Source organism: Staurois parvus, unplaced genomic scaffold (genome assembly GCF_062004578.1).
Source record: "Staurois parvus isolate SC_StPar_1 unplaced genomic scaffold, SC_StPar_1.0 ptg000758l, whole genome shotgun sequence".
Lineage (NCBI taxonomy): Eukaryota > Metazoa > Chordata > Amphibia > Anura > Ranidae > Staurois > Staurois parvus.
This window is the reverse complement of record NW_028318554.1, coordinates 728313-850208: the sequence shown is the minus strand read 5'-3', so window position 1 is coordinate 850208 and position 121896 is coordinate 728313. Positions and strand designations below refer to the sequence as shown.

The following is a 121896-nucleotide window of genomic DNA, read 5'->3' as shown; positions in this document are numbered from 1 at the left end:
CTTCTTTTGATTTCCGGCTGTCAGGGACACACCCCCTGGGATCAACATCATCCAGCCCCTTCCTGTGATCCAAGACTGTCAGTGACACTGTCCTTGGGCTTGACATCATCTAACCACTTTCTTAGAGCCCAGGCTGTCAACAATACACCTTTCGAGCTCAGTATTCCAGTCACTGTCTGTGGGCTAAGGCTGTCATTGACACACACCCTTTCCTGTGATCCCAGGTTGTCAGGGACACACCCCCTGGGCTCAACATTATCCAACCTCTTCCTGTGATTTCCAGCTGTCAGGGACACACCCCCTACGCTCAACATTATCCAAAACCATCCTGTGATCCCAGCATTTCAGGTACACGCGCCTGAGCTCAACATTATCAAACCCCTTCCTGTGATCCCAGGTTGTCAGGGACACACCCCCTGGGCTCAACATTATCCAACTTCTTCCTGTGATCCCAGGCTGTCAAGGACAAACCCCCTGTGCTCAACATTATCCAAATTCTTCCTGTGATCCCAGGCTGTCAGGGACAAACCCCCTGTGCTCAACATTATACAACCACTTCCTGTGATCCCAGGGTGTCAGTAACACAGCCCCTGGGCACTTTGCTCATATGTAACGACTTATGGACATAGAAATAAAATGGCTGGATAGACCCAAATAAATGAGAGAAAATCACATTTTAGGGATGCCAGGTCTTAGCAGACATTTGTTCAGGCACTGGTGTGCACATTCAAATATCAAACCTCCCTTGTTGGTAAATTCCGTGTATATACTATATGTTGTATGAATGCATGTTTAGGTACATATTGAATGCGTAGTACATTCTGATACATATGATTTGCTTGTCCGTTCAGGATCAATGATTGTTCACAAATCCTTTAGTGATTCAACCCCTATGTCTCAGCTGTGGTCTTTTGTCAGACTTGCTATAAATGATAAATGCAAAATCCTATATGGATCTAATCGAAATCTTGACTTTCATCCAGGGGGCCCCCGGGCAATAGGGGATCATGGGGCCCCTGTGTCCTTGCCCAAACTCAAAAAAGCCTATGAAAAAGGTACCAGGGGCATCTCATGGGGCCCCCTACTGACCCCAGGCCCTGGAGCAGTGCCCGAGTTTCCAAATGGTTAGTCCGCCACTGCTTTCATCTTTTCTTCTTTTGACAGGACAATACTTTGGGAAAAAAAAGCCGATGACATCATCCCAAGAGACCTGGGGACTCTCTGTACTCTCTGAATACAAGTCCTGATCCTCTTGAACAAATTGACAGTCACCACTGCTTCCTATTCCAAGACCGGGGATAGGCTTTGAGAGTTTGTCCCCAGAATCTCCTGTCCCTTAGGAATGTCACTTTGGTTTTAGTGAATCTACAGGAATATGAAATATCTATTTTTCTATGTGTACAGGTTCAGATTTCATTATCATTTAGTGCTCTGAAAGTTCACATGAAATATTTATTGATACAAATCTGTATTTAATGATAAAAGAGTATTTATTTTCCATTGTAGTAAACGATATCTGGCTGTATAGCAGAGAGCTATGAATTTCATTACCATGGTGTTGGATGCAGAACACTCTTTGAATAATGAAAGCCAAGTCAGGGATCAGTCCACCTAAAAAGATTATCTCAATGCTGGGTACAGTACAGTTTCTTCAATCTCTTGGGGACTCAATTGAAGAGATCTCCGAGGTCACCTGCTGTGCCCATTATAAGGAGCTTCCATCATCCATGATATGTTTAGTTATTTGATAAAATTGAGAACAGGAGGAACCAGGGGCGGACTGACAACTCATGGGGCCCCCGGGCAATAGGGGATCATGAGACCCTTGTGTCCTTGCCCACACTCAAAAAAGCCTATTAAAAAGGTACCAGGGGCATTTCTTGGGTCCCCCTACTGACCCCAGGCCCTTGGGCAGTGCCCGAGTTTCCAAATGGTCAGTCCGCCCCTGGGAGGAACTGGAATCAGGGACAGACTAACAATTTGGGAGCTCGGGCACTGCCCAAGGGCCTGGGGTCAGTAGTAGGGGGCCCCATGAGATTCCTGGTACTTTTCATAGTCTTTTTTGGGTGTGGTTTGAGTGTGGGCGAGAACACAGGGGCACCATGCTCCCCTATTGCCCACGGGCCCCATGAGTTGTCAGTCCGCCCCTGGCTGGAACATACAAAGGTGGACGGCAACACCCAAAACCTGGACAGATGAACAGAAACAGATCCTGGAATTACGACAGAGAGATCTCACTGTTGGAGTAACCAAGACAGTGGTTGACAGCCCATGAGGCTCCACAAAAATAAAGCGTGTCAATTGGTCCAGTTGGCTAAGAGTAATTTACAGTCAGGGGCGGACTGACCATTCGAACACTTGGGCACTGCCCGAGGGCCCGGGTTCAGTAGGGGGCCCCATGAAATGCCCCTGGCACCTTTTTTATAGGCTTTTTGGGTGTGCTTTGAGTGTGGGCAAGTATACGGGGCCCCATGATCCCCTATTGCCCGGGGGCCCCATGAGTTGTCAGTCCGCCCCTGTTTACAGTAAAGTATGCCGAAATAAAATGTACTGAACTTCAGCAAAACAAATACTAATTGGTAACACATTTGGGTGTCACACCCTTCATCAGAACCAGAAACGACCTCTCCTGCGCTCTATGACCCAGAATAAGGGTGGATGGATGGAACCAGAACTTGAAAAATTCAACCACCAATGCATATAGGGTTGTGCAGCTCTAAACAAGGCCAGGGAAGCCCGACCAGTACTGCAAAGTGAAACAAAAAAGAAAGCGCACCAAAGAGCTCTGATAAAGATGCCCTTCGAAACGCGTCGGACGTACTCTGAGTGTCTACCCCTATGATGGGACTCGCACAGGCTTCACATATCTAAAGTTCCTTTGAGGACTAACATGCTGGATTTCCTTCGTTGTTTGTGAGTATCATTCTGAATTTAATAAAATGATGGTTTACTGAGGTAATGCGCAAGGTTGGTTTCTTTTTGTTTCACTTTACACCCTTCATCAGGCCAGATATCAAATAAATAATATACATAATAAATGATATTACATATGTAGTGAGGTCATTGCTGTTTCCCTTTTAAAGAACTGTTTCCTTTTTAAGACTGCATGTTGTCAGAAAGGGTTTGATTGGCTCAGCTCTCTGCAGTATTGGAGTGTTTGTGGGAGTTGCAGTTTCATCACAGAGGCAGACAATGGAACTTTATACTGCACAGGACTACAGGACCAGGATGCTTTGCAAGGAGGAAGAGGGGGAGGAGCCCATGTGCCTTGGCAGAGGACATGCGGGAGCTAGTCTGCAGTCCCTGCTGTTGAAGTACACTGACACTGTTTCCAGAACAGCAGAGGTTGCTAAGGACAACAGTTATCTGCAGCAGCTGAAGTCAGGAGCAACTGTGATCATTGGTACCAGTCAACCGCGACGGCAGTTACCGACAGCAACGACATCTCCCACCGCAAAGAGAGGTCAGAGTGTTGGAAATCGCAGAGGAGGCGTGTGACCATCCCAGGAGAGGCACCTCACAGATTGTGCAGCACTGACAATTGACAGCAGGAAAAAACTAGCCAGAGAGACAGAGCCCCATTCATCATCCCTTCAAGGAGTTAACCCCTGGAGACTGTTCTTCTTGGATGTGGTGAGCAACTGCTAACCTGTGACATGTCAGTCCTTAAGAGCGCTCCACCGATTCACTAACACAGGCCTGTGCAACACATAGACTCACACAGTGTTACAATCCCACAGTATACAAGTGAATTTGGGACTGAGCCTAAAGAGACGTCAGTTTAGCTGGGGACATATTGCTGCTGTAGTTGCAGGGGGTTAATTCTGATCTATAGCTATACCGCTGTATACTGTACGTATATACATGAATATTGTGTTTATTGATGTTATTGTGCCAATTCTAGAAGGTTTGTGTATTCACTGCATTTAACTGCTTTTTTCCAAGGTCATTTGCAGTCTATTTGCAGAGTTTTACCTGTCTTATTAAACCTGTTATAAAACTTCCCACAAGGTGTACTGGTGTGCTGTGGATCCAATATATATATATGGTTTACCACTGAAGTAGGCCCATTAATTCTAGCGGCTCGTTTGGGGGTGAACGCTACACATCTATTGTCCACACCAGGGCGGGGGCGGACTGACCATTTGGAAACTCAGGCACTGCCCAAGGGCCCCAGGTCAGTAGGAGGCCCCATGAGATGCCCCTGGTACCTTTTTCATAGGCTTTTTTGAGTTTGGGCAAGGACACAGGGGCCCCATGATCCCCTAGTGCCCAGGGGCCCCATGAGTTGTCAGTCCACCCCTGAACCAGGGACTTGTGTTGCTATCTGTAGCTATGATGCCATGTACTGTTCTTCCATAGCTTGACCCAATCTAAAGCTATAAATGTCAATTGACAAACAATATTGATTTATTTTGCGGTAAGAGAGAACCTTGTGATCAGTGATGTTTTCAGGCTAGTTTCTGGGAATGAACCAAAAAAAGTCCATTTTGTTCCAGCTGTCTGACCTCTATCATGCAAGAAATGTGTAAACACAGGTGGTACGGTGAGTGACAGCATGAAGACATTATCCTACGGGACAGAGATCTTTTATTTATAAAGGGGTTTGATAAACTCCATTGAACACAGATGTAGAAGAAGTAGGGCCAAAGCTCTTTTGGCTATACTTCTCCTGTAGGTCATAGGAGTGCACTTTTTTCTGTACGTCTGTGATCCCTATTCAGCCAACAGTGAGCTAAAGTCAGTCAGTTCAAACCCTAGAGGGATCCCGACTTTAGTGTCAGGATCCACCCAAATGCCTGACTGCTGAGAGCCTGAGCCAGCCGCTCCCACCCCCTCCACTGTCCAGCGCTCTAGTGAGCTCTGGAGGGGCAGAGCAGAGACTGACAGTCACCTAACCCCTATCGTAAGTAGTGTTCTGTAGTTCTAAAATACTTCCTGTCCTTGGGTAACAACACTATCCCTCCATATATTCAATTCAGTAGTTCACCCTAGGACAAAAAATATCTTACCATCAGGATTCTATCTATCTAGCCATTCAGTCGTATCTGACCCTTGGCGATTGCATGGACTGTCACTTGTAAGCGACTTTTTCCTTGAATTCTTTTAGCAATTATTTTACAGGGTAGGTTGCCAGGTCTTTCTCCAACCCCCACCATGCAGGAGATCCCGCATGGCCAGGGATGAAACTAGAACAATTTAGACAGGAGCCATTTAACCTACCAGCATGTCTTTGGAGTGTGGGAGGAAACCAGAGGACCCGGAGGAAACCCACGCAAGCACAGGGAGAACATGCAAACTCCATGCAGGAGGCGCCATGGTTGGGAATTGAACCCATGACCCATTTACTGCACGCCAGACGTGTTAACCACTAAGCCACTGTGCCGCCCACCATCAAGATTACCAGGTGAAAATAAAGGAAAAAATGCCTGAAAAAAGAAAACTAATGCAACCAGCATGTCTAAGCACTGGTAAGCTGCAATATATTACATTTGTGTTTCTGTGTTTAGATACATGCACAATCCAAGTGCAGGTCATTTTGCTCTTCAAGTCAGATATAAATACAGGGGACGCCTTTGCTCATGTCCCTCTGAGAATACTACATATATGGCCATATTTATGTGCCCCCCCCCCCCTCCAAATGAGTGGGTTCATATGTTTCCAGTGATGAATACTTGTAATGATACAGAATATAAAGACAATTTATACAATTCCAACCTCATTGTTCCAGCATGACTGTACCCCTGTGTACAAAGCCAGCTCCATAAAGACATGGTTGGATGAGTTTGGTGTTGAGGCTCTCAATGGGCATGCATAGAGCCCTGAAATCAACCATGTGGAATACCTTTGGGATGAATTAAAATATTGATGGTTATCCAGGTCTTCTCATCTACACCTGCCCTTCTTATCACCATGTCCTCTTTCTAGAAACATCTCAAACTCCACCAAGAAAATGGCAGCCCGCCCCCAATCCCATGGATTTGGAGTAAGTCATTGCATGCAGGGACTACCATAGTGGAGCTGTGCAATGTATTTACTATTTTAGGATTTCTTATCTATTCCTCTGCACCTTCAAAAACCTTGTGTATTGAAAGTTCGGAAGACTTAGAACTTATCACCCATTCCTCTGCACCTTCAAAATCCTTGTGTATGGAAAAGTCGGAAGACTTAGAACTTATCACCCATTCCTCTGCACCTTCACAATCCTTGTGTATGGAAAAGTCGGAAGACTTAGAATTTATCACCCATTCCTCTGCACCTTCAAAATCCTTGTGTATGGAAAAGTCGGAAGACTTAGAACTTATCACCCATTCCTCTGCACCTTCACAATCCTTGTGTATGGAAAAGTCGGAAGACTTAGAATTTATCACCCATTCCTCTGCACCTTCAAAATCCTTGTGTACGAAAAAGTCGGAAGACTTAGAACTTATCACCCATTCCTCTGCACCTTCAAAATCCTTGTGTACGGAAAAGTCGGAAGACTTAGAACTTATCACCCATTCCTCTGCACCTTCAAAATCCTTTTGTACGGAAAAGTCGGAAGACTTAGAACTTATCACCCATTCCTCTGCACCTTCAAAATCCTTGTGTACGGAAAAGTCGGAAGACTTAGAACTTATCACCCATTCCTCTGCACCTTCACAATCCTCGTGTATGGAAAAGTCGGAAGACTTAGAACTTATCACCCATTCCTCTGCACCTTCAAAATCCTCGTGTATGGAAAAGTCGGAAGACTTAGAACTTATCACCCATTCCTCCACACCTTCACAATCCTCGTGTATGGAAAAGTCGGAAGACTGAGAACTTATCACCCATTCCTCCGCACCTTCACAAACCTCGTGTATGGAAAAGTCGGAAGACTTAGAACTTATCACCCATTCCTCCGCACCTTCAAAATCCTTGTGTATGGAAAAGTCGGAAGACTTAGAACTTATCACCCATTCCTCTGCACCTTCACAAACCTTGTGTATGGAAAAGTCGGAAGACTTAGAACTTATCACCCATTCCTCTGCACATTCAAAATCCTTGTGTATGGAAAAGTCGGAAGACTTAGAACTTATCACCCATTCCTCTGCACCTTCAAAATCCTTGTGTACGAAAAAGTCGGAAGACTTAGAACTTATCACCCATTCCTCTGCACCTTCAAAATCCTTGTGTACGAAAAAGTCGGAAGACTTAGAACTTATCACCCATTCCTCTGCACCTTCAAAATCCTTGTGTACGGAAAAGTCGGAAGACTTAGAACTTATCACCCATTCCTCTGCACCTTCAAAATCCTTTTGTACGGAAAAGTCGGAAGACTTAGAACTTATCACCCATTCCTCTGCACCTTCACAATCCTTGTGTACGGAAAAGTCGGAAGACTTAGAACTTATCACCCATTCCTCTGCACCTTCACAAACCTTGTGTATGGAAAAGTCGGAAGACTTAGAACTTATCACCCATTCCTCTGCACCTTCACAAACCTTGTGTATGGAAAAGTCGGAAGACTTAGCTTATCACCCATTCCTCCGCACCTTCAAAATCCTTGTGTATGGAAAAGTCGGAAGACTTTGTGCTTTCATAGTAAGGCTGTAGGTGTCCATGTTGGGTGCTACCTTATTTCTTTGGAAATCAGAGCCAAACCATGTGTGATGGGACCCCAAAAATCAATACCGCCCCCCCCCCCATTTCGCTAATATCAATCGGAATTCTTCTGGTGTGATACAGAATGTTTGCTTTCAGAGCAATTGTATAAATGCATTACTTAACATGAAAAATGTATCTAATGCTAGGTCCAAGTTAATATTTAGACATCTTGCAGCTCTCCAGAGAGCAGTATAGAGGTGAAGAGAAGACTGCTATGGGGTGGGATATTGTTCTCTTCTTAATGGATAAAATACAGAAGTGTTTCTTATAGCAAACTATTCACAGGAGAAGCATGGGGGCTGCCATTGCCGATCTCCTTCTGAAAATATTACACAATATGGCCAAAGATATTTCACACCCCTCACTATTACTGGGTACAGGAGCATAAAGCCAGGTCCATGGTTTGACAAGTCTGATAGGGAGGAACTCTAGTGGCCTGCACAGAGCTTTAACCTCAACTAATCACAGCCACAGCCAGGTCTACTTGTCCAACGTCAGGACCTGACCTCACAAAGCTTCAAAACTCCAGGCTGGAAAGCTGCTGACCTTGAGCCCTGAGGGGTCCCCAAACTTTTTTCTTTAAATGTATACATACCTTCCCCAAAGATCTTCTGGTCAGTCCAGTAATAGAATATTCCTTCTGGAGGTAGGTGGGCCTTGCTGCAGCACAGGTGGTCGCTCATGTACCGTAAGGGCTTGTAAGTAATGTTCTGTAGGCCAGCATGACACCCAATGATTGAATAACTCTGGCCATCATTCAACCCAGAATACTGACGGCATTCCCCTGGTGGATAATTAAAATGGCGGAGAGCTCTAGTAGGAAATTGATTGTAGCATCCGTTCTTTGTTGGGATATGGATTATTTTTTTTTTTGTTTAACTAGCTTTATTTTTATTCAAATGTATTCACCAAACAACTCAGGTCCCTATAGCAGGCACATGGTTTGCTCTGGTTGAAGTTATGCCATGAGATAGAGCGTAGCTGTAGCAGAAAAAACTGACTGTCCACAGCCACCAATAACAACACATCCTACAGCAGGACATGGGAATATGGCTAGTCCTAGCAGAAAGGGTATTTTTTCTTACAGTGTTACTAAACCCAGGACCCTGCATTCATTATATCTGCTCTCCCTGGAGCCTGCATTCACTATATCCGCACTCCCTGGACCCTGCATTCACTATATCCGCTCTCCCTAGACCCTGCATTCACTATATCCGGTCTCCCCGGACCTTGCATTCACTATATCTGGTCTCCCCGGACCCTGCATTCACTATATCCGGTCTCCCAGGACCCTGCATTCACTATATCTGGTCTCCCCGGACCCTGCATTCACTATATCCGCTCTCCCCAGACCCTGCATTCCCTATATCTGGTCTCCCTGGACCCTGCATCCACTATATCTGCTCACCTTGGACCCTGCATCCACTATATCTGGTCTCCCCGGACCCTGCATTCACTATATCTGGTCTCCCCGGACCCTGCATTCACTATATCTTGTCTCCCAGGACCCTGCATTCACTATATCTGGTCTCCCCAGACCCTGCATTCACTATATCCGGTCTTCCCTGACCCCGAATTCACTATATCCGGTCTCCCCGGACCCTGCATTCACTATATCCGGTCTCCCCGGGCCCTGCATTCAATATATCTGGTCTCCCCAGACCCTGCATTCAATATATCCGTCTCCCCGGACCCTGCATTCACTATATCCGCTCTCCCAGGACCCTGCATTCACTATATCCGCTCTCCCCGGACCCTGCATTCACTATATCCGGTCTCCCCGGACCCTGCATTCACTATATCCGGTCTCCCCGGACCCTGCATTCAATATATTTGGTCTCCCCGGAGCCTGCATTCACTATATCTAGTCTCCCCAGACCCTGCATTCACTATATCTAGTCTCCCCAGACCCTGCATTCACTATATCTGGTCTCCCCGGACCCTGCATTCACTATATCTGGTCTCCCCGGACCCTGCATTCACTATATCTGGTCTCCCCGGACCCTGCATTCACTATATCTGGTCTCCCCGGACCCTGCATTCACTATATCTGGTCTCCCCGGACCCTGCATTCACTATATCCGGTCTCCCCGGACCCTGTATCCACTATATCTGGTCTCCCCAGACCCTGCATTCACTATATCTGGTCTCCCCGGACCCTGCATTCACTATATCTAGTCTCCCTGGACCATGAATTCACTATATCTGGGACAGCAGATGAAGGGGAGGATCAGAGAGGACAGGATCAAACAGCTTTTTTTTACCCAATGCAGAGGATTAACCCCTTAGGTTCCACAGTGAGTATAACAAGCATGCTTTCCTGTATATACAGACTGATTTTACGGTTGAGGGTTTAGTAAGACATTAAGGCTTGCTATTTGATATATTATATACAGAGGCACATCTGTGTTCTGTGCGAGCGCGCTCTCAGATTACAGTACATGTTCTTCTGACATCATTCGGGTGGCTTGTAAAGCCCGTATCATGTTGCTGTGGCGTTACAGATTCTCCCCCCCCCCCCCCAATAAAAACCAGAAATGTCTTCTTGTGTCTGACATCTGCATGTTGTTTGCTGGAATGGCCACAGCCCAGAGATTTATTGCAATCAATGGTGCAGTCTGCATTCCCTGCGGACGTGGAGCTTTCCAGAGCGAAGAGGGGGAGGGAGATGGTGTCAGGTTTAGAAGGGAGACTTTTCTGAGGTTTTATAGCATTCATAGCATTAAAGGGTCTTATTCAGACGGATATTATAGTAGATGAAACCCTAACTGGTTGACTTTTAGTTCACTAAAGCAGTGTTTCTCAACCTTTTTTCAGTCAAGGCACCCTTTAAAAATTATGGACAGTCCTGAGGCGCCCTTTGAAAATTATGGACAGTCCTGAGGCGCCCTTTAAAAATTATGGACAGTCCCGAGGCGCCCTTTAAAAATTATGGACAGTCCCGAGGCGCCCTTTAAAAATTATGGACAGTCCCGAGGCGCCCTTTAAAAATTATGGACAGTCCCGAGGCGCCCTTTAAAATTATGGACAGTCCCGAGGCGCCCTTTAAAATTATGGACAGTCCCGAGGCGCCCTTTAAAATTATGGACAGTCCCGAGGCGCCCTTTAAAATTATGGACAGTCCCGAGGCGCCCTTTAAAATTATGGACAGTCCCGAGGCGCCCTTTAAAATTATGGACAGTCCCGAGGCGCCCTTAAAAATTATGGACAGTCCCGAGGCGCCCTTTAAAAATTATGGACAGTCTTGAGGCGCCCTTTAAAAATTATGGACAGTCTTGAGGCGCCCTTTAAAAATTATGGACAGTCTTGAGGCGCCCTTTAAAAATTATGGACAGTCTTGAGGCGCCCTTTAAAAATTATGGACAGTCTTGAGGCGCCCTTTAAAAATTATGGACAGTCTTGAGGCGCCCTTTAAAAATTATGGACAGTCCTGAGGCGCCCTTTAAAAATTATGGACAGTCTTGAGGCGCCCTTTAAAAATTATGGACAGTCTTGAGGCGCCCTTTAAAAATTATGGACAGTCCTGAGGCACCCTTTAAAAATTATGGACAGTCCTGAGGCACCCTTTAAAAATTATGGACAGTCCTGAGGCACCCTTTAAAAATTATGGACAGTCTTGAGGCATCCTTTAAAAATTATGGACAGTCTTGAGGCATCCTTTAAAAATTATGGACAGTCCTGAGGCACCCTTTATAATTATGGACAGTCCTAAGGCACCCTTTAAAAATTATGGACAGTCCTGAGGCACCCTTTAAAAATTATGGACAGTCTTGAGGCATCCTTTAAAAATTATGGACAGTCCCGAGGAACCCTTTATAATTATGGACAGTCCTAAGGCACCCTTTAAAAATTATGGACAGTCCCGAGGCACCCTTTAAAAATTATGGACAGTCCCGAGGCACCCCATTCTAAAATGTGAAAAACTATTCTAATAGTTTTTATAGGGCAGCAACATCCACACATGTAGGACACCCAACAGTAGAGGTAATTTATTACCTAAAAGGCAGGTTTATTCCACCCGCTGGCTTGTATACAAGTTTTGGGTAATTTTTAGACATTTTACCAAGGCACCCCTGAAGAAACCTCAAGGCACCCCAGGGTGCCTGGGCACCATGGTTGAGAAAAGCTGCACTAAAGCACCGTGTATGGAATAATTGCCGTTTGTTTCTTTCATCCTCTTATCGCAGTGCTACTGATCGCCTCCAGCTTCTTTTATTCACTTTCTAGATGTTCTCGCTCCAGCGTCACCCGCATATCATTGCTGTTTAGCGGCTTTCTGATCGTGATATACTTGGATCATACCTATGTTGGGCGCTTGTAGTCTTTACCAGGGGAGCACAATGGGAAGGTGGTGGTCATCCCATAACAAAAAGTGCCTGAACAAGGACCTTCATAGCAGGATCACTAGCAGGGCCAAGACAAGGGGGGGACAGGAGGGGCGGCTGCCCTGGGCACCATGGTATAAAGTGTGTTTGGGGAGGGGGTGATGATTTGTGTTGAAAAGGAGAATTAGGGGGCAGCAGGGGGTAAGAATTGTTCTAGGAGGGGAAATTTGTGAGTTATGATTTGGAGGGATTTGCGCTAGAAAATGGAGGGAGGGGGGATTTGTGCAAGGAGGGAAAAATGTTTTGGGGAAGGGGCATTTGTACTAGGATAGGGGATTTTAGTCAAAAAGTCATCCGATGTAACATAGGGTATGGTTGTCATCATCCCTGTTTTTCTAATAGAGAGATTTGTACCTTACATTTAGGCCCCATGTACACGGGACACTTCTGAACGATGGAAACTGACTGCTGGAAAACGGAGGCTAAAAAAAACGCGTTTAGCCGCGTTTGCATACCGCGTTTCTGTGCGTTTGCATTTAGAAGCGTTATTTTAAAGATAAGCACAGGAGAATCTCCCAAATGCCCAGAATGCACTGCACTGTGGTAAATTATTAACTATTTCAGAGAAATACAGAGAGTAGAAGCAGAGACAGCAGAATGTGTTGAGATTAGCTTAGGTGTGAGATGCTCATTAAAATTTCTTTTGTTTCCAAAGGTGGGAAAGGTGTCTGGTGGAGGGAGTCATCAAGGCCGCCTGGCAGGGGGTCTGCATGAGGAATTTGAGGTGTGAACGGTCATTAACATATCTTTTGTTTCCAAGGGTGGGAGAGGTCTGAGGTGTGAATTGGTCCTTACAATGTGGGACAAGCTTGGTAAGAACATCCTATGTTCAGTGTTTTGTCCATTTGAGTACCTTGAAAACACTTTGCATGCATTTTTCATGATAAAAAAAGGCTCCGGACAGCATCCGGAACTGGAAGCATTAAAAAAAATTTGCAAACGCTTATAAACGCGAGTTGCCGCATTTACAAGCATTTTGCGTTTGAAACGCTGATGAAATCGACTGCTGAACGCAAGTTTTCAGTGTTAAAAAAAAAAAATACTGTAAACGAAGATGTGTACATGGACACATAGGAAAACATTAGGGAGAGTTCAGGGGCTGCTGAAAAAAAAATGCTGAACAGCTCCTGAACGTCAGTTTTTCAGCTGCAGTGTACATGAGCCCTTAGTGCCGGGGCTGAGACCCACCATGAGACCCACCAGCCGGGGCCGAGCCAGAGACCCACCAGCCGGGGCCGAGCCAGAGACCCACCAGCCGGGGCCGAGCCAGAGACCCACCAGCCGGGGCCGGGCCAGAGACCCACCAGCCGGGGCCGGGCCAGAGACCCACCAGCCGGGGCCGGGCCAGAGACCCACCAGCCGGGGCCGGGCCAGAGACCCACCAGCCGGGGCCGGGCCAGAGACCCACCAGCCGGGGCCGGGCCAGAGACCCACCAGCCGGGGCCGGGCCAGAGACCCACCAGCCGGGGCCGGGCCAGAGACCCACCAGCCGGGGCCGGGCCAGAGCCCCACCAGCCGGGGCCGAGCCAGAGCCCCACCAGCCGGGGCCGAGCCAGAGCCCCACCAGCCGGGGCCGAGCCAGAGCCCCACCAGCCGGGGCCGAGCCAGAGCCCCACCAGCCGGGGCCGAGCCAGAGCCCCACCAGCCGGGGCCGAGCCAGAGCCCCACCAGCCGGGGCCGAGCCAGAGCCCCACCAGCCGGGGCCGAGCCAGAGCCCCACCAGCCGGGGCCGAGCCAGAGCCCCACCAGCCGGGGCCGAGCCAGAGCCCCACCAGCCGGGGCCGAGCCAGAGCCCCACCAGCCGGGGCTGAGCCAGAGCCCCACCAACCAGAGCCCCCAGAACTCCATCATCCACAGCTCCATCAGTGCAGTGTTGAACTTTATAATTTTTAAAGTGAGCCTACTGGTCTACTGAATGTTCACTCCAAGCACTCATCCATATTGCTCCTATCAATAAATGGTGCAGCATAATCAAACCCGCATAACAGAGCCTACAAAAGAAGAAATGCTAAAGCGAAGAAATGACCAAGCCACAGTTCCTTTTCATGTTTTTTTTTATTTTTATTTTTTAATATGATAGTTTATCGTAAAAAAAGGAAAAAAAGGTCACTATTAAAAAAATATGGTCCTATATACTTCTGAAGTTCTGACACATTTTAAAGTATTTCGGAGGGGGTTTTATTCCATATTACAGTCTCTGTACACTTCATCGGCTTGGGGCCATTATTCGTGAGAATCCGTTTTGGCAGAACAGATACTTCTTTTTGTCACATTAAACCTAATTTTGGTTATAAAAAAAAATCATGTGCAAATAATCAGTAACACATATGAACGGGTTAGTGAGAAAATAACGTGAAAACAAAAAGGTTTGGAGTCTAAAGAATTAAAGGAAGAGCACATGGCATTCTAATGGTCTCAAGAGGCCTTCTGAAAATTTAGGAATAAAATACAAAAACAAAATTAAGATAAACTAAAAGGTATTGCAGGTAAAAAAACAAAAACCTGACCATCGATAGTCTCACTCAGATCATGAGATGAAAAAAGTTCTGAAACACAGGAAAAAAAAAATTATATAGAGAATATGTTGGAACTAAGACTTAGACAACATTTTTTTTTTCTGGCAGGCTAAAAGCAAAGATTTACTAACTAGTGGTTAGCAGCTAAGTGATGGCTGACCAGCAGTTAACTATCAGTTTCGGCAGAAGCTGTAAACTGGTTAATATCCATAACACTGAACTACAGTAGAAGCAGCAGCATGGACGGGTGTGGTCAGGAGAAGGTCCAAGTGTCTTTGGTGGACAAGGCTGGTACTTGTAGTAGGAGGTGGCATCAGTGAACAGCCCGCGCACGCACTATGTGGCACTTCTTGCACAAAACATGGCCATCCAATGGGAAACAGCCAGAGTCATCAGCCTCAACAGAGAGAGAGCTACCACAGTCCTAGAAGAGAGAAAATGGGGAAAAAAAAAAGAGAGAAATAAAAAAAAGGTTCACAAGTACCTCTGACAAGGCATGAAAGGGAACAGTGGGGGTGATTTACTAAAAATGTAGAGTGCAAAATCTGGTGCAGCTCTGCATAGGAACCAATCAGCTTTCAGTTTTTTTTTGTCAAAGCTCCTAGATTGTAAGCTCCCAGGATCAGGGCCCTCCTATCCCACTTGTATTGAACTGTATTTTTGCTGTATTATCTCCCATTATATTGTAAAGTGCTGAGCAAACTGTTGGTGCGATATAAATCCTGTATAATAATAATAATATATAAATCCTGTATAATAATAATATAAATCCTGTATAATATTATATAAATCCTGTATAATAATAATAATAATAATATATAAATCCTGTATAATATTATATAAATCCTGTATAATAATAATAATAATATATAAATCCTGTATAATAATAATATAAATCCTGTATAATAATAATAGTATATAAATCCTGTATAATATTATATAAATCCTGTATAATAATAATATATAAATCCTGTATAATAATAATAGTATATAAATCCAGTATAATAATAATAGTATATAAATCCAGTATAATAATAATAGTATATAAATCCAGTATAATAATAATAATATATAAATCCTGTATAATAATAATAATATATAAATCCTGTATAATAATAATATATAAATCCTGTATAATAATAATATATAAATCCTGTATAATAATAATAATATTAATAATAATAATAATTGAACAAGCTGAAGTGAGAAGCCCATTGGCTACTATGCACCAGATTTTGCACTCTCCGGTTTTAGTAAATCAACCCCACAGTGCGTATATAAATAATCTTTTTATGATCAGGACTAAATGATTAACTTTTTTAATCCAATTAAAAATGTCCCAAAAACATTAAAATTTATATCAGAAAGAAGTCAAAAACATATTGTGTATGCATGCTGTCTATGAGATCAATTCTCAAACTTTACACAAAGATAAAGTCGGGTGTACACTGAGGCCGGGTGCCGAGGAACTGAGCAAAATTCACTCAGTGGGCAGCCCTTAGAATCAAAGGAACCGGGTGGAAAGTTGTGGGCCGAACAGTGACTACATCCAATGTCCATGTGCCTGCTGGTTGGGTATTTTGACAGCCGGTGGGGTTGACACATCAGGAGATTCAGCCATCCGCACTGTGTAGCATTGATAGAGGAATCGTTTTCCAATCAGCCTGCAGGCTGAATGGAAAAAAAAATAATTGACAGGGTATGGCCAATTTTAGGATCATTATTGTCTGTCATTCTTTAAGTGGAACTAAACCCTCCTATCTTTTTCAGCCTAGGAAGCTGCCATGTTAGACTCTGTTTGATCTGTAATGGCCATGATGCTGCACATGTGATCCAATTATGACTCCAGCCATTTGATGGTTTGGTTGAGAACACAGGCACAAGTGGCAGTTCGCATTCCTGGCATGCCAAGACTGTTTTTTGAAACCTTTAAATTGATAAGTTTAGTTCCACTTTAAGGCCTCCTTCACACCACTGAGATGTCAGTTTTTCTGCACGTGTTCTGCAAGGGCACAACCAAAACAATTGTCCTCTATGTGCCATGTTCACACCACAATACTAGTATCCTGCAGATTTTTTCTATGCTGGAATCTGGAACATACAGTATATAAAATGTATTGAAGCACACATGAAAATGGAAAAAATAAGCAGATTTCAATTGCAGAGAAACGAGTTTACATCCATCATTTTTTCTGCACGTATTTTGTGAATGAGGTCTAAATCTGACAAGAACTAAAACTATTTTTTGGAAAATACATTTCCTTTTCCTGGTGCTTTAGATTTTAAGAAGGCCATAGACAAATCGTAAAACGAACGTCCTGTGGATCATAAACAAAAATAGCTCATACAATTTTGGCACTGCATGTTGGATCAAGCACTTTGGATTACGGCACACTAATGATGCGAAAAACGAACAATTCAACGACTGACACAAGTTTTGTTTGTTTTTTTTGGCCTGCTTTAGGGTCTAAAAGCCTTATGTAAGTTGATTAAAATGTCAACAAAGAACAGAGATGGGAAATGTAAAAAAAATGACAAGACAGTAAGGGAAGGGAAATTAAAGGGCAAAAGGGAGGGTCACGCTAGCACAAAAAAAAAAAAAAAATGGGGGATGAAATGGAAGGGTAAAAAGGGAAAGTGCAAAGAAAATGAGCTTTAAAGGATAAAAGAGGACAGAACACAGCTGAAAGGAGGGTATAGAACACCAAGGAAATTTTTTCTCGAGTGATAAAAACATAAATGTTGATTTGACGCCACTAAACGTTAAAAAAAATGAAACCAAAATTTCCTAAAAACAAACATTTTGAACAATATTCTACTAGTATACAGCCAGCTTTAGGGTGAGGCTAAACCACAGTGGCTTAATGGTTAGCCAGGGGCGGACTGACAACTCATGGGGCCCCCGGGCAATAGGGGATCATGGGGCCCCTGTGTCCTCGCCCAAACTTAAAAAAGCCTATGAAAAAGGTACCAGGGGCATCTCATGGGGCCCCCTACTGACCCCAGGCCCTCAATAGGGGATCATGGGGCCCCTGTATCCTTGCCCAAACTCAGAAAAGCCTATGAAAAAGGTACCAGGGGCATCTCATGGGGCCCCCTACTGACCCTGGGCCCTCGGGCAGTGCCTGAGTTTCCAAATGGTCAGTCCGCCCCTGTGGTTAGCACTTATGCCTGGCAGTACTCGGGTCATTGGTTCGAATCCCAACCAAGGCACCACCTGCCTGGAGTTTGCATGTTCTCCCTGTGCCTGTGCGGGTTTCCTCCGAGTACTCCAAAGACATGCTGGTAGGTTGATTGGATCCTGTCTAAACTGGCCCTAGTATGTGTATGTATGAATGTGAGTTAGGGACCTTAGACTGTACACCCCTTGAGGGTCAGGGACTGATGTGAATGTACAATATATATGTAAAGTGCTGCGTAAATTGATGCCGCTATAGAAGTACCTGAAATAAATAAAAAATAAATAAATAAACCAACTGTCCAAAGCGTTAGAGAGGTCAGGCTGTGAGGCAAAGCACATAAAGACTGGGTGGCAAACCAAAGGAAGGGGCAATAGAAAGGACCAGCTAGCTATATAAAAATGTTGGGCATTTGGTTACCTCAAAAAAAAAAAAAAAAAAAAATGTGGGTTTTCAAAACATGTTGGGTTTCTTTGGCAGCCCTCCTCTTCTTCAAAAATAAATCTAAGTTAGCCAAAATGTGTATCACCAAAATGCAAAACATTCCACTAACATGGTATAGCACATTCAGCGCCAGGACAAGGTTGTCTAGTGCCCAGGGCGAAGTTGCCAAATGGTGCCCGAAACCCCCCCCCCCCCCCAAAAAAAAAATTATGAGCATCATGTGTTAGCAAAAATCCCCTCCCGCCAAAAACAATGGGAGCACTAATCGACACACTTACCCCCTAGGATAAATTCCCTATTAAGCCAATATTCTCCACAAAAAAAAAAAAATTCCCCCACTTCCAGTACAAATCCCCCCATCCCAGCTCAAATTCTCTCTGCTCCCCAAATTCCCCTCTCCTAGGACAAATTCTCTACCTCTCAAAATTGCCCCTCTGAGCATTAATCCTCTTCCCTTCCAAATCCCCCTCTCCCAAAAGAAATCCCCCACACCCCCTCTCCTTGCATTAATCTCTTCCTAAATTCCCCCTCCGACCAAAAAATTCCCATAATCGTCCCTATTAGTACAAATCCCCCCCCCCCAACCCAAATCCCCCTGCCTGACACAAATCCCCCCCCTCCAAAATCACCCCTTCTAGCACAACCTCCCAAATCCCCACTACGCCCAGGATAGCTGCCCCTCCTGCCCACCCCTTGTCCTGGCCCTGAGTACATAGTATAGTGGTTAACATAGTAGAACACGATACTACTGCCAAAATCAGAAAACTGAAAAAACTGTAGAAAAAATAAACGCAACTTCAAGGCAGGGTGAGATAGAAGATATGAGAATGAAATTGAGAAGTATATGCTGTAACAAGAGGTATCAATTATACTTTTTCCTCGTGAACAAAATTCATTAAAGAGAACATTTAAACATTTAATGAGGTAAAAAGACACAAAAATCTTGTAAGGTTTTAGGATCGGATGGAAAAGCTTCTTAATCTCACCTCACACTTGTAACACATCATATGGAAGTTCTTCTCCAAAGCCACCACCCGCACTGTCTCATCCCGGCCAGGCTCGGGGGCAATTGGATCCCCACAAACGGAACAGCGAGGGGCATACCGCCTACAAAATACAAAACACATTGCAAAGATTAGAAATGGAAAAACCCCCTAGGAGCAGTGGTTCTCAATCACCAGACCACGGCCTATGTGGAGCTGCAGACTCTTCTTCTGAGCCTCCAGACTGCTGAAAATCCCTAACCTCCCAGCTACATAAGTGCCCTCAACCTCCCATTGGAACCCATAGTGCCCCAGCCCCCCTGAGAGCCCTCAGCCTACAGTGCCCCCCAGCCTGCTGTAGAGCCTGCTGACCCCCAGAGTGCCCCAGCTTCCTCCAGAAACCTCATCCCCTACAGGGCCACCAAACCAATTACAGAGTCCCCTAACCCAGTCCACAACCTCCATCCTCCAAGAGTGACACCTTCCAGAATTTCAATACATATTTTGTATTCCAATTCTTACTGTTTAAGTATCAACTTTTTATCACTATTGGGTCATGGAAGAATTTGGAAGAATTCATTGGCCCCTGGTATGAAAAAGTTTGAGAACCAGTGATCTAGAGCATTGGTCTCCAAACTGCGGCCCTTTGCTCACCTTTATGTGGCCCTTTTGGCACTATTTCTTCCATTTGATATGTCACTATTCCTCCCTTCTTCCACTGACACCAACAGTAGGCATAATTCATACCAATGACACCAATGTCGGGGCACTATTCCTCCCACCGACACCCATAATTGGACACTATTCCTCCCACCACACCCATAATTGGACACTGTTCCTCCCACCGACACCCATAATTGGACACTGTTCCTCCTACCGACACCCATAATTGGACACTATTCCTCCCACCGACACCCATAATCGGACACTATTCCTCCCACCGACACCCATAATTGGACACTATTCCTCCCACCGACACCCATAATCGGACACTATTCCTCCCACCGACACCCATAATTGGGTACTATTCCTCCCACAGACACCCATGATGGGGTACTATTCCTCCCACTGACACCTACAATGGGGTACTATTCCTCCCACTGTCACCCATGATGGGGTACTATTCCTCCCACTGACACCTATAATGGGATACTATGCCTCAAACTGACACCCATGATGGGGCACTATTCTTACCACTGACACCCATGATGGGGCACTGTTCTTCCTACTGACACCAACAATGGAGCGCTATTCCTCTCTCCGATACCAATGATGGAGCGCTATTCCTCCCACTAATACCAACGATGGGCCACAATTCCTTCCACCGACACCAATGAAGAGGTTCTATTCCATCCACTGACACCAATGATGGGGCACTATTCCTCCTACTAATACCAAGGATGGAGCACTATTCCTCCCACTGACACCAATGAAGAGGCACAATCTGTCTCCCTAAAGTCTGAAGGACAGTAAACTGACCTTTTGTTTGAAAGGTTTGAAGAGCTCTGGTCTAAAGGAATGGAGGATAGAAAGCAGAAATGCGGGGATGGAAATCAGGGTTGAGGGACTCCATGTCCACCATGAAAAAAAACTCACCGGTGGTAATCTGCAACGCAATGCGGCAGATTGTTCTGGTCCACTATAAAAGGCTCGCCCTGCAGAGGACGGTGGCACACCGCACAGGTGAAGCATTCTGGGTGGTAGGCCTTGCCCATCGCCTTCAGCAAACGTTCGGTAATCTTCTTTTGGCACACGGCACAACATTCCAATGTGTCCTAAAAACATGTTCAGCATTATTACGGCCTTACAGCAACTAATTATACTTCATTATATTAATAATTCTTTATTAACAAGTGACAACATCCCAGCTAATGTTCATCCTATTAAAAAATCATCCTGTAAAAAACAAAAAAAAAAAAGGAAAGAAAAAAAAAAAAGAAAAGAAGGACGTATAACAAGATTGAGTCACGTTCTGAGAGCGGACTTTGAATTTGGGGGGAGGAAATATCGGTCAGCGGCTGCACTGGGAACATGTAACATGTTCCACGATTCCCAAAGGTGAACTTGTCCTCTAATATCTACCCAAAATCACATTGCTAATTGCACACTGTACTTGTTTGTAGCTTATATACTGAAATTTGCACTTAAAACTGTAATTTGTTTCACTTTTGGAAATGCCAGTAAAAAAAAAAAACTTGGCTATGCCAGTAAATTTTGGGTCTTGTGTCAGTGAATTTCATTCTGGTAGGTTGGCAACACCGCTGGTACTATATAAACTTTGTAAAATAATAACAACAAAAACACTCAAGTACAAAAAAATACTTCCAGAAATCCAATGAGATCCTAACTGTACTTCTCTAGGTCATGGATAGCTCTGTCTCTGCTACAATTAACCACTTCAAGTCCGGACACTTTCCCCCCTTCCAGTCTGGACACTTTCACCCCCCTTCCAGTCCAGACACTTTCACCCCCCTTCCAGTCCAGACACTTTCACCCCCCTTCCAGTCCGGACACTTTCACCCCCCTTCCAGTCCGGACACTTTCACCCCCCTTCCAGTCCGGACACTTTCACCCCCCTTCCAGTCCGGACACTTTCACCCCCCTTCCAGTCCGGACACTTTCACCCCCCTTCCAGTCCGGACACTTTCACCCCCCTTCCAGTCCGGACACTTTCACCCCCCTTCCAGTCCGGACACTTTCACCCCCCTTCCAGTCCGGACACTTTCACCCCCCTTCCAGTCCGGACACTTTCACCCCCCTTCCAGTCCGGACACTTTCACCCCCCTTCCAGTCCGGACACTTTCACCCCCCTTCCAGTCCGGACACTTTCACCCCCCTTCCAGTCCGGACACTTTCACCCCCCTTCCAGTCCGGACACTTTCACCCCCCTTCCAGTCCGGACACTTTCACCCCCCCTTCCAGTCCGGACACTTTCACCCCCCTTCCAGTCCGGACAAATTTTCAGCTTTCAGCGCTATCACACTTTGAATGACAATTGCGCGGTCATGCAACACTGTACCCATATGAATTTTTTAGCATTTTTTTGAGACAGATAAAGCTTTATTTTGGTGGTAGTTATTCACCGCTGGGATTTTTATTTTTTTTTGCTATGTGTTTTTCTTATAAAATTTTGCAAATAAATAATATTTCATCATAAATCTTGTCAAAAATGTATTTCGTTATCTTTTTAGTAAAAAAAATATATATATATAACCCAAATTACTTTATAACCAAAAATTATAATTTTAATTTTTTTTTTATATATATATTATTTATGGGTTTTTTTTTTTTTACATACTGTCACCCTAGCAGTACAGTGTCACCATGGTGCTACTTGTGGGGGTGATGAAGATTTTTTTTTTTTTTTACACTGATTGCTTTTATACTCAAAGGCTGTAAAAGCAATCATTTCTCCTTCTCTCTGGCTACATTCTTGCAGCCATTGAGAACTACTGTGTGAGCTGTGATTGGTCACAGCTTGTCACATGGTACAAGGCTGTTGTGAATAGCCCTGTACCATGTGACCTCTGTGATCATTTACACATTTCACAAGTAGTAAGCAATGATGTCAGAAGTGACATCATTGCTTACTACTCTGCATGTGATCACTGATTGGCCAATCAGTGATTACATGATTGGGACCTCGCAGAGAGGTCCCGTAAGATGATCGGTGTTCCACTGTGTCCGGAGGACACAGCGGGCACCGGATCGCAGTGCTGCACGCTCCCAGGGAGCGCACACAAGCAGGGGGTAGGGAGGCCATTTATAAACATCCACCCACCACTGCACTGCCACTGTCTGGCAGTTTGGACAATTTCATGCTCCCAGCTTTGTGCGAAGAAGAGTTTGGGGATGGCCCCTTCCTGTTCCAACATGACTGCACATCAGTGCACAAAGCAAGGTCCATAAATACATGGAGGAGCCAGTTTAGGGTGGAGGAACTTGACTGTCCTGCACAGAGTCCTGACCTCAACCCCATAGAACACCTTTGGGATGAATTGGAGCAGAGACTGTGAGCCAGGCCTCCTCCCCCGACATCAGCGCCTGACCTGACAAATGTGCTTCTGGAAGAATGGTCCAACCTTCCCATAGACACCCTCCTAAACCTTGTGGACGGCCTTCCCAGAAGAGTTGAAGCTGTTATAGCTGCAAAGGGTGGGGCCAACTCAATATTGAACCCTACGGACTAAGACTGGGGGGCCATTAAAGTTCATGTGTGTGGAAAGGCCGGCCAACCAATACTTTTGGCAATATACATATACACTGCTCAAAAAAAATTTAAAAGGAACACTTTTTAATCAGAGTATAGCATTAAGTCAATTAAACTCCTGAGATATTGACTGAGGTAAGTAGCACAGGGGGTTGCTAAATTTTTATTAATACCAAAGCATCTGAAACTGATTAATAACAGGTGCACTAGATGGGCAACAATGAGACATCCCCCAAAACAGGAACGGTTTTACATGTGGAGGCCACTGACATTTTTTTCCTTACTCATCTTTTCTGACTGTTTTTCACTAGTTTTGCATGTGGCTCAGTGTCACTACTGGTAGCATGAGATGATATCTGAACCCTACAGAGGTTGCGCAGGAAGTCCAACTCCTCCGGATGGCACATCAATACATGCCATTGCCAGAAGGTTTGCTGTGTCTCCCAGCACAGTCTCAAGAGCATGAAGGAGATTCCAGGAGACAGGCAGTTACTCTAGAGGAGCTGGACAGGGCCCTAGAAGGTCCTTAACCCATCAGCAGGACCAACATCTGCTCCTTTGTGCAAGGAGGAACAGAATGAGCATTACCAGAACCTTCATGAGGGTGGCCTGAGGGTCCGGCGTCCTCTAGTGGGCTCTGTGCACACTTCTTGGCACCATAGAGCTTGATTGCAATTTTCTATTGAACACCAGAATTGGCAGGTCCACCACTGGCACCCTGTGCTTTTCACAGATGAGAGCAGGTTCACCCTGAGCACATGTGACAGACATGAAAGGGTCTGGAGAAGCCGTGGAGAACATTCTGCTGCCTGTAACATCGTTCAGCATGACCGTTTTGGTGGTGATGGGTCAGTGATGGTCTGGGGAGGCATATCCATGGAGGGACGCACAGGCTAGACAATGACACCCTGACTGCCATTAGGTATCGGGATGAAATCCTTGGACCCGTTGTCAGACCCTACACTGGTGCAGTGGGTCCTGGGTTCCTCCTGGTGCAGTGGGTCCTGGGTTCCTCCTGGTGCACGACCATCCCCGGCCTCATGTGGTGAGAGTATGCAGGCAGTTCCTGGAGGATGAAAGAATTGATATCATTGACTGGCCCCCACGCTCGCCTGACCTAAATCCAATAGAACACCTCTAGGATATCATATTTCGGTCCATCCAACGCTGCCATGTGGCACCTCAGACTGTCCAGGAGCTCAGTGATGCCCTGGTCCAGATCTGGGAGGAAATCCCCCAGGACACCATCCGTGGTCTTATTAGGAGCCTCCCCCGACGTTGTCAGGCATGCATACAAGACGTGGGGGCCATCCAAACTACTGAAGACCATTCTGAGTTGCTGCAATGACATTTCATCAAAATGGACTCGCCTTCTGGTTAATTTTTTCACTTTGATTTTTGGGTGTCTTTGAATTCAGTCCTCTGTAGGTCGATCATTTTCCTTTCCATCAAACGATGGGGCGTCCTTACGTTCCTAACACATCACCCCGTCCATATCAGTATAGAGATCCAGCAGGATATATTTGTCCATTGAGATCTGACGTTTTCAAAGTGTTCCTTTAATTTTTTTTTAAGCAGTGTACATAAATGATATATATATATATATATATATATATATATATATATACACACATATATACATATATACACACACACATATATATACATATACACACACACACACACACACACACACATATATATATATACACACACACACACACACACACACACATATATATATACACATACACACACACATACATATACACACACACACACACACACACACACATATATACACACACACACACATACATACATACACACACACATATACATACATACATACACACACACACACACACACACACACACACACATATACACATATATATATACATACATACATACACACACACATATACATACACACATAAATACACACACACATATACATACACACATATATATACATACATACATACACACACACATATACATACACACACACACACACACACACATATATATATATACATACATACATACACACATACATATACACACACACACACATACACACATATACACACACACACACATATACACATACATACATACATACACACACACATATACATGCACACACACACACATATACATGCACACACACACACACACATATATATATATACATACATACACACATACATATACACACACACATACATACATACACACACACACACACGATGGAAACGAAGATTGTCTCTATTAGGGGGACACAATTGCTGGAGTTAAATGGGGACATGTGAATTTATTGCAGAGATGTACTTTTTTCCCCAAAATGACCTAAAAATAACCCCAAAAGAAAACTCTCTGCTAACACACAATAAACAATCGCCTTTGAAATAAATCTTTTCAGCAGGTAAACAGCGCTCAGCAGGGCGTCCAATCCTCACAATGGCCCAGATCTGAACGCCACAATGGTTCACAAAGAGCGTCTACGCTGCAACTGGGAGATGTAATATAATGGCTCCCTGTGATCTCGCCTCGCTAACACTCTCTAATATAATCCACTTAGAGGAGGAGATAAGCGTTTCATCATCACAGTCCGGCTCACAGCACCAATGATGGAATATTTCTGAAGAGGACGAGGAACGGGAAAAAAAAAAATTAAAAAATAATCTGCTCAGAATCAGGCAATTAGTGAGAGTGAACAGGCTAATAACTGTGATGAATATACTGGGGCTGAATTACAGAGGAATATTACTGAAAACGCTCCTCTGCACATAATAACGGGTAACTTGCACCTGACATTCACGGCGGGTCAAGTACAGCGTTGTGGCAAGTTAAATCACAGATTATATGTTGTCTATTCGATTATTATGCCTTGCTTATGTACTGTATACATTTATTAAAGCTGAACTCCAGGCATGCAACTAAATACACAGATGAAATACATATATGGGAGCTGTTTTACCTGCAAAGAACATTTATTTCTGTCCATTCAGTCCTGAGATTTGCACAGCTCTGCCACACAGCACAGCCAGGTGAATGACAAAAAATTCTCTTTTACAGTTAAGGAATACAGTGCTGTCTACGCTCCAAATCCCAGCATGCCAATTGGATACTGAATGAGTAGCAAGAGACTAATGAACTTATTCCTCTACTCATTCCTCCAATCAGCATGTTCCTTGTCAACACATTTGCATGCAGAAAACCTGAGTCGTCCCCTTCCCTTTCCTATTCTGAGCTGTACTGTACAGAGGATTGTGAGTGGCTGATACCAGATGTGAATCAGGGGAAGGGGGGGATTGGCCAATCACAGACCACTGTGATTGGCTGTCACAGTGGTCATATGATTGTGAGCCGGCCCTGCTGGCTACTAATCATTAGCAGAGACTAAGAGCTGCCTTTGCCAGCTCAGTCACTGTGCTGGGAGCGCACTCTGTGCAAAGAAAGCTCCGCCCCCAATAGAAAATTTTTTATTTATTTTTTATTTCAGGTACTTATATATCGCCATCAATTTACGCAGCACTTTACATATATATTTTACATTCACATCAGTCCCTAACCCTCAAGGGGCGTACAATCTAAGGTCCCTAACTCACATTCATACATACACATACTAGGGCCAATTTAGAAAGGAGCCAATTAACCTACCAGCATGTCTTTGGAGTGTGGGAGGAAACCAGAGTACCTGAAGGAAACCCACGCAGGCACAGGGAGAACATGCAAACTCCAGGCACATGGTGCTGTGGTTGGGATTTGAACCTGCGACCCGAGTACTGCCAGGCAGAAGTGCTAACCACTGTGCTGCCCATATTTGTGGCTTATGGGTATTAAAGCCCACCCTTCTTGCCACTGCACAGATGCATTACATGGGCAGCAAGAGGCTCAAGCAATCAGTGAGCCACCAATGCTTTCCAGCCACCAAATTTCTGGGGTTTGCATATACTGTACACCCTTTCATTAGGGTTATAGGTGCATAATGCCGGAAATGTGTTGGATGTCATCTCTTGATAGACCCATTTATTTATCATTTATTAGGAACCACCATGAAGCCTGGAGTCCAGCACTCCACCACCCTAATTACAGAACGATGGGAAATGTAGGCAGCAGAGAGGGGAAATTACACAGAAATTATCCTCTCAAGAGCCCAGTGAGGCACCCTGGGAATTCTGGCTGCAATGAATTAGAAAACGCATTCAGTTAAACACAGTGACCTCAGCACAGTTATATTTTTTATTGAATAGCATTAGTAGCTAACTGATTTGCTTTCACTAGCTGCCTTCTATAAAGTTGCATTCACACTTTGAATTTATTGAACCCCCTTCTTCTGGCATTCCATACCCCGGTGGAAACTGATGCACTCACCTGGTAGCAGTCCTCACAGAGTGGACGTCCCTTGTTCTCATAATACTGCTGACCCTGGAGCTGCTGGTCACACTTGGAGCACGTGAAGCAATGTACATGGTATAAGTGTTCTCCAGCTCGCACCACCGTCTCTGTCCGAGAAAGACCCTTACCACAGAATCCGCAGAGATCTGAGAGGAGGAGATAACCAACAATTGAGAGTCAACCAACAGAGTCAACAACCAACAATCAGCCCTGAATGGCCCTTTGCAAGATCACCCACTATTATAATATAGTACATTTATAGTACACGGTGTAAGTGTTCTCCAGCCATCACCACCGTCTCTGTCAGAGAAAGACCCTTACCACAGACTCCACAGAGATCTGAGAGGAGGAGATAAACCAACAATTGAAAGTCAACCAACAATTGAGAGTCAACAACCAACAATCAGTCTCTGAATGGCCCTTTTCAATACCATCCACTATTCTAATATAGTACATTTACATCAGACATCTACTGGATGTATTCTATAATGTGGAAGACATTTCGTAACATCTCCAATCCAATTCTTCAGTAATAATGAGTGTCAGGAACATACTCTAAAATTTATATCCACACAGGGGGCACAGACCTCTTAATCCAACCACCATGGGAAGGCAGATGTTATTTTCCAAGAACAGGATGGGAGGTTCCAGAGTTGTGAAATCTCCAAGTTTTAGTTATGTAATCCCAGCATAGTGCCAAAAAGTCCTTCGATTTACATGGTTGAACCCCTAAAAATAATTTTCAAGTCTTGAGGAGCCCTTACTAAAACCCATTCATTGGGGGTCAATGGAAAAAAGGAGGAAGAATGCAACCCTTACATTGGTGGTCAGAATGCCACAAATACAGATGACTTAAAAGATCATTGGTGTCCTGCCGCTGGCTTTGCCAAGTGGTGATGGCCTCAGAACTATACAGGCACCATCAAATGGAAGGACAATCAACCACAGTTCAAGGAACCCTTTGCAACCTCTGGAGGAACCCTGGTTGGAATAAGCTATGAAACGTCTAACATTGCAGAACAAGTACAACTGAATGTGACTAATGCTAATCAATATGCATTGACAAGTATGCGGAGACTTCACTTTCCTAGTTTAGGCACCGGGCAGGGTTTTAAATTGCTGAAACCCTCCATGATCTATCCTTAGTCACCTTGAACATTTGCCTGCACTGAATGCTTTCTCTAACCTGTGGGTTCTCATCCCTGACCTGACACTCACGCCATGTGCCTCGGAATGATGCAGAACACCGTATGTATCAGGTCCTCCATCAAGATGGTTACCAAGGTCTCATGGGATTTCAGCATCCACACGGACAACTGTCTTCCCCAAAATGGCCACTCAAGTAAGGTAAGACACTTTCCCTCATTGAACCCCAGCCCACCTGTAATTGAAGCTCAATGCCAACTACAGCCTAGAAAAGAGCCTGCACCAGCCTACAAGCAGTACAGATTTCTACCAAGCACCACAGCCAGTGGATACAGGTGAGGCTTGAGTTCTCCTTTAACATGACCACATGTAATATAATCTGATTCTAGAACAGGCAGACCCACAGATTGCATAGTTCAAAAGAAATCAAACAAAGGTTTGTACAACCGTACAATTCTGACATAAATCTCAACCCTCCTGGCTTCTAATCAAAACCAACAAAGTACGGACCGGAGTTGAGCTTTATGTTTTGCTGTGGGCTTCCTTTACCATCTCGGCCCACTAATACCTGACAAGTTCAGATGGAGAAGTTTTGATAGCAGGTTTACAGCGGCTAATCTGCGTGAGAACCAGCAAACAGAGTTCTATTCTGGAAGCAATTACGAGGAGATTTAATAAAGGAGTCCAGATCTAATTCACGTGTCTACAATATTTCCTTCAGTATAAACTTAATTTTGATATACCAACCATCACACAGCATGATGCAAAATGACCGCAGACAATACTGCCATCGCGAAATCACCGACTTTTGCAAAACAGACACAAGTCCTTAAAAGGGACAGTGCTCCCATAAAGTGATGCCCTATATGGCCAAATGTATTTTGACACCCCTGCAAATTATTATATTTAGGCGTTTCCAGTGAGGGGTACTGTTAAAGTTGACCCCAGCCTTCCCTTCAGTCTCGCACCATTGAACAGGCTCCTCTTCTGGACTGAAATTGCTTATTCTCATTTCACTGCACACTGTGAGCTTCTAACAATGTGCATTAGAAACTGCAGTAAGTCATAGAGAGCTTGCCTCATTTTCTGGTTGGAGAATGTCCAGCATCATCAAGGCCTTTCCTTCAGGGGTGTATTTACCACAAGGCAAACAAGGCATTTGCCTAGGGCGGCACTTTTTAGGGGGACAGCCCCCCATAAGAAGGGACATATGTGGCATGAGGATCAGGTGGGATCCAAGAGAGGCTGCGGGCTGCTTGATGGTGTATGCAGAGCTCGACTGTCGTTCCTGGGAATGGCCAGAGCTGTGAAGGTGAGTGTCTCTCTGTCACCGGGGGGGGGGGGGATAAGGCAGGGGCAGGGGCGGACTGTCCATTTGGAAACTCGGACACTGCCCGAGGGCCCGGGGTCTGTAGGGGGCCCCATGAGATGCCCCTGGTACCTTTTTCATAGGCTTTTTTGAGTTTGGGCAAGGACACAGGAGCCCCATGATCCCCTATTGCCCGGGGGCCCCATGAGTTGTCAGTCCGCCCCTGGGCAGGGGTGTTTTTGGTCACTGTCAGACTTTCTCCGCCAGGGAGGGGTGGGCATCCAATTTTTGTGTTTTGCCTAGGGCAGCACAATACCTAAATGCACTACTGCCTTCCTCCCCAACCTGACTGGTCCTGGCCTGCCCCTATCAATAACTGTATTTCAGTTTTTTTTCCATCATGGAGCCTCAGTATCACATCATTAGATACATTTTTTATATTTAAAATGAAAATGAAGTACAACAGCACTGAATCCTGGAGTTCTGGATTTTTTTTTCTAATGTTGCATACTCTACACCCTGACCCGAACGACAATACTCCACCAAGGAAGGTCCTAAAGCCTTCCATAGGTGCAACATCCATGCTAGCAGACACAGCAGTCCATGTTGAAGCTGCAAAGTTTTCTTGTATTCATAACAGGATATGAGCTCAGAAAGATGAAAATAGTGACTAAACCAAAAAAAGACCAAAAGCTACATAAATTACGCTGACAGTTGGCCCCGTTTTTACTATTCTTGCTTTCACTGGTGACCCCAGGGGTTAAACACTTGAGATTTCCACTTAACTCATGCTCTTAGGAGTTGACATCAGAGAAGGCGAACCTCACCCAGTGATAAGCTCTTAAAACAGTGCATACAATATTAAAAACGGGTCTCCGCAACGCATAAGGGCCATCTGTGATTCTGTGCCAAATTGGAGACCAGCTGGGCTTACCTTCCTTCAAACTTCAGAAGAACTTCTGATCACTTTGAGAGCCACTGAAATTTAAAATGGATGGAGAATAAAACTCTATAACAAATTTGGAGAATGCCACCATGATTGTTTTGGAACCAGCAGTGTTGGCCGTATCTAGTAAGTTTCACTTAGCCCAAAATGTTTTCTTCCACCATTTCAAGTCTTGTACCAACATCGGAAAGTTTATGCACCTACGTATACATTGTAGATGCAGCTGTTTTTTGTTAGGGCTATCTTATTCCTTGAGGTTCATTGTTTCCATAATTTATACTATTATTATACAGGATTTATACAGCGCCAACAGTTTGCGCCGCGCTTTACAATATAAAGGGAGACAGTACAATTACAATACATTCCAGTACAGAAGGAATGTGAGGGCCATCCCAAGCCCACCCAGAAAGTCTGCCAGGATCTGCAACTATTTCTCCCCTAGCTTGCTGTGGTGGTCTTACATGCTTTGCCCACGTAGGTGACACCTAAAAACAAATGTGACTTTGTTTAACAGAAATCCTCCTGTACTGAAATGGTTTACCCCAACTTTACTGCACATTGTGAGCTTCTCACAATGTCCATTAGAAGCTTTAGCAAATCAAATAGAGCCCACCTTATTTTGTGGATAGAGGATGTTGAGCTATGTATCCTAACACTGACGTACAAAGCTGTCCACCATACTGCCCCGTACTACATCACTGACCTAATATCCAAGTACCACCCAACACGCACACTCCGCTCCTCACAAGACCTCCTTCTCTCTAGTTCCCTGGTCTCCTCCTCCCATGCCTGCCTCCAGGACTGCTCCAGGGTGTCACCAATCCTCTGGAACTCCCTGCCCCAACCCATCAGATTATCACCTACTCTCCTCTCCTTTAGGCGCACCCTGAAAACCCATCTCTTCAGGGAAGCCTACCCCACCCCCTGCTAACCTGCCGACCTCCTCCACTTTTCCTACCACTCCATCCCCCACAGCTATCTCCTCCTGTACCACCATCCCCTCCCTCCTAGATTGTAAGCTCCAAGGAGCAGGGCCCTCGATCCCCTCATGTTTTGCATTGTATTGGTATTGTTCTGTCACATGTTCTGTCCCCCTTTGTAATGTACAACGACTGAGCGAACTATTGGCGCTTTATAAATACTGTATAATAATAATAATAATAATAATAATAATAATGTACTGAACCCTGCTGACCCCTCCCACCAGCCATGATCTGCCTGCATTGCTTAGAGAAGCAAGTTTATCGGCCACCAATGCTTTTTCCAGCATGACCGATAAAAAGAACCGAGAAGAACCACGAAAATCGGCCGACAACATTGACCCACTAACGGTGTGAATATCGGCCGATTATTCGTTCGGACGAAAAATCGGCCGATAAATAACCCATCTATGGCCTGCAATAATGTCACTAGGACTTAAAAAAAAAAGAAAAAAGGTATGTCATGAAAACAGAAAGGTTCTATATAAACTTTTCATTAGCATGTTGATGGGGAAGGGAAGGCAGAGAGGAGGAAATCAGGAAACAAAATATAAGAAGAAGCTTTAAAGCAATCAAAAGCTACAAGGGCACAGTAAAGGGGTCCACAATACACAACGTGAGGATATGTGCTTTAAAGAAAACCTGACGCAAGAGAAATGCATAGGAGGTACTTGATGACCACCTTCTGAAAACACTAGTTGCCAGCCTAATATTACAATTACCTGTGAGCCACTGTGAATTTAAATTGTGAAATAAGTTCGCTAGCTCCTCTTTACATCCTCATATACATGTATAATACTTCCAAATAAATTGCAACAATGGTGCCGCGCCCTTTCAATAAATGTGTATTTGTTTATGCTAAATGTGCATAATGAACTATTTATATACGTTCATTAAATTAACTTAATAAAAAATCCTAAAAGACTTTATATATCAATCCATATAAACCAACATTATTAGTGATTGAAATTTTACAAGTGTCCAATTCATAAGTGAGTTCAATTGAATGCGAGTCCCATCATACTTGCGGTTTGCTTAATATACTGTAAGTAGTTGTTCAAACAATGCAGATAATTTGTGCTATTAGACCCCAAAACATGGATGTAATCTGGTGTGTTCCTTTGTAGAAAGCAGATCGGATAGTTCCCCTCCTTACTCCTGGTAATGCTATAAGAGATGAATCCAGAGTGTGGGTCCTCCCTTCACTTGGCTCTATATGTTCTCTCCCTATTACTCCAAGTGTGTACCTAGTTGCCCGCCTGTCACGCTGGTCACTTACATGGCAATTTGAAAGCGCAAAGTCTGGATTACTTTTTTTGTCAAAATCACTGGTGTCAATTGACTACAAGGAACACGCTAGAAAACCAGAGTTTTTCCCCCCATTTTGATTTCATTTCCTTCTTATAATAAACTGAAGCTGACAATGTGTTGCCCAATTTTGAATTCACAATCAGCTGAATTTTGTTGGTCAGTCCAGTTTGTGGTTGATAGATTAGTTTCTAGGAGATTACTTTTGCTCTTATTCGCAATTCTCAGTGGCACAAAAGTGGTTGCCATTAACTAAGTGTATAGCCAGTTTTTGACTTATGCAGGCCATAGACGGGTCGTTTATTGGCCGAATTTTTCGTCTGAACGAAAAATCGGCAGATGTTCACACCGTTATTGGGGAATGTCGTCGGCCAATTTTCACAGTTCTTCTCGTTTCTTTTTATCGGTCATGCTGGAAAATCTATGAAAAACGTCTGTTTTTCGTAAGCATTGGTGGCAGCAACAACCGATTTTTCGTTTATCGGACGACAATTCGGCCGATAAGCGTTCCGTCTATGGCCTGCATTAATGTCTCAAATCAATGACCTAAAATAAGCAGGCCCAGCAGGTGATTTAGAATGTCCTGAAGCCTCAGGATCACTTCAACATTTGTCAATTGCAGGGGCGGACTGACAACTCATGGGGCTCCCGGGCAATAGGGGATCATGGGGCCCCTGTGTCCTTGCCCAAACTCAAAAAAGCCTATGAAAAAGGTACCAGGGACATCTCATGGGGCCCCCTACTGACCCTGGGCCCTCGGGCAGTGCCCAAGTTTCCAAATGGTCAGTCCGTCCCTGGTCAATAGCGTCATCATATCTTTCTTGGGTCGGGCTTCTATAAAGGATAATACTGGAATACACCCGTGCACTAAGATGCTTCAGTGATTACAAAAAAAAAAAAAAAAAAAAATGGAATGTACCCATGGAGTGTCCTTCTGCTGTGGGCTGTTTGTCCATCTCCTGCATTAACTGCTGAGTCAGCATCTCCAGTTCTTCCACTTCCTTCATGTTTAGGGTAGTGGAGCCAGCAGTCCGATTCTGCAAGAAAATAAAATGACATCAGAATAACTGCCTACCCTCAACCATCAATTCATCTGCCCAATGATATTTCTCCTGGCTGACAATTCCAAGAGCACATACGGCCATTCACAGTAGCACATCGTGTTCATGGGGCCTGCAGATGCACCTGGTGATTATCCAAACAAATTCTAACCTGGACTAAAATGGTGGATACCCATAATCTAAAAGGCAATTTTTTTGTTGATTTTTTTTTTTTCTCCAATAGGTACAATTTCTCTTAAATTTCCCATCTCAAACAGAGAAAAGAGAAAATCTCACATATGGGACATTCTCTTCACACAGTTGTCCTAGCGACAAGCAGGGACGGACTGACAACTCATGGAGCCCCCGGCCAATAGGGGATCAGGGGGCCCCTGTGTCCTTGCCCAAACTCAAAAAAGCCTATGAAAAAAGGTACCAGGGGTATCTCATGGGGCCCCCTACTGACCCTGGGCCCTTGGGCAGTGCCGAGTTTCCAAATGGTCAGTCCGCCCCTCATGACAAGATAAAATTTGGGATTTTCCCTCACTTTCAGTCCTGGGGACAATGGTCAATAGGACAACAAGGAGGCAGTAAAAACTAGAGAAGGCTTCTAATGTTTTGCTACACTATCAAACACTAAAATACATTTTTGTCTGTAAAATACACTAACCAAAAGAAGCCCAACCAATCCAGACAGTTTTGGCCAGATAGAGGGATGCATGTTTGGATCCCTTAGGCTGACTGACCACCTACTGCTGGACAAACATAAATTTGAACAAGTTAAAAAACTTTACAACCTCTGTTGCCTTCAATTCTCCCTTACATGACCCTTACAGGTTTGCCCAATGTTAAATTTAAAGCATTTACATTAAAGTTCCTTACAGGATCAGAAGGTCTTTGTGGGCTTGGCTGAGGTCCTCTGGTCTGCATGCCATCTGACTGCAGCCTTGGTGCCTGAAAATGTTCTGGTTGTGGTTTAGGGCCAGATGTCCCATTGGCTTTTATCACTCCGCTTTTAACACTCTCTGGTGGCACAAAATTTCTGCTAAACTCCATCTGCGGGGCTGGAACCCTGGCATTTTCATCCGGTCTGGCTTTTTCAAGCACTTGAGGCTTTTCTCGTTGATGTGCATAGTTGAATCCTGGTGATCGTACAGATGATGGTATGGAGGACGCTGGAGGTTCAGACACCACAGGCTGTGGTGGTGGAAATTTTTGCTCTGGTGGTCGCAAGGCCTCTGAACTTGGCTCTGTTGGCCGGGGAGAGAAAGTGTGTGGAGCAGAAGGCTTCGGAGTGAAGGTTTGAGATGGAGTTGGTTTTGGAGAAAATGATGGTGCACTTGGCTTTGGGGAGAAGGTCTGAGCCGGTGGAGGGTCTGCAGCAGGAGGTGAAGGAGAATATGTGTGAGGAGCAGATACTTTTGGAACAAATGGAGAAGCAGGCTTTGGAGCAACTGGTGCAGGAGCGGCAGGCTTAGGGCTGAAAGACGATGGACCAGCAGTCTTGGGAGAAAATGTAGGAGTATTTTTTGGAGTAAACATTGATGGGGCAGTGGGCTTGGAAGGTACCGGTGCAGCAGGTTTCGGTGCAGATAGAAGTGGGATAGGTGGAGCCAGAGGAGGTGGTGGTGGAACCTGTGAACCAAGATTAAAGTACTTTTGTAGATTAAAGTCAAGTTTAAAAGAACATCCATTCAGATTTCCACTGCACATACGGTATATATGTTAGAGGGCATGCCTATGAAGAAACATTCTTTAAAACAAAAATTAATAGTACTTTGGGGGGGGGGGGGTGAAAATTGGAGAGATTGGTAACTAAGATGACAGACTCCTCTTGCTGAAACAAGACTCAATGACTGGTGGAGAGATTAAAGGAAGCAAAGCCCGAACTTCAAACAGAAAGAAATTAATGGGGTGAATGAAAAGATGACAAGCGAGTGAAAAAATAATCTTTGTAACCAAAATACCATCACTTAAAAAGAAACAAACATTATAGGATAAGGAATGTATATAAAACAAACATTAGAAATATCTGCACTTCCCTCTTTTCTGAAAAGTAATTTACCAACACAGCTTTCTATTACGGTAATTATAAAGACTGACAAACTTTTGTTTTCCGTCCTGTACAAGGACTTAATTTTTCCACAGTTCCCAGAAAATCAAACTGAAAAAGCTGTGGTGTGTAAGTAAAAAAGTGATTGGTAGACTAATGAAAAATAGTTGAATCCAGCAAAGTGTATGTATAGCCATTTTTTAAAGTTAAAGCCCCTATCAGGTCAATTTTTGCTTTCTGTGTCCTTGCTGGGGAGATTTCCCTTCTGACACCACAGGAAAATAGAGGACACCCCCCCCCCCCCAAACTGAGGGGAATTTTCATCTTAGATGTCCCTGGAGAATTTGCCCCCATTAAAGATAACCCCTGACTTTGGTACAACATTTTGGATTTCCCCCCCACTTTCTGTCTCAGTAACAATATTCACCAGGACAAACAAGGTGGAGCTCCCCAGCAGGGACACAAGCAGTGTTTAAAACTTGACAGAGGGCCTAAACCTTCCATATCTTATCCACAAACTACAAAAAATTGCCTTTACATACATGTAAAAAAAAAAAAAACAACAAAAAACAATTGCATTTAAAGAATTGATTCAGGTGGATTATTGTCATCAGTTAAAAAAAAAAAAAAACAGATAAAGTGATCAATAAACATGAACAAAACACCAATTTCAGCCTTCATAAGTTGGGTCTTATATCAACAGAAGCAATCTGGACTGTGTAGATTATACATATTTTGAGCAATGTAATGTTTCAAATTAATAAGAACAGCAGAAAATTGGGTAGAATAAAGAAAGAACCAGATTTGTGAATGACAATCTAGTTTACCTTTTGCTCATCATGCGTAGGGGTCCCTAAAGTTTTTAAACAAAGGGCTAGATCACTGGCCTTCAGACTTTACGAGGGGCTAGACCAGGGGTGGGCAAACTTTTTGACTTGAGGGCCGCAATGGGTTCATATATTGGACCCGGGGGCCGGACCAAGAGTAGATGAATGATGTGTATGTGTCATCCATAGTAAGTATAGTAATATTCCCCCATAGTAAGCATAGTAATTAATCCCCCATATAGTAATTCATCCCCCATAGTAATTCATCCCCCATATAGTAATTCATCCCCCATATAGTAATTCATCCCCCCTATAGTAATTCATCCCCCCTATAGTAATTCATTCCCCATATTAATTCATCCCCCATATTAAGTCCCCCATAGTAATTCATCCCCCATATTAAAGTCCCCAAGTCCCCCCTGTGTCAATTCACTTACCTTTGCTCCGCGCGTTCCTCTCGCCGTGTTCCCGCGCCGTTCCGGTCTTCAGGGCGGACTGTGAGAGGAGCCTAGCTCCCCTCACGTTCCTCACGCTGCCCCGCCTACACACATTCTGACAGCCGATGTTTGCCACGCTCCGCGGGCCGGATTAGAAGGTCCGCCGGGCCGTAGTTTGCCCATTGCTGGGCTAGACTGTAACCAATGGGTATAAAAAATGCCCCAACATCAATGCCTCAGGTTTGGTGGAGAGAGGGAGCAACACATTCACTAAGGGTTAGTGGTCCTAAACTTTTTGAACAAAAGGGCTAGATCACTGGCCTTCAGACTTTACGAGGGGCTAGACTGTAACCAATGGGTATAAAAAATGCCCCAACATCAATGCCTCAGGTTTGGTGAAGAGAAGGAGCAACATATGCACCAAGGGTTAGTGGTCAGTGGGAGTGGAAAAAAATAAGTTAGTGCCTGTGGTCAGCAGGAGGAGTAATAATGTCCTATCACCAGTGCTGGATTAAATTCTGTGGAGGCCCCTAGGCAGCGAAAAGCTTGGGCCCCCCCTCGCAGGTTGCTCATGGGGTACCATTGAAGTAAGTAGAGTGCATGTCAGCTGGGAGATGGAGATGACCACCACTACTGTACATTACACGTACCTAGGTTGTACCAACATTTTTTATTACAAAACTGACAGCTCAAAGATGAGATTTGAGGAGAAAATACTGTAATGTGAACCTGATGTCCATGATTTATATATTTGGGTACACTATACATTATTTTCTCTATAGAGAATCTTTATTGTAAAAGTTTTTGTTTCTTTGGGTTGATTAATTTTTTCTGCCTTTTGTAAGGAAAGCTTCATTGTAATTTTCTTTCGGGATCAAATCAATATTATTTTGATCGACTGTCATGGGACCCTTAAAAAGCGTGTGGCCCATAGGCCAGTGTCTACTCTGACTATTTTGGTGTTCCAGCACTGCCTATCACTGGTGTCCATGGAGGCAAAAGTAACCCATAACTGGCATCTATGAGTGAAATAATTCCCCATTTTTGGTGCCAGTGGAAGGAATAGTGCCCCATCAATGGAGTTGGTGGAAGAACTGTGCCTCATCAATGGCGCCCGTGGAAGGAATTGTGCCCTATCAGTGGAAGGAATTGTGCCTGATCAATGGTGTCAATTAAAGGCATTCTGCCTCATCAGTGGTGTTAATGGGAAAAATTGTGCCCATCATTGGGTGTCAGTAGAAGAAATGATAGTCCATCATTGATGTAAATTGGAGGAAATATGCCTCTTTATTGGTGTGAATTTAAGGAATGGTGCCCCATCATATTAGTAGGAGGAACAGTGCCCCAAAGGCCTTTTAAAAGGTAAGCAAAGGACTGTATCTGGCTCACAGGCTGAAGTTTAAGGACCACTGGTCATGAGAGTAAAAATTAACGCCAACACTTTTGGGGGGCTTCAGAAGAAACCTCAAAATACATGGTCTATAGTTTGTACCCTTATGACAAATACAAACTGAGCTGGACTGTCAGCTGTATGTCTACCGCTCCCTTCATTGTACCATCTAACTATTGTCATTTTGGGGACCTCCTCTTCTGACCCATTGGACCTTGGAAAGCAACATCTTAACTAACAGTATCCAAATAACTACCAAAATCCTGATCCAATATATCTTAAAATTAAAATAGTTTATTAGTCAGTTAACAAAGCATGACCTTTGGTAGCAAGGCCGTGCTTAGAAAAAAAAAAAAAGGTATCGTTTAGTTTCTAGAAACAAAAGGAGGGGTGGAGGACATGGCTCTAAAATATTGTATGGGGCACCAGGCAATAAAAATATTCAACAAATCCTATTTTGTCTCTCTTACCTGGATATCATTGGCTTCCTCCAGCGGAGGTGGTGATGGGAAGGATTCCTCTGCAGGGGGCGGGAAGGGTTCGGCAAACTCAGGAGGTGGAGGAGGGGGGAAACAAGATGTGGGGGAGCCAAGAACATCATCACTGAAGTTGGGTGGAGGAGGCGGAAAAGACACAGGGCTCAAGATGGAGTCATCGCTGGGAGGGGGAGGCGGCAGGATAAATTCTAAAGGAAAAAGAGCAACGAATGAGTCAAAAAAGTTCAAAATAAAGGATTTTTTTGAGGAATGACGGCACTCTAAAGCATTCAAATGAATTAAAGTGACTATTACTTTAATAAAAATGCCATACATGCACAACCAACACAATAGCAGAATATATATTCTAAGCTACTAGGATCCAGTAAGAAAATTGGCAATGATCCACTTTAAAATATGTGCAGATAATTCAACCACTTTACGCTCACCTAGACACAAGCCATAAGTGCTCCTACCCACCTTAGGGAGTAGTAGATGCATATCCGAGACCTGGGGAACTTGACTGAATAACTGGGGCTATTGCTCAAAGTGCCGGGGTCTACAACTTGTGGGTATGGTGGGGTATAGGTGAACTCTAAAGTTGGCTATATACTTCATTCCTTAATCCACACTAAACAGTGTGGATGGTGGAATCTCCTTGTTGCTGGTAGGGCCACCCAAGGAACAAACTTTGGCCAATTCAGCAGGAATCAGATGAAATGTGTTCCGCATATGGCTAGCTTAAGGAGACCATTTATAACCGAAAGCAGATATCATTATATACTGTATATTGCTACTTATGTGTTTGCTATCACTTTCTACTACCATTAAAACCACATCATTAAAAACTGTAACTATGTGCTGTATTACATGCTGTTCATACTCACTCACTATGGGATTCGTTTTCTGTATTCAGCATAAAAACTGCTGTTCTCTACAGTGAGGAACAGAAGTATTTGAACATCCTGCGATTTTGCAAGTTCTCCCACTTAGAAATCATGGAGGGGTCTGAAATTCACATTGTAGGTGCATTCCCACTCAGAATTTAAAAAAACTAAATTTAGGAAATCACATTGTATGATTTTTAAAGAATGTATTTGTCTTGCACTGCTGAACATAAGTATTTGAACACCTGAGAAAATCAGTGTTAATATCACTGTTCAACAGGTAAAAAGTTTTGGGCTTAAAATTAGCTAATCTTACATAATTTTGGGGTGCTGAAACCGAAAATGACCCTAAAAAATGTTGATTGGCTCTAGTTTCCATGATATATTCACCCATCTAATGACATAAGCCATTCAAAATTATGATGCAACTTCAGCTGCATATTGCGCAATTGATACTGGTGACCAATAGAAAATTGCATGTATACTGAGATGATGCAATATTAGCCTTTAATTGCATCACTTCACTGCATAAAAGCTGCAGTATCTGTAGCTGATTGTAGTTCGACAGCGTCTTTACATTTAGTTTTATGCTTATATAGGCTACTCAGTAATGCCTCAAACTTGTGTGAATAAAGCAGATAATTTCTGCTATATCTGCGGTGAAATAACTTTTATCTCACAAAAAAGGAGGATAACAGGAATGATTAAGAAAGCCTACAACTTGTATTTTGGCTGCAAGATAGGAGACCAGGACAAGAGCTGGGCACCACATATATGCTGCAATTCTTGTGGGACGGCACTGGAGCAATGGTTGAATGGAAAAAAGGCATCTATGCCTTTCGCTGTGCCAATGATTTGGAGAGAGCCAACAGATCATGTTAGTAATTGTTACTTTTGTATGGTGCCTCCAATTGGAAAAGGGCTAAATAAGAAGAAAAAGTTATCTGTGCACTATCCAAATATTCCATCGGCAATACGTCCAGTTCCTCATGGAGAGGGGCTACCAATTCCTAAAGCACCAGAATCCTTCGTGGTTGAGTCAAGTGAGGAAGAACCTGAAGCGTGTAGTCACGTGCAGTTGTAAGAGATAGCCCTTTCCTCGAATACAAGAGAAAAGCCAAGAGAAGCAAAACTGACACAAACTGAAGACAAAACTAGTGAGAATCCTAAGTATTAAAATGATTCAACTTAGCTTATGGCTATAATTTTTCTTGGTAATCCTATGCAATATATTATGCCATTTAGGCTTTGTTATGTAGTCAATATCACTTGCTTTATATTTGTGGAAAGACATCTATCTATATAATTATTGTGCATTATGTAGTCATTACGCCTATAGTAGAAAACTTTCCGTTTACAGAAAAACTAGAGCCAATTGACAAATTTCATTGTTATATTTGAACTCAGAATGTGAAATTCATTAAGAAATGGATCCTTTTGTTTCCAAAACTGGCAAAAAATAAAAATTTGTTGAACAGTGTATTTGGTACAGAAGCCTTTGTCTGCAATTACAGAGGTCAAACGTTTCCTGTAGTCCTTGGCCAGGTTTGCACTGCAACAGGGATTTTGGCCGACTCCTCCACACCGATCTCCTCTAGATTTGTCAGGTTTCGGGGCTGTCGCTGAGCAACACGGAGTTTCAGCTCCCTCCAAAGATGTTCTATTGGATTTAGGTCTGGAGACTGGCTAGGCCACTCCAGAACCTTGATATGCTTCTTACGCAGCCACTCCTTGGTTATCCTGGCTGTGTGCTTCGGGTCGTTGTCATGTTGGAAGACCCAGCCACGACCCATCTTCAATGCTCTGACTGAGGGAAGGAGGTAGTTGCTCAAAATCTCACAATAAATGGCCCCATTCATCCTCTCCTTAATACAGTGCAGTCGTCCTGTCCCCTTCACAGAAAAGCACCCCAAAAGCTTGATGTTACCACCCCCATGCTTCACAGTAGGGATGGTGTTCTTGGGATGCAACTCATCCTTCTTTTTCCTCCAAACACGACGAGTGAAGCTTAGACCAAAAAGTTCTCCTTTGGTCTCATCTGACCACATGACTTTCTCCCATGCCTCCTCTGGATCATCCAGATGGTCATTGGCAAACTTCAGATGGGCCTGGACATGTGATGACTTGAGCAGGGGAACCTTCCGTACAATGCATGATTTGAAACCATGACGGCGTAGTGTTCTACTGACAGTGACCTTTGAAACTGTGGTCCCAGCTCTCTTCATGTCATTGACCAGCTCCTCCCTTGTAGTTCTGGGCTGATTCCTCACCTTTCTTATCATCAGTGATACCCCACAAGGTGAGATCTTGCATGGAGCCCCAGTCCGAGGGAGACTGACAGTCATCTTTAGCCTCTTCCATTTTCTAACAATTGCTCCAACATTTGATCTATTTTCACCAAGCTGCTTGGCAATTGCCCCGTAGCCCTTTCCAGCCTTGTGGAGGTCCACAATTTTGTCTCTGGGGTCTTTTACAGCTCTTTAGTCTTGCCCATGGTAGTAGTTGGCGTCTGACTGACTGTGGGGTGGACAGGTGCCTTTAAAGAGCTCAGACAGATGCTACTAAGTTAGATTAATGAGTGGAGTAGAGGTGGACTTTTTAAAAGGCCCAGTAACAGGTCTTTGAGAGACAGAATTCTTGCTTTTTCTTAGGTGTTCTAATACTTATGTTCAGCAACAAAAGACAAATAAATTCTTTAAAAATCATACAATGTGATTTTCTGAATTGATTTTAAAATTTCTGTCTCTCAGAGTGGGAATGCACCTACAATGTGAATTTCAGACCCCTCCATGATTTGTAAGTGGGAGAACTTGCAAAATCGCAGGGTGTTCAAATACTTCTGTTCCTCACTGTATCTCCCCCTCCTGTCCATGTCCCACTGCAGTTGGGGATTTTGCAGAGCACCGTTGGCACCTACTGCACCCCATCACATCTGAGCAGCCCATGTGACTATAGAGTAACAATGTCCATGTATACACCGTGGTAAATGACAGCCCACTCCCTTCCTTCTCCTTTATGCCCACTAACCAGATAAGCACAATGGGGGTGGGATATTACATCTTGATTGATGGAGGCTTCACCTCCCTAAGACACAGGCTGGAGAGGTGTGACACAGCCTGTGACTGGCAGAAATCCACCCACACCATGTTATTGCCAAAACAGTAATAAAGATTTAATTTCAAATATATATATTTAACGTTATTTATTCTTACTCTGTATCCCAAAGACTGTTTTTTTTCATTTTGAACATGTGACCAGTAGCAGAGGACTAGAAGCTCCTCCTGCTTATGTTTCCCTGCAGGCAGACTAGGAAAGAACTGGGTCATGTGACGGCTGTATATCGATTAGGAAAAAAGGTAGTTAGATTTTTTTTTTTTTTTAAATAAAAATAATTACAGTGCCATCATTCACATACAGAAAGAGAAGAGAGGATGCAAATGTAACAGTGTGTGTTTAGTATTACTTGAAGACCTGGAAATCATACATTTCTGATAATGAGGCAACATCCATTGAATGCACCAGCACATACTTGGCACATCCCCCCAATTTCTTCAGTGAACATTTTCAAATAAAACATTATTGTATAGTAACTAGAAGAAAACAGATTTGCTATTTTCTCAAGATAGCAAATTGCACCTTCACAACACCAGACTGAATTCTGCACATTTGCTTGCAACCAAAGACCCCCCCTCCCACCCCCGTCATCAGTAGACTTTCAAGAACACTTGAAAATATATTTGCTAACGGAACACTTGGGCAAAGAGTAATTGGAAACAAGATTTAAACTCTCAGTGGCTATAACTGCACAGATAACTGGCTGATTCAGGACCCCCTGTGGCAACCACTGTGGAAGGGTCCTTGACCAACATTAGACGAGATAACATTTTGCAGGGTTCTCCAGCAATTATGCCTGTTGTATTTGGCGGGGGGTCCATTACAAAATAATGAGATCCATCAGCTGCTGGTGGTTGGCAAATACATCTCTATAGTTAGGGACCACACATACAAGAACATCACAGTGTTGGTGTCATGTTTGGAGGAGCCCAATAATGTTGACTGTGGAGGATATTATAGATTAGACAATGTAGAACACTTAGTGAATTAAATAGGCCAGCGCTTGCCATCAAGGTCGCTCTTCTCCATACCAAACAAACGTCTAGCCAACCAATGGCTTCTGGGCCAAAAGCCATTGACTACATGCCCACCTCTGCTCAGATATCAACTGCCAGCTCAGGATTCAGAACTCCATGCAACTAGACAAATATTTATTTATTTCAGGTACTTATATAGTGCTGTCAATTTACGTAGCGCTTTACACATATATATATTGTACATTCACATCAGTCCCTCACCCTCAAGGGGCGTACAATCTAAGGTCCCTAACTCACATTCATACATACACATATTAGGGACAATTTAGACAGAATCCAATTAACCTACCAGCATGTCTTTGGAGTGTGGGAGGAAACCGGAGGACCCGGAGGAAACCCACGCAAACTCCATGCAGGAGGCGCCATGGTCGGGAATCGAACCCATGACCCATTTACTGCAAGGCAGACGTGCTGTCCCTGTGCCATCTATTTACAGATCCATTCCAGGATCTGTGAATGAAAAAACTACAAGTCCCATCTTCCACTGCAGTAGAGGAACGCATGGTTTGTAATGGAACACAAAGCACCGTGATGTCACCCTACCCATTGTCCACTGATTACTTCATCCAACTATATAACCAAAGGTCTGTATGACTGTACAGACCTGGGGCTGGAAGGAAAATCTGCAGGAGCCCATGTATTACACTAACCGTAGATGCAATGGTTTCCAGACTCCAACACAAAAATTAGTAAAAAAATAAAAAATTATATATATATCATTTTTTTTCATAAAATAGTAGGTTATACCTTTAAACCACATTTACAAACATTAATAAAATAGAATATATATATATATATATATATATATATATATATTCAATCATATTGCATTTTATTAATGTTTGTAAATGTGGCTTAAAAGGTATAACCTACTATTTTATAAAAAAAAAATATATATATATATATATATATATATATATATATAAAATACATTTTTTGTTTATAAAAAAGTAGGTTATACCTTTAAGCCACATTTACAAACATTAATAAATGCAATATGAGAGATATAGATATATATATAGATATATATATATATATCTATATATCTCATATTGCATTTTATTGTTTATAAAAAAGTAGGTTATACCTTTAAGCCACATTTACAAACAAAAAATGTATTATATATATATATTTCTTTCTTAATAAAAAAGTAGGTTATACCTTTAAGCCACATTTACAGGTCTTCTACCCACCCCAGTTTGTGATTAGACAGTAAAGGAGAAGCAGCACAATGATGAGCTTCTCTCTCCAGCACTCTGCTATCTCCTCCTATCAGCAGGCTCCTTGCACTGCTGCACAACTTACTGGCTCCTTAAACTGCTTCTCTCCACCAGTCTGAGCTCTGCTCTACAGGGTTTTCTAAAAGGCTGATGCTAGGCCAAATATAGGTACTTTCGATGCCTGTCTTTAAAAATTCCTGCATTTATTGATTAATTAATTTAGAGCATCCTACTGCTAAGAGTTTAGCTTTAATACTGGAACTTTCCAACAAGTCTTGCCACTGCAGTTTGCAAGTCTTTATTGAATTTTTAGAAGGTGCGAGTTGTCATATTCACGGGCAAAACCTTTGTGATTTCCTCACACAACAAAGTTCACAGAAGGCGTAAATAATGTGAAAATGTGTCTACAGCTCCCGTCGTCTGCGAAGATTTCAAAGCTGCGTAGGAACGCAGCAAAGTTTGCCAATCGTAATAGATCATTATTGTGTCAAACTTTGACAATATTTTTCATAGAATGAGGACAACACCATCCACCAAACAAAGGCGCGCTGAATTTTAGTTGACATTACTGAAGCTCGCGATTTCTAAATGTTACGGCAGTTACTGGAAGGTCTCTCTTATTGGAGTCATTGGCGTTTCCGGTTTAATGGCCCTTTTAATTTTCGCTTTAGCTTTCTCCGGGAGACAATGAATCTTAATTATCCGGCTGCACAGCTCCCCGATCCCCTGATTACAATATTACCGTCATAATATGGCGAGCACGGCTGAGCCGCAGTTTACATGAACAGCCGGATGTCATGCAAACAAAATAACTTCATTCAGCATGGGGCCGGCAAGCAATTCCCGACGACATTTTATGGGGTAAAAACCGATCTTCATTGAATGGTAACCAGTGATTACACGTCTTCTGCTGCCCACGTAACACATATGTGCAGTGGTAGAGAGGGTGGGTTTTAACACCCACATGCCACATATATGCATCAAGGGACAGGCAATGTTTCTGGGTTGGCAGCGCGGTCACTGCACGCCCCCAGCACAGTGCCTGAGCTGTCAAGGATAGCATTTGGTCTTTACTAACGATTGGGAGCTGACAGGACCACTTCTTATCCTGTGACCACTAAGACAGCCAATCCCAGTGGTCATGTGATCAGGGGCGGACTGACCATTTGGAAACTCAGGCACTGCCCGAGGGCCCGGGGTCAGTAGGGGGCCCCATGAGGTGCCCCTGGTACCTTTTTCATAGGCTTTTTTGAGTTTGGGCAAGGACACGGGCCCCATGATCCCCTATTGCCCGGGGGCTCCATGAGTTGTCAGTCCGCCCCTGCATGTGATCAGGCAGACCTTCCTGCCCTCGGTCATAAGGGTGGATAGGAAGGGGTTAAAATTATTATTGTGCATGTTCTGTAAGTGTGCATTCTGAGTAAAGTTATAGTACGGTGGGAAAACACAATGGCTAGTACTTCTGCCTTGCAGCAATCACGTCCTCATTTCAGATCCTGGCCAGAGATGATCTGCCTGGAGTTTGCATATTCCCCCATTCTTTCATGGGTTTTCTCTGGGTACTTCAGTTTCTTTTTACACCGCAAAGTCATGTCAGTGGGTCAATTGGCTCCTGTATAAATTGGCCTCAAGTTTGAGAGATAGGGACCTTAAGGTGACCATACACTGTACAAACGGATTGCACAATCTCCTATAGATCTACCATCAATTGTGTAGTACAAGGGCCTGCCTGATTTCATACAGTTTGAAGGGATTTATGTCCTCCTATTACATAGTTTTAATATATCTGAAGGAGATTGTAAAACCATATTGTATAGTGAGTGTCCAGTTTCAAAATCATAAGATCCTTGGGGGGGGTCAGGACGAATGTGTACATAGTATGTAAAGTATGTGTTAATGTGCATTTTGAAAGATTTTGCTTCATTTCTTGTCCCAGAAACAGGTTAACCCACTCCCTATTACAGAGAGATAACCCAACCCCTACACCAATTGAGACAACCCAACCCTTTGACCAATGGGGTAACCCAACCCCCATTCCAATGGGGATAACAAAACCGCTACACCAATGGGGTAACCCAACCGCTACACCAATGGGGTAACCCAACCGCTACACCAATGGGGTAACCCAACCGCTACACCATTGGGGTAACCCAACCGCTACACCAATGGGGTAACCCAACCGCTACACCAATGGGGTAACCCAACCGCTACACCAATGGGGTAACCCAACCGCTACACCAATGGGGTAACCCAACCGCTACACCAATGGGGTAACCCAACCGCTACACCAATGGGGTAACCCAACCGCTACACCAATGGGGTAACCCAACCGCTACACCAATGGGGTAACCCAACCGCTACACCAATGGGGTAACCCAACCGCTACACCAATGGGGTAAGCCAACCACTACACCAATGGGGTAAGCCAACCACTACACCAATGAGGTAACTAAACTGCTATACCAATGCGGTAACCCAACCACTACACCAATAGGGTAACCAAACCACTACACCAATAGGGTGTCAGGCACCGCCCAGCGGAATCTCTAGTGATCCACAGAACGGGATTGTTCAGGACGCGGAGTCTAAGTCCCAGTCTGCCTTTTCACCAGAGCCCCTGATAGTGGGGATGGACTTGGTGCGAGACTGAAACCAGGTCACGACCCCTGAGTGCACCCAACTGTGGTAGAGGGGTCCGCCGAGGGTACGTGCCAGGGGGTGAGCCTGCTGTGAAGAGGCTGACAAGTCCAGGTCCCGAGCGGGATGGATGACAGTCAGGAATGAGCGTAGTCAGACTAGCCGGGTCGGTAACGGTGGAGGCAGGTAGGTACTAAACAGTAGACAGAGAGCAGCCGGGTCACGAGCCAAGGTTCAGCAACGGGAGGTCCAATAGTAATATACAACAGGCAGGAGAGTAGTCAGGGACAAGCCGGGGGTCAGAGCAGGAGAAGGTCAACACAAATCAGGACAAGCAGGATCGTCATTGGTGCAATTGCCGACGCCCAGGTCCTAGTGCCTGCACATTAGTGCACCTAGGCAATCTGCGTATGTGCAGACCTGTGCGCCGCTGCTAGACCCGCAGTCCCTGACATGGGGTAACCCAACCGCTACACCAATGGGGTAATCCAACCGCTACACCAATGCGGTAATCCAACCGCTACACCAATGGGGTAACCCAACCGCTACACCAATGGGGTAACCCAACCGCTACACCAATGGGGTAACCCAACCGCTACACCAATGGGGTAACCCAACCGCTACACCAATGGGGTAACTCAGCCCTTAGACCAATGGGGTAACCCAATATCTATACCAATGGCATAGCCCAAGGATTCCAGCTCTATACCTCATTTCCCCATTGAGCTAAATTTGTCCACTGTGGTTAGACATTAACTGAATAGCCTGAACGGCCACAGGTGCCTGTCCCCTAACTGCTATGACAAGAATTTCTTCAACAAACTGCGAGACATTCCTGGAAATAGGGCCCCTCCCAAACCAAACAGGTGTCAGGCACAACAAACCGATTTAGAATCAGAATAAAACCACAAAGAAAACAGGTGGCATTTAAAAAGGGAGAACACCACCTGTGTGAGAACCCTGGAATAGGATCTGTTGACCTGGACAAAGAAATATTTTGGTTGTGGACACCAGACCTAGCATGGGGGTCTGAGAATTGTAGCTTCTAACAGAAGCTTCTAGAAAAAAAATCTTCAGTTTAAAAATATCACCAACCAACACTTAGAGATTGCAATGAACCTTCCCAACATACCTGGAGGCTGTGCCGATCCCATTCTGCAAATGCTAGTTGCCTGGCTGTCATGTTGACCCTCCTAAATCAATTCTTTTGAGTCCTTGACCTGGATACTGGATTCGAAATCTGCATACTTTTTACAACCTGTTGACTCTTAAACTACTGAAGCCAGCAAGTCATTAAACTGCCAGGAAACTTGCATTTCCAGGGGAACTTCAACAATGGCACCCTAGGCTTATGTGAAAAAGTGGTTGGATGAGAGCACTATGGCATGAAAAGCAAAGGACCAAGCTACAAGAAGAAGGGACACTCCACCATTTTCTTGTGGCCCAGCTCTGTACCTTGTTTCTTGTGGTGGGACGCAACAAGAAAAAAGGTACAGCGGCGGGACGCAACAAGAAAAAAGGTACAGCGGCGGGCCACAAGACAAAAAGGGTACAGCTTCGGGCCACAAGACAAAAAGGGTACAGCGGCGGGCCACAAGACAAAAAAGGGTACAGCGGCGGGCCACAAGAAAAAAGGTACAGCGGCGGGCCACAAGAAAAAAGGGTACAGCGGCGGGCCACAAGAAAAAAGGGTACAGCGGCGGGCCACAAGAAAAAAGGGTACAGCGGCGGGCCACAAGAAAAAAAGGGTACAGCGGCGGGCCACAAGAAAAAAGGGTACAGCGGCGGGCCACAAGAAAAAAGGGTACAGCGGCGGGCCACAAGAAAAAAGGGTACAGCGGCGGGCCACAAGAAAAAAGGGTACAGCGGCGGGCCACAAGAAAAAAGGGTACAGCGGCGGGCCACAAGAAAAAAGGGTACAGCGGCGGGCCACAAGAAAAAAGGGTACAGCGGCGGGCCACAAGAAAAAAGGTACAGCGGCGGGCCACAAGAAAAAAGGTACAGCGGCAACATATGGTTATACCAGAATCATGACTGCAGCTCCAATCCTTATCCTGGTATTGTTTCGAGAGGCAGAGCTGGCTTTCACAGCTGTCTGATCACTTTTACAGCACTCAGAAGGGGTCATCAAGCCATACCTGGGTTCTTCTGTTCCACCGGGAAGCCCAGGATTGCTACAAGTGGCCGGGTCAGCTGCCCATAGAGGAGATGGAGGAACAACCATTCCCCCATCTCTTCTGTGATGAATGCAGCCAGAGGTAACTAAGAATTTGGTCACTTCCAGTGTCAGAGCTGTCATTTCCTGGCTGAAGTGAGAGTAATAATTGTAGCGTCAGAATAGTTGTTTACTTATAAAATGATAACCTGTAAAAGGCATTTAAAACCTCAACTAGGGACAGCTTTAGGTACCGTAGTTTGTTGCCATTTCACACGTGTGCACAATTTTAAAGTGACATTAAAGGAATTTATAATAACAAACATGTAATACTTACCTGCTCTATGTAATGGTTTTGCACAGAGCAGCCCCAATCCTCCTCTTCTGCGATTCCCTGCTCCTGGTGCCTCCCTCCTGCCAAGTGCCCCCAGAACAAGCAGCCTGCTACGGGGGCACCCAAGCAGCCTCAATCCCCAGCCACTACTCTGCATGTCCCTTCACACACAGAGCTGTGGCTCAGCCCCGCCCCATCTCTCCCCTCACTAGTTCTCCAGCTGTTATTGACAGGAAAACTCAAACAAATGAGCGCAGAGAGGCCACTCCAGGTGGAAACATGTGAACAGTTAATCATGAGCTCACCACTGCTGCCTTGTTAATCATATGCATGATAAAGAGAACTGGAAAAAAAGGCGCTGTGGAAAATGCTCTCAGACAAGCACCTTAGTGGAGGTGCATCTTTATTGGGTGAGATAAAGTAGCAAGTATAATAAAATTAACCAGCCTGAAGTGGACAGTGTGATTCCAATGGACGGCCCGTCCGCTCTGAGGGGAGCTGAGATCAAAGAATGCTCCTGTCGACTTCAAATCACGTGGTGTCAGCGTACCAGCGTCCTGGGTGGTGTCACCATGGCAAACGAAGGCAGTGTCCGGCGTTGGCTTCAGCTGGGAGCATATGTGGGGTTACCAAGACGACATGTTTCGCGCAGTTGCGCTTTGTCAAGTCACTGGTACCAGTGACTTGACAAAGCGCAACTGCGCGAAACATGTCGTCTTGGTAACCCCACATATGCTCCCAGCTGAAGCCAACGCCGGACACTGCCTTCGTTTGCCATGGTGACACCACCCAGGACGCTGGTACGCTGACACCACGTGATTTGAAGTCGACAGGAGCATTCTTTGATCTCAGCTCCCCTCAGAGCGGACGGGCCGTCCATTGGAATCACACTGTCCACTTCAGGCTGGTTAATTTTATTATACTTGCTACTTTATCTCACCCAATAAAGATGCACCTCCACTAAGGTGCTTGTCTGAGAGCATTTTCCACAGCGCCTTTTTTTCCAGCTGTTATTGACAGTAGCGGGAGCCAATGGCTCCCGCTGCTGTCCAGCCAATGAAGAGGGTGAACCCCCGGAGAGCCTAGGCTCTCGTGCACATTGCTGGATTGTGATGAGGCTCAGGTAACTATTGGGGCGGGGGAGGGGTTGATGATGGGCGGCTGCACACAGAAGGTTTTTTTTTTACCTTCATGCAAAGAATGCATGAAGGAAAAAAAACCTTGAACCTTTACAACCACTTTCACTCTTAGTATGTTTGTATCTATTTGCTCTTTAATATTTTATATTCTTTTATATTTTACCCAAAAATTGGGTATTATATTTTTTTTGTGTGCACTAAAATTCATTCAAATGTATGTTTTCCTGAAAAATCGGCATTTGATAAACGGCTGCGCAGATACTGTGCGGCAAACATAATTGCAACAGCCAGCATTTTATTCTACAGGGCCTTTTCTTTCAGAAAATACATCATGTTTAGGAGGTTCCAAGTAATTTTCTAGCAAAAAAAAAAAAAGTATATTATATACACACACGAAATTTGAAAAATTAGAATATCGTGCAAAAGTTCATTTATTTCAGTGCAGCAACCTAAAAGGTGAAACTAATATATGAAATAGGCTCATTGAACCAAAACCTGGTTCAATGACCGTGGGATTACTGTGCTTGATTGGCCAGCAAACTCGCCTGACCTGAACCCCATAGAAAATCTATAGGGCATTGCCAAGAGAAAGATGAGAGACATGAGACCGAACAATGCAGAAGAGCTGAAGGCCGCTATTGAAGCATCCTTGTCTTCCATAACACCTCAGCAGTGCCACAGGCTGATAGCTTCCATGCCACGCCGCATTGAGGCAGTAATTGCTGCAAAAGGGGCCCAAACCAAGTACTGAGTACATATGCATGCTTCTACTTTTCAGAGGTCCGATATTGTTCTATGTACAATCCTTGTTTTGCTTGCATGGAATATTCTCATTTTCTGAGATTGTGGATTTGGGGTTTTCATGAGCTGTAAGCCATAATCATCACAATGATGACAAATCACGGCTTGAACTATCTTGCTTTGCATGTAATGAGAATATCTCATATATTAGTTTCACCTTTTAAGTTGCTGCACTGAAATAAATGAACTTTTGCACAATATTCTAATTTTTCGAGTTTCACCTGTGTGTGTGTATATATATATATATATATATATACACACACACACACACACACATATGGAGAATGTCAAAATTGTCCCTGTAGGCAGTTAAAAAAAAGTGACAGCTGCTTTAACCCCTTGCCGTACTCCGTAAGGCCTTTGTTTTATTGTGAGCTATGAAAAGCAATGCACAGAGGATTGCTTTTCAGAGCTGGCTGACAGGTAGCTGGGAGGTAATATGCTGCTTCCGGGATGCCTGTTTCTTTGGGGAGGGGGGGGAAAATCACACTGAAAATGCATGCATTAGATGCGATTGCAGTATGGTCGCATTTACTTAAATGGAGGTACCGCCTGCCAAAGGTGAGGCGTTGTAGAAAATTTGCCGCAGTGGAATGCACCTGTAACTTCATTTACAACCTTTACAATCATTGCACAGTGGCTAAATGGTTAGCACATCCGCCTGGCAGTACGCGGGTCGTTGGTTTGAATCCCAACCACGGCACCCCCTGCCTTGAGTTTACATGTTCTCCCTGTGCCCACATGGGTACTCCAGTTTCCTCCCACACTCCAAAGACATGCTGGTAGGTGAATTGGCTCCGGTCTAAATTGGCCCTAGTATGTGTATTTATGAATGTGCGTTAGGGACCTTAGATTGTACGCCCCTTGAGGGTTAGGGACCTTAGATTGTACACCCCTTGAGGGTTAGAGACCTTAGATTGTACACCCCTTGAGGGTCAGGGACCTTAGATTGTACACCCCTTGAGGGTCAGGGACCTTAGATTGTACACCCCTTGAGGGTTAGGGACCTTAGATTGTACACCCCTTGAGGGTTAGGGACCTTAGATTGTACACCCCTTGAGGGTTAGGGACCTTAGATTGTACACCCCTTGAGGGTGAGAGACCTTAGATTGTACACCCCTTGAGGGTCAGGGACCTTAGATTGTACACCCCTTGAGGGTGAGGGACTGATGTGAATGTACTATATATATATATATATATATATATATATATATATATATATATATATATATATATATATATATGTATATGTAAAGCGCTCCGTAAATTGACAGCGCTATATAAGTACCTGAAATAAATAAATAAATATTTGTCTAGTTGCATGGAGTTCTGAATCCTGAGCTGGCAGTTGATATCTGAGCAGAGGTGGGCATGTAGTCAATGGCTTTTGGCCCAGAAGCCATTGGTTGGCTAGACGTTTGTTTGGTATGGAGGAGAGTGACCTTGATGGCAAGCGCTGGCCTATTTAATTCACTAAGTGTTCTACATTGTCTAATCTATAATATCCTCCACAGTCAACATTTATTGGGCTCCTCCAAACATGACACCAACACTGTGATGTTCTTGTATGTGTGGTCCCTAACTATAGAGATGTATTTGCCAACCACCAGCAGCTGATGGATCTCATTATTTTGTAATGGACCCCCCGCCAAATACAACAGGCATAATTGCTGGAGAACCCTGCAAAATGTTATCTCGTCTAATGTTGGTCAAGGACCCTTCCACAGTGGTTGCCACAGGGGGTCCTGAATCAGCCAGTTATCTGTGCAGTTATAAGTACCTGAAATAAATAATTTCTGCCACCAATGTAAAGTGGCTGATGGGTTGGTAAAAACGCAGCTCAACGTGCTGTTTTTACTGCCCCTCTTCCACCCTCGTTAATGAGGCCGGTCGATTCTGATCTCATGGTAAGCAGCCACATCCAGGTCATGCCGCTGACTAAGCCAAGGGTTAAAAACACAGCCAACCGCAACACGTCATACCCATTTCAGAAAACACGCAATCCGAAAATCATCTTCCTACGCGTTCCTCCGGGGAAACGCTCAGTAAACAGATACAAATGTCACAAACAATCTTCCTCAGAACACGCCGCACACATGTTTCCGTTACCTTCCTGCTCTCCGCTAGATGGCGCCGGGGGCGGGATCTCTCCAACTTTTCCTAAGAAAGCCTTAATGCCGGGGCCTTCCAGGGACCCTACCGGGGCGTTCTTGGGCTCTGCTTCTTCCGGGGCCTTGAAGGGGTTCACCTTGGGCTTCGGGGGCACCACGGGGGCAAACTTCTTGGGCTGGTTGTAGAACGAGGGCGTGGAGATGTTGATGGTGAAGGAAGAGGTCATGCGGGTGGCGGGAGCTGCTGGGTCCATGATGATGTCTAGTGGGGGAAAAAAAAAAAAAAAAAAAAAAAAGGGCAGAGATGTTAAACACAATATTACAACAAGACTACAGATCGTACGGGAGGGCGTATTTAAAAAAAAAAATGTTTAAAAACCAGCCACTTTGGGGATCCCAATTGACATTGTTCAGGAGGTTGTAACCCCTTGAGTGCCAGAGACAAAACCCAACACAATGGCCAGCTTGCCACGGCTTCCCCTCCAGACGCTGCGGCGTGCATGGGGTTAAATATAAATGGCGGTTACGTGTAATCTAACTCTCACTGATCCAATCCCGCAGAAGAGATCCCCGCTAGCTCAAGGTTGAACGCCTTTCCTCGTCTCTCCGGCTGCGTCTGTCTCGCTCTGTTTCCATGGCAATATTCCCGGGGGTTCCTGCACAGCTCAGCACTTTATTCCAGGCCTTCTCCTACGGAGGCCGTCCAGAGCGGAGGATTGTGGTCCTGGATCGCAGACAACGCTCCTGCGCCTAACCCTAATGGATTCCCATATTGTAGCACGGCGGCCTGCGTGTTGTTATAACGGGCCGCTTACATCTGCTTTATAAAGAAACATAGGCCGCAGGGTTGTACAACACACAGTACAGAAGCCCCCCATAGTATTTATCTCTACCGCGACAGATGCAGCTCATTAATATCCCATCGTGGAATATTTACGGAAAAAGGAGATGTAAACACTAAGCCCGGGGTTCACACCGGTGCGGAATTCGCATCGGTTTCTGTGCGATTTCCGCACCGCATCCTAATGGCACCCAGTTTATGCAAACCGCAGCGGGTGTGTATTTTAAGTTACGATACCCTGAGATCAGTTTGCAAAACGCAGTGCGATGTGCAGCAAAAATATGTAGGACACGTTTTTGTCCGCTTCAGAATCGGATCGCATGGGTGTGAACAGGGGCGGACTGACAACTCATGGGGCCCCCGGGCAATAGGGGATCATGGGGCCCGTGTCCTTGCCCAAACTCAAAAAAGCCTATGAAAAAGGTACCAGGGGCATCTCATGGGGCCCCCCTACTGACCCTGGGCCCTCGGGCAGTGCCCAAGTTTCCAAACGGTCAGTCCGCCCCTGGGTGTGAACACCTATGAGATCCGATTCTGGAGCAGACAAAGAAAAGAAAAAAGAAAAAAAATATAAAGGGTCCTGCACTTTTTTGGTGCGGATGAGGTGCGATTTTAGCCATACAAAATGTACGGCTCAAATTGCACCGCACACAAATCGCATGTGATTTGCACAGGAATGCGGTGCGGTTCCTGTGAGAACAGGGGCGGACTGACCATTTGGAAACTCGGCACTGCCAGAGGGCCCGGGGTCAGTAGGGGGCCCCATGAGATGCCCCGAATACCTTTTTCAAAGGCTTTTTTGAGTTTGGGCAAGGACACAGGGGCCCCATGATCCCCTATTGCCCGGGGGCCCCATGAGTTGTCAGTCCGCCCCTGTGTGCGAATCACATGCGATGTGCCGCACCGCACAAGTGTCAACCCGGGTTCAGCCTGAGTTCACACTGACGCGGTGTGGAATTCGCATCGGTTTCTGTGCGATTTCCGCACCGCATCCTAATCGCACCCAGTTAATGCTAACCAATGCGGGTGTGTATTTTAAGTTACCGATACCACGAGATCAGTTCGCAAAACGCGGTGCGATGTGCACCAAAAATATGCAGGACCCTTTTTTGTCCGCTTCAGAATCAGATCACAATTCTGGAGCAGACAAAAAAAAAAAAAAAAAAAAGGGTCCTGCACTTATTTGGTGCGGATGCGGTGCGATTTTAGCCATACAAAATGTACGGCTCAAATTGCACCGCACAGAAATCGCATGTGATTTGCACAGGAATGCGGTGCGGTTCCTGTGCGAATCACATGCGATGTGCCACACCGCACATGTGTGAACCCGGGTTCAGCCCAAGTTCACACTTACGCGGTGCGGAATTCGCATCGCTTTCTGTGCGATTTCCGCGCCACATCCTAATCGCACCCAGTTTATGCAAACCGCTGGGGGTGTGTATTTTAAGTTAATGATACCCCGAGATCAGTTCGCAAAACGCAGCGCAATGTGCACAATCGGATCGCGTGGGTGTGAACACCCACGCGATCCGATTCGGGTGCGGACTAAAAAAGGGTCCTGCACTTTTTTGGAGCGGAAGCGGTATGATTTTAGCCATACAAAATGTACGGCTCAAATTGCACTGCACAGAAATCGCATGTGATTTGCACAGGTATGCGGTGCGGTTCCTGTGAGAATCACATGTGATGTTCCGCATTGCACAAGTGTGAACCTGGGTTCAGCCTGAGCTCACACTGGCGCAGTGTGGAATTCACATAGTTTTCTGTGTGTTTTCCGCACCACATCCTAATCGCACCCAGTTAATGCGAACCGCTGAGGGTCTGTATTTTAAGTTAACGATACCCCGAGATCAGTTCGCAAACCGCGGTGCGATGTGCACCAAAAATATGCAGGACCCTTTTTTGCACACTTCAGAATAGGATTGTATGGGTGTGAACACCTATGAGATCCGATTCTGGAGCAGACAAAAAAAAGGGTCCGACTCCTGCACTATTTTGGTGCGGATGCGGTGCGAATTTAGCCATACAAAAGGTACTGCTCAAATTGCACCGCACAGAAATCGCATGTGATTTTGACAGGAATGCGGTGCGGTTCCTGTACGAATCACATGCGATGTGCCGCACCACACAAGTGTGAACCCGGGTTCAGCCTGAGTTCACACTGACGCGGTGCGGAATTCGCATCGGTTTCTGTGCGATTTCCGCACCGCATCCTAATCGCACCCAGTTTATGCGAACCGCTGCGGGCGTGTATTTTAAGTTAACGATACCCCGAGATCAGTTCGCAAAACGCAGTTCACACCCATGCGATCCGATTCGGGTGCGGACTAAAAAAGGGTCCTGCACTTTTGCGTTTTGTGGAAAGGTTGAGCCCAGGTTCACACTGATGTCGTGTGGAATTCACACCGGTTTCTGTGCAATTTCCGCACCACATTATAATCGCACCCAATCCATTCGAACCGCTGCGGGTGTGTATTTTAAGTTAACAACACCCCGAAAACGCAGTGCGATGTGCAGAATTGGATCACGTGAGTGTGAACACCCACGCGATCAGATTCGGGTGCAGACTAAAAAAGGGACCTGCACTTTTTTGGAGCAGAATCGGTGCGATTTGAGCCATACAAAATGTATGGCTCAAATTGCATAGCACAGAAACCGCATGCAATTTGCACAGGAATGCGATACGGTTCCTGTGCAAATCACATGCGATGTGCCGCACCGCATAAGTGAGAACCTGGGTTCAGCCTGAGTTCACACTGACGCCGATTGATAACTATGCAGAGCTGCAGCAGATTTTGCACCATGCAGTTTTAGTAAATAACCCCCCCCCCCCCACATGCACTACAAAATGTACATGGGCCTTTAATTTTATTAGAATCTACACATGAAAATGACGTGACAAATCTTAGTGCATTTTACGTTTTTTACAATTTTTGACTCTGTAGTTACATCATCAGATCTTGTGTGTAAAGTTAACGCTGATCTGCACCTTTATGTCCCTTTAAATAGAATATTTGGGCCAAGCTGGCCCATTCATAGAATATAAAGCTTCCTCGGAGTGCCGCTCAGCCTGACACGATTTTGTACCGGGAATGAGATGGGAAGTTCTTATCTCACTGCTGATGGTAAAGTATGGAAAGGCAATTAGTATTTTGAGACGCAACGCCTATTTCTCTCTCATGGGAAATTCCCTTTAATGAGCGACACAGATTTCTCGGCTCACACCTCCTCCAGAGTGCCCCTTCATAAAGGAACACACTGGGCAGATACAGGATTTGGCCTAAAGTCTGGACTTCAGACCTTCACACTTACAGTTTATGATCTTGCTGAACATCCCATTCCAAAACGATAGCTATTTTTTTTTGGGGGGGGGGGGGGTTTACCCATACAACCCCCCCTTTTCCTTTGTGGCTAAACAGTCTCCACTCTTCTGGGAAGGCTTTCCACAAGATTTTGGAGTGTGTCTGTGGGAATTTGCGTCTGTTTAACCAAAAGAACATTTTTGAGGTCAGAACTGATGTTGGATGAGAAGACCTGGCTTACAATCGGCATTCCAATTTATCCCAAAGGTGTTCAGTAGGGTAAAATCGGAGCTCTGTGCAGGCCACTCTAGTTCCTTCACACCAAACTGGTCAAAGCATGTCCTTATGGAGCTGGCTTAGTACTCAGGGGCACAGTCATGCTAGAGCAGAAAAAAGCCTTCACCAAACTGTTGTCCCGAGGTTGGAAAAGCATAATTATCTACACCCAAATTGCCAAATGTTTGTGGACACCTGGCCATCACACTTTGTTTGATATCCCATTCCAAAACCACAGGCATTAATATAAAGTATATGGCTTCCTCCCTTATTCCCTTGATGGCTATAAAACAGCCTCTACTCTTCTGGAAAGGCTTTTCACCAGATTTTGGAATGTTTCTGTGGGAATTTGTACCCATTCAGCCAAAAGAGGGCGGGTACTGATGTTGGATGAGAAGACCTGACTCGCAATCTTTGTTCTGGTTCTTCCTAACGGTGTTCAGTAGGGCTGATTTCAAGACTCTGTGAAGGCACTCCAGTTCCTCCGCAACCAACTAGTCAAACCACAGCTTTATGGAGCTGGCTTCTTACACAGGGGCACAGTCATGTTGGAACAGAAAAAGGTCCTTCACCAAACTGAAGTGCATAATTGTCTACATTGTTATGTATGGTGCAGAAACAGCAGTGCCCTTTGCTAAAAACACCTGAACTCAATCATTGCTAGGGGTGTCCAGCTACTGTTGGTCATATAATAGGTGTGAGGGTTTGATGTCCACTTACGTTTGACTATATAGTGTCTACAGAACTACATGATGTCAGAATGTCAGTTTAATTAATGTATCTAAAATAATGGATTTAATAAGAGCTTGGTGGCATCTAGAGAACATTCTTGTGTATTGTACAGTACGTGAGAGGGTGCTGTAGTAATAACAGAACCCTTTACTAGAAACACCAGAACTCAGTCATTGGTAGGGGTGTCTGCCTAGTGTTGGCCATATAATAGGAGTGACGGTCTGGTGTCCGCCTACTGCTGACCATATAATAGGTGTGACAATCTGGTGTCCGCCTAGTGTTGGCCATATAATAGGTGTGACAATCTGGTGTCCGCCTAGTGTTGGCCATATAATAGGTGTGACAATCTGGTGTCCGCCTAGTGTTGGCCATATAATAGGTGTGACAATCTGGTGTCCGCCTAGTGTTGGCCATATAAGTGTGATGGTCTGGTGTCCACCTACTGCTGACCATATAATAGGTGTGACGATCTGGTGTCCGCCTAGTGTTGGCCATATAATAAGTGTGATGGTCTGGTGTCCACCTACTGCTGGCCATATATTGGGTGTGATGGTCTGGTGTCCACTTACATTTACTATATAGTGTCTACAGAACTACAAGGATGTTGGTTTAGTCGATTTATCTCTAAGAATGTTTGAATAAGATCTTGGTGGCATCTGGAGAACATTCTTCTGTTTGTAGAGAACAAGTGAGGGGGTGCTGTAAAAATACACCGGAGGACGAGGCTGCTAAGACAACTGTGTGGGGGGTGATTGTAGGATGAGGGTGACAGCTTAGAGAAAAGACAGGTGCAGGAAGGAGATGTGACAGCAGGGAGTGGGTGCAGAATGGTGACTCTGGGGGAGGGGAGCGCTCAGAAAAGGGTGCATTGACAGCAATGAGTAGGAATGATAGCAAAGTGATGGAGTTACAATAATGGAGTTATTGAGGTGATCCTACAAGATGGGTCATGTGACTGCACGATGAGGCCATGGCAGGAGTTAGAAGCTGAGGGCTCCGATGGGTGAAGGAAGGATGAGCTGTGATAGGCAATGAGGGAGCCAACTGCTGGATGAGGGTACTTCCAACCAGGGCGGACTGACAACTCATGGGGCCCCTGGGCAATAGGGGATCATGGGGCCCCTGTGTCCTTGCCCAAACTCAAAAAAGCCTATGAAAAAGGTACCAGGGGCATCTCATGGGGCCCCCTACTCACCCCGGGCCCTCGGGCAGTGCCCGAGTTTCCAAATGGTCAGTCTGTCCCTGCTTCCAACAAACCCAAGATAAAGATGCTGCTGTGACAACTGCACCACCCAGGGCATGTGACATGGCATCCCCAGCATGCAGTTTAATCACCGGTGAGACACTGGGGGAGATTTACCAAAACTGGAGCACTCAGAATCTGGTGCAGCTGTACATGGGAGCCAATCAGCTTCTAACTTCAGCTTTTCTAATGAAGATTTGGCGGTAAAACCTGGAAGCCAATTGGTTTCTATGCAGAGATGCACCAGATTTTGCACTCTCCAGTTTTAGTAAATACCCCAACTGCGACATGTCAGGGTGCAGCTTTTTCTTATTTAAAGTAGATCAACCCCTAATCACTAAAATCTCAAATTCAAGTGTATGAATTTCATTGTATTTCTTTTTTTAAATATGCAGCTAACATGTCCATGAAATTTTCAGTATTTTTAAATCTACAGCTTTTATTAATAGAATACCTGTTGATCCTGCCATAAAAGGTCCTTGTCCAGGCACTTCCTATTATAAGGTGACAACGCCTTGTCCCCCCCCCCCCCCCCCTAGCCGTGCTATTGCGTAGTCACCCTGTCACATGGATTTCAGATGGGGATTACAGGTGGCTGTTTCAAACGCACATTACACCAGCATGGTCCATGTTGTCACCATCAGGAAACCCACCCTGAGAAAGACCATGCAGCCAGGGCTGGAGTGCATGTAGACTGCAAGTGGCTGGGGGAGATCAGCAGGACTGACACTGCAACCAGGGGCGGACTGACCATTTGGAAACTCGGGCACTGTCCGAGGGCCCGGGGTCAGTAGGGGGCCACATGAGATGCCCCTGGTACCTTTTCTTTAGGCTTTCTTGAGTGTGGGCGAGGACACAGTGGCCCCATGATCCCCTACTGCCCGGGGGCCCCATGAGTTGTCAGTCCACCCCTGACTGCAACTGTCTCCCTTCTGTGCCCATATGGAAGAGAAATATATTTCCAATATTTATTATACATGCAACATATATTTTCAATATATTGGCCTACACAAATATATTTTAACATGTATTCCAAAAATGTAAATTAACCTCTTCACACCGGCCGAACGCAAATGTGCGCAAATGTGCCCTAGACGCCGAGCGGCCGCACATTTGCGTTCTATTAAAAAAAGAACATATGTGCCGAGAGCGCGCGCCCGGCACGCTCCCAGCACTCACGGAAAGGTCCCGATCTCCTTTTTCGATCGGGACCTTTCCCGATCATGTGACATGATCGTTACATGACCCTAAACCCCGCCCTGCTTCCTGAAACCCTTAAAGGGCCGGGAGGCGCCAGCGTGACGGGGTTAAAATATATTTTCCAAAGGCATACATTTTAAATATATTTTCCTGATATTTTTGAACATCTAAAAAATGCATTTAAACATATTTTTAAATATACTTGTTAACGCATTCCAAATGACACTTTGAAATATATTTCAGCATGCGTTTTGAATATATTTTTAAGAATATATTCACAAATATATTATATTAAAATATATATTGAAATATATTTTTTTAAATATATTGAATACGGCCAAAATTGTAGTATTTGAAATATAGGTCAATATATTTGGGAAGAATATACTAAGAATGTAATTTTTAAAATATATTTTTCTTCCATGTGGGTGTTGCCACTCTGTCGCATGCACCACAGGATGCGCACTGCAGCAAGCGCATATAGACAGGAAGTGGATGAAAGAGGCTGGAGGAGATCAGCAGCACTAAGACAGGGAAATAGGATGAAAAAAAAAATGAATGCAAAGCAATACACGGCGCTTCAGCAAACTAAACGTCATCCAGCAAGGTTAGGCTCACCTCTATGCATGTCAGGAACGCATGAAAAATCATGCGTAGAAACGCACTGGCCTTTAGCAAACATGCAGCAGTGCCATTAATTGTTCATGACATCCCCATACATCTGTAAACATGTGCCCAGCCGGTGCGGCACGTTTCTGAAAAAGGGTCAGGAACCTCCCTGTGTTTCTTGCACGTAGGGCAGCCTATTGAGAGGACTAGGCTGCACTACACATGATGGGCTGCCAAGCGTGCAAAAACGCACCAGCGCTTGGTCACCCCATTAGTATGACCCAAGCCTTAGAGGTCACATGGGCAGTGGTAGTAGCAGGCAATTAGGCTGTGGTTTTACCGCTCCTCCTGTCCCCCCATCCAGGGGCGGACTGACAACTCATGGGGCCCCCGGGCAATAGGGGATCATGGGGCCCCTGTGTCCTTGCCCAAACTCAAAAAAGCCTATGAAAAAGGTACCGGGGCATCTCATGGGGCCCCCTACTGACCCCGGGCCCTCGGGCAGTGCCCGGGTTTCCAAATGGTCAGTCCGCCCCTGCCCCCACCTAAATGAAGGCATGCTCTGACGCTTAGCAACAAGGGTGCAGCAAACATTGGCAGGTGGTATTGCCACTGATCACAACTCATTCAAGTGAATAGGGCTGCACAGGGGCGTACTGACAACTCATGGGGCCCCTGGGCAATAGGGGATCATGGGGCCCCTGTGTCCTTGCCCAAACTCAAAAAAGCCTATGAAAAAGGTACCAGAGGCATCTCATGGTGCCCCCTACTGACCCCGGGCCCTCGGGCAGTGCCAGAGTTTCCAAATGGGCTGCACCTCAACCGCCCTGTAAATCGCATGCAATGGGCGCAGTTAGGCCTTGTTCCCACCAATGTGTTTTTTAGTGCTTTTTTTTTTTGCAGAAACGCACTACAGTCCATTTTACATGGTTTTCTACGGGACATGGCGTTTTTCAGCCGCTGCGTTTTTTGGAAAGGGTCAGGGATTTTTTTTTAAATGCAAAACAGTGCATTTTTGGTTCACCAGACTTCAAAGGTGATGCTGCAGAAAATGTTTTTCATGTGTTTTTGATGCATTTTTTAATCTCCCCAGCAACAAGTTGGCCAAAAAAAAAACAAAAAAAAAACAGGACAGGCGCAAGATGCATAAAAAAAAATGTATGTGCAAAAACGCAAAAGGCACTGCAAGTAGAACTGCAGAAGTGGATCAAATGCGAACTGCATTGTGTGAACCGAGCCCTACAGATCAGGGGGTGAGCATTTTGAGGGATAAAACTCACAGAAAGGAGGCGATATTTTGCCTTCTCACTGCCCTCTCAAATACCCTCTGAAAAGTGATCCGCAGTATAGCTGCAGGAACAAGCCCAACCGCTCCGTTTCCGCCACCCCCCCTCTGCCAATCCCTCCACTGGCTTCCGATTGCCCAACAATCGGGCAAATTCAAAATGCTAACACTGATGTACAAAGCTGTCCATAATACTGCCCCAAATTACATCACCGACCTAATATCCAAGTACCACCCAACACGTACTCTTTGCTCCTCACAAGACCTCCTTCTCTCTAGTTCCCTGGTCTCCTCCTCCCATGCCCGCCTCCAGTACTTCTCCAGGGCTTCCCCCATCCTCTGGAACTCCCTAACCCAATACATCAGACAATCACCTACTCTTCTCTTCTTTAGGCACACCCTGAAAACCCATCTCTTCAGGGAAGCCTACCCCACCCCCTGCTAACTGCCGATCTCCTCCACTCTTACTACCACCCCATCCCCCACAGCTATCTCCTCCTGTGCCACCATCCCCTCCCTCCTGGATTGTAAGCTCCAAAGAGCAGGGCCCTCGAACCCTTCATGTTTTGCATTGTATTGGTATTGTTCTGTCACATGTTCTGTCCCCCTTTGTAATGTACAGCGCTGAGCGAACTATTGGCGCTTTATAAATACTGTATAATAATAATAATGTCCGATGTGCATTTTCACGCAGCACGTATAGGGCAGCCCATTGATTTGAATGGGCTGCGCTATGCACGCCGTAGAGGCCCCTGCGCCTGAGCTCTGCACGCCTGGCTGTGTTTGGGCTGCCATTTACAAATAATGGCATCTCTAGAGCGACTTGTGTTTCTTGCGTGTTCTTGGCATGTGCAGATGTGAACCAACCCCCAGGGATTAGATATACTTTACACGCTGGTTGTGATTATGTAATGACACCAGGTGGACCTCCTTGATTAGCCCTTAAAAAGAATTCAGGAAGTGCACTGGAATGGTCTTCTCCAATATCTACAGGACAAAGGCAAGTAAGAACCTGCTACAAATTGTGAAATATTTAGAATCTGCCTGGAGGGGAGATTTTTTTTTTTTTAACTCAACTAAACAAGAATTCTTGTCAAACCTGGAAAGGGAATGACTGAGCAGGAAAGCGGCACAGTGACACGGTGATGAGTCAGATGGTGACGCAACAGTGCGAGACGGAGATGCGTTACGTCACTGCGTACAGATACAAGAGTTCATGAGACGTGACAGGCGAGCTGCCGAGAAATGAGTGATCAGGATTGTCTAGGCTGTCATTGGGAAACATGAAGCTGAAGTTTATTGGGCTTATATTATGTCTTCTCAGGTTCCACCATTCCCCTAATAAGGGAATGACATACTTCATTTTAGACCCAGTGATGTCATCAGTCTTTGTCCCATCATTGGTGTCAGCAGGATGAATGGTGCCCCATCATTGGCGTCAGCGGGGGGAATGGTGCCCCATCACTGGCGTCAGCGGGGGGGGGGGGGGGAATGGTGCCCCATCACTGGCGTCAGCGGGGGGGGGAATGGTGCCCCATCACTGGCGTCAGCGGGGGGGGGAATGGTGCCCCATCATTGGTGTCAGTGGGGGGAATGGTGCCCCATCATTGGTGTCAGTGGGGGGAATGGTGCCCCATCATTGGTGTCAGTGGGGGGAATGGTGCCCCATCATTGGTGTCAGTGGGGGGAATGGTGCCCCATCATTGGTGTCAGTGGGGGGAATGGTGCCCCATCATTGGTGTCAGTGGGGGGAATGGTGCCCCATCATTGGTGTCAGTGGGGGGAATGGTGCCCCATCATTGGTGTCAGTGGGGGGAATGGTGCCCCATCATTGGTGTCAGTGGGGGGAATGGTGCCCCATCATTGGTGTCAGTGGGGGGAATGGTGCCCCATCATTGGTGTCAGTGGGGGGAATGGTGCCCCATCATTGGTGTCAGTGGGGGGAATGGTGCCCCATCATTGGTGTCAGTGGGGGGAATGGTGCCCCATCATTGGTGTCAGTGGGGGGAATGGTGCCCCATCATTGGTGTCAGTGGGGGGAATGGTGCCCCATCATTGGTGTCAGTGGGGGGAATGGTGCCCCATCATTGGTGTCAGTGGGGGGAATGGTGCCCCATCATTGGTATCAGTGATAGGAATAGTGCCCCATCATTGGTGTCAGTGGGAGGAATAGTGCCCCATCATTGGTGTCAGTGGGGGGAATAGTGCCCCATCATTGGTATCAGTGGGAGTAATAGTGCCCCATCATTGGTATCAGTGGGAGGAATAGTGCCCCATCATTGGTATCAGTGGGAGGAATAGTGCCCCATCATTGGTATCAGTGGGAGGAACAGTGCTCCAAGGGTCGAAGAATGGCAAGCAAAGGGCCGCAGTTTGGAGACCACTATACTATACAATCAGATTGTACAATCTCCCTAAAGTCTACCAACTATGGAGGTAACTTCCTGATTGGAGAGATTAGCTTGGTCCCCATATTATGTCCTTTTTTTTAAAATCTAAAGCTGATATACAATATTTGCACTATCCAGATTGTAACATGTATGGTGACCATTGGGCTGACCATATGCTATACAGCAGGACTGTACACACTCCTTTAGATCTACCATACACTATGTAGTGAAAGGTCCTGTCTGATTGGATACATTAGGCTTGGCAGTCATATTGCATAGTTTTGGTCAATCTAAAGTTGAGTGTAGAAAGATTGTATGGTGAGATTGTATCATGTGTGGTGCCCCCTGGGCTGATCATACACTTTACAATCTGATTGTACAATCTTCTTTAGATCCACCATCAACTATGTAGTGCAGGGGCTGGCCTAACTGGATACTATTAAAATAAATTGTGTAAGGTTTGTCCTTCTATTACTGAATGTTGGCAAATCTAAAAAGGCAATCTGTGTACAATCAGATTGTATAGTAAATGTTCAGCCTTAGATTTACCAAAACAATGTTAAAGTCGGACAGAACTAAACAATCCAGTCACTCTTATCCAATCAGACAGGCCCTTGCACTACATAGTTGGTGGCTGTGGATTTAAAGGAGATTGTACAATCAGATTGCATAGTGTATGGTTTATTTGTGTAGATAAGATTTAGGACAATCTAATCCCATTGACTCTTCCATGGACGTAGCGCCCCCCCCCCCCCTTGACAACAATGGGCTGAGGTGAGGCTGCAGAATGGCAGGAAAGTTGCAGGCCTCCGAGACCCTCAGGAATCCCAGCCATGGAGGGGGACGTGAGCACACCGGCAGCTGAGGGGTCAGAGAGTGTGTGGCCTGCAGGTCAGGAATGAGGTAAGAGACAAGCTGAGGGCCCCGGGGCCAGAATGAGGTAACTGAGTGGAGGAGGGGGGAGGAGGAAGAGGTGAGTGAGCAATGTCTCAGGATTGCAGGAGGAGGAGGAGAGCACCCCCATCCCTTCCCCAGATGGGAGTCATTATCCAGATTTACAGCACAGAGCTGGGGCAACACTCTACAGGGGGGGGGGGGGAGACAGTCCAGGATTGGAGCGCAGGGGGGAGAAGAAAGAGACAGTTCAGGATTAGAGTGCAGGGGGGGGGGAAGAAAGAGACAGTCCAGGATTGGAGCGCGGGGGGGGGGGGGGAGAAAGACAGTCCAGGATTGGAGCGCGGGGGGGGGGGGGGGGAGAAAGACAGTCCAGGATTGGAGCGCAGGGGGAAGAAAGACAGTCCAGGATTGGAGCGCATGGGGGGGGGGGGGGGGGGGAGAAAGACAGTCCAGGATCGAAGCGCATGGGGGGGAAAAAAGAGACAGTCCAGGATCGGAGCGCGGGGGGGGGGGGGAGAAAGAGACAGTCCAGGATTGGAGCGTGAGGGGGGGAGGGAGAAAGAGACAGTCCAGGATTGGAGCGCGGGGGGGGAGAAAGACAGTCCAGGATTGGAGCGCGGGGGGGGGGGAGAAAGACAGTCCAGGATTGGAGCGCGGGGGGGGGGGGGGAGAGAGAAAGAGACAGTCCAGGATTGGAGCGCGAGGGGGGGAGAAGAAAGAGACAGTCCAGGATTGGAGCGCGAGGGGGGGGAGAAGAAAGAGACAGTCCAGGATTGGAGCGCGAGGGGGGGGAGAAGAAAGAGACAGTCCAGGATTGGAGCGCGGGGGGGGGAGAAAGAGACAGTCCAGGATTGGAGCGCAGGGGGGGAAGAAAGAGACAGTCCAGGATTGGAGCGCAGGGGGGGAAAGAGACAGCCCAGGGATGGAGTGCAGAGGGAGGGTGGGGGGGAGACAGCCCAGGGATGGAGTGCAGGGTGGGGGGGAGACAGCCCAGGGATGGAGTGCAGGGTGGGGGGGGGGGAGACAGCCCAGGGATGGAGTGCAGGGGGGGGGGAGACAGCCCAGGGATGGAGTGCAGGGGGGGGGGGAGACAGCCCAGGGATGGAGTGCAAGGGGGGGGGGGGGAGACAGCCCAGGGATGGAGTGCAGGGGGGGGGGGGTGACAGCCCAGGGATGGAGTGCAGGGGGGGGGGTGACAGCCCAGGGATGGAGTGCAGGGGGGGGGGTGACAGCCCAGGGATGGAGTGCAGGGGGGGGGGGTGACAGCCCAGGGATGGAGTGCTGGGGGGGGGGGGGGTGGCGAGAGACAGCCCAGGGATGGAGTGCGGGGGGGCGGCGAGAGACAGCCCAGGGATGGAGTGCAGGGGGGGGTGGCGAGAGACTGCCCAGGGATGGAGTGAGGAGGGGGGGGAAGACAGCCCAGGGATGGAGTGCGGGGGGGGGGGGGAGGGAAGAGACAGCCCAGGGATGGAGTAGGGGGGGGCAGAGACAACTCAGGCATGGATGGCACATATAGAAGGACAAAAGAGACCCCTATGCATGTTGTTTTAGGGGAAGTGACTGCTCAATGTACTGTACCAGTACAACTCTGTAAACTATTACAGGGAAGACAGCCTTTTACCATAGAGGAGAAAAGAGACAGCCTGTACTGAGTACTGCACATTGCTCACACAATAGGACTTGAAGAGACCACTCCATATACTATAACCAGGAAGGGGACAGCCCAACATATGTTGCAAGACAAGAGACAGCACTAATGGTGTAATAGGGATGAACAGGGATTGGCATTCCTGCACACTGAGCATGAACAGCAGACAAAGAGACAGACTTCATACTAGAATATAAGAGACAGTCCCAGCCAACATGAACAAAGAGAGACATCAGTCCAGAGACATCTGTATGTTTAGAAAGCAGTATGTCCTAGGACATTGGGATAATAAAAGAGCCATGTACAGGACAAAGGGATCATCTATAGGGGAAAGAGACAGTCCTATACAGGACAAAGGGATCATCTATAGGGGAAAGAGACAGTCCTGTACAGGAGAAGGGGATCATCTATAGGGGAAAGAGACAGTCCTGTACAGGAGAAGGGGATCATCTATAGAGGAAAGAGACAGTCCTGTATAGGAGAAGGGGATCGTCTATAGGGGAAAGAGACAGTCCTGTACAGGAGAAGGGGATCGTCTATAGGGGAAAGAGACAGTCCTGTACAGGAGAAGGGGATCATCTATAGGGGAAATACAGTTCTGTACAGGACAGAGACCATCCATAGGGGGAAAGAGAGAGTCTTATGCAGGACCCAGAGCCTATCCACGGGGGAAAGAGACAGCCTGTCACAGGGTGTACATTAGGAAAAAGAAGGCTCTGCACTCTCATATATATAAACAGTCATTTTTAGATAGAAAAGAGACATAATGCCTCCTCCCCAATGAGGTCTCTAATGATATTACGTTTTATTCCACAGCCCAGGTACATTAATAAATGCAAAGTGGAGATCTAGACATAGGAAAGAGACGGCTACAATGAGACAGCTGTGAACAGGATTCTGCTCAGACAAAACAAAAATTATATTCAGTCCTACAGAAAGAGAGGGGGGTTGGGGGTAACAAAAGAGACATCTAGCTATGGAGATAGAAGGACTTTACAACTGAGAGTTCAGGACAAGACAGTCCCAGGCACAGGATGAGTGAGACAGTCCCAGGCACAGGATGAGTGAGACAGTCCCAGGCACAGGATGAGTGAGACAGCCCCAGGCACAGTTGCAGACAGTCCATGTACAGGGACATCCCACCACACAGAGTGCAATGCAATCTTTACTATTTCAATAAATTGCAAAACATTATACAAAGTATTTCATGATTTATAATATTTTGATTCCATGTTTCATTGCATTCTATTTATAGTTACATTGTATTCTATTTATAAATATTCTGATTCCATGTTACATTGTATTCTATTTATAAATATTCTGATTCCATGTTACATTGTATTCTCTCCTCTGTCCTCGGATCTCTCCACATTCATCCTACACAGTAAGTTTACTCCAGGTTAGTCGGAGACCCCCTGAAATCACAAAAGGGCCAACCATGCAAAAGAGACATCAGAGTGCTTAGATCCACAGGACAGGCAGCCAGGGATGAGACAGCATCCAGCCCAGCCTGGAGACCCCCCACCCCCAGCACAGCACACAGACACACACAGAGAATTCCTCTTACCTCTGAATAGCAGAGACTGACTGCACCCTAGGAGTCAGAGACAGCCAGAGACTGCCTGAGACTGCCCAGGGGGTGTGGAGGGGGCGGGGCCACACCATGATTGCTGGCTGTGTCACTCTATTGGCATGCACAGTGCTCACATGCTAGGTGTGCAGGGAGGTCTCTGACTCTACATGTCTCTTCCTGCTGCCAGCAGACTCTGACTCTGCATGTCTCTCCTGTGCACCTCAGTATGGCTGTCTCTGTATGATTGTCTATAGGTGACTGTCTCTGCGCATGTCTCTGTATGATATAGGTGACTGTCTCTGCACGATATAGGTGACTGTCTCTGCGCATGTCTCTGTATGATATAGGTGACTGTCTCTGCACATGTCTCTGTATTATTGTCTATAGGTGACTGTCTCTGCACATGTCTCTGTATTATTGTCTATAGGTGACTGTCTCTGCACATGTCTCTGTATTATTGTCTATAGGTGACTGTCTCTGCACATGTCTCTGTATTATTGTCTATAGGTGACTGTCTCTGCACATGTCTCTGTATTATTGTCTATAGGTGACTGTCTCTGAGCATGTCTCTGTATTATTGTCTATAGGTGACTGTCTCTGCGCATATCTCTATGATATAGGTGACTGTTTCTGCATGATATAGGTGACTGTCTCTGCGCATTTCTCTGTATGATATAGGTGACTGTCTCTGCATGATATAGGTGACTGTCTCTGCGCATGTCTCTGTATGATATAGGTGACTGTCTCTGCGCATGTCTCTGCATGATATAGGTGACTGTCTCTGCGCATGTCTCTGTATGATATAGGTGACTGTCTCTGCATGATATAGGTGACTGTCTCTGCGCATGTCTCTGCATGATATAGGTGACTGTCTCTGCGCATGTCTCTGTATGATATAGGTGACTGTCTCTGCGCATGTCTCTGCATGATATAGGTGACTGTCTCTGCGTATGTCTCTGTATGATATAGGTGACTGTCTCTGCGCATGTCTCTGTATTATTGTCTATAGGTGACTGTCTCTGCGCATGTCTCTGTATGATATAGGTGACTGTCTCTGCACATGTCTCTGTATTATTGTCTATAGGTGACTGTCTCTGCGCATGTCTCTGCATTATATAGGTGACTGTCTCTGCGCATGTCTCTGTATGATATAGGTGACTGTCTCTGCGCATGTCTCTGTATTATTGTCTATAGGTGACTGTCTCTGCGCATGTCTCTGTATGATATAGGTAACTGTCTCTGCGCATGTCTCTGTATTATTGTCTATAGGTGACTTCTCTGCGCATGTCTCTGTATGATATAGGTGACTGTCTCTGCGCATGTCTCTGTATGATATAGGTGACTGTCTCTGCATGATATAGGTGACTGTCTCTGCGCATGTCTCTGTATGATATAGGTGACTGTCTCTGCATGATATAGGTGACTGTCCCTGCGCATGTCTCTGTATGATATAGGTGACTGTCTCTGTATGATATAGGTGACTGTCTCTGCGCATGTCTCTGTATTATTGTCTATAGGTGACTGTTTATGTGCATGTCTCTCTATATTATTGTCTATAGGTGACTGTCTCTGCATATGTCTCTTTCTGTATGGCTGTCTCTGCGCACGTCTCTTTCTGTATGGCTGTCTCTGCGCACGTCTCTTTCTGTATGGCTGTCTCTGCGCACGTCTCTTTCTGTATGGCTGTCTCTGCGCACGTCTCTTTCTGTATGGCTGTCTCTGCGCACGTCTCTTTCTGTATGGCTGTCTCTGCGCACGTCTCTTTCTGTATGGCTGTCTCTGCGCACGTCTCTTTCTGTATGGCTGTCTCTGCGCACGTCTCTTTCTGTATGGCTGTCTCTGCATATGTCTCTTTCTGTATGGCTGTCTCTGCGCACGTCTCTTTCTGTATGGCTGTCTCTGCGCACGTCTCTTTCTGTATGGCTGTCTCTGCGCACGTCTCTTTCTGTATGGCTGTCTCTGCGCACGTCTCTTTCTGTATGGCTGTCTCTGCGCACGTCTCTTTTCTGTATGGCTGTCTCTGCGCACGTCTCTTTTCTGTATGGCTGTCTCTGCGCATGTCTCTTTTCTGTATGGCTGTCTCTGCGCATGTCTCTTTTCTGTATGGCTGTCTCTGCGCATGTCTCTTTCTGTATGGCTGTATCTGCGCATGTCTCTTTCTATGTGGCTTTCTCTGCGCATGTCTCTTTCTGTATGACTGTCTCTTTGCATGTCTCTTTCTATGTGGCTTTCTCTGCGCATGTCTCTTTCTGTATGACTGTCTCTTTGCATGTCTCTGAGCATGCCCCTTTTTGTATGGCTGTCTCTGTCCATGTCTCTTTCTGTATGATTGTCTCTTTCTGCTAGATTGTCTATGGGTGACTTTCTCTGTGCTTGTCTCTATGTAACTGTCTCTGAGCATGTCCCTTTCTGTATGACTGTCTCTTTCTGTTTGTCTATAATTGACTGTCTCTGTGCATATCTCTTTTTGTATGACTGTCTCTTTCTGTATGAGTGTCTCTGTGCATGTCTCCTTCTGTATGGCTGTCTCTTTCTGTATAATTGAATCTGTGCATGTCTTTTGCTGCTAGATTGTCTATAGGCGACTGTCTCTGTGCATGTCTCTTTCTATATGACTGTCTCTCCTATGTAACTGTCTCTGAGCATGTACCTTTTTGTATGATTGTCTCTATATGGCTGTCTCTGTGCATGTCTCTTTCGGTATGACTGTCTCTATATGACTGTTTCTGCATGTCTCTTTCTGTATGGCTGTCTCTGTGCATGTCTCTTTCTGTATGGCTGTCTCTGTGCATGTCTCTTTCTGTATGGCTGTCTCTGTGCATGTCTCTTTCTGTATAACTGTCTCTGAGCATGTCCCTGTCTGTATGACTGTCTCTATATGACTGTTTCTGCACGTCTCTTTCTGTATGGCTGTCTCTGTGCATGTCTCTTTCTGTATGGCTGTCTGTGCATGTCCCTGTCTGTATGGCTGTCTCTGTGCATGTCTCTTTCTGTATGGCTGTCTCTGCGCATGTCTCTTTCTGTATGGCTGTCTCTGCGCATGTCTCTTTCTGTATGGCTGTCTCTGTGCATGTCTCTTTCTGTATGGCTGTCTCTGTGCATGTCTCTTTCTGTATGGCTGTCTCTGTGCATGTCTCTTTCTGTATGGCTGTCTCTGTGCATGTCTCTTTCTGTATGGCTGTCTCTGTGCATGTCCCTGTCTGTATGGCTGTCTGTGCATGTCCCTGTCTGTATGGCTGTCTCTGTGCATGTCTCTTTCTGTATGGCTGTCTCTGTGCATGTCTCTTTCTGTATGGCTGTCTCTGTGCGTGTCTCTTTCTGTATGGCTGTCTCTGTGCGTGTCTCTTTCTGTATGGCTGTCTCTGTGCATGTCTCTTTCTGTATGGCTGTCTCTGCGCGTGTCTCTTTCTGTATGGCTGTCTCTGCGCGTGTCTCTTTCTGTATGGCTGTCTCTGCGCGTGTCTCTTTCTGTATGGCTGTCTGTGCATGTCTCTTTCTGTATGACTGTCTCTGTGCATGTCCCTGTCTGTATGACTGTTTCTGCACGTCTCTTTCTGTATGACTGTTACTGTCTGGCTGTGTCTGCCCATGTGTTTTTGAATGTCTCTGTGCATGTCTCCTGCATGATTGTCTTTCTGTATGGCTGTCTCTCCATAATTGTCTGTGCTGTCTTTCTGTACGCCTGTCTCCTGGTCATCTCTTTCTCTGAGTGACTGTCTCTGATTGGGAAATTTGTCTCTGCTCAGCTATTAATCATTTATTAGCACAGTATTAACCTCTTATGAAAGAAAATCTTCATTTACAACATGATTTTGTCGCAGGTGCAAAGCATTCTGACCGTGGCATGTAAACACCCCCATCTGCTGCCTATTGCAGCTTAAGGGGGAGTAAGTGGAAGTAAAATTGTGATTCAACCACACATTTTTACCACCCCCCAACTACACTAAACCATAGCCTTACTATTTCTTGCATAGTCAGGTTTTTATTATTTTTTTATCTCAGTCCCTACAAAGGAGACTTTTTATCTGTCTGTCCTGGAAACTGTTGTCACTGGGACTGAAACCCAATGTTTGAGTTGTCACCACAACAGGAATGAACAGTCCAAGGCCAACACCTGATAATGCATGACAAGAGGATTGCCATTCTTGACTTTTTTCATACACACCTGTGCAGTGAAAACAATAGCCCCCTTTCTTTTTGGTGCATCAATGTGTGCTTTGGCCCCCATGGCATTGAATGAATAAGATGCATTTTTTTGTGTGCCTTTTACTGCTTTTCGGCAAGCTCCCGTCACCCAGGGGCGGACTGTCCGTTTGGAAACTCAAGCACTGCCTGAGGGCCCGGGGTCAGTAGGGGGGTGCCATGAGATGACCCTGGTACCTTTTTTCTTAGGCTTTTTTGAGTTTGGGCAAGGACACAGGGGCCCCATGATCCCCTATTGCTCGGGGGCCCCATGAGTTGTCAGTCCGCCCCTGCCACTACCCAACAATTTGTGATTTCTATTGTCGCACCTTGCAGCAAGACAGCTGACACACAGCAGATCGCACTAGTGTGAAGGGGAGGCAGAGGCCCTGTGCACCTATGCAGGTGTGATAGTGCGCATGTGTTACGCATGTTTTACATTCAACAATGTGTGGTGCTTATGGGCAGCCCATTCATTTGGGCCAGTTCACACTACATGCGTTTCGGTTGCTTTTTTTTCTGCATCCAAAATGCACAGAAAGTAGGTGATATAGTAATCAGTGTCATAGTTCACATCAGTGCTTGCAGCTCCAGTGCGTTCCGGTTGCAGAAAAAAAGTAGAACAGGCTGCATTTTTCCTGCATGGAACTGTACTGGAAAGCGGTATAATGCATCAAAACATATATTCATTGACTTAAACCCAAAAAGTTTAAGTCAATGAATATATGTTTTATTAGTACTTCAGGGGAAGGATATTGATATGACTTTAAGGGATTTCTGAGGATTTTATATATATATGTGTGTTGATTTATACTTATTCTGGTATAATGCATCAAAAACCCACTGGAACGCACCAAAAACGCACTGGAATGCACATTTAAATTGAAGAAAAAGAGAGGGGAAAAATTAACTGGAATGCATAAAAAACGCACTGGAATGCGTCAAAAATACACCAGAACGTGCCACAACCGCGCATGAGGAAATGCATCTGGAGCGCATCTGGACTACATTTCTATGGTGTGAACCGGCCCTTAATGAACACTTTTCTATTTTGCACCTTTTTTAATGCAACACTATAAAAATGAAAGAATAAAATGAAAAAAGTATAAAAAAATGTTTAAGGGCCGGTTCACACTACATGCAGTAAAACGCACCAAAACTGCACGTGTGAAATGCATGTCTCTATATTTAAACTGAGGAAAAATGAACTGGAATGCATAAAAAAGCGCACTGGAACACGTAAAAAAATGCATCAAAACACACTGGAACGTGCCAAAAACGTGCATGCGGAAATGCATCCGGAGCACACCTGGACTGCGTTTCTATCGTGTGAATCAGCCCTCAATGAACACTTTTCTATTTTGCACTTTTTTTAATACACTATAAAAATTAATAAATAAAATGAAAAAAGTGTAAAAAATGTTTAAGGGCCGGTTCACACGACATGCGTTAAAACGCAGCAAAACTGCACATGAGAAATGCATGTCTCTATATTTAAACTGAAGAAAGAGAGGGGGAAAAATGAACTGGAACGCGTCAAAAATGCACCAGAATGTGCCAAAAACACGCATGTGGAAACGCATCCGGAATGCATCTGGACTGCATTTCTATAGTGTGAACCGGCCCTTAATGAACACTTTTTTATTTTGCACTTTTTTTATTGCTACACTATAAAAATGAATGAATAAAATAAGAAAAGGTGTAAAAAATGTTTAAAGGCCGGTTCACACGCCATGCGGTAAAACTGCACGTGTGAAATGATCAAGTCTGTATATTTAAATTGAAGAAAAAGAGAGGGGGAAAAATGAACTGGAATGCATAAAAATCGCACTGAAATGCGTCAAAACTGCACCAAAATATACCAAAAACGCACATACAGAAACATATCCGGAATGCATCTGGACTGCGTTTCTATAGTGTGAACCGGCCCTTTATGAACACTTTTTTATTTTGCACTTTTTTTAATGCAACAATATAAAAATGAATGAATAAAATTAAAAAGTGTATAAAATGGTTAAGGGTCTGTTCACACTACATGCGGTAAAATGCACCAAAACTGCACATATGAAATGCACACGTCTCTGTATTTAAACTGAAGAAAAAGAGAGGAGAGGGGAAAAATGAACTGGAATGCATAACAAACGCACTGGAATGCTTAACAAAAAATGCATCAAAACGCACTGGAACGTGCCAAAAGCATGCATGCAGAAATGCATCTGGACTGCTTTGCTATAGCGTGAACCGGCCATTAAATGGACTGCCCAACGCAAGAAAATTGCACCTTTTTTGTTTTTTTAAATGCACTGCACCTGAATACTTGTTACCATGCGTTCTGGTGTGCTTAAATGCACGTTCCTTAGAAAGATGTGTTGGGGAACCATTAGGAATGGGCGGTGTGGGAATGCGCACATTTTAGCGCATGTTCTCCAGCAGGCAGATGTGAATGGAGACCCTCCCTTTGTAGAGAGTTCCTCGTGCTCCCTATGGTGTCTGCAGGACAAGAAGCAAAGGGAAATCTCCCTAAGGGCTCTTTTGCACATGCGGTATTGCTCACCACCCTCTAAGAAGCGATTCCCTTAATGGATCGCTTTTCAGAGGGTGGCATAGCTGTGGCTGGCAGGCGTTCAGGAGGTGCTACTGTCTCCTCCTAATGGCTTTTTTTTTCTATCATTTTTTTTATTATTAATATTATTATTATTATTATTGATATTATTGTTATCATTATTATCATTATTATTATTATAATTGCCAAACAGCAGGCTGCATTCACACCTGAGGGTTTTGTGAACACAAAAAGCGTGGAAAATGTGTGTCATGCTTGCAGTGCCAGTCATAGTTAATGGCACCCCAAAAGCAGCAACCAGACGTTCATTTTCACAAACGTCAAATCACGCAGCAAATGTGTCAGAACGCAGAAAGCTCAACCCCCAAAAAGGCGCATGAGCTACTTTGTTGCAGTCCAATGAAATTAGCAAGCTGTGTGAAGAGCAAAAACGCATGATGCAAATGTGCAAAAAAGGCATGAACCCAGCCTTACATTGTTGTACCACGTCCAGGGGCGGACTGACAACTCATGTGGCCCTCGGGCAATAGGGGATCATGGGGCCTCTGTGTCCTTGCCCACACTCAAAGCACACCCAAAAAAGCCTATGAAAGGTACCAGGGGCATTTCATGGGGCCCCCTACTGTCCCCGGGCCCTCGGGCAATGCTTGAATGGTCAGTCCGCCCCTGACCACATCACAACTCTGGGCCAAGCACTTGGATTGCGGTTGCAGTGCAGCTGAATAAGCAAGTTTGACGGGCGATGTTGCCTGTCACACTCTACAGCAGTGGCATCCCTAGGCAGGTGCAGGGGGGGGGGGTGCGTGCTCAATCTGCAGATCCGATCCATCCTGTGGGGATTGTCGGCATGCAACCTATACGGGATGACTCCAAACCCGCTCCATGAAAAGGTAAGTTGTAAAGCAAGCCGACGATCCCTGCAGGATGGATCGGATCTGCAGATTGAGCATAATGGATATGAGCAGGGGCAGACTGACCATTCGGCAACTTGGGCACTGCCCAAGGGCCCGGGGTCAGTAGGGGGCCCCATGAGATGCCCCTGGTACCTTTCATAGGTTTTTTTGGGTGTGGTTTGAGTGTAGGTGAGGACACAGGGGCCCCATGATCCCCTATTGCCCGGGGGCCCCATGAGTTGTCAGTCCACCCCTGGTTATGAGTCCGATCCATTATGCTCCCCAATCCGCAGATCCGATCCATCTTGCAGGGATTGTCGGCTTGCTTTACAACTTACCTTTGCAGAAGAAAAATGCATGAAAATTGTATCCCTTTAAATCCTATGGAACTCTTCAAACCAATGTTTATAAACCGCACCAAAAAAGATACTACACTTCAAAATGATCAAAAATGTATCACATGTATCAAAAATGCAAATGCGGTGCATTTTTGGTGCCATTTGAGTCGCATGTCCAAAGTGCATGATTGGAGTCCAGAAAACATGGCAAAAGCGCATCAAAAACAGAGCACCCTTAGGCTCCATTCACACTTTGCGACTTGAAATTTGCGAGTGGAATCTGTCCGATTCTGCCCACGATCCCAAAACGCTTGGAAATTGTGGCACGATTATCCTTCACTGGCTCCCTAGACACCATGCGATTCTGCCGCAATGGATTGCACAGCGATTGCGGCAAACTGCACCTTCACAAATTGCATGAAGCTTGCCGCCCAAAAAGGAACAGGAGCAGGGGCGGACTGACAACTCATGGGGCCCCCGGGCAATAGGGGATCATGGGGCCCCTGTGTCCTTGCCCAAACTCAAAAAAGCCTATGAAAAAGGTACCAGGGGCATCTCATGGGGCCCCCTACTGACCCCGGGCCCTCAGGCAGTGCCCGAGTTTCCAAATGGTCAGTCCGCCCCTGGTTCACACCTATGCAGTTTGCTTTTGATCCTTTTTATAATGCTTTTTGCATTGTGCTTTGTGTTTTTACACGCGTGTTTTTGCTGCATTTTGTGGGGGGTTTTCAGCTTTTTTTTGTTAAAGTGTAAATTTTTTTCTTGCTGGGAAGAAAAAAAAATGCTAAACTCTGTTATATGCGATGCGGTTCCTGTGCGAATGCTATGCGATGTGCTGCACCGCAACAGTGTGAACGCGGGCTGAAAAAGGGTCCTGCACTTTTTTGGTGCGATTTGAGCCATGCAAAATGTATGGCTCATATTGCACCGCACAGAAATCGCATGTGATTTGCACAGGAATGCAGTGCGGTTTCTATGCGAATCCTATGCGATGTTCCGCACTCCATCAGTGTGAACCCAGGCTGAAAAAGGGTCCTGCACAGGGGCGGACTGACCATTTGGAAACTCGGGCACTGCCTGAGGGCCCGGAGTCAGTAGGGGGCCCCATGAGATGCCCCTGGTACCTTTTTCATAGCATTTTTTGAGTTTGGGCAAGGACACAGGGGCCCCATGATCCCCTATTGCCCGGGGGCCCCATGAGTTGTCAGTCTGCCCCTGGTCCTGCACTTTTTTGGTGCAGATGAGGTGCGATTTGAGCCATCCAAAATGTATGGCTCAAATCGCACCGCACAGAAATCGAATGTGATTTGCGCAGGAATGCAGCACGGCTCCTGTGCGAATCATATGCGATGTTCCGCACCGCAACAGTGTGTACCCGAGCTTAAAATCCGCACCTGAATCACATCGCATGGGTGTTCTCACCTATACGATGCTATTTCTGCCAATCGCAATGCATTTTCGGCCCCGTTTGGGGGTGTCGATATTTTATCATTGACACCCGCACCAGACTGCATGAACCCGATGCGATCGCAATGCGGTGTTCGCAGCGTTTCCCGCCCCGCATTGGCGTGAATCGGGTCTGAAAGAGCTGAATGCAATGCAGATCGCAAAACCCTCAAAAACCTGATGGGTTAACCCAAAAAAAAAAAAAAAAATTTTTTTTTGCTTTTGATTTACTTTTTACATTTTTCCTTTTTGTCAAGTTTAATGAAATATTTTGATTGTTTGCGACTTTTTGTTTTGGTTGGAGATGAAGCGCTGTGACGTCTCGCTGCATTCGCTGCGGTCTGGGCGCTCTCGCGGTGACCTCACCCTTGTCGGTTCTCTTTGCCCATATAAGGAACAGAAGTAAAGAGAAGGAAATAAGGAGCAGATAGGGCCAGAGAGGGACCCCCCCCCCCACCCCCCAGCTCCCCTCCCCCGCCTCCTCCTGATACACAAGGAATAAAGCTGCATCATTACTTCCCCTCCTGTAGTGACATGGTGTAATTCCATCCCTCTGCCGCCCTGGACATACATTCCTCATGCACACAGCATCATCCCCCTCCTCCACCCCCAGGTCACACTGACTCCTCTGCAGTCGGCTCTATAGAAGGCTGGGACATGGAATCCCTCCAACTTTTAGTATGAAACACAATTTAAAAAAAAAAAAGTTACATAGATTGTTACAGAGAGAATTTAGCAGCTAACTGCCATTTGTTCCAGCAGACCGGACGTCAGATCTCTCTTTCATGGTAAGATGAGTGATGAGGAAAATGTACAGTCTGAACACGGTTCCAAGAACATGACTGACGTTCCAATGTCAAAGCCGAACCCCATCGAAGATAACGGGAGCCGATCGTTCAAAAAAATGAGAAAGAAAAACGGCCATTTTCTAGGTCAGTGGTCTCCAAACTGTGGCCCCGGGGTCCTTTGCTTGCTTTATTCTGGCCCTTGGAGCACTATTTCATCCACTGACACCAACAATGGGGCATATTTCCCCCCAAGTGACACCAAGGAAGGGGCACAATGCCTCCCAATGACACCAATGATGGGGCAGAGTTCAGCTCAATGACACCAACAATCAGGCCCAATACACCAATGATACGGCACAATTCCTCCTAATGACACCAACAAGGGGGCATAATTCCCCCCAACTGACACCAATGAAGGGGTGCAATTCCTCCCAATGACACCAATGAAGGGGTGCAATTCCTCCCAATGACACCAAGGAAGGGATGCAATTCCCCCCAACTGACACCAAGGAAGGGATGCAATTCCCCCCAACTGACACCAAGGAAGGGATGCAATTCCCCCCAACTGACTCCAAGGAAGGGATGCAATTCCCCCCAACTGACACCAAGGAAGGGATGCAATTCCCCCTGACACCAATGAAGGGGTGCAATTCCTCCCAATGACACCAAGGAAGGGGTGAAATTTCCCCCAACTGACACCAATGAAGGGGTGCAATTCCCCCAATGACACCAATGAAGGGGTGCAATTCCTCCCAATGCCGCCATGATGGGGCACAATGCCTCCAAATTACACCAATGAAGGGGCACAATGACACCAATGATGGGGCACAGTTCCACTCAATGACACCAACAATTGGGCCCAATACACCAATGATGGGGCACAATTCCTCCTAATGACACCAACAATGGGGCATAATTCCCCCCAACTGACACCAAGGAAGGGGTGCAATTCCCCCAACTGACACCAATGAAGAGCTGCAATTCATCCCAATGACACCAATGAAGGGACACAATTCCTCCTAATGACACCGATGGGGCATAGTTCCGCTCAATGACACCAACAGGGGCGGACTGACAACTCATGGGGCCCCCGGGCAATAGGGGATCATGGGCTTGCCCAAACTCCAAAAAGCTTATGAAAAAAGGTACCAGGGGCATCTCATGGCACCCCCCTACTGACCCCAGGACCGCTATAAGTCGCTGATCGCCGCCATTACTAGTATAAAAATTAATTTTAAAAAATTCCAGTATTTATTTAACCAATCAATATATGCTTATTGGGATTTTATTTTAACTAAGAATATGTTGCAAAATATATTTTTCCCTAAATTTATGAAGCAATTTGATTTTTTTCAATTTTTTTATTGGATATGTTTTATAGCAGAAAGTAAAAACTATTGTTTTTTTTCAAAATTTTTTTTTCCTTCATATAATAAAAAATTAAAATTTCCAGAGATGATGAAATACCACCAAAAGAAAGCTATTTTTTTTTTTTTTTACTGGATATGTTTTATAACAGAAAGTAAAAACTATTGTTTTTTTTTTTTGTTTTTTTTTCCCCTTTCCCAGTATATAATAAAAAACCCAGAGGTGATCAAATACCACCAAAAGAAAGCTTTTTTTTTTTTTACTGGATATGTTTTATAACAGAAAGTAAAAACTATTGTTTTTTTTCAAATTTTTTTTTTCCTTTATATAATAAAAAATTTAAATTTCCAGAGATGATGAAATACCACCAAAAAAAAGCTATTTTTTTTTTACTGGATATGTTTTATAACAGAAAGTAAAAACTATTGTTTTTTTTTTTTTTTTTTTTCCCCTTTCCCAGTATATAATAAAAAACCCAGAGGTGATCAAATACCACCAAAAGAAAGCTTTTTTTTTTTTACTGGATATGTTTTATAACAGAAAGTAAAAAATGTTTTTTTTTTTCAAAGTTGTCGGCTTTTTTTTTGTTGTTTTGTTTATAGCGCAAAAAATGAAAAACGCAGAGGCGATCAAATACCAGAGAAAGAATGCTCTATTTATGAGAAAAAAGGACATAAATTTAATTTGGGTGCAGAGTTGCATGACTGCGCAATCGTTAGTTAAAGTAACTCAGTGCACTATCGCAAAAAATGGCGTGGTCAGGAAGGGGGGTAAATCCTCAGGAGGGCGAGTGGTTAATATCACTTTAAGATCAGTTGCCAGTGCAGTGAAGCCATGTAAATCATGGTGCCTGTGCTGTTTTTGTCTGACACAGATCAGCCCCTGCTGCACTCCCCTGCCTTGACTTGCTACAAAGTCGCATTGTTGCGGTCTGGTCGTTTCCTCTGACTTCCCTCTGCATGTAAATGACAATGGAGGGAAATGTGCCCAGTAGGACACATATGCAAAACACCTGATGGGGTTTCAACCCTCCCCCACCCTACCAAAAAATGACTATATCTACACTGTAAACGCTGAAGATGCCTTTGATTTTCTGTGTCAGTAGTATAAATCAGGGGCGGACTGACAACTCATGGGGCCCTTGGGCAATAGGGGATCATGGGGCCCCTGTGTCCTTGCCCAAACTCAAAAAAGCCTATGAAAAAGGTACCAGGGGCATCTCATGGAACCCCTACTGACCCCAGGCCCTCGGCCAGTGCCAGAGCAGGGGCAGACTGACAACTCATGGGGCCCCGGGCAATAGGGGATCATGGGGCCCCTGTGTCCTTGCCCACACTCAAAAAAGCCTATAAAAAAGGTACCAGGGGCATTTAATGGGGCCCCCTACTGACCCCGGGCCCTCGGTCAGTGCCAGAGCAGGGGCAGACTGACAACTCATGGGGCCCCTGTGTCCTTGCCCACACTCAAAAAAGCCTATAAAAAAGGTACCAGGGGCATTTCATGGGGCCCCCTACTGACCCCAGGCCCTCGGGCAGTGCCAGAGCAGGGGCGGACTGACAACTCATGGGGCCCCGGGCAATAGGGGATCATGGGGCCCCTGTGTCCTTGCCCACACTCAAAAAAGCCTATAAAAAAGGTACCAGGGGCATTTAATGGGGCCCCCTACTGACCCCGGGCCCTCGGTCAGTGCCAGAGCAGGGGCAGACTGACAACTCATGGGGCCCCTGTGTCCTTGCCCACACTCAAAAAAGCCTATAAAAAAGGTACCAGGGGCATTTCATGGGGCCCCCTACTGACCCCAGGCCCTCGGGCAGTGCCAGAGCAGGGGCGGACTGACAACTCATGGGGCCCCCAGGCAATAGGGGATCATGGGGCCCCTGTGTCCTTGCCCAAACTCAAAAAAGCCTATGAAAAAGGTACCAGGGGCATCTCATGGGGCTCCCTACTGACCCCGGGCCCTCGGGCAGTGCCAGAGTTTCCAAATGGTCAGTCCGCCCCTGGTATAAATACAAACATATTAATTCCATTTTCCCAAGATAAAGATTATATAACTATGAGGCCTGGAGCAGACCCAGATCTGATCTACGAGATTCTTTTTTTAACCCCTCCCCCTCCAGAGGATGTTCCCCCCTTCCTGACCAGGCCATTTTTTTGTGATACGGCGTTACTTTAACTGACAATTGCGTAGTCATGCACAGGGGTGGACTGACAACTCATGGGGCCCCCAGGCAATAGGAGATCATGGGGCCCCTGTGTCCTCGCCCACACTCAAACCACACCCAAAAAAGCCTATGAAAGGTACCAGGGACATCTCATGGGGCCCGCTACTAACCCCGGGCCCTTGGGCAGTGCCCAAGTTCCCATATCATCAGTCCGCCCCTGGTCATGCAACACTTTGCCCAAATGAAATTTACGTCTTTTTTTCCCACAAATTGAGCTTTCTTTTGGTGGTATTTGATTCCCCTGCATTTTGTGCTATAAACAAAAAAAGGCCAAAAATTGTGAAAAGAAAAAAAAACAATATTTTTTACTTTTTGCTATAAAACATGTCTAGTAAAATAATAAAAAATCAAATTTTGTCATAAATTTCGGCCAAAATGTATTCTGCTCCATGTCTTTGCTGAAAAAAAATCCAAATATATGTAAATTAATTGGTTTACGTGAAAGTTATAGCGTCTACACATGGCGGTATATATACTGGGATTTCTTTTATTTTTATACTAATAATGGCGGCCATCAGCGACTTACATCGAGAATGCGGGACTGCGGCGGACATTCGGACATTGGGGGGAACTAACTGCTACTGACATCCCCAGTGATACTAATACAGTAATCAGTGCTAAGGGGTTAACATCTGGGGCGATCAAAGGGTTAACTGTGTGCTGTGTGTGCTTTACTAGGGAGGCATGCTGTTTTGTATGGCTCTGCTGTGCAGAGCCATACAAAGCAGCATGGTGGAGCTGACTGGGGAGAGATCTGTATTGGTCGCATACAGCCCACTCTCCCGTCAGTGATAGTTGGTGATCACCATGTGCCGACCAGGAATATCCGGTCAGGACCAGGGGCGGACTGACAACTCATGGGGCCCCCGGGCAATAGGAAATCATGGGGCCCCGTGTCCTCGCCCACACTCAAAAAAGCCTATAAACCGTACCAGGGGCATCTCTACTGACTCCGGGTCCTCGGGCTATGCCCGAGTTCCCAAATGGTCAGTCTGCCCCTGGTCAGGAATTGGTGATTGACAGCTGCAGCCGCCAATGGCGGTGCTGGTAGGGTGCGCACACGGCGCGCGCCCCCTACCCAGAAATACAAAATCATGTATATATGTATGATTTTTGCACAGCCATGCTGCCCTGTAGCAGTACTTGTGTTATAGGGTGGAGGGGAAGAGGTTAATTCCATTGCCATCATTCCTAAAGTGCAGTGATGGATTAATTGTACTGTGGGCCCCGGGGCTGTTTTCAGTTCAGGGCCCCCTGCCAGATTTATGAGATCATGCATAAGGGTCAGTGTACATAGGCATCTGCAGGGCTGTATTAATAGCATCAGGGGCCCCTGGGCAAAGTAATGCTCTGGGGCCCCTACCAGCCTGCCCCAATTTACGCACCAACTCTCAGGAATTAAATATAAATAGTTGATAGAAGTAAACATATATTTATTAGTACTTTCAATAAAAAATGATTTTAGTTCTCCATTCAGATGGGGGGAGGACCAGTCAGCGGATCCGCCTGCTCAGGGGAGGGGATCTCTCTGCTGATCCCCGCTGAGCAGGCGGATGACAGGTCCATGACCGCTCCGCTGCTGCAGAGCGGACACAGACACTTCCCGCTGTCTTCTATGGGGCGGTCGGATGGAAACGGACCGCCTGTACAGCTCTGCATACAAACCAATCAGCTTCCATTTTTAGTTGTCAAAGCTTAATTGAACAAGCTGAAGTTAGAAGCTGATTGGTTACCATACACCCCGTGCGCCATTGGTTACCATACACCCCGTGCGCCATTGGTTACCATACACCCCGTGCGCCATTGGTTACCATACACCCCATGCGCCATTGGTTACCATACACCCCATGCGCCATTGGTTACCATGCACACCATGCACTATTGGTTACCATGCACACCATGCGCCATTGGTTACCATGCACACCATGCGCCATTGGTTACCATGCACACCATGCACTATTGGTTACCATGCACACCATGCACTATTGGTTACCATACACCCCATGCGCCATTGGTTACCATGCACACCATGCACTATTGGTTACCATGCACACCATGCGCCATTGGTTACCATGCACACCATGCACTATTGGTTACCATGCACACCATGCGCCATTGGTTACCATGCACACCATGCACTATTGGTTACCATGCACACCATGCACTATTGGTTACCATGCACACCATGCGCCATTGGTTACCATGCACACCATGCGCCATTGGTTACCATGCACACCATGCGCCATTGGTTACCTTGCACACCATGCGCTATTGGTTACCATGCACATCATGCACTATTGGTTACCATGCACACCATGCGCAATTGGTTACCATGCACACCATGCGCCATTGGTTACCATGCACACCATGTGCCATTGGTTACCATGCACACCATGCACTATTGGTTACCATGCACACCATGCACTATTGGTTACCATGCACACCATGCACTATTGGTTACCATGCACACCATGCACTATTGGTTACCATGCACCAGATTTTGCACTCTCCACTTTTAGTAAATCAACCCCATAGTGTATGATTTGTGTTCATTACCATCAGGCCTGGACTGGCCATCGGGCACAGGTAGCCATATTACATTGTATTTTACAGAAAATGACAGCACTGCCGACTGAAAAGAAAACATCATTTTTAATAACATTCCATTACAATATGACTTGTGTAGCAATTTCCTATGCTATATTATGTGTATTTTTGGTGGCACTGACTGGTGGCACTGACTGGTGGCACTGACTGGCGGCACTGATAGGTGGCACTGACTGGCGGCACTGATGGGCACAGATTGGCAGCACTGATGGGCACAGATCGGTAGCACTGACGGGCACCGTAAAAAAAGTTTTTACTTGCCGACAATTCTTTTTCCATTCAGCTGTGAGCGGGGAACCCCACTGACAGCCGGGACATGAATGGATGGTTTCACTACTAAAATTCCGCAGGACTTCATCAGGATTCTAGTACCTGAGCGGGATCTGACCACACACTCCGGTGCAGGAAGATACCGCTCAGTAGATTGTCCCTGTTTGATGTTTGTGGTCAAACTTTCGTGGCGTTCACATGTTCGTACAGGAGGGTGCTCGGCCAATCAGTACTAGGTAACGCCCACTGAGCCTCCATGATTGAGAGAACTGAAATCCAATGAATAAAAGCTGAGATAACCAGGCTGGGGAGGAAAGACTTGGATGATGCTGGATGTCCTCCAACCAGGAAATGAGGCGGAGCTCTGCCTGACTTGCTGCAGCTTCTAATGCACATGGTGAGAAGCTCGCAGTGTGCAGTGAAATCAGAGGAAGCCATTTCATCCAGGAGAGGAGCCGGGACAACTGTGCAAGACGAAGGGAAGGCCGGAGTTCCCCTTTAAATCTTTGCAAGCTTTTAAAATCAGTGCGGTTCTGCAGCTTCTAATGCACATGGTTGGAAGCTCACAGTGTGCAATGAAATCAGAGTGAGCCTTTCCGTCCAGGAGAGGAGCCGGGACAACTGTGCAAGATGAAGAGAAGGGAAGGGAAGGCTGGAGTTCCCCTTTAAATCTCAGCAAGCTTTTATAATCGGTGTGGTTCTGCAGCTTCTAATGCATATTGTCAGAATCTCGCAGTGTGCAGTGAAATCAGGGCAAGCCATTTCATACAGGAGAGGAGCCGCTACAACTGTGCAAGACTGAAGGGAAGGCCGGAGTTCCCCTTTAAATCTCAGCAAGCTTTTATAATCGGTGCACAGTTCTGCAGCTTCGATCGGGCGGGTGAGACGATCGATGATTTGTGTTGGATGATGCTGGATGTCCTCCAACCAGGAATTGAGGATGAGCTCTGCCCGACTTGCTGCAGCTTCTAATGCACATGGTGAGAAGCTCGCAGTGTGCAGTGAAATCAGAGGAAGCCATTTCCATCCAGGAGAGGAGCCGCTACAACTGTGCAAGATGAAGGGAAGGGAAGGTCGGAGTTCCCCTTTAAATCTCAGCAAGCTGTTATAAGCGGTGTGGTTCTGCAGCTTCTAATGCACATTGTCAGAAGCTCACAGTGTGCAGTGAAATCAGAGTAAGCCATTTCATCCAGGAGAGGAGCTGGGACAACTATGCAAAACTGAAGGGAAGGTCAGAGTTCCCCTTTAAATCTCAGCAAGCTTTTATAATCGGTGCGGTTCTGCAGCTTGGATTGGACAGGTGAGACGATCGATGATTTGTGTTGGATGATGCTGGATGTCCTCCAAGCAGGAAATGAGGCGGAGCTCTGCCCGACTTGCTGCAGCTTCTAATGTACATGGTGAGAAGCACGCAGTGTGCAGTGAAATCAGAGGAAGCCATTTCCATCCAGGAGAGGAGCTGGGACAACTGTGCGAGATGAAGGGAAGGGAAGGCCGGAGTTCCCCTTTAAATCTCAGCAAGCTGTTATAATCGGTGTGGTTCTGCAGCTTCTAATGCACAGTCAGAAGCTCGCAGTGTGCAGTGAAATCAGAGGAAGCCATTTCATACAGGAGAGGAGCCTCTACAACTGTGCAAGACGGAAGGGAAGGCTGGAGTTCCCCTTTAAATCTCAGCAAGCTGTTATAATCGGTGTGGTTCTGCAGCTTCTAATGCACAGTCAGAAGCTCGCAGTGTGCAGTGAAATCAGAGGAAGTCATTTCATCCAGGAGAGGAGCTGGGACAACTGTACAAGACGAAGGGAAGGGAAGCCTGGAGTTCCCCTTTAAATCTCAGCAAGCTGTTATAATTGGTGCAGTTCTGCAGCTTCTAATGCACATGGTGAGAAGCTCACAGTGTGCAGTGAAATCAGAGTAAGCCATTTCATACAGGAGAGGAGTCGCTACAACTGTGCAAGACTGGAGGGAAGGCTGGAGTTTCCCTTTAAATCTCAGCAAGCTGTTATAATGGGTGCGGTTGTGCAGCTTGGATGGGGCGGGTGAGACGATCGATGATCTGTGTATTCGATGTGGCGGCTCGGCTTCCATTTTAGTCCATGGAGAAGGGAAGCCGCGCTGGGAATGTGCAGTATTTTTCCACTGTGTATAGAATCGGTGGCCCCTGCAATCTATAGGACGGATCACGTGCGTTCTGCACCCTCCGGACCTCGCCCCGTCTGCACACTGTAATACAGTGACCTACCTTCCCGGGAAGACGCTTCCATGGCCACGCCCACTGCGCTGAGGTCACCTTCCTTCCCTGGAATCCTCTCACAGGAGAGAAGGGCGAGATAAGGAATCTGACAGCCCGGAACTGCTTTGTCTTTCCTTCCAGGAGCTAGTCCCGGGCTGGAGCCATCAGGACCAGGGGCGGACTGACCATTCGGGAACTAGGGCACTGCCCGAGGGCCCGGGGTCAGTAGGGGGCCCCATGAGATGCCCCTGGTACCTTTTATAGGCTTTTTTGGGTGTGGTTTGAGTTTGGGCAAGGACACAGGGGCCCCATGATCCCCTATTGCCCGGGGGCCCCATGAGTTGTCAGTCCGCTCCTGATCAGGACACACACATTGGCACAGCAGTGAGTGCGACTTTCACCCAACATTCACCGGCGGTGTCATTCACAACAGAGTGAGAATCATCACAGGACAGGATCTGAACGTGGATCCAACACCAGATATTTCTTTTCATGTTCATTATAGCAAAATGTGTGATCAGTGGAACACTTCCAGGCAGGGGCGGACTGACCATTTGGAAACTCGGGCACTGCCCGAGGGCCCGGGGCCAGTAGGGGGCCCCATGAGATGCCTCTAGTACCTTTTTCATAGGCTTTTTTGAGTGTAGGCAAGGACACAGGGGCCCCATGATCCCCTATTGCCCGGGGGCCCAATGAGTTGTCAGTCCGCCCCTGCTTCCAGGTGTTCAGAGATAATAGTAGAACGGCGCCATCTCTGTTCGGGCATCATTCAAGGTCCTCATCTATTTCCTGAAATGCTGGTTCAGATACCAATTCTTGGCTGTGTTCACAAATGTCTGACACAGATCAGCCCCCTGCTGCAGACTCTCACCTTGTGACCAGGGACGGACTGACAACTCATGGGGCCCCCGGGCAATAGGGGATCATGTGGCCCCTGTGTCCTTGCCCAAACTCAAACCACACCCAAAAAAGCCCATGAAAGGTACCAGGGGCATCTCATGGTGCCCCCTACTGACCTCGGGCCCTCGGGCAGTGCCTGAGTTTCCAAATGGTCAGTCCGCCCCTGGTTGTGACTTGCTACAAAGTTACAATGTTGCAGTGTGATCCCTGGAGGGGAGGAGACTAAGGAAAGGCTTCCTCCTGCCTGCAGCAGACCGATGGCCTAGTCCTGTTATATAGGCTGCAGTGTTCTAATGCATTCATTGCAACATCCATCCCCCGATAGCTGCTCATATCTGCACTCCAGTGAGGGGTGTCTTAAAATATACATACCTGCTTTCTTTCTGTATTGGAAGGCGATTATGAGGGGTTCCCACCATCCCTGTGCTGAGTTCGGGGGTCTGTACACCTGCTGTGCCCATTATGAGGGTTCCCACCATCCCTGCGCTGAGTTCCCCGGTCTGTACACCCGCTGTGCCCATTATGAGGGGTTCTTACCATCCCTGTGCTTAGTTCCCGGGTCTGTACACCTTCTGTGCCCATTATGAGGGGTTCCCAACATCCCTGTGCTGAGTTCCCGGGTCTGTACACCTTCTGTGCCCATTATGAGGGGTTCCCAACATCCCTGTGCTGAGTTCCCGGGTCTGTACACCCTCTGTGCCCATTATGAGGGGTTCCCACCATCCCTGCGCTGAGTTCCCGGGTCTGTACACCCTCTGTGCCCATTATGAGGGGTTCCCACCATCCCTGCGCTGAGTTCCCGGGTCTGTACACCCGCTGTGCCCATTATGAGGGGTTCCCACCATCCCTGTGCTGAGTTCCCGGGTCTGTACACCCTCTGTGCCCATTATGAGGGGATCCCACCATCCCTGTGCTGAGTTCCCGGGTCTGTACACCCTCTGTGCCCATTATGCGGGGTTCCCACCATCTCTGTGCTGAGTTCCCAGGTCTGTACACCCGCTGTGCCCATTATGAGGGGTTCCCACCATCCCTGCGCTGAGTTCCCGGGTCTGTACACCCGCTGTGCCCATTATGAGGGGTTCCCACCATCCCTGCGCTGGCCTCGCTCACACCATACGCGCAGAAACACTGATGGAAACTGATGCACAGATTTCACTTGCAGAGACATCAGTCTTCATGCACATTTCAATGAGTTTCAGCCCCGGGTTCACACCGATGCGGTGCGGAATTGGCAGCATTTTCAGTGTGAATTCTGCATCAGAATCGCACCCCGTTCCTGCGAACCACTGCGGGTGTGTATGTTCAGTTAACAACACCCCGAAAGTGGTTTGCAAAATGCGGTGCGATGTGCAGAATTGGATCTCATAGGTGTGACTACCCAAGCGATCCGATTCTAGTGTGGACCCAAGAAAGGATCCTGCATGTTTTTGGTGCGGTTCCTGTGTGAATCACATGCGATATACCGCGCCGCACTGGAAAAAATGTGCATCCGGAGCGCATCTGGACTGCGTTTCTATAGTGTGAACCGGCCATTAATGAACACTTTTCTATTTTGTACTTTTTTTTATTGCAACACTATAAAAATGAATGAATAAAATGAAAAAAGTGTAAAAAATGTTTAAGGGCCGGTTCACACGACATGCGTTTCAGCTGCTTTTTTTCTGCACCCAAAACAGGTTCTATGCTGGTCAATGTCATCGTTCACATCGGCGCTTGCAGTGCGTTCCGGTTGCAGAAAAAAAAAGAACAGGCTGCATTTTTCCTGCACAGAACAGTATTGGAACGCATTGTGTGTGTTTTACTATTAGCACACTGCTTTGTATGGCTCTGCTATGCAGAGCCATACAAAGCAGTGTGCTGGCGCAGACAGGGGAGAAATCTGCTGTTTACATACAGGTCTCTCTCTCCCCCCCCCCCGTCAATAATACTCGGCAATCACCGGGTGCCAGCGAGAAATCACCGTCCGGGATCCAGTGACTGACAGCCAAGGCCGTGATTGGAGGCGTGGGTACTGCCCGGATATATACGTGATTTTGCGCACCCATGCCGCCCTGTAGCAGGATTTCTTCTTAGAGCGGCGTGGAAGCGGTTAAAGTGTAGGTCCTCCCAAAACTTTTTTTTTTTGACCTCTGTCCTTTTGATGTATTTTTACCCCCCAGATGGAAGTTTTTTGTTTTTCTCTGTGAACTCGCGGTGTTGCTCAGCGGTTTTGCGAGATGCTGCAACCCGCCATCACTGACACTCATCCTCCAGACAACGTCTATTAGATCACACGTCTTCCTCATTCTATTGTTCTTCAGGTCCCAAACAGGTCTGTGTGCCTTGTGTGCTGAGTCACAGCCCCGTGATTGGCTCTTCCTGCACACAAGCAGTCCTGTCTAAGCCCCATTCACACCTGAGTGTTGTGTTGCATCATTCCCGGAGCACTGCAGTGCTGAAGGTGAAGGTCTCACGCAGGGGCGGACTGACAACTCATGGGGCCCCCGGGCAATAGGGGATCATGGGGCCCCTGTGTCCACATCCACACTCAAACCATACCCAAAAAAGCCTCTGAAAGGTACCAGGGGCATCTCATGGGGCCCCCTACTGACCCTGGGCCCTTGAGTGCTGGAATGATCAGTCCTCCCCTGGTCACGCACACGGGGAGTTTTTACTTTTAGGGGCGTCAGGCGGTTTCGTTTTTTTTTTTACTGCTTCCAAACGGCCCTCCATGCTATCCTATGTGCAGGGCTGCTGTCAGAAACCACGGGGGCCCCATACAGCCAACATAACAGGGCCCCCAAATCAACAAAGTTTACTATGCTTTAGTTATGACCAGGGGCGGACTGACAACTCATGGGGCCCCCCGGGCAATAGGGGATCATGGGGCCCCTGTGTCCTCGCCCACACTCAAAAAAGCCTATGAAAAAGGTAAAAGGGGCATCTCATGGGGCCCCCTACAGATCCCGGGCCCTCGAGTTTCCAATGGGTCAGTCCGCCCCTGGTTATGACTGAACACAGTGATTGATTAGTACCAATCACTCGTTGTGTTCATTCAGGAAAGGGCTGCTAAATGTGACATATTTACGGATTCTTCCCCCATTCTTCATCCTAAGGATCCTATAGTGTGTTTGCAGCTGGGAAGGAGAGAAGAGAAAGGGGTGGGGGGCACACGGTGGGCGGCTTGGGCAGCATGAGGAAATGTGTGGTGCATTGGGAGGTGCTGCAGAGGGAACCATACAGGGGATCAGTTCCAGTAATTGCCCTCCTCCCCCTGCTGCGCTGATCTCCCTCCCTGCCCACATCTGATTCACCCCCCTGCTGCCTGGGCCCCATACAGGAAGACCAGTGGCAGGGGCGGACTGACCATTTGGAAACTTGGGCACTGCCCGAGGGCCCGGGGTCAGTGGGGGCCCCATGAGATGTCCCTGGTACCTTTTTCATAGGCTTTTTTGAGTTTGGGCAAGGACACAGGGGCCCCATGATCCCCTATTGCCCGGGGGCCCCATGAGTTGTCAGTCCGCCCCTGTTCACCCCCTTGCTGCCTGGACCAGTGGTACCCCCTTATCCACGGCCCTGCCTGTGTGTCCGTGCACACATAGACTTTCAGAAGCTTTTAGTAGCAGTAGCATCTACCAGCAGAAAAAAAAAACCCAGGGCCAGTGCGTCCAGGAGCAGCAGCGCTTTGGCAGAAAAATGCGTTTCAGCACAGCGGCTAAATGGTTAGCACTTCCTCCTGGCAGTACTAGGGTCGTCGATTCAAATCCCAATCACAGCACCACCTGCCTGGAGTTTGCATGTTCTCCCTGTGCCTGCGTGGGTTTCCTCCGGGTACTCCGGTTTCCTCCCACAATCCAAAGACATGCTGGTAGGTTAATTGGCTCCTGTCTAAATTGTCCCTAGTATGTGTATGTATGAATGTGAGTTAGGGACCTTAGATTGTACACCCCTTGAGGGTTAGGGACTGATGTGAATGTACAATATATATGTAAAGTGCTGAGTACATTGACAGCGCTATATAAGTACCTGAAATAAATAAATAAATGCTCCTAAACGCATGTTTAGCAATTGAGCGTTAATTTATTTCAATGGCCAGAGCTCCTGTCCTGGCTGGCCAGCTTGGCCCAAACACACTATTTAACCGCCTCCTGCCCTCCATATAAGGAAATGATGGGAGGACGGCGGATCTCTTGTTCATATGACGTCCTCCCACTCTAATTGTGCATGCGCGTCCCTGGGGGCGCGAGTCGTGGCGATCGATCGTGCGCTGTATCCCTGGGACACAGTGGATCACAGATCACAGTAAAGAGCCGATGACACAGGCTCTATCATGTGATCAGCTGTGTCCAATCACAGCTGATCGCATGTAAATAAGAAATGCCGGTAATCGGCATTCCTCAGAGGGGACATGTGCACTGATCAGTAGTGCCCTGGTGATCTGTGTAGACCCATCAGTGCCACCTGTTAGTGCCCATCAATGCCACAAACCAGTGCCCATCAATGCCACATATCAGTGCCCATCAGAGCTGTGTTTCAGTGACAACTATCAGTGCAGCCAATTAGTGCCCATCAGTGCCTCCTATCAGTGCCCATCAGTGCCACCTAACAATTCCAATCAGTGCTGCCTAACGGTTCCAATTAGTGCCGCCTTTCAGTGCCCATCAGTGCCACCTAACAATTCCAATCAGTGCTGCCTAACGGTTCCAATTAGTGCCGCCTATCAGTGCCCATCAGTGCCGCCTATCAGTGCCATATTTCAGTGCTGTCTTTCAGTGCCCATCGGTGATGCCTGTCAATGCCCACCAGTGATGCCTGTCCATGCCCATCAGTGCTGCCTATCAGTGCCCGTCAGTGCCTCTTATCAGCGCCCATCAGTGCCGCCTAACAGTTCCAATCAGTGCCGCCTATCAGTGCCCACCAGTGCAGCCTATCAGTGCCCATCAGTGCAACCTCATTAGCGCACATCAGTGAAGGACAAAATGTACTTATTTACAAAATTACATAACAGAAATTAAGAAAAAAAGGTTTTATTTCAAAATTTTTAGGTTTTTTTAGTTTGAAAACCCAAGTGGTGATTAAATACCACCAAAAGAAGGAACTATATGTCTAAAAAAAATGATAAAAATTTGGTTTGGGTCCAGTGCTGCATGACCGCGCAATTGTCATTCAAAGTGCAACAGCACTGAAAGCTGAAAATTGGCCCAGGCAGGAAGGGGGTGAAAGTGCCCGGTAGGCAAGCGGTTAAAGCAAAAGTAAGCCCGGAGTTTGGCTTTAGGTGTGAATGGAAAGGGCTACAGGGGTGAATCGAGACTGAAAAACATCCTTCAAGTGCAAAAATGTCTCCTTTGTGCTAGCGCAGTTGTTTCTGGGCGATGGTCGGGAGATTAATCTGTCGAGATTACGATCATGGGGTATAGATGAATGGGAGAAAATCAGTGATGCATCACTTATATCAGCCATTGTTGAGTAATTAATCTTCACCTCCCTTTGAATTCATGGGGATTAATTGTTAATTGCTTCTCCTACGCAATTAAATTGTGGCATTGTGTGATCGCAGGAGATCAATTGCTCAATCTCACTACTGAAAACTTCCCATGCAGCAGTTCATAGGTCGTGTTCACACTATGCAATGCAGGTGCTTTTGGAGGGGACTATGGTCTAGCCCAGGGGTCTCCAAACTTTCTAAACAAAGAGCCAGTTTACTGTCCTTCTGACTTAACGTGGGGGGGGGGGGATGTGGCCACTGGGAGTAGAGAAGACCCAGACGTCAGTGGGAATAAGCCATTTGGTGTCAGTGGAAGGAATTGTTCCCCATCATTGGTGTCAGTGGAAGGAATTGTTCCCCATCATTGGTGTCAGTGGAAGGAATTGTTCCCCATCATTGGTGTCTTTGAGAAGAATTGTTCCCCATCATTGGTGTCAGTGGAAGGAATTGTTCCCCATCATTGGTGTCAGTGGAAGGAATTGTTCCCCATCATTGGTGTCTTTGAGAAGAATTGTTCCCCATCATTGGTGTCTTTGGGAAGAATTGTGCCCCATCATTGGTGTCTTTGGGAAGAATTGTGCCCCATCATTGGTGTCAGTGGAAGGAATTGTTCCCCATCATTGGTGTCTTTGGGAAGAATTGTGCCCCATCATTGGTGTCATTGGGCCCCATTGTTGATGTCATTGAGAGGAACTGTTCACCATCTTTGGAGTCATTGGGAGGAACTGTACCCCACTTTCAATGTCATTGGGAATAATTCTGCACCTTTATTGTTACCAGTGGGGGGAATTATGCCCCATTTTTGGTATCAGTGGATGAAAATAGTGCCCCACGGGACAGATAAAAGAAAGCAAAGGGCCACAGCTGGCCGCTGGGCCGCAGTTTGGAGACCAATGGTCTAGCCTTTTACCCACTTATTATGGCCTATGGAGGAGAACTAGGATTTTTTTTGCTTCTCCAGGTGGAGGAGAGCCAGGTCCTGAAGCCCTTTGACTGGCTGGGAGTATCTACTGGAATTATGTAGCCAGGAAGTCCCCAGAACAGTATTGCAGCTGCAGGAACATAATGTCAGATAGACGTGTATTGTATTCTATTCCGATATTTTCTGTTCTGTTTGATTCTATTCTTTTCTATTCTAGTCTGTTTTATTCTATTCTATTCTGTTTTACTCTAATCTTTTCTATTCTATTCTGTTTTTTTTCTATTTTATTCTTTTCAAAATTAGAATTTGGGAAGACAGCTATTTTCTTTTTGTTTTATTCTAATCAATTCTATTCAGGGTCAGACTGGGCCAAGGGGCAGTATGGAAATTGCCCCCTAGGCCTCTCTGGTGCCCCGTGAAAAAAGGCTGCACAGCTGAGATCCCTCCCACCACCACTGTTTCCAATAGCATAGTTCACACCAGTGCAGTCAGTTCCAGGGCATTCTGGTTAAAAAAAAAATAGAACTTGTGGCATTCTTCCTGCACTGGAATGCAGTAAAATAAATCAAAAATGACCCCAGTACAGTGATAAAAAAAACAAAACAAAAAAAGCATCTGAAATGCATAAAAAAAGCAGCAAAAATGCACCAGATTACATCAAATACGTGTTAAAAAAGAACAGATCTGGAGTGCGTTTTTGTGGTGTGACCCGGCTCTGACATAAATATATAAAAGCTGATCATTGTAAGCAGCCGTTAGCCGTAAGCAGCACCATTTTTAAAGGGTCAATCATTTTTCATTGTGTAAAGTAAAAAAAAAAAAAATAAATCCTTTAAATGTCATGCCTGGGGGTTCCCCTTAAACTACCTGCACAGTTGCACATCTGTACAATGTACAGGACCTGCTGCAGAAGGACTGACATTTTTTTAAAAAAATTTAATTTTAATAAAAAAAAACAAAAACATCGTGGGGTCCCCCCCAATCCATAACAAACCCTTTAGGTCTGGCAGGAAAGTTAGGAGGGACCCCACAGTAAAAAATTTTTTTTTTTTAAAGAAGTGTGTGGGGTTCCTCCTAAAAGTCATACCAGGCCCTTTAGGCCTAGTAGGACCTTTAAGGGGACCCCCATCACAAGAAATGGGGGGAAAAAAGTGTGGGGCCCCCTTTAAATTCCTACCAGTCCCTTGATCCAATTACAGGCCTGGCAGCCCAGGAAAGGGGGGGCGCTTGCTTGTCCCTCCCCATCCTGAACTGTACTAGTCCATATTCCCTCAATATGGGGGGGTATGCTTTAGAGTAAGCCCCCCCTCCCAAGCACCTTGAGCCGATTGATGGGGACAAGGTCCTCCACCCTGGTGTAAAAAAGTGTAAAATGTAAATAAAAACAGTCCTTTAATATATAAAAAAAAAAAAAGCCAAAAAATGGTTCCATGGTTGTAACCCATCGTCAATCATGATGTCAAGTGTTGTCACGTCACCTCACCGAAATATAAAAAACAAAAAAAACAGACGCTCGCTGATCCGTCCACACCTCCTGATCACTCACCACTATCTGATATTTGTAGACAGATGTAGACTATTGGGCGGAGCTAGCAGTGACATCACCACTAGCTCTGCCCAATTTTTATTTTATTTATTTATTTATTTCAGGTACTTATATAGCGCCGTCAATTTATGCAGTTCTTTACATATATATATTGTACATTCACATCAGTCCCCGCCCCCGAGGAGCGTAGAATCTACAGTCCCTAACCAGGGGTGGACTGACAACTCATGGGGCCCCCCGGGCAAAAGGGGATCATGGGGCCCCTGTGTCCTTGCCCAAACTCAAAAAAGCCTATGAAAAAGGTGCCAGGGGCATCTCATGGGGCCCCCTACTGACCCCGGGCCCTCCCCGAGTTTCCAAATGGTCAGTCCGCCCCTGTCCCTAACTCACATTCATACATACACATACTAGGGACAATTTAGACAGGAATCAATTCACCTACCAGTGTGTCTTTGTAGTGTGGGAGGAAACCCACACAGACACAGGGAGAACATGCAAACTCCAGGCAGGTGATGTCGTGGTTGGGATTCGAACCAATGACCCTTGTACTGCCAGGCAGAAGTGCATTGCTTTGGCCAATCACAATACACTGTCAGAGCACAGTGCATCGTGGGGCATGGCAGGCGAATAGCCCACGAAATGTTCTTGCCGTTCGTGTGTTCGACTCGAACATCAAGGCCATCGCTACTCATCAGCACCGCCAGTTATAGCCGGCAGCGCCGATTGACCAAAAAATGTCATTCAATCAAGAAAACGACTTCTGTACAACCAGCTTGCCCATAGATGGATCCAGGGGCGGACATCATCATGCGCTGTAATTGGCCAAAGCATTGCACCTGATCTGTGGTCGGGTGCATTGCTTTGACCAATCACAATGCACTGTCAGGGTGCAGTACATTGAGGAGCAGGGGCGGACTGATAACTCATGGGGCCCCCGGGCAATAGGGGATCATGGGGCCCCTGTGTCCTTGCCCAAACTCAAAAAAGCCTATGAAAAAGGTACCAGGGGCATCTCATGGGGCCCCCAACTGACCCCGGGCCCTCGGGCAGTGCCGTAGTTCCCAAATGGTCAGTCCGTCCCTGGATGGATCTAAATTCATCTGGTCCCTGCTGATTTGGCCGAATTTCGATCCGTCTATGGCCGGCATGTAAATTTCTACAGATTGGAAAATTTGGGCCAATTTTGGAGGACAGAGGGAGCCGGGTCCAGGAAAGGGCCGGTTGGAGGTTGCGGCGTAATCTATTGATCTGCTTTCCGAAGTGTTTTCCAAGTTTGTCCGGATCCTGCTAGGACTGCAAGTAGAACAGCAGCTGGCGAGCCCCATCTCTGCAATCATCTCCCCTCTCTCTGTGTCATCCAGCAATTTAGTATCCCGCCTGTCCGCCCTCCTCTCCCCCGCGCCAATCTTTTCTTGCTCCTTCTATATGGAAATCAGAATGCCGCCTGGAGCGCTCGCTGCTTTTTTTTTTCCAGGCAGGACCACCCCCCCCCCCCCACCCACACACAGCTGTGCCTCAGATCCGCTGTCCTTCTAGACGGACCCCCTGCCGACCCACCCGGCAAACAGGATTCGCTACCGCCGCCGCCGTGCGCCTCGCCCAGAGCTGTCGGTGACTGCACACAAGTCATTTTATCCGACCGTGCCACTTTATAACTGCTAAATGTGTGAAATTATCCGATTAATTCCAGATGGCGTGTTCTCTTCTGTAAGAGCAGACTAGTTCATACACGCATGTGTCTTCATAGAGGACTTGTTACAGATGAAGTTTAATCTGGCCGTATTTTGCTTTCTCTGGTTCCTCCCTTTTGAATAAAACCTTTCTGTCTTCATTACATACCTTATTTTAGTCCCAGTGACATCATCGCCAGAGCTCTGTTGTACTCTATGCAACACAGGCAGATTTTGGCTGGTGGGAGGGGCTGGCATAGCTTCCTGAAAACATCACAGCTCCTTGCCCCAGTACTCCTCTCAAGAACCCTCAGTCCTCGTGCAGCCAGGAGTAGGTGGTCCTAAGTGTGGAGTATATGTGCATACAGACCTCCCATGTGATGCTGATTTCATGACTGGAGGTTGTCCAGCATCATATAGCACTTTTCTCCCCAGCCTGACTGTCCCTGGGGTTACTGCTGGCAGGGCAGAGGACAGGTGTTAGTGCTGGCAGGGCAAAGGACAGGGGTCACTACCGGCAGGGCAAAGGACAGGGGTCAGTGCCAGCAGAGTAATGGACAGGGATCACTGCCAGCAGAGTGGAGAATAGAGGTCGCTGCCAGCAGGGCAGAGGACAGGGGTCAGTGCCGGCAGGGCGGAGGACAGAGGTCACTGCTAGCAAGGCGGAGGACAGGTGTCAGTGCCGGCAGGGCGGAGGACAGGGGTCACTACTGGCAGCGCGGAGGACAGGGGTCACTACTGGCAGGGCAAAGGACAGGGGTCAAAGCCAGCAGAGTAATGGACAGGGATCACTGCTGGCAGAGTGGAGGACAGGGGTCACTGCCGGCAGGGCGGAGGACAGGGGTCACTGCCGGCAGGGCGGAGGACAGGGGTCAGTGGCGGCAGGGCGGAGGATAGGGGTCACTGCCGGCAGGGCGGAGGACAGGGATCACTGCTGGCAGAGTGGAGGACAGGGATCACTGCTGGCAGAGTGGAGGATAGGGGTCATGCCGGCAGAGTGGAGGATAGGGGTCAGTGGCGGCAGGGCGGAGGACAGGGGTCAGTGCCGGCAGGGCGGAGGACAGGGGTCAGTGCCGGCAGGGCGGAGGACAGGGGTCAGTGGCGGCAGGGCGGAGGACAGGGGTCAGTGGCGGCAGGGCGGAGGACAGGGGTCAGTGGTGGCAGGGCGGAGGACAGGGGTCACTGCACAGAGCAGAGGACAGGGGTCACTACCGGCAAGGTAAAGGACAGGGGTCACTTCCGGCAGGGCAGAGGACAGAGGTCACTGCTGGTGGGGAAGAGGACGGGGTCACTACTGGCAGGGCACAGGACAGGGGTCACTGCTGGCAGCGGGTGGAGGACAGGGGTCACTGCCGGCAGGGGGCGGAGGACAGGGGTCACTGCCGGCAGGGGGTGGAGGACAGGGGTCAGTGGCGGCAGGGCGGAGGACAGGGGTCAGTGGTGGCAGGGCGGAGGACAGGGGTCAGTGGTGGCAGGGCGGAGGACAGGGGTCACTGCTGACAGAGCAGAGGACAGGGGTCACTACCGGCAAGGTAAAGGACAGGGGTCACTTCCGGCAGGGCAGAGGACAGAGGTCACTGCTGGTGGGGAAGAGGACAGGGGTCACTACTGGCAGGGCACAGGACAGGGGTCACTGCTGGCAGCGGGTGGAGGACAGGGGTCACAGCTTCTTCTCCCATCTCTGTACTGCTGACAGCCTGGACACAGACAGCAGAGCGCCTCCTGCAGGGGAGGGCAGGGGAGTGGTACAGGCAGCCTTCCCCACCCCGCTGGGTCCCCTGCTGACTTGTACACTTACAAATCTAAAAGGAGAGGGCAGCTGTCTGCAGTGTGGTTCAGGGGGCAGGCAGAGCGTTTGAGGGAGGAGGGGGGGGGGGTGGTTAGCTTTGGGGGGGGGGGCACAACTAAAATCTGGGGGGTATAGCTAGGGTTGTCATCTCATCCCTTTAAAACCGAGCACATAATAATTATACAGGTTCCGGGGCAAATGTAATGCAGATAAAGCTCTAAGTGAGTTGAATTACCACCTTATTCAGCCGCAGACCCTGTTTACTTATTATTTGTTGGGTTTTAAAGGTATGCGGTGTCAGCCCTAGGTATAGCCCACCCCAGCGCCCCCCTAGATCCGGCCATGGTCGGCGCCGTGCAGTGCCATCTATCCTGAAAGGCCCACCAATGCACCTTCCTGGAGACTTGTGCTGCAACACAGATCCATCGGCAAGGTGTGTTGGAGTCATTCAAATACCTGGCACTGAGTCCCACCAACATGTGTCTTTTTTTCAGATGTGACTATGTAACATACATCATGTGTGTCGCAGTACAGGACACGAACGGTAATGCACATGTTACTGCAACAACATGGTGGGCCCTAGTGGAGAAACACGGTATCACACCGGTGAATGACACAATTCTATTTGTAACATTGTAGCAGGGAATTTGCAACACCCAGGGACGGACTGACAACTCATGGGGCCCCCGGGCAATAGGGGATCATGGGGCCCCTGTGTCCTTGCCCAAACTCAAAAAAGCCTATGAAAAAGGTACCAGGGGCATCTCATGGGGCCACCTACTGATCCCGGGCCCTCGGGCGGTGCCCGAGTTTCCAAATGGTCAGTTCGCCCCTGGATGGATCTAAATTCATCTGGTCCCTGCTGATTTGGCCGAATTTCGATCCGTTTATGGCCGGCATGTAAATTTCTACAGATTGGAGCCTGAATGGTCAGTCCACCCCTGGCAACACCTTAAAAATAAAACATTGTTATTTGTACATTAGCTGTGTATCTCTTGGTCCTCATTCAGTTGCACATGACAAAACCAAGGGGTTGATAAGCTGGAAATGTTGACTGTTGCTTCGTCTATGACCCATCCTTGTTTTAGAGTTGTCACCGGGACAGGATGTGGAGGGGCATCATGATACATCTGCCATCGGTAGACCATTATGTCAAGCTGGAGTGAATTAATGCATCCAAATATCACCAAAACCTTCCTCTCCGCTCCTCTCACAACCTCCTGCTCCCTAGCTCCCTTGTCTTCTCCTCCCATGCTCATCTTCAGGCCTCTCTCAGCCTCTGGAACTCTCTACCCCAATCTATCAGACTATCGCCTACTCTACCCACTTTTAGGTGAGCTCTGATAACCTATCTCTTCAGGGAAGCCTATCCTGCCTTCAGCAATAATGGAATCTTCTACTCTTAATACCAGTCCATCCCCCAATCGGGGCGGACTGACAACTCATGGGGCCCCCGGGCAATAGGGGATCATGGGGCCCCCGTGTCCTTGCCCAAACTCAAAAAAGCCTATGAAAAAGGTACCAGGGGCATCTCATGGGGCCCCCTACTGACCCCGGGCCCTCAGGCAGTTCCCGAGTTTCCAAATGGTCAGTCCGCCCCTGTCCCCCACACCTTTTGTACCACTAGCCCCTCCCTCTTAGATTGTAAGCTCCCGGATCAGGCCCTCCTAACCCTCTTGTATTGAACTGTATTGTTGCTGTATTGTCTCCCATTATATTGTAAAGCGCTGAGCAAACTGTTGGCGCCATATAAATAATAATAATATGGAGCTCAGCAGATCTCTATGACACATAATCCATTCTCAGGATGATTTGTGGTCAGCGGGACAGCAGGCAGCTGGTTTGTCTCACTTCCAGCGCTGAACTGTAATCCCTGGTCTTAAAATCCAGCTCAGCCCTGCCTGCAGCACCTTGTCCTGTACAGGCACAGAGGTGTCATCCAGACCTGCCATTGATCTGTCCAACCAGGAGATTGTCTCCAGAGACCAGCTGTATCCCCCTCCCCCACAACTATCCCGACCTCTTCTCATGGATTGCAACCCTGACGTTCCTTATTGATCTTCAGGTTTAACTTTTTTCGCATGTTTTATCAAACATTAGTAGTAGTAATAGTAAGTAGATGTAGACCCTGATGGAATGACATTTAGATGTGTAGTTATGGAAAAAAAAAATTGTGCAGAAAAATTATGGGGCAAAAAAAACGACTGTTATTAGGCTATATTTTGAACTGGTCGAATATGTTTCATTTAAAAATGAAATACCGCATGTGGCCACCGGTTGGCGCTAAGTATCATATTTTTTTTATGATACTCAGCGCCAACTAGTTGCCAAATGCTGTACTGCCTGATTCAAATCAATGAAACACATTCAACCAACACAGAAGATAGCCTTCATTTTTTTGTACCCATTTGCAAACAAATGTATATGTACTTTCACTGGGGTAATTGTGACCCCCCCTAAAATATACAGCATAATAAGCGAAATCACCATAGGTCATTAATGACTGCCAGTTTTCAAATAAAATAGAGTTCATTCTTTTTTATCTCTTACATCTCAGAGCTGTGGATACCTTGTAGCCTATTTGCAGCCACTTCCTATCTAAATGCACCCCGGTGATGACTAAATGGCATTTTTCTGGGCAGATTTGCCAATAGGTGGGAATAATGGAGCATGTCTTGAAATGGCCACTATCTAAATGTCTCCGGCAGAACAGAAGCCCATGTGACAACACAGGATCATGGTTGGGAGATGGGGACAAAGTGTTGTCACCAGTGATGGACAGAGTTACCAAAGGGACCCTTGTGCAAGACTTGGCCAAGTAGGACCATTTATTTATATATATTATTCATTTATTGATTATTTTATTTATTTCAGGTACTTATATAGCGCCTTTAATGTACTCCGCGCTTTACATATATATTGTACATTCACGTCAGTCCCTAACCCTCAAGGGGCGTACAATCTAAGGTCCCTAACTCACATTCATACATACTAGGACCAATTTTGACAGGATCTAATTAACCTACCAGCATGCCTGTGGTCTGTAGGAGGAAACCAGGGTACCTGGAGGAAACCCACACAGGGACAGGGAGAACATGCAAACTCCAGGCAGGTGGTATCATGGTTGGGATTTGAATCAACAACTCTAGTACAGAAGTGCTAACCATTTAGCCACTGTGCTGCCCATAGCAGTTGGAAAAGAAATTTGCTCAACCCCACTAAAGATGGGACCTAATTTGCAGCATGTCTGCAGATGCATGGAGGGGTTAGTGCAATTTCATGCATGTGCAGGCATCAGTCTCCGCCAGATCCAATAGACTTGTGGTACCAGGGGCGGACTGACCTTTCGAGCACTCGGGCACTGCTGCGGGCCCGGGGTCAGTAGGGGCCCCATGAGATGCCCCTGGTACATTTCATTGGCTTTTTCATAGGCTTTTTTGGGTGTTGGCAAGGACACAGGGGCCCCATGATCCCCTATTGCCCGGGGGGGCCCCATGAGTTGTCATTCCGCCCATTCAAGCACTTGGGCACTGCCCGAGGGCTCGGGGTCAGTAGGGGGTCCCATGAGATGCCCCTGGTACATTTCATTGGCTTTTTCATAGGCTTTTTTGGGTGTTGGCAAGGACACAAGGGCCCCATGATCCCCTATTGCCCAGGGGCCCCATGAGTTGTCAGTCCGCCCCTGTGTGGTACGTGTCTGTGCTAGATATATGCACTGCATGTGTTATCATTGGCTAGTGGATGGCAAAATTAAAATGATAAAAATATTTTTTTTACAACTACTCAAGAGTGTGTGTGGAAGGGGTGTCAAAGGAGAGGAAGTGCTTTTCATGGGTGAAGTTCTGCTTCAAGGAACATAGGATATATTCAGGTACATTGGGACATCCAAAAGCAGTCCAACTGAAGGGTGAGAAACACAGCAAGTAACACGCTAACAGGCCCACATGACCGACAGATATATAAAAGGGGATCAATAGAGCTCACATCACAGGGTCAACTGAAGAACCTTATGACCAACCCAAGCTGGCATCAGATAAGGCCTTAAACCCCACCTGGTAAAACTTTGCAAACATATGAACAGAAGACCAGGTGGAAGCCTTGCAAATCTGAGAAACAGATGCAGGACGCTGAAAGCCCATGAAGCACTAACTGCTTCAGTGGAGTGGCTTGAATGATGAAGTGACAAATTCTCCTGGAGATGGTATGAGAAGCAGGTTGTCCCCTATGGTGACCCCCAAGCTTGAGTCAATCTGTTTGAAGAGGCTGAGATACATTCAAACGCTTTCCATATCCAGACAGTGCAGGGAAATCTCTTCGGTATAGAGCTGGTTGAAGAATGTCCTGGTTAAGGTGGAATGAAGAAACCACTTTGGGGAGAAAATAGGCTGTAGGCTTGAATGATGAGGTGACAAATTCTCCTGGAGATGGTATGAGAAGCAGGTTGTCCCCTATGGTGACCCCCAAGCTTGAGTCAATCTGTCTGAAAGAGGCTGAGGTACATTCAAACGCTTGCCATATCCAGACAGTACAGGGAAATATCTTTGGTATAGAGCTGGTTGAAGAATATCCTGGTTAAGGTGGAATGAAGAAACCACTTTGGGGAGAAAATAGGCTCTAAGCCTTAAAAATATCGCTATTTCTGTGTAGCACAAGAAAAGATCCCCTGCAGGTTAAGGCCACCAACACAGAAACACCACTTGCAGTGGTGTCGTCAATAAGGAATACAACCTTGTGAGAGAAGACAGGGGAATATCCCGGATAAGTTCAATGGGTGGTTTCTGGAGAACCAACAGAACCAATATGCGCGACATCCTGCACAAAGGATTTCACTAAGAAGTGAGAGGCAAGAGGCCTTTGAAAAATATTTTCTAGGGCTTGTAATACTCAAGGCCAGATGTTGAACCACACCAGACTTGGGAAAAGACATGGTTCCCAGAGAATACTTCTTGGAATGGAAATGCCTTCCCTCTTACCAGGTGAAAATTGCTTTCCAGGTTCAAAGACAGACTTTCCCATTAAGTTGAATCCCTAGTTTTCAAGAGTGTAGGGATAACTTACAGGGCATAGGGATATCCTTCAGAACCTAGGCTTCAAAAGCCAGATCACTAAACTGAGCGTCCAGGAAACTGGAACCTTGGCACAGAAGATATGGATGATCTGGGAGGGTCCAAGGAGTGTCTGCTAGGAGTCTGATGGGATCTATATCTGCCTTTGTCTGTTCAGTGCAATGAAAGTCACCACAATGCCTTCCATCTCCACCCAGCAGAATAGACGAGGAAGAACTTTCAAAAAGGGGAAAGGCATAGATCAGGTTGAGTCACCAGAGCGTGAACTGGCATAGCCTGGATGACCCCTGGAAATGGAGACCAACTTGCCCAGTTTGCTGTTGAACCTGAAATCTAAGAAGTCCATGTCACCAACCCATAACAGAAGACTTGATATACATGAAAGCCAAGAAGTCCATGTCACCAGGCCACAACAGGAGACTTGATATACATAAAAGCCAAAAGGCCATGTCACCAACCCACGACAGAAGACTTGCTATACATGAAAGCCAAGAAGTCCATGTCTCCAACACACAACAGAAGACTCGGTTTACATGAAAGCCAAGAAGTCCATGTCATGAATCCATAACAGAAGACTTGCTATACATGAAAGCCAAGAAGTCCATGTCTCCAACACACAACAGAAGACTCGGTTTACATGAAAGCGAAGAAGTCCATGTCATGAATCCATAACAGAAGACTTGATATACATGAAAGCCAAGAAGTCCATGTCACTAACAGACATAACAGAAACAGGCTTGAAATTCTTCTGTGTCCAAAGACACTGATGACTGAGGAAGTCCACCTGCCAATTTACCACACCTGTGTATGAGGGACAGCGCTGGAACATGCAGTTCCTCCCATGCTAGAATCTGATTGGCTACTTTTGCACTGCAAGACTTCTGTTTCCTCTGTGGTGGTTGATATAAGCCATTGCTGTGGCATTGCCTGGTTGGGAGACCTTGCAGTCGAGAGGTCCAGTGTTGAAGTGATAACTGAATCGTGGGCCCCAATTGGTTTCATTCACTCATTTCATTACAAGTGTTTTCCAGGATGGTTCCAATTGGCTTTAAGTGCTCATCCTCATGAGTGGCAACCCCTGTTGCTCCTCTGAAAGGTGATCCAAAATGAATTGCTTTCCAGAGAGTGGTCGACTGTTGCCTGAGAGGCAATATGCTACCTCCTCACCATCCATTTTAACCCTCCAAAAGCCGCACCACATTGTGCTGCAAGTTCATGCATTGCTCCTGGTTGCATGGCATTTGTGCCATATTCCCATTAGCTTGAATGTGTTGCATTCAGTGTTGGTACTGCCAGACAAATGTGACAGAGGGTTTCATTTTTGCAATGACCATGCTGGGTACAGCCCTCAGTGGCTGCATGTCCTTGTTCAGCTTAGTGGTCAGGGGGCAGTAAAACCACAGCGCAACCGCCTGCTTATGGCTATCTCCCTGGACCCTGCATTCACTATATCTGGTCTCCCCGGACCCTGCATCATTATATTCGCTCTCCCTGGACCCTGCATTCACTATATCTGGTCTCCCCGGACCCTGCATTCACTTTATCTGTTCTCCGCGGACCCTGCATTCACTATATCTGGTCTCCCAGGACCCTGCATTCACTATATCTGGTCTCCCTGGACCCTGCATTCATATATTCACTCTCCCCGGACCCTGCATTCACTATATCTGGTCCCCACAGACCCTGCATTCACTATATCCGCTCTCCCCGGACCCTGCAATCACTATATCTGGTCTCCCAGGACCCTGCATTCACTATATCTGGTCTCCCCGGACCCTGCATTCACTATATCCGCTCTCCCCGGACCCTGCATTCACTATATCCGGTCCCCCCGGACCCTGCATTCACTATATCAGGTCTCCCCGGACCCTGCATTCACTATATCCGGTCTCCCAGGACCCTGCATTCACTATATCTGGTCTCCCCGGACCCTGCATTCACTATATCTGGTCTCCCCGGACCCTGCATTCACTATATCTGGTCTCCCCGGACCCTGCATTCACTATATCTGGTCTCCCAGGACCCAGCATTCACTATATCCGCTCTCCCCGGACCCTGCATTCACTATATCCGCTCTCCCCGGACCCTGCAATCACTATATCTGGTCTCCCAGGACCCTGCATTCACTATATCCGGTCTCCCCGGACCCTGCATTCACTATATCCGGTCTCCCCGGACCCTGCATTCACCATATCCGCTCTCCCCGGACCCCGCATTCACTATATCCGCTCTCCCCGGACCCCGCATTCATTATATCCGCTCTCCCCGGACCCTGCATTCACTATATCCGGTCTCCCCGGACCCTGCATTCACTATATCTGGTCTCCCCGGACCCTGCATTCACTATATCTGGTCTCCCCAGACCCTGCATTCACTATATCTGGTCCCCACAGTACACACAACATGGAAATGCAATTATTTCAGTAAATATAAACTGCTAAATACCTTTTCTCATCAGCAGCATATAGCAGTCTTGTGACTTCTATCAATGTCCAGCACAGCACTGGTTACAGCTTGTAGGAGGAGTTTTCATTCTGCTCTAGGAGGATGCAGAGCCCCTAACCCTCGCTTTGGGCAGTGCTGATTGGCCCTGTGCTGTTCCCATGCATCCTCCCAAGAAAAAAAAAACAAAAAAAACCTCTCTAGCAAATACACACCAAACTGAGCATGTGCAGAATGGCTTCGATTCAGTCTGTCCTATCAGGAGATAAGAGGGGGGCACTGGAAGAAGGGGAGGATCAGATAAGACAGGATTAAATGGGCTTTTTGAACAATGCAGAGGATTAACCCCTTAGGTTCCACAGTGAGTATAACAAGCATGCTTTACTGCATCTACAGACTAATTGTACTGTTGTGGGTTTATTTTGCATTACAAAGTATTTCAAAATAATTTTTTTGCTGTATTACCAACATTTAGTTTCTGACACTTTGCCGACCCCTCATATGGATTTAAACCGGCGCCAGGCTCTCAAACAGACAATTGGACGCCAAGGGATAGCGTAATTCTCTTTTACGGCGATAACAATGGATCAGGGCGATGATGTCATAGAAGGACTGCGAGCTACAGGCTAATATTTTCAGCAAACATGATTTAGACTTCACCTCGGGTCATGTGACACGGGCTGCCCCCGCTGCAAGAACAGACACGTCCTCAATATATCCTGCGGCCCGCGGCGGGGTTTCCATCGGTGGTTTGGGTTTCCTGCCATGTGTCATGTAACAGAACTCCGAGGAAAGTCGTCCTTAACGACTTCTGTCAGCGCGGCCCACACATATGTACAGGATAGAAATTCTTCTGATTCTTCCGACTACTATTACAATGGCGGCTGAACTATGCGAGCTATGCGATAATCGGTCGCCAACTATGTCCAATGTGTGATACAACAGGAGAGAGCCGCGTACAGTTGTGACGCCCTGCTGATATACCAACTTAACACATTGCAGGAGAAAGCACAAAAATCAATGATCAATCAAACAATTAATCAAGTTAATCAATTCATATATTAACTGCTTCCCCGCCGCCCTATAGCAGAAACACTGCCACAGGGCGGCAGGGATGCACAAAATCACGTATATATACGTGATTTGCATTTCTGGGTAGGGGGCGCACATGCGCGTGCCGCCCTACCCACGCCGCAGGAGAAAGCACAAAAATTAACGATCAATCAAACAATTAATCATGTTAATTATTTAATATATTAACCGCTTCCCCGCCGCCCTAAAGCAGAAACACTGCCGCAGGGCGGCAGGGCTGCGCAAAATCACGTATATATGCATGATTTGCAGTTCTGGGTAGGGGGCGCACGTGCACGTGCCGCCCTACTTGCGCCGCAGGAGGAAGCACAAAAATCAATGAATAATTAAGTTAATCAATTAATACATTAACCGTTTCCCCGGCGCCCTATAGCAGAAACACTGCTACAGGGCGGCAGGGCTACGCAAAATGACATATAAGTACGTGATTTCCATTTCTGGGTAGGGGGCACGCGCACGTGCCGCCCTACCCTCACCGCAGGAGGAAGCACAAAAATCAATGATCAATCAAGCAATTAATCAAGTTAATCAATTAATATATTAACCGCTTGCCTGCCACCCTATAGCAGAAATACTGCCACAGGGCGGCAGGGCTGCGCAAAATCACATATATGTACGTGATTTCCATTTCTGAGTAGGGGGCATACACACGCGCACGCGCCACCCTACCCGCACTGCAGGAGGAAGCACAAAAATCAATGATAAAACAATCATGTTAATTATTTGATATATTAACCGCTTCCCCGCTGCCCTATAGCAGAAATACTGCCACAGGGCGGCAGGGCTACACAAAATCACATATGTACGTGATTTCCATTTCTGGGTAGGGGGCGCACATGCGCGTGCCGCCCTACCCACGCCACAGGAGAAAGCACAAAAATTAACGATCAATCAAACAATTAATCATGTTAATTATTTAATATATTAACCGCTTCCCCGCCGCCCTAAAGCAGAAACACTGCCGCAGGGCTGCGCAAAATCACGTATATATGCATGATTTGCAGTTCTGGGTAGGGGGCGTACGTGCACGTGCCGCCCTACTTGCGCCGCAGGAGGAAGCACAAAAATCAATGAATAATTAAGTTAATCAATTAATACATTAACCGTTTCCCCGGCGCCCTATAGCAGAAACACTGCTACAGGGCGGCAGGGCTACGCAAAATGACATATAAGTACGTGATTTCCATTTCTGGGTAGGGGGCACGCGCACGTGCCGCCCTACCCTCACCGCAGGAGGAAGCACAAAAATCAATGATCAATCAAGCAATTAATCAAGTTAATCAATTAATATATTAACCGCTTGCCTGCCACCCTATAGCAGAAATACTGCCACAGGGCGGCAGGGCTGCGCAAAATCACATATATGTACGTGATTTCCATTTCTGAGTAGGGGGCATACACACGCGCACGCGCCACCCTACCCGCACTGCAGGAGGAAGCACAAAAATCAATGATAAAACAATCATGTTAATTATTTGATATATTAACCGCTTCCCCGCTGCCCTATAGCAGAAATACTGCCACAGGGCGGCAGGGCTACACAAAATCACATATATGTACGTGATTTCCATTTCTGGGTAAGGGGCACACGCACGCGCCACTCTACCTGCGCCGCAGGAGAAAGCACAAAAATCAACGAACAATTAATCGTGTTAATCAGGGGCGGACTGACCATTTGGAAACTCGGGCACTCTCTCCCTGACACCTGGAGACAAGCTGTTTATGGTCAGCTCTATAAAGCGGAACAAAGGCACTGATATGGTGTCCGCGGTATTGGACCAGCGTTGACTTCCTCCCAGTGCCAGGCATGGTGGAGGCAGGGGTGGACTGACCATTTGGAAACTGGGGCACTGCCCGAGGGCCCGGGGTCAGTAGGGGGCCCCATGAGATGCTCCTGGTACCTTTTTCATAGGCTTTTTTGAGTTTGGGCAAGGACAGGGGCCCCATGATCCCCTATTGCCCGGGGGCCCCATGAGTTGTCAGTCCGCCCCTGGTGTTAATTAATTAATATATTAACTGCGTCCCTGCCGCCCTATAGCAGAAATACTGCCACAGGGCAGCAGGGCTACGCAAAATCACATATATGTATGTGATTTCCATTTCTGGGTAGGGAGCGCATGCACGTGCCCTGCCCGCGCTGCTGGAGAAATCACAAAAGTCAATGATCAATCAAACAATTAATCATGTTAATTAATTAATATATTAACCGCTTCCCCGCTGCCCTAAAGCAGAAACACTGCCACAGGGCATCAGGGCTGCGCAAAATCACATATATGTACGTGATTTTCATTTCTGGGTAGGGGGCACACACACGCGCGCGCGCGCCACTCTACCCGCGCCGCAGGAGGAAGCACAAAAATCAATGATCAATCAAACAATTAATCTAGTTAATTATTTAATATATTAATCGCTTCCCCGCCGCCCTAAAGCAGAAATACTGCCACAGCGCGGCCGGGCCTGTGGCAGTCACCAGGGTATTAGTCTAGGTTTACACCGTCAGAAAACACTTAAGTGTGATCCTAGCAGGGGCGGACTGACCATTTGGAAACTCGGGGCACTGCCCAGGGCCCGGGGCCAGTAGGGAGCCCCATGAGATGCCCCTGGTACTTTTTTATAGGCTTTTTTGAGTTTGAGCAAGGACACAGGGGCCCCATGATCCCCTATTGTCCGGGGCCCCATGAGTTGTCAGTCCGCCCCTGGATCCTAGGATGCAGGAAGGCCGGAGTCCAACCTTTTGGGCAAAAAAATCCCTTTTGGGTGGAATGCGCCTTTAATATGTAGGAAGGCGGCGAACATGATATCTCTGCACTGCAGCAGAAACGTAAAAACTCGACGGCGAGAGGTCCTGCCGGTCATTATCGGTTTGCTCTGCCGGCAAGGAAGGAAAAAAAGCAGAAAGTAGAAACCGCAGCGACTGAGAACGCTATCAGGGCGTGGAATCAAACATCCTCCCAGGCCGGGACTTCCGCACACAAACAAACCGCTGTTGTAGTAACGCCTTATCAGCACCGCTGCTCAATGTGCACATGAAGACAAGTAGGGATTCAGCCCGGGTTCACACTGATGCGGTGCGGAATTTGCAGCGTTTTCTGTGCAAATTCCTCACCGCATCACAATCTCACCCCGTTCATGTGAACCGCTGCGGGTGTGTATAATAAACTAACAACAACGCGGTGCGATGTGCAGAATCGGGTGTGAACACCCATGCGATCCGATTCTAGTGCAGACCCAAAAAAGGGTCCTGCACCTTTCGGGTGCGGGTGCGGTGCGATTACAGCCATACAAAATGTAAGGCTCCGATCGCCCCGCACACAAATCGCATGTGACTTGCGCAGGAATGCGATGCGGTTCTGTGCGAATCACATGTGATATACCGCACCGCATGTATGTGAACCCGACTCAATGATTTTCGGCCCCCGGGAAGCTTCAAGAAAACTCTGATTGCTACTGGCGATTTCTGACTGTTACTGTGCAGACAGGGGCGGACTGACCAATCGAGCACTCGGGCACTGGTCAGTAGGGGGCCCCATAAAATGCCCCTGGTACCTGCGGACAGGCAGGATACTAAATTGCTGGATGACACAGAGAGAGGGGAGATGATTGCAGAGATGGGGCTCGCCAGCTGCTGTTCTACTTGCAGTCCTAGCAGGATCCGGACCAGGGGCGGACTGACCATTTCGAAACTCGGGCATTGCCCGAGGGCCCGGGGTCAGTAGGGGGCCCCATGAGATGCCCCTGGTACCTTCTTCATAGGCTTTTTTGAGTTTGGGCAAGGACACAGGGGCCCCATGATCCCCTATTGCCTGGGGGCCCCATGAGTTGTCAGTCCGCCCCTGATCCGGACAAACTTGGAAAACACTTCGGAAAGCAGATCATTAATTACGCCGCAACCTCCAACCAATCCCTTTCCTGGACCCGGCTCCCCCTGTCCTCCAAAACTGGCCCAAATTTTCCAATCTGTAGAAATTTACATGCCGGCCATAGACGGATCGAAATTCGGCCAAATCAGCAGGGACCAGATGAATTTAGATCCATCCAGGGGCGGACTGACCATTTGGGAACTCAAGGGCCCGGGGTCAGTAGGGGGCCCCATAAAATGCCCCTGGTACCTTTTATAGGCTTTTTTGGGTGTGTTTTGAGTGTGGGTGATTTTGCGCATTTTCCTAAAACACAAAGCCGAAGGGACTTCCAAAGTACAAAAGCAACAACCCAGATGTATTGCTACCATCTAGAAAGTGACATGAATATTCGGTTTGTTCCAGATGTTCCCAGCGCTAGGCGGATTGTTCCCTTAGAAGGATCTATTGTCAATTTTGGATACATTAAATATAAAATAGCAGAAGAGGGATCTATAAATAGGTCCAATGATTCATCCATTTCCCAGTAACACTGGAGGAGAACCTCTGACTTCTTCATAGTAAATGTCAGCGGGAACTTCTCACTTCTCTCTCCCTGACACCTGGAGACAAGCTGTTTATGGTCAGCTCTATAAAGCGGAACAAAGGCACTGATATGGTGTCCGCGGTATTGGACCAGCGTTGACTTCCTCCCAGTGCCAGGCATGGTGGAGGCAGGGGTGGACTGACCATTTGGAAACTGGGGCACTGCCCGAGGGCCCGGGGTCAGTAGGGGGCCCCATGAGATGCCCCTGGTACCTTTTACATAGGCTTTTTTGAGTTTGGGCAAGGACACAGGGGCCCCATGATCCCCTATTGCCCGGGGGCCCCATGAGTTGTCAGTCCGCCCCTGGGCAGAGGCATACAAAAAGAAAGTCCTTTGGGGCTAATTCCCATTGCAGCCAAGGGACAGTAAAATCTATTGACAGTTTACTTTAGGCGTGTCTAAAAATGAAAATCATTGCCTTGAAAAAAAAAAAAAAAAAAAACACGGTTTATTTTGTATTTAATCGTCTATTGTGTGTTTTATCCTGCAGATTTTTTCCGCAGCTCACTTATCATCTTGGCTTTTGTTACCTTTTGCACAGTATATAAAAGATCTAATGTTTGAAAAAAAAAAAAAGTCAATTCATAATGCAAGTAACACAGGACTTCAGTATTATAATATACAGGACAGATAAAAGAAAGTGTAAACCTGCCGGGGCACGTACTTTGCTGCAATAAACTGCAGAGGAATGCTGCAAAAAGGATTTTCTTTTCATAGAATTCTTAAGAATGCTGCAGAACGAGCTGATCACTTTTATAGAAACCAGTGAGGTCACTACAGATCATGGGGCCCCATGACGTTTTGATGGGGCCCCCGGAGACCTCCCCACTGTTATTCATCCTAACATAGAGTATGTTTGAAGTGTTACTAAACCCAGGACCCTGCATTCACTATATCTGGTCCCCCCAGACCCTGCATTCACTATATCTGCTCTACCCGAACCCTGCATTCAATATATCTGGTCTCCCCGGACCCTGCATTCACTATATCTGGTCTCCCCAGACCCTGCATTCACTATATCTGGTCTCCCCGGACCCTGCATTCAATATATCTGGTCTCCCCAGACCCTGCATTCACTATATCTGGTCTCCCCGGACCCTGCATTCACTATATCTGGTCTCCCCGGACCCTGCATTCACTATATCTGCTCTCCCCGGACCCTGCATTCAATATATCTGGTCTCCCCGGACCCTGCATTCACTATATCCAGTCTCCCCGGACCCTGCATTCACTATATCCGGTCTCCCAGGACCCCGCATTCACTATATCCAGTCTCCCCGGACCCTGCATTCACTATATCTGGTCTCCCCAGACCCTGCATTCACTATATCTGGTCTCCCCGGACCCTGCATTCACTATATCTGGTCTCCCAGGACCCTGCATTCACTATATCCGCTCTCCCTGGACCCTGCATTCACTATATCTGGTCTCCCGGACCCTGCATTCACTATATCTGGTCTCCCCGGACCCTGCATTCACTATATCTGGTCTCCCCGGACCCTGCATTCACTATATCCGGTCTCCCCGGACCCTGCATTCACTATATCTGGTCTCCCAGACCCTGCATTCACTATATCTGCTCTCCCCAGACCCTCCATTGACTATATCTGCTCTCCCCAGACCCTCCATTCCCTATATCTGGTCTACCCGGACCCTGCATTCACTATATCTGGTCTCCCCGGACCCTGCATTCACTATATCTGGTCTCCCCGGACCCTGCATTCACTATATCTGGTCTCCCCGGACCCCGCATTCACTATATCTGGTCTCCTCGGACCCCGCATTCACTATATCTGCTCTCCCCGGACCCTACATTCACTATATCTGGTCTACCCGGACCCTGCATTCACTATATCAGGTCTCAGGGCAGTGGACAGGGTCAGTAGAACAGTAGACAGTGCCAGTGGGGCAGTGGACTGTATCAGGAAGGTAGTGGATGGTGTCATCAGTAGATGGGTGGCGGGGGTGGCATTTACTAGAACCGATCACCCGTATTTTCCTCCTGTGGCAGCTGAATGCTGGCGGGAGGAGGAGAAGCGGATTTCAGCTACTGCTAGAGGATCGGTCCTAGTAAATGCCACCCCTGCCGCCCCCTCCTAGAAAGCTTGCACAGCAGACTCAACTTGATGTAAGAGGGGAATCTGATGTAAGGAGAACTTTGATAGGGACTCTGATGTACGGGGGGGGGGGGGCTGTGATGGGGATTCTGATCTAAGGAGGGACTGTGATGGGCTCTGTGATGGCGATTCTGATCTAAGGAGGGACTCTGATGGGGATTATGATGGAGATTCTTATCTAAGGAGGGACTCTGATGGGGACTGTGATGGAGATTCTGATCTAAGGAGGGACTCTGATGAGGACTCTGATGGGCTCAATTTATTTGGAATTTATTTTCTCTATTTTACTGTTATATTCTAAATCATATCACCCTGATTACAAAAGAAATCCAAGTAAAATGTTTCCCTTATTTAAATTTTGTTTGTTAATTTATATTTTTGGCCCAAATTTTTTTATAAAATATACACTGAACCTTGATAGGGACTCTGATTTACAGGGGCTGTGATGGGGATTCTGATCTAAGGAGGGACTCTGATGGGGGCTGTGATGGAGATTCTGATCTAAGGAGGGACTCTGATGGGGGCTGTGATGGAGATTCTGATCTAAGGAGGTACTCTGATGGGAGCTGTCATGGGGATTCTGATCTAAGCGGGGAGCCCTCGCTTCTCATGGTGTCTGCAGTGCAGCAAGCGTCAGAACAGGCGAGGGAGAGCCGTCTTGTGTTATTATCAGAGGAGATACACAATGTGCCCCCCCCCCCCACCCCGGGCCCCCCAGGCTGTGAGCACATTCCTGGCCACTCACACACAATTACCCCCGTTAGACGGAACATGTGAGAGATGTAGGGCTATAGAGGAGGACTCTGAGATGACTCCGCACATTACACCGAGCCCCACAGCCAGAAGGTGTCACTACGCGGCCTGCTCACCGCGCTTCACCAACACAAATATAACCTGATCCCAGCCTGAGAGGGATGACAATGACAGAGAGAATTCCAGGAAAGACCAACTCAAGGCACATCTTGTATCAGGGGCGGACTGACCATTTGGAAACTCGGGCACCACCCGAAAGCCCGGGGTCAGTAGGGGGCCCCATGAGATGCCCCTGATACCTTTTTCATAGGCTTTTTTTTTGGGCAAGGACACAGGGGCCCCATGATCCCCTATTGCCCGGGGGCCCCATGAGTTGTCAGTCTGCCCCTGTCTTGTATTAACCTGCGCAGGATAGAATGGGGAAGGGTTCCTCCAGAGGTTTCTAGGGGTTCCCTGAGCAATGAGCAATATCCGCCTCTCAGAGGTTCCCGCTGACACCATTGATATTTTTAGCTATCTATAAGGAGGTAACCCCCATGGAAGAAAAATATATTTGAAATACTACAATTGGCCGTATTCAATATATTTCAGTATGTATATTGGCAGCACAGTGGCTAAATGGTTAGCACTTCTGCCTGGCAGTACAAATCCCAACCACAACACCTCCTGCCTGGAGTTTGCATGTTCTCCCTGTGCCTGTGTGGGTTTCCTCCAGGTACTTTGGTTTCCTCCCACACTCCAAAGATATGCTAGTAGGTTAATTGGATCCTGTCTAAATTGTCCCTAGTATGTGTATGTATGAATGTGAGTTAGGGACCTTAGATTGTACGCTCCTCGGGGGCGGGGACTGATGTGAATGTACAATATACTGTATATGTAAAGCGCTGCGTAAATTGATGGTGCTATATAAGTACCTGAAATAAATATATATATACTGCATGTTGAAATGCATTTTTTTATATATTACGAAATATATGAAAAATGTTTTTAAAAATATATATATGTTTTATTATATTCTTCAGATATATTTGTGAATACATTCCAGAAATGCAGATTAAATGTATTTTTAAAAATATTAACGAGAGAAAGAGAAAGTGAAAACGAAGGAAGAGAATGAGAGAAAGTGAAAAAAAGAAATAGAAAGCAGTGCTCCGATCCAGGGGCGGACTGACCATTTGGAAACTCAGGCACTGCCCGAGGGCCAGGGGTCAGTAGGGGGCCCAATGAGATGCCCCTGGTACCTTTTTCATAGGCTTTTTTGAGTTTGGGCAAGGACACAGGGGCCCCATGATCCCCTATTGCCCGGGGGCCCCATGAGTTGTCAGTCCGCCCCTGCTCCAATCACATCCCCCGCACACCACCCGATGTTCTCTGAGGACCTGGCCAGGATCGGACTGGTGGGGGGGGGGCTTCCGGTGTGAGCTGCAAACCACCTCCTCTTCCCCCACTGATAGAGAATAGCCAGCTCCCCTCACTACATGTGGGCTGGATGGAGCAGGGAGCTGCAGAGGACCCGGATCTGGGATCGGTAGGGTCCCGATTGAAGAGTCAGAGCCTAGCCAAGGATGGAGAGGGCAACAGCAGCAGCACATCGCCAGGCACCGGACAGCCGATGCCATGATTGGACAATGGTCAATCACAGTGTGGGACTTAGGATGACGTGAGATTAGTTTCTGCGCCCAGTGCGACCGCCCCAGCTGCCCCCCCATGCAATTGGGTTAAGTTGGCTAGAGCTACAAAGGAGATTTTTAGTAGCTGTTGTTCTTTCAGGGTTTCTGTTGTTGTTGGTTCTTAGGTCTGCTACCTGACCATTATGACCAGCCGTGACCCATTATAAAGGGTTCCCACCATGCTTGTGCTGAGGTCCGGGGTCTATCCACCTGCTGTGCTCCTTACACTGATCCTCTATAGCTTTATGACCACCCATCTAATATTTAGTAGGTTCCCCTTTTGTCACCAAAAAAGCCATAACCTGCTCTAGCATGGACTCCACTAGACCTCTGAAGGTATGCTGTGGTATCTGGCACCAAGCTGTCAGTAGAAGATCCTTTACACCCAAGGTGGGGCCTCCATGGACAGGACTTGGTGTTCCAGCACATCCATCAGATACTTACTTGAATTGAGATCTGAAGAATTTAAAGGCCAAGTTAACGCCTCAAACTCATTGTTGTGCTCCTCAAACCATTTTGGAACCATTTTTTCAGTGTGGCAGGGCAGAATACCTGCTGAAAGAGGTCTCTGCCATCAGGGAATACCGTTTCCATAAAGGAGTGTACTCAGTAAGTAACAGTATTTAGGTAGGTGGTACTTGTCAAGTAACATCCACATGAGTGACAGGGCCCAAGATTTCCCAGCAGAACATTGACCAAAGTAGCACACTTCCTCCACCGGCTTATCTTCTTCCCATACTACATCCTGGTGCCATCTCTTCCCCAGGTAAGAAGGCCACACGCACCCGGCCTTCCATTATGAGGGGTTCCCATCATCGTTGTGTTGGGTTCTTGGGCCTGAACACCTGTTGTGCGCATTTTGAGGGGTTCCCACTATACCTGTGCTGGGTTCTTGGGCCTGAATACCTGCTGTACCCATTATGAGGGGTTCCCATATCCCTGTGTTGGGTTCTGGGGTCTGAACACCTGCTGTGACCATTATGAGGGGCTCCCACTATCCCTGTGTTGGGTTCTTGGGCCTGAACACCTGCTGTGACCATTATGAGGTGTCCCCACCATCCCTGTACTGGGTTCTTGGGCCTGAACACCTGCTGTACCCATTATGAGGAGTTCCCACCATCCCTGTGTTGGGTTCTTGGATCTGAACACCTGCTGTGCCCATAATGAGGGGTTCCCACCATCCCTGAGTTGGGTTCTTGGGCCTGAACACCTGCTGTGCACATTATGAGGAGTTCCCACCATCCCTGTGTTAGGTTCTTGGATCTGAACACCTGCTGTGCCCATTATGAGGGGTTCCCACCATCCCTGAGATGGGTTCTTGGGCCTGAACACCTGCTGTGCCCATTATGAGGAGTTCCCATGATCCCTGAGTTGGGTACTTTGGCTTGAACATCTGCTGTGCCCATTATAAGGGGTTCCCTGTATCCCTGATTTGGGTTCTTGTGCCTGAACACCTGTAGTGCCCATTATAAGGTGTTTCCACCATCCCTGTGTTGGGTTCTTAGGCCTGAACACCTATTGTGCCCATTATGAGGGGTTTCCACCATCCCTGTGTTGGGTTCTTAGGCCTGGACACCTATTGTACTCATTATGAAGGGTTCCCACCAACCCTGAGTTGGGTTCTTTGTTTCTGAACACCTGTTGTGCCCATTATGAGGGATTTCCACCATCCCCGTGTTGGTTTCTTGGGTCTGACCACCTGTTGTGCCCATTTTGAAGGGCTCCCACCATGTGTACTGATTTTATATTCATTTCATATTACAGAAAATTTAACAAAGGGAGCTGAAACACACAAACATGGATGGGAACCCACTGAAACTCCCAGGTTGACAGGAGCAGAGACAGGAATTATATCTGGGAGACCAAGACACACAAGAAAATGACTCAGCCCACCCATAACTGACATATCATCTTTGGGTGGATCGATCCTTTAAAAGAAAAAGCATAAAAAGTCAAAGTATCCTTTTCCAGCAATCCTTCACGCTCCATGGTGTTGGGAATCCGGTATTTTACAGAGCA

At 46.7% G+C, this 121896-nt stretch overlaps 1 protein-coding gene across 3 annotated transcripts; it reads right to left on the bottom strand.

Moving 5' to 3' along the window:
• Nucleotides 1-14050: 14050 nt before the first annotated feature.
• On the bottom strand, nt 14051-71178 carry ZYX (zyxin). 3 transcript variants are annotated; one of them, XM_089654363.1, is made up of 9 exons: nt 71091-71178; nt 55099-55362; nt 39660-39874; nt 35365-36117; nt 34362-34479; nt 27730-27899; nt 20733-20911; nt 19140-19260; nt 14051-14954 (listed from the first exon to the last, which is right to left on the bottom strand). In XM_089654363.1, the coding sequence occupies exons 2-9, from the start codon at nt 55352-55354 to the stop codon at nt 14844-14846; spliced, it is 1923 nt and encodes a 640-aa protein (XP_089510489.1). In that variant the 5' UTR covers nt 55355-55362; nt 71091-71178; the 3' UTR covers nt 14051-14843. The 3 variants fall into 3 exon arrangements, with proteins under 3 accessions (XP_089510489.1, XP_089510490.1, XP_089510488.1); XM_089654364.1 differs by lacking the exon at nt 71091-71178 and adding an exon at nt 55646-55783; XM_089654362.1 differs by lacking the exon at nt 71091-71178 and adding an exon at nt 55628-55775.
• Nucleotides 71179-121896: the final 50718 nt, after the last annotated feature.

Coding starts and splice junctions, on each gene's coding strand:
- ZYX (XM_089654363.1), bottom strand. CDS start 55,354: ATGGACCCAGCAGCTCCCGCCACCCGCATGACCTCTTCCTTCACCATC. Junction 34,480..35,364: donor CACAAAGACCTTCTGATCCT/GTAAGGAACTTT, acceptor ATTTTCTTGCAG/AATCGGACTGCTGGCTCCAC. Junction 20,912..27,729: donor TCTGTGAGGACTGCTACCAG/GTGAGTGCATCA, acceptor ACATGTTTTTAG/GACACATTGGAATGTTGTGC.